General features: G+C 43.6%; 3 protein-coding genes and 1 long non-coding RNA gene across 7 annotated transcripts; 1 reads left to right on the top strand and 3 right to left on the bottom strand.

Moving 5' to 3' along the window:
• Positions 1-23,042: 23,042 nt before the first annotated feature.
• Positions 23,043-23,456, bottom strand: LOC132250749 (uncharacterized). The gene is made up of 2 exons (XR_009462347.1): positions 23,381-23,456; positions 23,043-23,306 (listed from the first exon to the last, which is right to left on the bottom strand). It is a non-coding gene; the product is annotated as an uncharacterized LOC132250749 (long non-coding RNA).
• Positions 23,299-45,836, top strand: LOC102560270 (methylcrotonoyl-CoA carboxylase beta chain, mitochondrial). Of its 2 annotated transcripts, XM_059727932.1 has the most exons (12): positions 23,715-23,953; positions 25,647-25,840; positions 33,560-33,738; positions 34,509-34,589; positions 35,527-35,705; positions 36,522-36,714; positions 36,997-37,088; positions 39,624-39,780; positions 41,294-41,416; positions 42,077-42,222; positions 43,394-43,475; positions 45,294-45,836. In XM_059727932.1, exons 1-12 carry the CDS (start codon positions 23,715-23,717, stop codon positions 45,375-45,377), a joined length of 1,749 nt encoding a protein of 582 aa, XP_059583915.1. In that variant the 3' UTR covers positions 45,378-45,836. The 2 variants fall into 2 exon arrangements, with proteins under 2 accessions (XP_059583916.1, XP_059583915.1); XM_059727933.1 differs by lacking the exons at positions 43,394-43,475; positions 45,294-45,836 and having other exon boundaries at positions 23,299-23,953; positions 41,294-41,450; positions 42,077-42,196.
• A 2,134-nt stretch (positions 45,837-47,970) lies between these two features.
• Positions 47,971-64,511, bottom strand: RPE65 (retinoid isomerohydrolase RPE65). Its single transcript, XM_006273833.4, has 14 exons — positions 64,435-64,511; positions 62,828-62,910; positions 61,003-61,153; positions 59,582-59,689; positions 59,343-59,484; positions 54,016-54,163; positions 53,605-53,686; positions 52,977-53,109; positions 52,709-52,848; positions 51,286-51,415; positions 49,690-49,804; positions 49,499-49,593; positions 49,283-49,394; positions 47,971-48,474 (listed from the first exon to the last, which is right to left on the bottom strand). The coding sequence occupies exons 1-14, from the start codon at positions 64,443-64,445 to the stop codon at positions 48,323-48,325; spliced, it is 1,602 nt and encodes a 533-aa protein (XP_006273895.1). The 5' UTR covers positions 64,446-64,511; the 3' UTR covers positions 47,971-48,322.
• Positions 64,512-76,128: 11,617 nt separating this feature from the next.
• DEPDC1 (DEP domain containing 1) lies at positions 76,129-101,405 on the bottom strand. 3 transcript variants are annotated; one of them, XR_009462348.1, is made up of 13 exons: positions 101,293-101,405; positions 99,428-99,693; positions 98,837-98,987; positions 97,037-97,149; positions 92,282-92,412; positions 91,880-91,927; positions 86,090-86,230; positions 84,707-85,585; positions 83,831-84,003; positions 82,148-82,324; positions 81,626-81,811; positions 80,575-80,800; positions 77,370-77,457 (listed from the first exon to the last, which is right to left on the bottom strand). XR_009462348.1 is itself a non-coding variant. In XM_006273832.4 (12 exons), exons 1-12 carry the CDS (start codon positions 101,338-101,340, stop codon positions 77,317-77,319), a joined length of 2,454 nt encoding a protein of 817 aa, XP_006273894.1. In that variant the 5' UTR covers positions 101,341-101,404; the 3' UTR covers positions 76,129-77,316. The 3 variants fall into 3 exon arrangements, 2 of the variants coding, with proteins under 2 accessions (XP_006273894.1, XP_019344712.1); XM_006273832.4 differs by lacking the exon at positions 80,575-80,800 and having other exon boundaries at positions 76,129-77,457; positions 101,293-101,404; XM_019489167.2 differs by lacking the exons at positions 80,575-80,800; positions 84,707-85,585 and having other exon boundaries at positions 76,129-77,457; positions 101,293-101,402.
• Positions 101,406-103,040: the final 1,635 nt, after the last annotated feature.

Consider the following 103,040-nt stretch of genomic DNA (forward strand, 5'->3'; position numbering starts at 1 on the left):
GAAGGGAATCTAAAAAGCTTAATACTTCTTTACTGTGGAAACTAACCTGATTCTGGTCTTCATAAGCAATGAGGATTAAACCAATGGGCACAAATAGACTAGGCTGGGGTGCCAAACTCACCCTGAACTGCAGAGGCTTTTGCAGGGCTGTCACCAACCACAGCAGGGCCACATTCAGGTAGCAGTGTGGGGCTGGGCAGCAGTGCAGAGCAGCATTAAGGCAGCAGTGTGGGGCTGGGGGGAGGTGGTGGTGTGGGGCAGCAGCCTGGAGCTGTGGCCAGGCACCAGCAGAGACCCGGTAGAGTGCAGAGCTATGGTCAGGCAGCATGGGGCCACATCTGGCAGCAGCATGGGTCCAGTGGCCTGCAGCAGCAGGGGCCTGCATTGTGGTGGCAGATAGGAGCTGGGAGGCTGCTGTCAATGGTAAAGTCCATTAGGATCCAGGGACCCCAAATTCTATGGTAGGCCATAATAGCCCGGTGGACTACCAGTGGGTAAGATGAAATGGTTTGTGGTCAGGATCTTTATATTTGACACTCCTGGACTAGGCAAAAGTTGGCCCTTGTACTTAAGTTGTCTTACAGGACAGAAACACTCTGCTCTAATAGGTATTTTCCATTTCTAATTTCTAGGAAACTGGTAACCGTATTGAAAATTAGAACTGGAAACTGCGGTACTTTTGACTTGGTGAATTAGGTAATTCCAGAACTTGCTTGATAATTTGCAAACTGAACATGTTTGAAGTTGGATTCTCCATGAGCCCAAGCCAGCAGAGGGGAACGACACTAGAGTTACCAAATGAGGCCAATTCATTCTGTGGAATGTAGCAGCGCAAGTAACGATGATTGATACTGACAGGGCTGCTTTCATGTAGCAAGATCCCCTGCCACCAGCTGTGCCGCAGAAAGAACGAACTCTCTGGAATTCACAACATTCCCCCTCTGATTAATCCCTAGCTTTCCTGCTGTGTGTGAATGAATAGTGCTAGGTATTCCTAGCTCTGATGTGGGAGATTTGCTGATTTCTTTGAACCCCCTGGGGGAAAGTGATATAGAGAGCAAATAACCAGCATGCAGTACTAAAGTGATGTAATGAACAAAGATATGCTGCATCTCCAACATTAATTGTTCTGTCCTCTGTGTGCCACTAGAATCGGGTGCGGAGCAAGAGACTAACTGCTTCCATCTACTCCGGTCTTAAAGCCAAGTTTAAAATTATGCTTTAAGTTGGCCCGGCAGGGTTTTAAATGATTTAATCAACTTTTACAGAGTTCTAAGATCCTAGAAATACTACAGACACAACATGGTTGCCACCTGACACTAGAGGAATAAAAATAGATAAGCAGAAACAGATGCAGTGAGGAACCGAACAGGAACAGGGCATCACCACTGCCCTCTACTGGGATGTACGAACCAATTCTCGCTCCAGACATTGTTTGAGATTCTCTGCAGGAGGGGCCTGTGCTTTGTAGCAGAAAGATCAAAATTGTGCCTCGGGTTGTGGCTCTGACCCTCTGCTCTAGAGACACCGGTCAGATTCCTTGCTGTCAGTGTTACCACTTCAATTATTAAGCAGAAATAGTAATAAAATAATTGTGGACAACTTGGTAAGGCTGAGTCAAAGAAAGTAACTGGGTATCTCTCAGTGGTTAAAATTTGTAAAGGTTCAAGTGCAGGTTTTCTGATATGGTATTTTAAATACAAAAATGAATAAGGATGAGAGGAACTGCCAATTTTGAAAACTGAACAAAACTAAGTTCTAGTTTTCTTAGAAAGAAAACTGGTGATTGAACAAAGACCATATTTAGGGGCTGTGTGAACTTGCACAAAACCCATATGCACACAATTAAGGAACAAACCAACTGAAAAATAAAGGCAATTGCCTTTTTAGCCTTTTCTCTCTCACACACATTACATTTCATTTTACATTCTCTGCAACTATAACATTTTGCTTATGTATTCAGACTTGCCTTTACAGCAATCCTAATAGAAAATAAAATGGACCATATTCCTGCAGTACTTCAAAATAAGATTGAAGTAAAGCTTGAAATAAAGATAAATGGAGCTTTCAAACCTTGCCACCCTCTCCAATTTGTTTTTCCAGAGCTCATTACTTTACAAAAAGAAAACAGTTTTGGAGTCCAGCAGTGGGTCCCTGAAGACATTCCAGCTTGCGTCTTCAGGATCAAGAGAGTAGAAAAGATGAGGATCTTGTTCTTCATCTGTGATTTGCGGAGTAAAACATCAAAGCCAGGAACCTTGCTCAGTTAGAGAGTAATGAACGCTTCACAATATTTTCTGCATACTTTCATTCTGTTTTTGTAATACATTTGTTTGGCCATGCTCCTACCCCTTGTGACCATTATCTGAGACTACAAAACAACTTAGTTTTACTAGCATATATGTGGGTACAAAGTACATTCACTTGGAGAAAATCACAATCTTTTTCTGGTTATAACGTAAGCAAATGAGAGAGACTAAATTCACTGGATTAAACAATTCTTTGTAGATTATTCACTCAGTTATTGGCAGCTTGTTGCTTTGTCTTGATCTTTTTCTGGCAATGGTTCAGACTCTGAACCCTGCTTCATGATAAGCAGTTACTCTTGAGTTACTCATTGACTTTGGTAGGAATGGTTGTATATGTAACTGTTTAGCAATTTGACTAAGTAGTTCCTAGTTGATCTCAGTTTACTACTTAGTTTTTAAACAGCATTGATGTAACATTAGATTCAAGTCATATCAACATTTTCACTAATTCTGTGCCTTAAAGAATGTTATAGAACAGCAATTTAAGTCTTCCTAGAAATCTGATGCATCATAGTGCAGTCATAGTTTTGGTTAAAAAAAAAAAAAAACAACCAAAAAACCCCCTACCGTGATAACCCATGTCTACACAAGGCCTAATGGCAGCATTAAGAACAATAAAACTGTAAAATATGCTGTTTTTGCTATATTCCACTGAGACATTAAGGGTCACAGTCTGAGACCTAAAATTTAAAAAAATAAATACATTTAAAGCAATAAATATTTTAACCATAAAATCTCTAACTGGTTATTTGAATAACTTCTTTCTGTTAAACACTGGACATGTCTATGTCTACATGTGCATAATGTGACGCAATAAACTCTGGGGCTTATTGTGCTGGAGTTTATTGCTCCTGGGCACTGTGTTTACACATGCGCCCAGGACCACAGCATGTTGAGCTGGCTCAGAGCAACCCCGGCTGGCAGAAGGTCTGCCGGGGGGGTGGGGGTTAGGAATCAGCCTGCCAACCCAGGGCTGCTCTGTCCCAGCTCAATGTACCACAGAGGCACCAGGGTGCTTCACTGTGGAGCTAGCTGACAGGCAGCCCACATACTGAAGTACCCTTGTGTCCCAGCTAGCCGGGTCAGCGTCTACATGTGCGCTGCTGCAGTGTCTCCATACCAGGATAGTACTTGTATTTACAAGTACTACCCTGCTGCAGAGTTTATTAATTTACTCCAGCCTAATAGCCCTGCAAGTGTAGACACCAAGATGTTTACTGCAGAGCTAATTTGTCTACTCCACAGTAAATGTCTCGTGTAGGTGCATCCATTGAGTACTGTGCTTTTAATTCCTCATATTTCTGTGAAGCTTTTCCTTCAAAGACTTCAAAGTTCTTTACTTACAATTAATGCTTATGGCATGTGTAAGGTGGCATCCCGGTTTTATAAAATGGGGAAAATGAAAACAATGCAATTAAGTGATTTGCCCAATGCAACAGGTAAAATCAGTGTCAAAGCCAGTAACAGACTATGGGAGGTCCTGCTCCCTGTGCCATGTCTAGACTATTACACCATGCATATTCCTGCAGGGTACAGGGACAAAGCTTAATGCACAAGTCATTCCTTTCAGTCTCCAATATCATTTATTCAGTTGACCAGACTACCCCTTGTAGAGTGCAAAATAACTTCTAGTGCAAATATTGAACTTTTATTACTGTTTTGTGATAACACCTAAAAGTCCCTTCACAGCACTTGATGAAGTAAGCCCTTATGAAAGCAGATGCTATACATCTCTGATTTTGTTAGCTTATGAAAGTGCAAATCTTCCCTACCTAACACCTGAAAGTCTCACTTAAGGATGAGGCCCCCTTGTGCTGGGTGCTCTTGACATCTCAACTGATTAAATCACAGTTATGAAGTGTAAACAGTGAAAAAAACCCACTCAGATAAATTGGGTGAAATTTCAAGCATCCTTTATGCAAGAGAAATGTCTGACAGCTGCAAAGGAACTGTAGGTGACCCTTGTTAAAAGAAATTTGAAGCTGACATATTTCTCATATGTCTTATGTAGAGTCTTCAGGAGAGAGCTTTATTCTCTCCTGTGTTATAATGACTATATGGAACAACCTTTGTGATTCTTATATCCTTTCACATTCCTGTCCAATTGAATAGCTCCCCTGTAGTGCTGGTGCTTGCAATCATTGAATACATGTTTCTCACACTGCAACTCTATTGTCAAGGATATCAGAGGAAGATGATGCAAGTAATACACACATCTTTACATCAAAGGTAACCCACAGCAGGTTGTTACTGGTTAGGAACATCATCCCCAAATCTTTAAAAATGTATCCCATTATTTTTACAGTCTGAATGATTGTTATACTTTTATCCTTTCTAGTACATTAGTTTCTCAGCCTATTTCTTAACCAGCTGCACAGGCCACACGCAAAGTTTACATAGCACTAACAGTAGGCTAAATGTCCTACAGACAGGAGAAACTGTAAGAGATTTTTTAACCAGCTGGGTACCAACATATAACTAAGCACAGGTATACACCCAATTCAAGTGTGAAACCCTTTCTTCAAAGCTAAACAGAATTCAAATTAGTTGCAAGGGCTTTAAAAATTATCATCTTGCTAAAAAGATGCTGGAAACAAAGAATTTTTTATCACGTTTCCATTTTAGATGTAAACATTCACATCAGGTGTTCTTTTCAGCAAAAAAAAATACAAGCTATTTTGACATGCAGGCTTTTCATAGCTCAAAGACTGATTTTCTAGTCCTAATGCACTGTGTGGGTAGAAATGTGGCGTCATTATGGTGATTTTTCAGAGTAATGTGGTCTTTCATCTTAGACACAGACTGTCCTTCCTTTACCCCAGCCCAGTAACAATATTGCCAAGGCAAAATGAGACGTGGTCAGTTAGTCAGTCCTGGGCAGAGCAAGTAACAGGGACTAGAAACCATAGATCTATAATGCTGACTCAGAAAAAAAGTCACGGTAGCAATCCCTATTGCAGCATTTCCCAACCAGTGTGCCGAGGCACATCCAAGTGTGCCGTGGAATTTTGGGCTGGAGCCACGCCCCCTGCTAGCTGGAGCCACGCCCCCTGCCTGCTGCCACCACCGACACACAGACAGACAGGAGGGGGCGAGGAGGGGTGGCTCCAGCCAGTGATCTGCATCTGTGCGCTATGTTCAGCTGCACCCCACCACTCCGCACCTGACTGCTCGGCCCCCCCTCCCCGGTCCATGCCCGGCCACTCACCATTCCCTGCCCCTTCCCCAGCTCTTCATTTGGCCCGTCTGTCGTGGGATGGAAGAGGCCCAGTAAGTGTGTTGCCAGAACTGAAAGGTTGGGAAACACCGCCCTAGTGAACAGATCATGTAAAACACCAGAGCAAAGAAAGGCACCATTGTATTTTCTTACATCATGATGCCCCCAAATAAGAGACACACCTGGCTTTTAGAAGGCAGAAAAGAAGATTTTTCCAGAGTCACAGCCAACTATGTAACAGAGGGTAAGTCCTGGAAACACAGTGTGGCCAGGAAGTGTAGCGTTCCAGGAGACAGTCTTGGTAAAGCAACAGGAACTTCCTGGTGTGACAGGACAGCAACAAGTATAGGCCCAGACCCTTGCAAAGGTAGCAGCAAAACTAGTACACTTCTTTACTATGAATAGTTCTTTATATAAATTCCTGTAAGTCAAAGTGTTGTTTCTATACCACAAGCCTCCTCAAGATGCTATGGACTGCATGCAGCAGCTTGATTGCCTGGAGCTAATTACTGCTTCAGACACAAGCTACAATGCTCAGCCAATAGCTACTGAGGCTAGGGAGAGAAGTTATACATAAACTGGTTTAAACCTGTAATAGAACAGAAGTTCAATGCACTTAAACCACTTTCAAAATGGCCAAACTGGTTTAAAAGAAACCTGGTTAGATGTAGTATCAGATTTAACCGATTTTGGTCAGACTGCTTCATAGAACTTCTGTCCCAGTTCCCCTCCAGATTCCAGTTAACTCACAGCCCTCCAGTATCTGTGCAGCCCTGGGCTATACTCTTGGCTCCAGCAGGGCTGGCCCCATCCCCAGTTATCAGCAGGGGCTTGTCCATCCCCCGGAGCTGGGAGCCAGGCTGACCCCCCCCAGCTCTGCCCCTGCTCCCTTCTTGGCTGGGAGGGATCATCCTGCCTCCCAACTTGGGCAGGAGGAATAAAGTCCCCACTGTAGGCTAACTACCCCCCACCATGGGGGTTCAGAGCCAGGCAGGGGGGCATTTTTCCCACCCACTCCCTCAGCCAGCCTGCTGGCCAAGGAGCAGGCATGTTCCTCCTACCCCCACCAGCTGGGCTTTGCCAAGCATGGGCGGGTGGGGAAGGGATGTTTCCCTCTCTCTTTCCTCAGCCGGCCTGCCAGCCCAGGAGAAGGCATGACCCCGTGATCGGGCCTTGGGTTCTATAAAGCCTTCCCTGCATATCTGATGTTCATGTCTAGCCACAGCTCCACATGAACACCAAACTTCTTCCTGAAATGCTGCAGGCCACATCTCATCTCTGAATGGAGATTTTCTGAGAGATTTGGTAAAATGAAGAAATGGAGTTTTAAAAGTCACCATATTTTGAAAATATGTCTATCCTTTGATTATTTCAAAAGAAACCTAAATTTGTTTGGGGATTATTGGCCTTTCTGAGGACAGAGTTTCAGGAGAGGAGGTAGAGAATTACTTTTAAGTGGATAAAGAGCAGTCTTTTTTTCAGTGTCATTAACATCAGGTGGACAGTGTCACTCAAGCAGGCTGGCTGGATGTCTCAATGGTTCATTTCTAGAACAAACATTTTTGGGGGAGGCAGGAGGCTTGAAATAGATTTTTTAAGAGAAACTATGTTTCTAAGGTGTTGCCATAATCCATTGAAATACATTACCTTACCTTCGATTGAACAAAGATTTTTGCTTGGAAGCATCATACACACACAAAGAACCTCTTAACACACATGCTACAATGGAACATGACAAGATGTACTGAAAACCTGTAAGAGATTTAAATAAGCCCAAGACATCTCTGGAATAGCTTCCATGATTTCAATCGCTTCCAGGAATTACTTTGGCTCAGTGTTACTGAAACATTCAAAACAAGTGCCAGTTACTCTTGTTTTCTCATGGTTCAGTTACTTTCAGTAAATACTAACACTTGTTATTTCTGGCAAGTGCAATTTATAATTCAATTAATTTATTTTTTTCCCTGCTACACAATCCCTAGAAGTAAAATTAAAGGGGTTCTATCAAGAAATCTCATTAGAAATCCTTCTGTTATCAACATCTTATATTATGACACTTTCAATAACCTTAACAGTATGATTACTTTTCACAATATAAACTGGGTTTTTTTTTTCTTTTTTGCATTCCCCTAAGCTTTGGCAGTGAATCTAGCCCAACTGGTTTCTCTTTTTGGCTCTTATGCTCCAGCACAATGCTGCAGGGTTTCAGTTACAAATGCTGGTGGGGATTGCTAAAGAAACAGAAATTTGTTTTGGCATTAAAAAACCCCTATTAAATGAAGATACGTTGAACTTAAAGGCCTGGCCCTAAAGAATGATGAATGCCTGCTGAGGACCCCTGAGTATCCATACTTCCAGTGCTCACCGTTTTTTAGGATCAAAATGATAGTTTGAAATATTTGGTATGTTGAAACATACCATTGGTCCTTGACATTATCTCATTGCCTTAAAGCTCTTATTAATACCTGCCCCAGCAACCTCAAAGAAACCTTAAAGATTGAAATACAGCTGCTCATTTCAGCATATTTTAATTATTTTTCAACTGGAAAATCAATCTTTTAGAGAGATAAAACTTGTCTGTACTTTTGGACAAAGTTTAAGCACCTTGAATATTCTGAGTTGGAAACATTTTTGAAGGGTGTGCCGCTAAAGCAAGCAAGTACATGTCATTTGCTGTATATTGCATAAGCCTAATTAAATGCTTATTACATTTCATAAAACTATTGGCTGTAAGATCATGTGAATATCAGTTCCTTCTCTTCCACCGCTTATTTTCCATACAGTATTAAAAATGAGATATGTAAAAGAAAAGCAATTTCAAAGCATGCCTCTAGTTTTAGCCATTCTTATTGAGTATTAGTTATTGGAGAGGACTTTACATTTTGTGGAATGTGAGAGGCCTTCAACAAACTGAACACAAAGCAGCATTTTGTCTTTAAAGTTTGTCATTGACCATTTCTCATACCACAAAACACAGAACTGCTATGCTCTTTCCAACAACTCTGCATTCTTAAAATCAAATACTCCTTTCTAGCTTGATATCCTCTCACCTATTAAGAAAATATTTGTCTTGAATATTGAGAGAGACAGAGTGTAAAATCAGTCAGGGAAACATTCTGCTCTGTTACGCACATTCAGCTCCATTAACTGCAATAGATATGGGTAATGTTGTACATAGGGAAAAAAACAACACCCCCCCAAAGCAAACAAACAAACCACCGGGTGTTGGATTTCTCCTGGGACGAAGCCTTTTTATCTTGGGATCCTACACGTGTACAAGCCCATTGTCCCACTTTGGGTAAAAAAAAAGACATGGAGTTTATCTTGAGTCTGATTGTCCAGGGCTTTGACTAGCATCAAAACTGATTGGGGGAGAGTCATTTACACATGCAGCTTGAATGGCAATTAACTCTTCTTAGTCATGACTGTCCAGGGAAAAATGCTATCTTGATACTTCACAGGTACTTAAAGTGGGGCAAGGAGCTAGAACAGTTTTAGAATCAAAGGCTCCCTCCCTTGATGACTCCAACCTCCATTTTTAACCTTTAAATACCTGTGAATTCCTCTCTGTGGACTGCCACTGCCACCTTGACTGGGTGGAGAGGCTTGCATGTACTGACAGCAATGTGGTCAGGAGTCTTGTACTTTGACCATGGTGGTAAGGTCAACAGTGAGGTATCAGCCTAAGAGCAGTCCAGTTTAACATGAAAGGCCTTAATGGTGAAGCAGGTGTACTTCTCAACAGCTGCAAAGGCAGATGAAGGCTGCTGTGGAAGAGTAACCCCAGTCATCTTGGATCTCCTTGCCACCAGACGCAGGTTTCTCCTCTGCCAAGATCCGTGTGGCTGCCAATGTGCAATGGCATCCTCACATAAAACAAGTCATGCACAGGCTTCTTCCACTGGACCTGACATCTACCACAATAACCAATCACTATACCTGACCTCTATAAAGCTCTGTGGTGATGGACAAGTGGTGATGGGGACAGACAAAATGATCACCGGGTGTCCCTTGTGAAGGATCCACACGCAAGCAGTGGTCATGTGACGGTTGTTTCACTCTTGGAATGGGACAGGAGCGTGATTCTGCAGCTGTGATCATGACTGAGCAGTCCTTTTTAGGATCCTCTCTGCTCACCCTGCATAGGGAGGATACTAGAAAAGGTGCCCCAGGCATAGGCTATCCCACCTTATCTTACCCAAATGGATAGCCACTTCCAGGGGGATCACTCAAATTACAGTCAAAACACAAAAATGTCCTTTTTATCCCGGAATGTACAAATCCTACTAGATGGCCTGAACATTGACAGACCTGAATGTGTTGTAACTCGTCACTGTTGTTGTGGGAGCGATCATCCTCCGTGGTGAGGTATCACTGCTGCCACTGCCAACATGTGAATTAGCCGAGATGACACGTCCCCCCCACAGGTACTCTTGACTAATTTGTTAACTGCCATTCAAGCTGCACATGTGAACAACTGTTTCTGAACCTGTTTTGATGGGAGTCAAAGCCTGGAACACTCCAAATCCCTGTTTATTATTAATACCTTTTTATCAATACCATTTTAACTTAAATTATTTCAATACAAAAAGAGGAAAGCAATCCAGAAATTGAGTTGGGTGAGAGACAAGATCAGGTGTTGGAAAGAACAGAAGAGAAAACAGGCAGTGGTAGAGTTCAGACCAGAAAGGCAGTAGTTATGGATCATCTGATGGATATTAGGAAGGCAGCAGTTGCCAGTTACAGTTCTGATTAAGTTGTTTGACCTTGCTTCTCCAGACAAAAAAATTCTTAGGTATTTGCTCTGGCAAAAAACAAAAACAAAATTAATCAAACCAATAATTTCACCTTCATGCTGCAAACTTCATTCCCCATTGTGGTGAACGCAACAACTTGTGCTTCTTCTGGTGCTATTTGTTAAGTTTCAAAGTTACGGCAAACCTATTTTATTAAACAAGAAAGAAGATTAATGTTATAGAAAAACCAGCATGGCTGCCACAATGATTTCAAGGGCCCTTGTCCAATTTCTTCACTGCAGTTTGAGATTATGAGCTTGCTGTTTGTACCTATCTTGGTCTTGATTTCAAGGCCAACCAGCATTTTCCACTATTGTTTAAAATCTCCATTGTACTGAAATTCCACAGGGGAGTGACAAAGGACTAACATGGGGGGGGGGAGGAATTAAACCTTGTGGATCCTCTAGTCACATGGAAGCACCTGCAGAGATACATGGCTACACTACCCAGAAGATCCATTTTATCCAACCGGTAACTAAGCATTGGACTGGATTGTTATAGAAGAAACGGTCTTATCACCAGCCATTTTGGAGAAAAGAGGAAAGAAAGGTTGACTGATGGACTTCTCCCTCTATCATTTGTATGTGTTTGGAGGAGAACAATAGACACACAAAAGAACCCTAAAAAACTGTGAGAAAACTGAGGCAGATAAAGACATACAGGGTTGGTTTTTGTTTTGTTTTCTCTGGGCCTGTATATTTCTTGTGCTATTAAAAGTAAAGAGTAAACTGCATTAGAAAACTTTACAAAACTTACTTATGCTGTCAATGATCGCATGAATAGCTATACTGTAAATCAGAGTGCTCACAAGGGGAGAGGTCTGGGAAAAGGTGATCTGAAGTGACTGGGGTACCTTGGGTGGCGAGCACTTATTCTGGGGGACTATTGCACTTGAACCATGTGCTCCCTTACCGTGAAGAGAAAAAAAAGACAGAGCCCATGCTTAAGAAGTCTGCCAGACAGAAAAAAGGAAAAAGATAATGCTGGAGCCCAGCCAAATACAGCAAAGTGTCAACCATAACAAGTGAAGCTTTACCAGGGCTCAGACACAAACCCTTTTTCTGCAATTCTGAGGAGGCCTCAGTGAACAGAGAAGACTCCTGTCATTGCATATTATGATGGATGGTTCATAAATGGGCAGGAAAATTGCATTCTCATCCTTCTGGTAAGATGCTATAATTTGAAGGCAGTTTTAATAGTTCTAACTGGGGAATAGCTAATGTGTTATTTCAAAAGGTTTCCCCATCTCATGAGCCTAGGGAAAGATTAATTCATGTCAATGGAAAAAACTTCCAAGATGAAAACAAATTAAGTAAGTAAAGAAGCACTGCTTTGAATTTGATTTTCAAAATAAAACCAGAGCCTTGGCTGGATCCTCAATCCTGTGACAGCTGCTCTGCAGCATTCTCATGTCACAAAGCAGCCAAACTGATGGCTTAACCAGTTGGTGGATCAGTTCCATGGCTTGTGGGGAGTCCCCCTGGTGAGGCCGAGCTGCCATAGTCATACCACACACAGACACACGGCCCCCCACAAAAGTTTAAAGGACATTCTCTAGGGCAGTGGAGGCCAGCTTTTTTAGCAGGAGGGCAACAAGGTAAGCCCCAAACCATCCACAAGTGAAGTTTGAATTACACTTTGACTCTTGCAGGGGTGTGCAAAAAAAAAATTGGGCTGCCCATCATGATGCCCTAATAAAATTGGAGACCCCCAGGTTATGATTTTCAAATCTTACAGGGGGGGGCGCTCATCTCTTATGGGGGGGGGACGCTTAGTCACCATAAAAGTCACCTTTTAGGCATAAAAAGGACACAAAGCCTCTTCCCCAGAGTTGAACTGGCCTACTTCGAGTTACTTGTATTATCAACCTTATATAGGTATGATAAGGGCAGTGGTAGTGCTGAGTTCCTCAGACTGTTTAAATTTTTCTGCCATGCTTGGAAGATCCACCCTGTCTCTAACTTGAGGTCCTACTGAAGTGTTTTTCACTCTGACCACTGCCTTTAGCTACAGCCCTCAGGCCTGTATTTGAAATGGGGTAATTATTTTTATCTTCTTCTGCCAACATTAGTTGTAAAGAACCTTGTGAACATTTGAGTTCTGCATTTAAGTTCTGCATATGTATTCATGTTATTGATAGATGAACCATTGAGATTAAAAGTATTAGCACAACCATGTGGAAAAGAATCATAGGATCCATTCCTGGATAATTTCATGTTTGTTTTTGAGAGAGGTTATTAGCACAGAAGACTGTAGTAGGGGCATAAGTTCCATGGCAACATTATTTGGTGTATTGGTTTAATGAAGAAGAAATAGGAGGAACCACATAACTCCCTGGCCAAAGCTAACAGAGACTAATGGATCTTAAATTAGATGCCTTTAAGCCAAAGATGCTCTCCTCTGGATGAGAACAAGAAAAATGATGCTAATGGCTGGGTTTTTTGGGGGGAGGGGTTGGGGGGGGGGTTTCTTCTACACAACATATGTTGGTTAGTCATCTTAGGAGCCAGAGGCCAACAATTCCTTGTTCACAAAGAACTGACCTGTTTGGTTCAAGTTGTAGTGATCAGCAAGAAAGAGGAGGAAAACCACAGGTAGAGAAATTTAGGAATGGTAGCACAAAACACATGACTGAGATTTCCGGACGTTCAACACATTTATCACACCAGAATTTTGGGGACTGTGATGCCCTTGCCCTAATTCCCCTACAAGAGGGGCATGACATCACTGCTTCTGGTTTAAGGATCCTGTGACTGATAACTGTTATACACCAAAGCAGTAGAGCACTGATATAGTAATTGCCAACAACATCATCTGCCAACATAACAACTGTGTTTTAAGGTATGATTTTCTCCACCATCGCCAGGAGCTGACATCTCTGAGGGTAAAAGCAACATCAAATTTATCCTAGGTCTGACTGTCCCAGGTTTTGACTTGCATCAGAACAGGAAGGACAGTTGTTTACACCTACAGTTTGCATGGCAATTGACTTGAATTAGCCTCAGTTGCCCTGGAAAACAGTGTTCTCTCTGATACCTCAATAGTTACTTAAAATGGGATAATGCGATTATATGACTGCAGAATCCAGCATAAAAGGAAGAAATCAGATGTCTGTTTTCAGTCTGAGGGATCTCAAATGAAAACTGAGAATCCATGGCAGAGAAGAATGGTTGGGCAGCCCAGGGCAGTTGACTTACTGAAAGACAACCAGAGTCCCACTTTTATGGGAAGGCAAAAAAGGAGCAATCAAAGAGAGCAGGAGAGAGAAGGTGCGGAGGAATTCAGGTTATGGCTTTCTTTAGCAACCTAAGGCATAGCTGCTTTGTTCTCTTCCTTCCTCACACATTACAAGGCTGAGCTGAGCAGCCCTTTGTTAACCTGCCACATAGTGCACCAACAGATAAGCAGCTCCCTGCTGTAACTCATGGTGTTTAACAGAAAGTGCCATGAGTTACAGTGAACCTGCCCCCCAACAGACATTTGCTGTTTGGTAAGGGGAGGAGGTGGGGAGGAGAATTGTGCTCCACTTTGTGCATGTCTGCAGCCTCTTTCCCTTAGTCCTCCCCTCTCCCCCACATCTCCAATGCTGTCTTCAGAATGGGAGGGGGAGAAGGCAAGGGAGAGAGCTCTGGTCTGGGGATGCCCAGCCCATGCTGGGAGGGGCAAGGGGTGTAGACTGGAGCCCCCCACAGTGGCTCCAACCCATGCGCCACCCCTCCTTGCCCCTTCCAGCACAGGCTGGGTAAACCCCAGACCAGAGCTCCCTCCACTGCCTTCTTCCCCTCCCATCCTGAAGATAACACCAGGGGTAGGACTGGGCTGATATAGCCCGCCCCTGCTGGCATACAGGAACAAATAAAAGTTAATGAAGGCACTCCACTTTGGAAAGCCTTCATCTGAACCCTCATTACATAAGGATTAATTTGTTGCGCGATTGAGCACTTCTAAAGCACTCTGCAGCCATGCACTTCTGTCAGGGCACAGTTATAGAGTGCTTTCAGGGGACTGATCGCATGACAGATATCACTTCTGTCAGCATCCCATGGTGCCTATTGACATCTTCCTATTGTATGCCACTGCAGGAATTAATGTCACCTACTCTTAGTAATGAGAATTGGTTTATTCCATTGCAGTTTGAGGGCACTGTGCAGAAAGAACCACAGCAATGCTATTGCAAAAAAGTTGGGTAAAAATAGTTACATAATAGACCTGCTCCATCCTGAATCAAAGCTAAACATCACAGTACTCAGATAATAATTCTCTGCTGTACTGGGTTATAAGCAGAGACCTAGCATATTAAATAGCTTTACCAAACTGTGTAAGCTTTGCCAAACATTATGTTCGCATACACTTCAACTGCAACCAGGGCCAAAACCCAGAGGTCTCATCAACTGCACAGATCAGGAGCGAGTATGCAAAGGCGGTGTTTGTTTTTCTTTTATGCTTCTCAGCTTTTGCAGCAACTCTCTGCTTTCAGCAAGGCAGATCTTCCTACACCATATTAGAGCAGAATGAAGGCTTTCCTGTCTTGGATTTGGTGGTAACATGGTTGAAGTCTTGGCCAAAGCTCCTTTTTTCCATTCAAACTGCCTCATCCCAGAATGGGATAAGAGCCCCATTTTTGGCTCTGCACAATGGGAAGTCTTCACTTGCCCAGTTAAGCCACTGTTCAGCCCAGATTACACATTGCACTGTTTTGGAGAATTGATGCCAATGTCAAAATCAATAAAACAGCTACTCTGAACCACATCCTCATTCAGTTCCAATTATGCACTACCCATATTGGGCTAGATACTGACCTGCCCCTCAGTCCATGTATGCTGCCACAGCCCAGCTCCCTTCTACACTTTACTTACACCTACTTAATGATAGGGAAGAAAGAGAGTTTGCATTGGTTTAATTTACCTGACAAGAGCTGAAAAGATACAACATCAAGTAGGCCAATGGGTTGTTTTAACTCACACCACCCTTTTAGATGACTTTCACATTATTTTCCTTTTTTTTCTCTACGTTTGGCATGTAAACGACATCAATTTAGACCCTCTCAGCCATTTCTATGTTCCAAGCTTGTATACACCAGTCCCAACTACAATTGTAGATGTGCTATATCAATATATACCAGGACTTCCTCTGGTTTATTTTAGTCTGGTAAATCACTGGGTTAAGTCAGACTGGCATAAATTACATTTTATGTAAAGGATTTGCGCAGCTGTAACTTCACTGAAATAGTTACCCCATTGAATAATTCTCTAATGTAGACAAAGCCTCAGATTAACTGGATCAAATTCCAAGGTGATGTATAAGAGGAAATGAGTATACATTACAAGCTGTAAGTGGTTAAATATAAACTGATGTAACATATACTTATAAGGGGGATGGGTTGAAAGGAAGTATAAATTACTCTTAAACTATATCTTCTCTATACCTATATTTACATCTGCATTTGAATCTTCGCCTTCAGCAAGCATACTCCAAACAAAGAAATGTTACATCTGCCACAATTCTATCACATATAATGGAAGTACCAATGGCATCAATAATTTATTTAATGATTCATCCCCTTCCTCCATATGTTTATTTAACTAGCCTAACCACATCCATTGTTACTGATTACAAGCTGGAAATGACTTTACAAAGTCATATTCAGTGGACTCTAATTGTTCCCATATGGTCTAAGGCTATGTAGTTACCACTCATAAGGAAACATTTGCACAAGAGAATAAATTAGCATCTTGCCTAGAGTAGTACACTCCTGGGGATTGTAGGCAGACAAGGTTCTTTGGGTAAGTGTGATATCTTTTATTAGACCTACTAAATAGTTGGAAAAATTGTTCTTTGCAAGCTTTTGGACACAAACACCCTTCTTCAGGCATGGAGAGAGTCTGCTGTTGTTTTCTGTTTTCCTGGATGGAATAGAAGCCAATATGCAAAATGCAGGTCTGTCAAAATGCACATGCATGGCAGTGAGGATCAGAGGCCGTGGGAAACAACAGGTGTGAGGCAGGTAGGCGGTGGGGAGGAGGAATATTGATCTGGTGATAGAATATAGCTGGTAAAACGTAGAGAAATTATCTGGGGTTGATGTTCACCAGGTCAACATTCCACCTTTCCCTACCCTACAACCTACCTGTCTCACACCTATCGTCTCCTATGGCCTCTGATCCTCGCTGCCATGCATGTGCATTTTCCCAGATCTGCATTTTGCATATTGGCTTCTATTCCATCCAGGAGAACAGAAACCAACAGCAGACTCTCACTATGCCTGAAGAAGGGTGTTTGTGCCTAAAAGCTTGCAAAGAACAGTTTTTCTAACTATTTAGTTGGTCTAATAAAAGATACATTTACCCAAAGAACCTTGTCTGCCTATGCCCTTAGAGACCAACACGGCTACAACCAATACCTGTGAATCATGGGGATTATACCTACCTACAGTCAATGAAAGGATCCTTTGATGACTTTAACTAGCATCAAGTGATCTCCTTAGAACGGAAAATATAGGTCTTCAAGTATTTTCTACGTATTGATATTCTGAAATAGCCTTTCAGATGCAATTCTACTCTGAAATGACTTTGAAAGAAAGGCAACACGGCATTTCTACACTATTGGCTCTCAGTGATTGCAAATCTAATGCTTTTATATGTAAAAGGATGGCAAGAAGTTAACTCCTGGCCCTATAAATTCAATCTGATGTCTGAAAGAAAAGCTGAATTCTTTCTGGTTTAGGCATCCTCACCAGTAATACATATTCTTGGGGCCAAATTCTACTCCCCCCCCCCCCCCCCAATACCTGTGTTAGCTCAGCAGGGCTAACTGGAGTAAAGCAACAAAAATAGTAATGTGAGCAGACGTGATACACACAGCTAATATGCAGAGTTAAAGAGAGATGTTATTACACAATCACTTTTCTGCCCATAACCACACTAATTATCTAAGCTTTTGTGAACTTATTGTGACCAGGAACAGATGCCAAATCCAGCAACCAAGGCACGCTCCCCCCTACTCCTCCCCAGGTCTCTGGCCCACGTGTGTATTGATGGAAAGGAAGGGCTCTGAATGGAACAGTTTCTAGGCAAATGTTGAGATGCACAGGATTTCTGCTTTTAGGGGAGCCGCTTTTTTCAGCACTCCTTTCCAACCCACACATACACAGGGCCATCTAATGGTCTGTTGAGACATCTACATATTGAAGGATGAATCACGAGATTCTAAACCCTCTCCCAGCTGCTAAAAACATATCCAAAATCCAGCTGATGTAAACTTTCTGGCCTCCTCCACCCTTCTGCCCAATTATAGCAAGCTATAAAAATGTGAAGTGTTATTATTTTATCATTTCCCTCCTCAAGCTTCTCACTCTTCCACATCACATTCTGGTAATGAGGTGCAGTACTCCTCTCTCTAAGACCCAATCCTTCCTCTTAGACTGTGGTGACAGCTGAGATCAGTTGAGTGAACAGCCTCTTTCTGAAACAAGCAACAGAGGATTGGCAGCGGGGCGCTCAGTCCTTGGCCATAACATTGATTTTTCTTCCAGACAGCCCAGACAGGATTCTAGCTCCATCTGCTTGCCCATGTTTTCCCTGAAAAGGGGCAGGTTGACTAAGGAGTGAATGGGAGGTTGGGTTAGGAAATGCCAGCTGAATTTGAGATCATGTAGGTGGACCTGTGCTTTTTTGTGTGATTTATAAACCTGGTTAAGTGCCCTGTGTTAATATTTTGTTTAAATTGTTTTATGTAAATATTATAATGCATTAATAGCCTGGAAACACTGTAGTGAACAAATATGAATGAATAAATGTATCCACACCCCACCCAACCCTCACATCCTTTGGATATAGGTGCCTGACATACCACTTTTTACTTAACAAAGGGGTCCATGAAACCTATAGCCAGCTTTGACTGATGAACATACGATCTGGACCAGATTCTCACCCAGCATAAATCATTTTAACTCCAACGATGTCACTAGTATCTATTCACCTACCGGGGATCTAGCTTTTAATTTCTCCCTCAGTTACTCGCCTATCTTTGGGCGAGTTCAGAGAAACTTTTGGCAGCAACCCTAGCAACTTTTATGAGTACCAGCCACTTTGGGAAGCTTATCTGGCACATCTGAGCTGTTCAGCTCCCTCTGCTTCTCTCAAAGCATTTAAGTGGCCAAAAAAAATATTTTTGCCAACTTTATTTGGAATCATTTGAGTCCACTTTAGAATTGCAGAAGTCCCCCATAATGCTGTGGTTTGGCTGAGCCTTTTACTTTTAAATAAACAAACAAAATCCTATTTTAATTTAGACAGTTTTCAGGTCACAATTATTAGAACATGGAAGAAATCTTTTTAGGTATTAAAAACAAAAACTAAAACAAGAAGGAGAATTAAGAGTGGGGCTTTGTGGGAACCCGCCTGCCTTTGGTACAACACTCCAAGAGAGTATTCTGGTTTCATCCAGCATCCAGTGAGTATATGCAGCTTTTTAAATGAAGTGCAGCAAAAATTCTAAATAATTATTCTATTCTAAATAACTTGATGGTTATTTATATGGTAAGTCTTTTTTTCTTCTCTAACTCTGAGTGTATTTGAAATCCATCTTAAAGTAAGCAGTTACCAAAGGGGGAAAACTAGATGCTGAAAAACCCCATTGCATATCCTTTCATATTGCTACTCACATGTTATAAATACTCAAAGTAAAGTTAGAAAGGGTTCAAAATAAAATGCCTGAGGGAATCAACTGTAAACTCTGCATCCTTCCAAAAATCTGTTTGTTTATTCTTGCCTCAGCCAACTTCCTTTCAATGTTCATTAAGACAAAGATGATCTATACTAATTCAATGATAAATAAAGCAATCCTAGACTTCAGCTGAACGAGTAATATAAATCCATGAGAATCTCCTTGCTTCCAATTTCGATTTTTGTATAACTACACCTGTTTGCTCTGTGGAACAGTAAATTAAGATCCGAGGATGTTTACCTGGATGACACAAATTTTCCCTTATACGCTTTTCTCTTTGTTGCGCTGCTTCTTTGACAAGGTGTTTATCCTTTATTTTGACTGTACTCAGCAGGGTAATAATTGTGTAACACCTACCCTTAAGTATGTGGAAAGGCTATCTAATTTACATAGTGACTATATTCTGATTTATACCAAAAGGAAAAAAAAAAGGCCAGCACACAGTACAATATTACAAAAATTACACTAAAAAAGCTAAATCTCAACAAACTACACGTTTGTGCAGAATAGCCTACCAGTAAACTTGCATAAAATGGATGAGGTGTATCATGAAAATATAACGGTGGATGGGGAAAAGAAGTCTCACATAACATGAATTGGGATGAAGCACAAGATAGGCATAAGTACAAGTATGGCAGGAAAAAACCTAGAGTAGTATAAATCTTAGGATCACAGGAAAAATTTTTTAAAACAGGCATCTGAATTTTAGCTTCTAAATCCATGTTAGGCTCTTAATTTGTAGTCTGATTTGCCAAGAGCAGAGTAGGCCCCTTCGCCCAAGAAGAGTGGAATGCAGAAATCATGACCTTATCCCTCCCCACCACCCCAAAATTAGAAAGATAATAATTAAATCCTTGGGGAAAACATACTAGAGGCTGCAGCGTGCCATAGCCCCCTCCCCCTCTACATGTTATAGGTATTGTGCAAAAATACCTGGTTAATTGGACAATTGCCTGGAGACAGCTATTTTGCATGTGTAGCCAATCACACAATAAAAAGCTCCAACCAACTATAAAGTTAGACCTTAAAAATGTGTACTAACTTTATAGCTGGTTGCTATCGAGTTGTACACATGTAGCAGGATCTCCCCTGTGTCTGTGAGCCCCATCAACTGACAGGGCTCTCAGGTGCAGGGGTGTACCATGCCCAGCATAAAACCCCCAACCCTTAGGGATCATGGCAGCTGCAATCCCCAGGATCTGGAGGGGCTCCCCCCCAAGCCCTATGGATCATGGTAGGGTCTGCAAAACCCTCAGACCCTGGAGATCAGGGCTGCTGTGATCCTTAGGTCTCCAGAATGCATGAAACCCCCAGGCCCTGGGGATCATGGCTTCAAATTGTCCTCTGACCGCAGGGGTTTCCCACATCCTCAGGGCAGGGAGATTGCCACAAAGGGGATCCTCCAGCCTCAGGGGTGCATAGGGTATCCCTGCAGTTGGGAGCTCCTCAGCTGAGGCATGTGGACCTCCCAGCCACAGGAGCTTATTTCTTGTTGGTGGAGAGGGTGCCTGGGATTGGGCTTCCCTTGCATTGGCAATAAGGCATGATGGGATTCAATGTGTGATTGTGTGAATTTCACATAAGATCCCATCTCATGTTTACCTGCACATGTAGAGAGGTCATGTTACCTTATTCTGTTACACCATATAAGGGAGGAAGGGCTATGGCTGTATCAGGGAAGTAACGAGTAGACACAACTGCATGGAGGCTGCTAATGCTACCAAAGGCTATTTTAGCAGTCCCAAAATAGTTATATGAATACACATAGGTGGATCTTGACTTTTGAAAAGGGTGTGTGGGGGGCGGGTGCAGACGGCGTGGTGTGTCATTACATATAAGACAACACATATTTTTTATCACGTTTATTTTTAACTAAAAGTTTTACAAATAAACTACTGGCCTAGGGCTATATTATTCAGTTTAAGCAAAAACAAATATAAATATATTGCAGTGTGCATCAATTTGCTACATCATACAGTATACATAAAAACACAACAATCTAGGCAAAAATAATTAATATATGTTTCATTACTTCAGCAGTCATTAGAATTAAAAGCACATCTTTCTTTCAGTTTCATGAAACAAAATCTAGCCTTTCTGAGCATCTTGATAACTTTCAGTAAAGCACTGGATGCACTATTTCCACACCTGAGTTAATGTTTTTTGCTACAGTTAAAACAGTCCGTAGTTTTGTGAAATAGGAGCTACATTACCAGGAGCAGCTGACAGCAGAATTGCAGAAGAAAGGCTAGCTTGATTAGCTGAACAGCAAGCCCATTATAAAGGAAGGAGGGTCAATAATACCTGTAGAATGAAGAATTTAGAAGGAATCAGGTAGAGTGTAATGAGTCATAGTTTTAATTCACGCCATCATTTCTGCCTCAGTAGAAATGCTGCTGCCACTGCCAAGCAGTTGGTTTTAATATTTGGGTAGACCAGAAATCAAAGCAGGGTGGGGGTGGAAATGCAGCAGTGCACCCCCCTGGATCCACCCCTGTGAATGCTCAGTGTCTTGCATCTTGGTTGGGAAAGAAAACTTCACTCCCCAGCACCCTGTGTGTACATGACAGATTGGGGCCTTCAATCGGCATTGCTCCAGATCCACTGGGTGGTGTAGAACGCCCCATAACCTAGCCCGAGCTGCCCAGTTTTAAGGAATCTCTCGTTACCACTCAGCGCGACTCTCCTGACTCTTTTACAGCGGTAGCACAGTTGGTATAGCTCCTTGCATGGTGACTGGGATCAGAGTAGCGTTACTAGCTACAACAGCAGCCCATAATGGGGATCTAATTAATTTGTGGGAGCTGCCCCCCCCATTACACAGACAGAACACGGGCTCAGGCAGAACCTGGGCTTTGTGGTGGAGCATGGCACCCTGCCCATGCCTGACTGGCCGAAGTGCCCTGGTGGCCCCGCCCCTCATCACTGATTGGTTGCCATGGCTTCCTGTCATGTGGCCCCATCCTCGCTGCTGATTGGTAGCTGTAGCCATCTTGCCAGCCGCTTTTCAAGCAGTGGCCTCTGCCCCAGTGGGCTGCTGCAGTGCACTGAGGACTGCTGGCTTCCTCCGGGGAGCTATTGTTTTATTTTTGGTAATTTTTTTCCCTGCAGACTTTGCAGCCAATGTCAGATTTTGCGGAATCCGCAAAAATCACAGATTTGGTAGGCCCCTATCCATAAAGGATTATTTTTACTCTATACAGGCCAGCCACTAGAGGGAGACCGGACCACAAGCATTTCCAGGAGGTTCGATCAGCCTCTTGATCAACCTGCTCAGCATCAGTGTGATTTTAAAAACTCCCACTAGCATTTCTCCATTCAGGAAAAACACAGTGCATCACAGACAGGTGCATTCCTTTTTAGGCTGCAATAAAGATTAGTGTTATAAATTTAAAATAATACATCTTCAGAAATAATTTCTGTTGCTAATTAGTTTGAATAGGAAATAAAAACTGTTTGGCTCCAACTGCTTTCTCCGCCTATTCTAGGAAAATGATATTCAGCAAGGTGTTAGTCACGGCTTAATTATCCTTAAGAAGCCTTATTAATATGTATGTAGGAAGGTCTATCTGACAGGCACGCATTTTAATAAAGTCACTGAAAGGCGACAAGCCGTAATTTCGAGAGGGTTATGCCAGGACTAAACAACAGCACACTCCCTAAAAGGCCCAGGAACCGCACACACAAAAAACGGAAGTAAAAATTGAAATAGTTTCATTGTATTTTTAATTAGACAACGCCTAGGCACCCTGCCTGCACGGTCAAGGGTTTAAAAATATTCCAGGCAGCACAGCTACGTTTTTAAAAAGTTGATGAGGCTGAAGTTGGTTGCTTATTCCCGGTTACTTTTTGAAAGCTAATCTATACAAAAAGCTGCCTGTAAGTTGTCAGTCTCATGACCCTGGGTATAAAAGGCCCTGCTGAAACAGCTCGACCTTTTCTGGCCAGGGATCCAGGTCGTAGCCGTATTGGTCTAGAAGAAAAGGCAATCAGGACTCGTGATAGAGATATCTTTTATTAGACCAACAAGATTTTCGCAACAAAATCTTCTTTAATTGCAAGCTTTCGGGCACAAACACCCTTCGTCAGGCATCGGAGAGAAGATGGTCGAAGTTCTCCTGGGTAGAAATGAAAGTTCGTATCCAGGCTGGGCCATGTTGGTCTCGAGGAAAAGGCAACCAGGACTCGTGGTAGAGACGGGATGTTTTACGAGACCAACAAGATTTCGACAACAACAAAAAAACCCTTGCATGGCAAAGCCTAGGGGCACAAACACCCTCATCAAGCATCACAGAAAAGATGGTACCATTGACCTGCTCTGGACACGCACTCACCTGCATCCAGCTCGCCAATATACACGAGTCTGGGAGAGCGGGGACTAGGGGCCGGCCCGGGCCGTGTGAGCAGGGCTCCGCTCCGCTCCCCGGGGGCAGAGCTGCCCTGGCCCGGGCACCCGCGCGGCTGTCCGGGGGTGAGGGGCCGCAACCCAGGACGGGGGCGTGGCTCGGCCCTCAGGGCAGCCGCAGCACCCCGCAGCCCCGCTCCGGCGCAGGCGCCTCCCCCTCCCGGCGGGTCCTGCCCTCGGACCGCTTGCGGCCTAGGTGGGCCGGGCCGGGCCGGGCCCGCTCCGGTGCGGGTGCCCCCTCTCCTCCCCTCCCCTGCCCGGCCATGTGGAGCGGCCGGGCCGCACGCTCGCTCCGCGGCCCTTGGCCCTGGCGACGCCCGTGGCGGGCTGGCGGCGGCGGGCAGGCGAGGCGCGGGCTGTGCGCGGGGGCGGCGGCGGCGGATGGGCCGCCGAGGCGCGGGGCCGGCGCCAGGCGCTTCCCGGTGCTGCCGGGCCGCATCCCGGCCCTGTGCGCTCACGTGTTCCGAGAAAACGCGCAGAACAGCGAGGCCGGGCTGCGGAGGTAACTGCCCGGCCCCCGGCTCTGCCGGGGGTGACACTTGTCCGGACTTCCCCGGGGTGGGGGAGAAGTCGCAGGTGCTGTCTTGCCTGTTTACAAATAAATCAGTCAATCTCGAGCTTTAAAAAAAAAAAAAAAATTCTCAATTTTTCTCTCCCTTCATCTGGAAGCTGAAGCGGCTTCACTGTTGGTGCTGACCTGGGGCGAAGCACTTGGCAAACCTCCTGCCCAGGACTTCCCCCGCGCCACCGCGCTTCCTATGGATGCAGGCCCCTGCGCCCACCTCCCCACAGCAAAGACATGGATGCGCTGTGTTGTTTTGCGTGTCTGGCTGCGAGCGCTTTCGAGGCGGGCGTGACGCCTGCCCCGTGCGCGGCGCGTTCCCGTGGGAGGCTGAGGTGCGGGGTGACTCCCGCATCTCCGAGCATCGGCCGAAGCCCGGACGACAGCGACTGCGTTTGGTCATGATTCGTTGATAAAAGAAACGAGTCGCTTTCTTCTTTTATGTATTTGTCCTTGCAGGTCGTATGGCAGCAACTTGAAGGTTTTTATTCAGAAGTGTGCTGCGTGAGTTGTGAAAGTCAAACTATGGAGAAGAGATTGTGCCCCCCCTCCCCCGTGGTCATATTGAAATAATTATTAAAACTTTTGCTTTTTCTGTTGAGGTCTTTTAACCTCTGTATTTATCCTGCCAGAAGCCGCAGCAGGAACACCGAAGAGAATACAGGCTCTTTCAGATACTGTTTCAGTTAAAATGGATAAGTCCATGCAAAAAGCCCGTATTTAAATATTAAATCTTTACCTCAGTTATTAATACTATATATATTTTTTTTTAAATGAAGTGTATTGTTTACTGTTTATTCTCTTTATGATTTGCACTTCACTTAGAAAGTAGCATTAGGTTTGTCAGTGTACATTTTGCCTTAATACAGTGTTGCAGTAGTTGCTAGGCTTCAAATATTTCTGCCGTGGTGTTGTGTGCACTCTTACCGTGTCCGTACCGCCACAGATAACTCTTCAGCTCGGGGAAGGAAGCACCGAATGGTTCCATTTCCTAGAATAGCTGGACCCGATGGGTTGTCAAAATTAAATTCGGCTTAGCAGACTGTTAGTCATGTTAATATTTGATCCACAATGACTGTTCCAATCAGCAAGAATGCAGCATCTTTCAGGATCACCTGCCCTATTGACAGGCAATGCTCAATCACTTCTTCATACACTGACTTGAGCTGTTCCTATAGATTGTGCTCTGATTACTTAGGATAAAACATTAAGTGCTGGATGAATGTTAGCTGCACTTGGGGAAAAGGCCACAAACCCAGTAGCTACTGAACAGAAGACATAAATGTAATATTTATATTATTTGACAGTATTCTAACCGGTATTCTATTAGACTCAAACATCTCTCTTGTAAAGAACCAAACTTAAACCAAGTTTGATTCTTAAAAAATATTTGAGCAACTTTGTCTCTTATTTAGCAGTGACTTAATTTGGTTGCCGTGACAAACTATAATGCAGTAGTTAACTGAAGAGTTGCATTCTCCAAAAAAAAGACAAAAGCGAAAGTTTTTCTTCATTATCATATTACTGGCATGAAAATTATTGAAATGCATTGAAATATTGCATTAACTGCATCAAAAAGCTAATTGAAAATAAGCATGATTTCATTAAATTAAGCTTTGTTTTTTTAAATCAGGTATTCAGAATTGCTTGAAAAGATCAGGAAAGGAGATGAGAAAGCAATATTGCGTCATACCCAAAGAAACAAGAAGCTACTTGCTCGTGATCGCCTGAGAATGCTCCTTGATGATGAACCATTCCTTGAGCTTTCCCCTTTTGCAGGCCATAATTTGCCATATGGTGATATCCCTGCCGCTGGATGCCTCACTGGTAATTATTAAAGCCTCCAACATTATGTGGAACAGGAAGATTATTACAATATGACTCTATTTACTGTTAGTAAATCTTAATATAATGCATAAAGGGTTTCTAGGTCGTTACAGTGCTCAGATTGCTTTGTAGTCACTTTTAGTGATCATAAAGCTTGGTAGAGGTTGAGAATCTAGTTTCTGCCCATGCTCCCATGACAGTTCACTGAGAAGAAGAATACAGGTGGTTTCAGATATAAGCCAGAGATAGGGACACAATCTGTTTCATTTTCTTTCTCCCAGTTATACCAATATTTAATTTCCATTAGCATGAATAAAAGTGATAATATTTTGTTCATGTAGGGGTGAGAATTGTGTGCGCCGGGTCTGACCCCGGGTCGCTTTCGTCGCTCTGCACGCGGGCTGTGGCCGGCAGGCCGGGTCGGAGAGGGCGGGTGCCAAGCTAGAATTAGGCACAAACACGTAATGGTTGATTTTAAGATTATTTTACTTACACCAAGATGGTCGTGGTGTAGGCTGAGAACTTGCTTGAGTTGCGGTTACAACAAAAAACACGAACACACGTGGAGGTTGCAAGGCTCCACGCAGACAGAACACGAACAATCACGTGGAGGTTGCTAGGCTCCACGCAGACAAACTCCGGATGTCCAGGACAAGCGTGCATTAAACTCGTCGTTACGTCTTATAGTAGGCTCCGTTCGAAGACGGGAAGAGGTGGGCGGTGGATCAGGCCGCCAAACCCCTCTGAGCAACACACAGGGTTTCTATTACCCTGCCGCGCACACCCAGAGTCCCCACGAGATGGATGCGGAGTCCTCTTCGGCTTGGGCGGAAACTGCTCAAGCCTCTTATACGACTAGCAGGCCAATCGCTAGCCGCCACGTGTGAATAATTTAGCACTAGCCAATTGCGGGGGACGAATTTGCATATGATGAGCGGGAAACCTTTGCACCGTGCATTTTTGTGCTGCAAAGGAAATGCACCCTGCAAAGATTGCTGCAAAGTGGCGGGAACACTTCCCTGCACACGGATTCTCTGCGCAGCAGAACTCCTCCACGCAATGAAGCTGTATACCCACGGGGATAATTCTTAGTGCCGAAGCACGCACAAAAAAATCAGACCTTTGGGTCATGACATCCCCCCTTGCTGAAGGCACAGTAGAATTATACTTCAAACCTATCATCCGGGTTATTCATTACTCTGTCAATGGTTCGCGAAACTAAACGAGCAAAAACAAAATCAGTCAACAATAAAAGTTCGTCCTCAAGGGATCGAATCAAATAATAGCCGGCACACACACATATACATAAAATCACATTCATAACAAAAAACTGAACGATCATGACTTCGGTGGGCGTCATGGTGGAATCGTGTGTCAGGCCCTCGTTCCTTTCGGTGATGTCCCTCTCGGGGCCTGTCTCCACCACGCACTCCGAATCCCAGATCTGTAAAAGAACTCTCTTAAAATGGTTATTCAATACTATCTATAAAATCACACAGGACCGCACGATAATGCAGTCAATTCAACTTATCAGTACTATTAAATACAAATACATAAACACGATTTTATACTGGACAGCTCTCTTCTCTTTTCTGACTCAGCAACTCGACGAAATCGTCGATGAGTCATCGTCGCCTTCTTCTAGATAATGAAAATCTAACTCGTAGGCTAGCTGCCATTGTCCCGCGTCTCCTAAAATCCGAAGCTGTCTCTTATTAAGTCCAGAATGCTGCAGGAGGTATCCAAACATATATCTCTCCTCCTGTGTTCTCTGGTGTAATACTGGATGCTCGGATTCGCGGTGTTTCGTGTTCTGAGCCTCAGTCGGGTGTTGACACTCCCGATCACTGGATAGTCTTGGCTCCGTGAGGACGCGCAGTCTTGACAACTGATGAAGGAGACTACTCACAGGATGATCGATCAGTGGGTTCAGCACAATTCGCAGAACCACGATGTTTCTTTGCCCGTAAACTTTAAGACAACTATCTATGCTGTCGAGAGTCACTGGAACGGTTCCAGGGTCTCGCAGGTGACGATGAGGCCACGGTCGCATTCGTTGGAGCGGTGTTAGTCCCAACGTGCATTCTCTTGGGTTCCAGGCGCAATACGAAACTCCAATAATAGCCAGTACAAGCTGTTCTTCACCGGTGTGCTCTGGTCGGCCGTCATGCCATGCGTGGGCCTTCTGTTCAATCACTCCTGCCACAAGCGCTGGAATCGGAATAGGCCAATGGACACTAAACGCCACCATGTCGATGTTGGTGACATGTCCCCTACTCCATGAAGCTTGTCTCACCAAGAAGCTTGCTTCTTCCTGGTCCAGGAGGTTGGACCCAAGTTCCACGACCAGACGTCCCAACCACACAGCCAGAGTTTCGTCGGATCGGATCCTGGATTCTCTACACAAATTCTGCAGTTCGGCTCTGGAACGAGCGTAATAGGTGGTAGCTTGAACTGCATTCTGCGGACCGATGACTGGGCTGCTTGATGCTGCAGGCTGATCAATTTCCTCACGAGTTGTCGTTGCTGTTGCTGTTTCTGTCGGAGCTGCAGTCATTGTTACAGTGGGAGTCGTTGCTGTCTCAGGCGGGAGGGGCGGATGCACTCCTCCGCTCGACTCCCCCTCCCTTCGGCAAAGGGGCATGGTCGGTGGAACCAACGCTGCGTCGCTGGGCGGAGTCACCGGCCAAACCCTCGCGGGCTCTCCCGAAGCTCCATCCCTCACTTCCGGCTCCTCCACGCGGTCTTTCCTCTGCTCGGCGCCATCTTGTTGGGGCTTTTCAAGATCCCCTTTCTCAGCCGCTTCTCCAACCGTTCGAACGGCCATATGCAGCTGGGTCTTTAAACTTAAAGTTTCAGTCATTAAATCAGCCATAGTTTGAAAGGCTGCGTTCAGTTTTCCCCCCTTGTCGCACCGTAGGACCATTCTCTCATTTACAGCGCGGTCCTCCGTCTCTGGGTCTTTGCGGAGTTCGGACGGATGCTCACGACCCCTCAGTCTAGGCACCACCATACACGGGGAAAACCAGCCGATTGGCATCGTCTCTCCCATCTCTCGGGCACACCGTGAGCAACGGACACACTCCTGGGTGGGGGTCGGGCTTACTGCGCTCGCCTTCGGCAAGGGTCACAGCCTCAAGGGGCCTATACAGGACCCGCTCATCGCCCATGATACACCCGAACGCCGTGGTGTGAAGATATATCTCTTTCCCTTCCAGGGCTTCGACTTCTGGAGTTCCCTCTTCTCCCCTTAATGAAAGGTGTCCACGGACACATCTCTGTCCCGTTCCGCCCGCCTGGTGGTACGCGAGGTGCGCCTCCAGTTCTCCGATGCTTGCTATGCTGTGTCTCCCACTTCTCCAAGGGCAGTTCTCAACTAATTCTAACTCTAGCGAGCCCTCTCCTGAGCTCATCCTTGTCACCATGTGCGTGGCGAGGATTTCGCTGGATCCCATCATGGGTCGCAGTGATTCCGATCCCATCCTCGTCGCCATGTGCGCGGCGAGGATTTCGCCGGATCCCATCCTCGTCGCCATGTGCGCGCCGGGTCTGACCCCGGGTCGCTTTTGTTGTTCTGCACACGGGCTGTGGCCTGCAGCCCGGGCAGGCCGGGTCGGAGAGGGCGGGCGCCGAGCTGGAATTAGGCACAGACACATAATGGTTGATTTTAAGATTATTTTACTTACACCGAGATGGTCATGGTGTAGGCTGAGAACTTGCTTGAGTTGCGGTTACAACAAAAAACACGAACACACGTGGAGGTTGCTAGGCTCCACGCAGACAAACTCTGGATGTCCAGGACAAGCGCACATTAAACTCGTCGTTACGTCTTATAGTAGGCTCCGTTCGAAGACGGGAAGAGGTGGGCGGTGGATCAGGCCGCCAAACCCCTCTGAGCGACACACAGGGTTTCTATTACCCTGCCGCGCACACCCAGAGTCCCCACGAGATGGATGCGGAGTCCTCTTCGGCTTGGGCGGAAACTGCTCAAGCCTCTTATACGGCTAGCAGGCCAATCGCTAGCCGCCACGTGTGAATAATTTAGCACTAGCCAATTGCGGGGGACGAATTTGCATACGACGAGCGGGAAACCTTTGCACCGTGCATTTTTGTGCTGCAAAGGAAATGCACCCTGCAAAGATTGCTGCAAAGTGGCGGGAACACTTCCCTGCACGCGGGTTCTCTGCGCAGCAGAACTCCTCCGTGCAACAAAGTTGCAAACCCACGGGGATAATTCTTAGTGCCGAAGCACACACAAAAAAATCAGACCTTTGGGTCATGACAAGAATATTCTTTAGAAATCCTGTGAGGGGGATCTATTATGGGCATTTCCAGATAAAGAGAAACTTGGTAGTCTGGTAGAGTATCCCTTGCCAAAATGAAAGAGTTTAGCTCACTGGTTTTAATATTTCCTTCTGATTTTGAAATCACTGAAAATATATTTGTTTTTTCTCTTCTGACACTTCTTATTTATTTTCAATACATTATCTTCTGGGTTTCATATTTTGTTCTACTTAGGCAGCAACAATTGATTTCTGTCTCAAAAGTCTGAATATGGTATTTCAAACACACTAACCAAGGCTTTCCAGTCAAGTAAAGAAAAAATGAATTATGGAGTGACCCACCCACATGGGCACTCTAGTATTTATCGTAGAGTTGTTCTCAAACTATCGCAGAAAGACCAGCACATATTGAAAAAGACCAGCTTGGCTTATCGGGGAACTCAACTCTTCAGTAAGCTAAATTAGGAAAAGGAAGCTTATTAGAAGTGGAAACTTGGACAAACAACTCGGGAGCAGTATAAGAGTATTGCTTTGGCATACAGGGATGAAGTCAGGAAGGCCAAAGCGCAATTGGAGTTGCAGCTAGCAAGGGATGTGAAGGGTAACAAGAAGGGTTTCTATAAGTATGCCAGTAACGAGGAGGATCAGAGAAAGTTTGGGTCCCTTATTGAATAGGGGAGGCAATCTAATGACAGAGGATGCAGAAAAGGCTGAAGTACTAAATACTCTTTTCACCTCAGTCTTCACAGGCAAGGTCAGCTCCCACACTACTATACCAGGTAGCATAGTTTGGGGAAGAGTTGAGCAGCCAGCTGTGGCAATAATTATTTAGAAAAGCTGCACATACAGAAGTCCATGGGGCCAGACAAGATGCACCCAAGGGTGCTGAGGGATTTGGCCAGTGTGATTCAAGAACCAATGGCCATCGTCCTTGGAAACTCACGGTGATAGGGAGAGGTCCCAGATGATCAGAAAAGGCCAATATAGTGCCCATATTTAAGACAAGGAAAAAGGAGGATCCAGGGAACTAACTACAGACTGAGTGATCATCCTTGCCGCAGTCCCTGGAAAAATGGAGCAGGTTTTCAAGGAATCCATTTCTAAGCGCTTGGAGAAGGTGATTAGGAACAATTGGCATGGATTCACCAGGGGCAAGTCATGCCTGACCAACCTGATTGCCTTCTATGATGAGATGACTGGCTCTGTGGATGCAGGGAGACCAGTGGATGTGGTGTACCTTGACTTTAGCAAGGTTTTTGATATGGTCACCCGCAACATTCTCACAGGCAAACTAAGGAAGTACGGGTGGATGGACTGTGAGGTGGATAGAAAACTGGCTGGATTGTCAGGCTCAAAGGGTAGTAGTTAATGGACATGTCTACATGTTGCCGTACAGCAATGTTGCTAAGGCACTGTGCTTTAGTACTGAAGCACAGCACAGTATGGGCAGTTACTGCGCCATGTGTGCAGCACATGGTTAGAGTTTGCCACTGTCACTGTAGCAATGCACTATGTGGGGCAGTGGACCCATGTGATCACTACATCGCAGTGGCACACCATACAGCGACATAGTGCATTGCTGTGGCACAATAGGGTAATGTGTACATGTGCCCAATGGCTAGATGTTTATCTGGCAGCCAGTATCAAGTGGAGTGCCCCAAGGATCAGTCCTGGGGCAGGTTATGTTTAATATCTTCATCAATGACCTGAAAGATGGATAGAGTGCACCCTCAGCAAGTTTGCAGCTAATGCCAAGCTGAGGGAAATAGTTGATACTCTGGAGGGTAGGGCTAGGATTCAGAGTGACCTAGACAAATTGGAGGATTGGGCTAAAAGAAATCTCGTGAGCTTCAATAAAGACAAGTGCAAAGTCTTGCACTTAAGCAGGAACAGTCCCATGCATCAGTACAGGCTGGGGCTGACTGGCTGGGCAGCAGCTCTGCAGAAAAGGACCTGGGGGTTACAGTGGACAATAAGCTGAATATAAGCCAACAGCGTGCCAAGTGTTGCCAAGAAGGCTAACAGCATAGTGGGCTGCATTGGTAGGTGTGTTGCCAGCAAGTCGAGGGAAATGATTATTCCTTACTCTATTCAGTACTGGTGAGGCCACATCTGGAGTACTGTGTTCAATTTTGGGCCCCCACTACAGCAAGGATGTAGACAAATTGGAGAGAGTGTAATGGAAGGCAATGAAAATGGTTAGTGGGCTGGGGGACATAACTTCTCACTAGAAGGGTAGTAAAATACTGGAACAGGCTACCCAGAGAGATTATGGAATCCCCTTCCTTGGAGGTTTTTAAGACCCAGCTAGACAAAGCCTTGGCTGAGATGATAGACCAGCTGGGGATGGTTCTGCTTTGAGCAGGGAGTTGGATTAGATGACCTCCTGAGGTCCCTTCCAACCCTGATATTCTATGATTCAAACTGTAGGCATGATGCATGACTTTTTTGCTACTAGGTATTCAGAATGCATAACAAAAATTATACCTGCCATCTGTTATAGACTCACGTATTTCTTTGCAGCTGCCATGATTGCCTAACGCAAAGGTGTTCTTTTAAATAGGTTGTCACTAAAACTATTTCAGTGGGTTTTCCACGAGGCATGTGTACACAATGTCTTGTGTTAGGATTTAAGTGGTATTTCAACTGTTGTGTAGGCCTTTTGTGCTAGGGTGAGTATTTCTTGTAAGTATTTCAATGAACCATTTTTGAAGAGGTAGCACATAGCTTTTAAGGGAAGAGGAGAGACTAAATTAGATATGCTGGGGATCAGATTAGTAAATGGTGCCTGATAACAAAAAAACCTCACCTAACTGCATTTCAGAGCTCAGTTTTGTGCTAAAAGTAACCATACATACAGTATCAGGAGGTTTGAGATTTCATCAATGATTTTTTTTTTACCATCTGTTTTATTTTAATATAAATCTGTGATTCTAGTTACAATCAGAGAATCATGGACAATTAGGGTTGGAAAGAACCTCAGGAGGTCATCTAGTCCAACCCCTGGTCAAAGTAGGATCATCCTCAACTGTATCATCCCGCCCAAGGCTTTGTCTAGCTGGGTGGGATGATTTAGTTGTCTTGCACTTGAAGAGCATGAAGTCAATTTGGCTTCTTTCTTTCTCATGTATTATCATCAGTAATAAAGGTGTGGCAGGTCAAATTCTGCCTTCAGAATAGGGCTATCTATGTCTGTTGTAAGGTTACAGAGAAGGATGGTTCCCTTCAATATAGGATCTGTAGCTTTATTAGCAAGTGGGTAAATATAGACAGCCTTAACTCAAAAGAACACATTAGATGTATCTGAGCTTTGCTGTTCAATCTATGATACAATTACAAAATGCCCATGCCTGGGTTATTTTTTTTATTGCTTGTTTTGGGGAATCGTGTTTGTTTGTAAAGAGTCTGGGATAAACATCTGTGGGTCCTGTTACAGGAATTGGAAAAATCTGTGGACTCTGGTGTGTCTTTATGGCACATGATGCAACAGTGAAAGGAGGGACCCTTTTCCCTATTGGAGTGAAGAAAAACCTGAGAGCTCAAGAAATAGCAATTCAAAACAGGCTTTTATCCGTGTATCTGGTTGACAGTGGGGGAGCATTCTTACCACTACAGGTAAGATTGGATATAATATGTGGTATGAAAATAGCCACTTCCTGTCTTCATCTTATTAATTTTTAAATCAAATCTCATAAGATTGATTTTTGTGATTATTTTTTTTGGTGGGCTGCCTTTCATTTTGTCTCTTATATGCTAACCAAACAGTACAAACAAATCAAAGTCCTTTGTGACTGATCTTGCATGTAACTGACACCAACATGATCAAAGTTCATAAACATGAGTCTAACAGAAAATCAAATTGCTGGCCCACCAAGCTATATCAATGTAGGATATATATCATAGACAAGGATTTTTGTGAGTGGTATCTTTTATTGGACCAACTGCATGGTTGAAATAATTAGAAATTTTGTTTTAAAATGTATACTAGTAAATCTGGGAGCATGTATGAAGGATTGGCTCTATAAAAACAGAGACTTTCTATTTACTGTAATAGGACAGAGAGAGCTTGTAAAGGTCATAAATGCCGCCTTTGTCACTGCATCAAATTCAAGTTACCACAAAAAATGAGAGTTCTTAGTACATGTGACTGCATTTGTAGTATAGAAGACTGTGGATATTGTTGCTGATTTGGGGTTGAAGCAATACGTGTATAGATGTCTTAGAGAAGCAAACTGGAAAGCTATAAGATAAAATCCCTAACTGTCTTTATAGAAGTTGTGAATAACTTGTTTTCTTTTATGAATAGACAGTGGAAAGGCTAAGCATTGGCTTTTGTTATTGAAAATCCTTGGTAAAAACTGCTTTTCTTTTCCCTGCAATGTCAGGCAGACCTCTTTCCTGACCGATCACATGGTGGTAGAGTCTTCTACAATGAGGCAATAATGTCTGCTATGAAAATCCCTCAGGTACATTGTCATGCTGAATATGTATGAAGATACTATATGTGGTTAACAGATTTATGAGAAACATTTCCAACAATACAAATTCTAGAATCAGAGTATGCATATGCAGAAATACTTCCTGACCCTGTTTTCAGATGTTGACATAGACATTCAAATGATAGAAGTTGTACTATAAACATCACATCATGTGGTAGCTTTGTCCCCTGTCTGGCCAGGCAGCAATAGTTGCAGCTGTGGTGGTGGCAACTCCAGCCCTGGCCCCAGACCAGGACTGGGTGGGAGCTGGGGTTGGGTTGGAGTCACTGGCACTGCTGGCTAGGCTGGGCAAGGGCTGGAACCACCATGTGCTTTGTGCTTGAGGCTGGAGCTGCAACACAGTAAGCAGTGGCAGGGGAGAAGGTGGTGAGGTGTAGAGGTTGCACAGGGGCAGTGGCTACAACTCTGACTCCAGGTTAGGGTCAGAGCGAGAGCCACAGCAGCTGCCTGCCCTGCGACCCCTCCCACTCTCCCCACTCAAATCCAAGACAAGGAGCTTTTTTCTCTATGTTGAATGAGGGGGGAAAAAAAACCTTGTCTTGGATTTGAGTAAATAAATATGGTAATCTGTATATCTGATTAAAGTCTATAATGCCAGTCAATATTTGGGAGTATCATGGAACATATCTTTCTTTGCATCCACCCCTACGAAACACACAACCTATTTATTTTCAGGAATGTAACCAGGTAGATGGCTTGTTTGGTTGTACCTGACCTTACTGCTCTTTCTCAACTAGAATTTAGCAGCTGCAAATATACAATTTTATGGTTAAAATAAAGGGCTTGTTAACCAAGCTTGTGAAATCTTTAATCAATATATATTATGTCTCAAAAATGCCTAAAATGTAAAAAGTGCACCTAGCTGTGATTTCTTCTTACACAGGTATCTTGCTTTGTCCTGTAGGTGGCAGTAGTGTGTGGTTCTTGTACAGCTGGGGCTGCCTATTGTCCTACCATGACAGAAGAAACTGTGATTGTAGATAAAATCGGTACTATGTTCCTTGGCGGACCACCTCTGGTAAAAGCTGCCACAGGGGAAGATATTACACCTGAGGAACTAGGAGGAGCCAGACTTCACACTAAGTAGGTATAATGTTTGTCCAAAGGGGAATCAAGTAAGATAGTAAGTCAGTATACCTAAAGTATCATTCATTCGTAAGTAGTAATGGGGCTAAAGAGATTTCAGACGACTGCAGTGACAGGACATTATCTGGCTTAAAAGATAGGAATGGTGCCTTAGAAACACATTAGAAATGATATAGGAATAGCTTTCCTACTAATGAAGTAGGCTTCAGTAGGAATTTTATCTATACAGCTGTTAAGACTATATGTATACATTAAAAGACTACGAGCTACTTAAGTCTGTGGTAATGGAGCTGTTAATTTTTTTTCTCCATAAACTGGCCTGTGGAGAACTGGGTCCTCTTTGTTGCCTTTTAAGTGCCTACAAAAGCATTTAAACATTTCACTGCAAGAAAAAGCCTAGATGCTTATAAGGGCTACTTAAAAAACAAAAAAACAAAAAGCCAAAAGGAGGAGCCAGTTCCTCTTCCTCCCTCCCTTCTATTTCCAATCTCTTAAGAGCTACTGATTTAAGGGAAACATCATTTTTCTTTTTATTGTTACAAATATTGTAAACTCAACATACTGAAGATGAGTAGAAAAGCCATTTTCCTGAATAGAATTACACAGGTAGATGGCTTGCTCACAAATCTCACTTGCTTGAGGTTTTCAAGAAGAGTCTGGATAAGCATTTCACTGGGATGGCTTAGGAAACTGATTCCTGCATCTGTGCAAGCAGTGGACTAAATAGTCCTTGGGCGCCTTTCCAGCCCTGACATTGTGATTATAAACTCTCACTTTTATTTGTACAATTTGTTATTAAAATGTCTCTTTTAGAGTCAGTGGCTGTCTCGATCATTTTGCATCTTCAGAGAAGGAAGCATATGAATGTGTGCGAAATATTATTTCAACTCTGAATTTTGAACTTCCACCAGAGGAGACCACAGAATATGATGATCCGCTTTATAGTGCTGATGAGCTCTTGGGACTTGCACCACGAAGTTATAGTTATACTTTGCCTATAAAACTGGTAAGAAGGAAAAGTGCTGTATCAGTTCATCATCTTTAAATGGCTAATTAACCTAGTATTTGGAAGTTAAAGGACATCCTTCCCTTGGATAATTGGTTTGGAAATCCTAAAATGCACAAGATATTCCACATTACATATTGTTGATGTGATGGTCCTGAAAGTACCAGATATAACCATTTTCTACAATACAGGCCATAAAGCCTACATAAACAGAACATACCATTTAGAAAAATATTCAACTTCAACTTAAATGTCCCTTGAAAGAAATACTTTTCTTTGTAGATTCTGAGCCGTCTGATAGATGGAAGCAGATTCCAGGAATTCAAAGCTGAATATGGAACAACTTTAGTAACGGGATTTGCCCATGTGGAAGGGTAAGACTGTAAGAATTTATTATGAAAGAAGTCAGACAGTTTTGTTTTAAGAAGTTTGTATACTATCATCATGTTTTATGCTGTTCCTGTAAAAGCAAATGGCATTTATACACATATCTTTTAGTGCTGCGACACACCAGAGATCCGATGCGTCAGAGCAGATTTGATTAATCGAGTCTGCTCCTCACATAAGCTGATGCGCACTGCGCTGCGTCACATGCAGTTGTATAAATGGTGAAATGCACATCAGCACTGAGAAAATGGCAGTGGCATGTTTTTTAACTAAAACATGGATGGAAGGTGTTTTAGTTAAAAAAAAAAAAAAAAAAAAAAAAAAAATGCACCGTCACTTTTAGTGGACCACCACATTTAGTTCAAATGGCCACTGCCATTTTCTCAGTGCTAACACTCATTTCACCATTTATGCAAATGAATGCGCTGTAGTGCCAGGCACTTTTAAAAGCTCCTGGCACTGCAGTGCAGATGTGTACTAATGCTCTATGCTTCTAGATGGGTCAAGAATTAATGTAAAGATATCTCTCCATAGCCCAGTCATGCATTCTAGGTTCAGCATTCAGACTTGTCAAAGCTGATAATGTCTAAGCATTACGAGCTGATGTCTGTTTCATCACTGTGAAATGAAGGAGTGGCACAGTCTGGTTTGTAGCTGAAAGGTAGTTTGTTGGCAGGCTCAGCAAATGCATTAAGGCCTGAAGGCTGAACATTAATGGGAGTGCCCCTTCTAAAGCTAGGCACAAGCATGTGAGGGAGGCTTTCGGAGGGAGCTTGCATTGCCGCTGCTTGTGTGGTGCAGTGGATAAACAAATTCCTTCACTCTCCCCAGACTGTTACTCTGCCAGATTTCACCAGCACTAGATTTATTATCTTAAAAAAGAAACAAACATTACGTGTGTAAGAGAGACACCTACTTTGAAAATCTCTCTCCTTTAAAAAGGTTAAATTTAACACTAAACATTACTGGCAAGTGAATCATTTTGCTAGAATTAATAAAGCATTAGAATCAGGCTAATTGATTTCCACTGAGACGAGATGAATATTTGATCTCTAAGGCACACTTTCCATTATGATGAAAAAACAGATTATACAGACAAGTGTACTGGGCATATATGTCTGACTTGCTGCCATGATTAGTTTGAGAGGTTATCAAAATGATATAACTGATTAGCAGTTATTTCTATGTTTTCTCTTATTTTTTTGGAGTTGGGTGCTGCGTTGAATTCTTTATTCAGAGTCCCTGCTCTGAACAAAGCACAGCCTTGAATGGACATGTTTAACCTTCATGGAAAGTTAGAAGCCTAGCTTGATCTTAGTTGAAGCTGTTGAATATGCAGCTTCATGCAGAATATTCATTACTGTTGCAGAAAAAATAGAATGCCCTGTAAAAACATGACTCTTTTTCTTCAAGCTACACAGTTCACTTACTAAATCTCAATAGTGTATACTTCTGAAGAAAGCTTGTTTCAAGATAGACTAAACTAGAAAGAAACAAACCACAGTCTGATTTTTCTCTGGCAGAAGCACTTGTAGCCTTGCCATGTAAACTCTCTAGTTGTGCCTTTCCTTATTCACTTGGAGCACCTCTAAGCCCTGATCCCTTTCAGCACTATTTTTGGACTGGGATTTGAGATGTTTAAAAAAAACAAAACAAGCTAGTGTTAACTAAACCATATCAGTGGATGTGGGGAAGGAGAAGCTAGTAGGTAAACAGAATTTTAATCCTTTTTCAAGGGTTTCCCAAGTGACCAGCTATTTGTGAAAAGAAAGACTTGTAATTACAACATCAAAAATGGCTTTTCTCTTATGTTTGTGTCTATATATGATCTGTTTACGTGCTCAATGCATACCAAAAAGATTACATTACTGATGGTTTTATAATCTGTGGTACTAGATGTAATTAGTTTATGCGTATTTTATATTCTCCACGTTTATTCAGAAACATATATCGAAGCTTAAATGTCAGAAGTGGCAGTAGATTAAATTTTCTACATTTGAGTGACATTTCATACAGGAAGGTTATTACTATATAATATACTATTTTAACACATTCATTTGACAGAAAACATTACTAGACTTTTAAAGGAAGCTTGCAGAAATTAAATGCCTTTTTCAGATTTACTTGTGGTTTAAATTAGCATTAGGTGTTAATGAGTGAAATATTGTGTGTTACACTATGGTATAAGGTGTCAGGAAAATTGGGCTGCATTTTTAAGCTTGTGTATGGTCTGTATGATGTTTACCAGGTCACTTCACATCCCTGTGCTTCTCAGTGCAGGTGGCTTCCCTGCTCCTTACGGGCACTGCAAGGTCTCATGTTTGGAAAACACTTTGAGTTACTTGAATGAAAGGAAGTGCATGAGCATAAAGGCTTTAACATATAGAGGCTGTCTTGTGGATCATTCTCCACAACTAATACTTGCACGACTGGACACTTATATTTTGTTTTTCAGTTCATTAGTGACTACATTTCACCATTCAAGTACAAAAAAATGAAAGTGTTCATATGTGTTTTGTTAGACATCTAGTTGGAATAGTGGCTAACGATGGGGAGCTGACTCATGATGCTTCTCTAAAGGGAAGTCACTTTGTGCAGCTGTGCAGTCAGCGAAGTGTTCCCATCCTGTTTCTCCAGAATACTGCGCCGCACACAGCAGACCCAACAAGTCTGTCACAGGTATGGATGGCATCTTTATTCAGTAGACTTTATTTAAGTTGTTCCTAGTTCTTGTCCTGACTTGCATATCATTATCACTGAAAATTATTCTGTTAAGAATCAGCTGGTTTGCTTAAAATCTGCTTATTTTTATGGGTCAGCCAAACAGCTATTTTTTTTTCTTAATCTTTACTAGTGTCACTGTTTCCTCCTATTGTTATCTTTATCAACATAACTGTTGATGTTCTCCTGGAGAGATCAGAGATCCAGCCCTACAAATCAATGGTAAAATGGTAAAACTTACAATTCATAGTGCTTTTCAGTTCTGACAGCTTTTCATGTAGGTCAGTGGTTGGTAATGTTATTGTGACAGCAGGTCAGGATGACACAGCTTGGGTCCAGGGTAGGCTAGTGTGGAGACCTGATTGCCAACACTACTTTCCCCCCCCACTACCTGGCTGTGATGTAGTGTGGACAAAGCTCCCTGATGCCCAAACCCCCATCTCCAGGTTGAATCCAATGGCTCCACAGTCTAGATGTGGCCCATGGGCCACATAGTTGCCAACCTGGCATAGGTGGCTGAGTACTATCTTTATTCTACAGCTGGTAAAATGGAGGCAAAATTTTAAGTAGAATTTTAGGTCACACAAGGCGTGTCTATGTATGCTTTTACACGTGCCTAAACTTAATACGCATTTGCCTAATGTGCATTAAGGCGATTTAGGCGTGCATCTACATATGTATGTGCTAAGGCGCGTTAGCTTGGTGTGCGTGGTGTAGACCCGTGTCCTTAATGGGCCTTAAAAATGGCTAATGCATCTTAAATTGGCACATGTAGACATGCCCAGAGAGAACAGCAGAACATGATGAGAGACCACAGAACTGATCTTTTCACATGTTACTTCCCTAACTCTGCTTTTTTATATATACCCTGGAATTTGACACCCTGGAAATGAAGCCAGATTCAGTTGTGCTGTATCTAAGTGTCACCAGAGTAGTCAGAGCTAGAGTCACTCTAGAACCCGGAACTTAGTGTAGCAGAACAGTCCTCTGAGACCATAGAACAGTGATTCTCAAACTTTTTAGAGTCAACGCATCCCTTGCAAAATACTGTTTCTTAGTTTTCACTTTTTTTGAATGCAGAAAAATAATAGAGCAGTTTTTCTGTTGCAAAGAACTCATAAACCTCAACTATGGATTTGTCTTTGAAATTTCTCAGTTTATCTTGTGAAACATGTTTGCAAACTTAAAAACTTAACAGTGCTAGCATTGTGTAGCCATGCCATGTTGGGTAAGAATCCTTGCCACAGAGGCTATAATTATTTAACTGATCTATAAAATGATTATGGTAATATGTTATACTTTCTAGTTTATTTCTGCTGTCTTCTTGACTTTCTTATTTAAAAAAAAAACTGATTACGTAAAATTTTATAGAAAGAAATCCTTAGATACAGTAAAAGTTTAGCAGGAGTGGAGGGATCTAGACAAAAAAATTATAAGAATTAACAGGACTTAATCTATATTTTACTTTCAGGCAGAGGATCATACCAATAAATTAAAGGCCCAGGCCTCCATGATGGCTGCAGTCGCTTGTGCTGCTGTACCCAAAATAACCCTTGTTGTTGGCGGCTGCTATGGGAATGAAAGTTATGCTATGGTATGGCTAGCAGAAGTAATGGCTCATATATTAGGTAATATTTGACTTGTCACAAGTTTTTTAAGCCTTCATAGTGTTTAAAGTTCATATCTCAGTCTCCCATTGGCACAAGCATTCCATTTTGTTCATTATGTTATTCAGTTTTAAAATAATTGATGTAACTGGAGTAAGTTTGGTACCCAGCCCTTGAACGTGGAAATTGGTTTTAAAAAGTTAACGATCTGAAATTATGTATAATAAGGACCAAACACTGCCCTTGTTCCTCACCATATGCTTTCTGCAGTCAGTGATGAAGGGCTACTTGTTCCTTAGCTGTGTTATGTGTGCTAACAAAAAGCTCAGTGGGAATACTTGCATGCTTAAAAAGTATGTGAGTACTTGCAGGGACAGTGTTCTGTTACACTGCTCTGCTACATATGCAAAGACAGTTGAAATTGCAGTCTTACCTCACATTCTGTGAGGTGCTGAGTGTCCATAACTCCTGAGTGAAGGACAGTGATGGTTGTACAGGTCAGCACCTCACAGGGTGAGGCCCTCTATCAGTAATACTTTGAGTTAAACATATATTGCATTTTGTTCATTGAGGACTTAATGCATTATTCAGTATGAATGATCCATTTTTTGTTCAGCTTGCATTGTCTCTTGCTTTTTTTCCTATAGTGTGGGAGGTCATTTGATCCAAACTTTCTGTTCCTGTGGCCTAATGCAAGAGTTGCCCTTGTGGATTCAGGACATTTCTCCACATTCTCAGAAGCTGGGGATGGGTGCTCAAGAGGTGAATCAGAGTTAAAGCAACTAAAGGAAAAGTAAGTACGTTAACTGTAAGTGAAGGGGGTTATTCTTACGATTGGATTGATTTCACTATAGTATTTGTTTATTTTTCAGAACAGCCCAGAGTGGGATTTGCCCTCTGAAAATGAGTGTGGTGCTTCCTGGTGGCCACTTAAATCCCATCTCTTCTCTGGTTAATCTGGGTACCTCCCTGTACTTGCGTGCCATCCCCTTGATGTTATTTTATATTCAGGAGGCTGCCCTATCCAGCGTGATTCCTGCACCCTTCAGCTCTGTCTTTCTGGGCTCTTGGCCCCTCCGGCTTAGTTCAGTTCACTGGGCTTGCACCCCTTAGACTGAGCCCCCAGCCTCCAATAGTCCTTTGTCGATTTTAGTACCTTCCCCAGGTACCCTCAGTGGACTCCCTCTGCCCCTTCAGTCACTCCCATGCCTTATAATGCAATGAGCAAAACTCCACCACAAATAGTTTACAGCTGGAGGCGCTTTGTTAAAGACCCTCCACAGGCTCCTATTCAGTCCCACTGACTTCTGTCAGCTCTGGCCATCCTGGGCCTACTTGCAATTCCCTCGGTCTCTGGCCCTCCTTCTCAGCTTTATGCAAGGAGCGTGTTCTGCTTGCACAGCCTGAGCTAACCTCTAGGTCCCAGCAGGGAGCTCCTGCCTCCAGCTTTGCCCAGGTCAGACTGACCCCTGTGCCTCTGGTGCAGGACTTATGTAGCCCCTTATCTAGGTCCTCCTCCTGCTGAACTAAGATCACCTCAGCAGGCCATTACCTAATTAGCTCCCAGCTGTTTATTATCTGGGGGCTTTGCAGCTTTCTAACTCTACTGACTAGCCCTGCTGTCAGTAACAGACCTTGACTCTTGTTACACTCAGCAGCATAACCAGATGACCTAGCAAATGGTTCTAATGCATTCCTTGCACCCTGAGGCAAATACTATGGAAAAAATGAATATTTGAGAGATCCTGCAGTAATTCCACAGTGTAGGTAGACTGAAATACAGAACACTTTAGGGGCTGGTTCTGCTCTTATATGTCCCCTGGACACCAAATAAATTCAATGGTAGCACCATATGTACACCCAGACTAAAAGCTGTGCCATATTTATTTGTACCTTTGTTACACTGATCTAGATTTTCAGTTGCATTTCATGCTTTTAATCTTACAAAACATTTTCTTGTTTAGGTTAGCAGAAGAAAGCAGTGCATTTTACTCCTCTGCCCGCCTTTGGGATGATGGTATAATTCTGCCCCAACACTCTAGGAAGGTAGGCTCTTTCTTTATATTACATTTGCACAAGCACATTTCATTGCAAGATTCCAAAGAGATTAGGAAGTGAATTCATTTAGCAGACAGGGAAAAAACTGAGGCATGGGTAAGGATTCACCTTGCCCAGGTCTCCCAAATACCAGGCCACTTCTTTAGCTAGGAGACTGAAATACAGCCACTGTCTCTTCTTTCCCTAGCCAGGCCATGTAAGATGTTTCTCTTGCTGTCCTCTTCTACTCCGGTTGCTCTGATCGTGAAACTCCCTTCCTAGAATTCCTTATTTGAATTTCTTTCTCTTGGAACATCAAGTGCAAGCTCCCTGCTTGAACTTTGACTCTTGCCCTTGCCTCCATCTCCAGTTGTTTTTTTGTTTTTTTTAAAAAATCTCTACTCCTCAGTCCCTATATTTATCCCACTCTCTCTGCTCCATGTTGCTCTGGCAGTCTTGCTGTCCTGCTTTTCAATTGCCCCTTTACTCTTGGAATGGCTTCTCAAAGCATCTGTGCTTTCTAACTCTTTCTTCCCTTTGTGCCTCATCAGTGGCTTACCTGAACTCTTGATATTTTTGTCTTAAAGTATTACTAACAATGAATACATTAAGCACCTCAAGTACTTCTTATTTGTGGATGATAAATATGTAGCATTAGGGATGACTACCATTTGTTTGTAAAGGACTGTATACATTTACGGTGCTGTAGGAATGACTGTTCATACTTTTTCTGGATTTTTTGGCAAAACAGTGCACAGGGGAATAATGAGAAATGTTTTCAAATGCTGGAGTTTGCAGAGCCTTGTATCTCACTAAAAATTAAATTGGAAAAGGAAATGTACAGTGATGAGAGTGAGCCATTGTTACTCATCTTCCTGACCAGTTCCACAGGGATGCTGCTGTTCAAATCTTTTTCAGTTCCAAGCTATGTTTCTGCCCTTCTGCTTCTCGGTAGTGAGAAATGGAGCAGTTGCAGGTATTGATGCTGAGCTCTGTAAGAGATCCCCACTCACATCTAAGCCTATCTAGCAGGTTTTATTGTCCTGTCATAATGGTAGCGTATTCACTAGTAAAACAGGACAAAAAACAAACCTTTTAATTTTTATAACAAGAAACAATATACAGAAGGCTATCGACTTGTTATAATCAAATCTACACCAGTCTTCATCTGTGTTCACGGTATATTTAGAACGAAAGAAAAATAAGTCATCCAGTTCCTAATCTAGAAATTATCGTTTCTGTACATTATATTTGAAGAAATTAAATTATCTTATTTCTCAAGACAAGAACTGGATCGCTGTCCCTGCAGTCAGTTATATTGCCATGGGAAATGCAGTGTCTAAATAGGTTAAATTTAAGGGAAAAGGAGCAGGAGCCAGGTCATTCTTTTGTATATGATTAGAAATAGCAGCAGTGTAGAGCACTAATGGCATTTTGGATTGGCTGAGCAGTCCAGCACTTCAGTGACATGTATGTTGAGGTGATTAGCTTAGTTTTCAAAAAGTATATACTTTTGCCATTATAGCAATTTCAAATTCCCTTTGCTTCCTCATGGTCTCCTATATTAGGATAGTACCTGTTTGCTCCACACAGTATCTTGAGGACGCTTCTCCCTCTAGTTCTTTCTCATGTCCCTAGGAACATTATGCTATCATGTTCATTTCTCCTGTTGGGGCATATTAATGTTGGGAAATTTCTCATTTTAATGTTGATTATTCCACAAAAAGATAGATATAAAAGTGTTACCAGGTCTTTAAAAATAATGAATGTTTGCTGGTGTTTCTGAATGATTCTTTGCTTGTCCTACTTTTTTTCTTTTTTGTGCAGGTGCTTTCACAGTGCTTAAATATAGTGAAACAGCAGAAGTACCAGACGGCACCTCTGCAACAATATCCTGTCATCAGAATGTAATCAGAAGCCTCCACTTGCAGATAATTGGGCTTTAAGGAATCCTAGTACATGGTGACATTTGTTAATGGAAATGATTTTCTGGCACTAGAGTACTGTTAATGTAAATGTAAGTTCTACAAAGCGTTGCCATTGAGAGAGGGTTCTTGGATTTTATGTCCATGTAGAGTAGGCTTGTATTTTAATCTATAATTCACTAGCCAATTACTTGAAGATTATACTTTCTTAAAAAAAAGGGAAATGCAATTCACAGAGTGATGGATCTATGGCACAATTCCCATTTCCAATGAAGCAAATTCATCTTTGTGCAATAAAAGTATCGGGTATTAATGTAGTTCACACTCCTGTATGAAATGCAGAGGCTGAGAAGTTAGTGTGTTCTAACAATAAAAGCAATGACAACTGGAAAAGAAAACAGACAAGTTGATTCTACAAATAAAGGCTTTACCTCTGTTCCCCCAAGATATTTGTTTTGAAGTCGCTGTTCTGTCAAATTTCTGTCAGGGTTCAATCGTGAAAATACAGGCTCAGGGGTTATAAGCTAATTATGTGGGATTGTTTAACAACTGCAAATAATCTCCATTGGTACAGACCTGATTGTGACCCGCACGTGTGGTGGGTGTTCTGGTAAGCGTAAGAAACTTTGAATCGAGGCCTGCATTTGAATCCCCATTCTCTCTGTCCTGTTGAGGTAGTAACATCTAACTAGTTCAAGGTTTTCAGTTAGTTAAGTGAGACTGTAGGGATCAGTGCATAGGGCACCCAACTATGAGGCAGAAGCCTCAATTCTACACTCATCTCCTGCTGGGCAAGTCAGTTTGCCTTTCTGTGTCTTGGTTTCCTCATCTATGTAATTATGATACTGTTGTACTGCTTTGTGAAGTGCTTTGAGATCTATGGATGCAAAAGTATTTTATGATATGGACTAAAAATCATTGTTAATGAACCTTTTTTCAGCTCAGACTGTTGACTGAAAGCTGTTTGTCAACGTTCATCTGTATCAACGTTGAATCTTCACCACTTTGGTGGAGTAGCTAACAATAGGGCCAGAGGTTTTTTTTAGTCTAAGTGATGCTGCAGGTGTGATGGTTCAAAAATTATGTGAGGGGCAAGGATTTCTTAGGGTGATCTCTTATTGGACCAGCTGTTTAGCAGGGATAAAGTTAGATAAGTGAATGCAACACATTCGTCCTTGGGTCTTCCTTTCAGACTCCTCTTTACATCTTTTGCAGATGTTAAGGAAGTAGCAATTGGATGCGAGTCTTGCAAACTGCAGTAACTTATGTTTGTGTGTAATAAACCTTGCAAGAGACAGCTTAGTTTTATATACATCTCAGGTTTGAGATGATAATTCAGTTTCCATTCACTTTTAACATTAAAAGAATTAATTTATACTAAGTATTTACAAGAGGATAGTAACTGTTTTGTCAGCCCTGACAGAACCCGGTGATAGCAGCATCAAAAATTCCCCCATCTTACCCAAAGCTGTTTGTTAACAGACATCTCAGTTATGAGGTATAACAGCTTTATTTTTCAGAACCTGTACTGGAAATATGCTTACATTTACAAACACTGAACTCACCCAACTGCATTCAACATTATATTCACTCAGATTTGGAAGCTTAATAGTTTGTGGAGCAGCCAACATGCTAGATCTGGCCCTTTGCACCTTGTCACTGGGTCCATGGGGAGCCAGGCGGGGCATGGCCCTGCACACTAGATCTGGTGTAGGAGCCAGGCTGAGGCAGTGTGAGGCCCCAGGGCCCTGATCCTCTTGTGTGGAGCCCAGCAGAAATGGTGCAGTCAGGATCCAGATGTGCAGGCCTGATCCTGGGGCACAGGGGTTCAGTCCAGCCCATGGACCAGCCCCATATCACCCATTTGGCCCGTAGGGCCAAAAGTTCGAGGCACCACTGGTCTAGAACAGGGCTTTTCAACCTTTTTTAACTAGTGTGCACCTTCTGGTGGCAGTGGCAGGCCGCTGGGGTGGGGGGTGGGGAGGTGCAGCAATGTGCTGCGTGGGGCTGACAGTGCCCTCCCCCGGGTAATAGCCGCGTGTACCCTCTGTGATCTTTCCAAGTACCCCTACGGGTACATATACCCCTGGTTGACAACCCCTGGTATAGAGGGTCCCTGTAATTCTGGACAATTTGGATTTTGATCTTAGTCCATTACCCAAACCACTTCTTACCCTGAATGTGAGAGAGCTTCCAAAATTAGGAGGAAAGAGGATAGGAGCCATTCTTTTTCCATACTAGTGGGTGATGCAGTACTGTAGACAGGACAATATTAACTGGGGAGTGGGAAGGGACATTACCTATATGTTGTAGGCTCTACCTCTAGACTTCTCAGCAGTAGGGTTGTTATTAAGTGAGAAAATATTAGTCTTAGACCTGCTTTCTCATTGATTGAATCGAGTCCCCAGAACAGCCAGGAAGGATGGTGTTCAAATTGGTGAGTTTACTGTGACTCACTGAAAAACATTTGAGTTTAGGATGTTAACACAGTGAAAGAGAAATTATTTAAATTAGAAAATTTCTAAACAATCTAAAATTGCCTCCTCTTAAAGCATGCACTAGAAGCTACAATTTTCAGCTTATTTCATGGATGTTTATTGTATCTGCAATATATATTGAGTTCTAATGGTGCTCTTTCAGGTATCTTTCCTTCTGTTCCCTGCCGCAAAGTTTAATTCTATAAAAGCCCTTCTTTGTTGTTTTAAATTTTCAAATGATTGCTGCTGCGCTTTTTAAAATGTTGCCAAGTGTAAAGCTGGAAAAGTCTGTGCAAATATCATAAGTAAATATGCAGAAAAGTGATTTCTTAATAAGCAAATTTTACAAATCAAAGCCCGGCATTAAAGGAAAATAGTATTTGAGGTTTGTAAGGAGAAACTGCCTTTTTGAAGATAAAAATGTAAATTATGATAAAGGCATTTGTGATAGCTGTCATGCTGTTTTGAACATCCCATGGAAGGTAACAGAAATGTTCATCTCCACTTCAGCCCTGGCCATTTCACTCATATCCTTTGCATTCAGTACCAGTAGGTAGGCGGGCTTGGGTCCCACGCAGGGGCTAATGACCACACTCAGAATCACTCCTAACAGTCAGAAGTAAATAGATTATATGCATGCTGAATACTATGGACTTTGTGTAAATCACTAACTGCATATGCCTAGCCTAGAACAGTTGTGTGCATCAGCAAAACCCTTCAGAGCTGCTGTCCTATGATCCTATACACTTGGCTGGGGTGGCTCAGTCAGGGATGATCCTGCTGTGTGTGGAGGACTGGACTACATGAACTTGTGAGGTCCCTTCCAGCCATACTTTCTTATGATCCTCCCTCCCCAAATCGACTCCTTAAAATGTGAAGAGAAAAAGCCTTTCCTTCTCAAAGTATTCTGAGTTTGTAGTACATCAAAATAATTTCCCAAGCAGGTTCATCATAGTATGGCAACTTCTGCTGCATTAGAAATTTACAGTATACCTATCTGAAAACCAGCCATAAAAAAATGGTGTTGCAGGTTCTGTGATGACTGTCCCTCAAATGGAGGCCATATCAAATTTGGTCCATTAAAAAGTGGAAAGAGAAAGTAAATTTACATTGCAGGTATGCTTTTCTGATTATATTTTGCAGAATTCTCATTTTGCATCTTGGGTTGAAAGAGAGTTCCCCTAGCTCTTATGATTTCTCACCCTTGCAGCCAGTAGTAGTAGGGTAGTTGGTCCCTTACTTGGGGCACAATTCCAGCAAGCTGTGTACCACTTCTCTTTTAGGTGGCAATCTAAAATCTTATCTATCCAGCAAAAGGACTAGATAGCTCAGGATAGCTCAATCCATGTCAAAGGATGCAAACTTTTAAAAGAACTTATTAAAGGACAACGAAACATAATATGAGGACACTTACCATCATCCTCTTCTAAGGCACCTGGCTGCGAAACAAAGATAGGTTCTGATGGGTATGAATCTGGTTCCTGCCATACCCATGTTTCTCTGGTTTTAATATTCAGCTTACAAAGCTGTAACATGAAGAGAAACATCATTTTGGTAAGACTCCTTTATTTATCATTAAGTTAAAGATTGGTTAAGTTCACATGTCCCCATTCAAATATTTAATAGTTACCCTGTCTGGAACAAAGTGGTTCAGTCCAAGGCCATATGCATATGTATAGGGTTTCCCACTATATTTCTGGTAATTGATTTGTGGAAACTCGAAGGCTATAAAACAAAACACATGTTTGCTGGAATTGGTAGGTTTCATATTTCTGAAACAGCTTTTGTTGCCTCTGGCTGAGGTTCAGAATTAAATCTTACCTTGGCGAGGCCCTGCGAAAAGAATTTCTGGTTCCAACCAGATGGTTTCATCACTGTGCAGAGTTGCTGTGGCCGTCGTGTAGGGCAAGGTGACTAAATTCTTACCGGTGTCAACCTAAGACAGAAAGAGCTATTGAGAAATAAAGGAACATCTTCAAGTCCTACATTTTCTTTTTGTTGCACTATGTGCCATGGAAGGTTGATTTTCTTTCCCTCTAGCCATGTATCTCATGATAGGCAGCTGGATACAAACTTTCCAACTCACCCACAAAAATGAGACTCCTCATTTCTTAATTAACCCTGAACAGCAAGGTGCTGTAATAAAGGCTCAGAACAATAAGGCTTCATGACTTTTACAAAATATGTTGTTAGATGTTCCCCAGCATCCTGTGAAGTTTCAAACATAAACTTCAGCTGCCAAAATAAATAAGCAAAGCGCAATCTGCACTATAGTAACTTTGACTTTTCTTTTGGGCCATACTGGCCTACTTTCAAAACTCAAACGGACAGTGACTTTCCTAGTGGTTAGTGTGAATTAGGAGCCTTTGCTTTACTATAGCTGATCCTAACTCAAACCTAGTTTTTCTTAAGAGTGAAAACTAAGGAGTCTGAGACTGAATATATATTAGCACTAGCTACTGAAGTGAAAAATTAAGTCCCATGTTTTTAGGGGAAAGAAAGATTTAGTGAGACGGCTGTCTAACTGCAAAAGTCAATGGCATGTGCGTGTCTAACTCTTCTGTGTACCTCTTGAGAATCTCCCATTAAACCATCATGAGGTTATGAATAAAGGTGCCAATACAGGTCAGCGCTTGTTTTAATACATATGCTGTATGTGTAGAGGGTACCAGGGAGTTTCACTACTCTGAAGACAGTTTACCTGGCTAGTTACATTACCTCTATTTGCTTTCAGCAGAGTCAGAATCAACAGCAGTGAAAAGTTTAAAAACCATGTAGGACCAGTAAGTTTGAAACATAAGACCCTGCCTTATATGGCAGAAATTACTCAGGAAATAGATGGAGCAGAGGAGGAGGATTAGAGACACAAAGAGCCTTGGTGCTCTTTGTTTGCCACGGAAACGAGGTTTGCATCAGCTCTAAATACATAGGGTCAGGGGGAACAGCAGGGCAGACTTGGCCCAGGGGCAAGCTGCTTACTGGGTTAATTGAGAGGCCACAAAACTATTGAGGCTGTTCACATGATCCCATGCACAGTCCCCTTGGCTGCCTCTGCTCCCCTTTAATATTCACTCTCTACAAACACTCTAGCGAAAGAACTGGCAAAATTATTCACCCAGCTCCAAGCCGCATACACCTCTGGGAATGGAACGTAGCATCTGGGAAAAGTTGCTGATACTTTGCTCTTCTCTATCTTGTAAAGAAATGTGAAGGATTGTGATGTTGGGCACTGCCCGAAACCCATGCATAGTGGGCGCACTGAGTATGTGGATTTAAAGATTTCTCTCAAAAGAGATTTGAATTCAGTTGCACTGAAAACAACAATCTGGCCACAGGTTTGCTGGAGCCATGCGGGCTGTAGCATTCCAAAGGATTGAACTGAGCTAAGCTTCCAGATGTGCCTGATCAAACTGTTACCTTGTCAAAGCTTAGAGGAAGGACATATCTTCGAGCTTCAGGCTGAGGAGCTTTTTCAGCCTTTTTCTTCACTTCTTCCCAGTTCCCACGTAAATTGGCTAAATACAGATAATTGTAAACAAACTCAAACCTGCACAGAGACAGAATTGCAAACATGAGCCAGGGCAAACATGGGCTATTTGAGAAAGAGTTCAGTATGCAAGTGTTCGTTGCAGACCTGCAAAAACTGAGCACTGAGGCCTGGTGTGGCTCTTGGGAGTCACTACTGCAAAATCCAAAGGCGTGGCAGATTTATTTCCATATTTATGTGACCAGTGCCAATCAAGTTGAATCCAGTTGTGTGACCACAAGCGCAGGTGCTGGAGTAGCAGAGACACTTCAACAATGACAGAGGTTTACTAAAGCTGCGTGGTGACATGAAAACTTTGGTAAAATGGACTCTATTGGACTCCACCATACCATTACTTACGAGCAGTATGCATTAAAAGTTACAAAAAGGAAATATTTTAAAACAAGATCATTGAAATTCAGGGATTGCCTTCATCCCTGAAAACAGATCCCCAGTATAGCAGTTGCCTGTGTCTGTTCACATGGCTTCATTGAAGATGGGGCTTCTGTCTGTCTGCTCATGTGGATCTGGCTGGGAAATCACAGCCTCATTTATCACCAGTTCCTGGGTGGTGCAGGGACTGGTATCACATATCTTTATTCAGACGAATTAGTACTTCAGGTAGCTGTGGAGCACTTGGGCCTATCAAAGAAGTTCAGAAGCCTTCAGGAGGTTAGTAGAGAAAATAGATTTTCACATGTTGCACTGAAATAGTCACAGAGCATGAGATTCTGTCATTTTTAGGAAAATGCTACTTTGCCTTCAAAAGTTAATAATAATCTCTTTTAGTCAGAATAAAAATCAGAGCCTGACAGCATATTTCCATTAATGAGATCATAGCATGACTATATTTTATGAGGTGTCACTTCAGCTTGCAGCTTTAAAATGGATTATTATAATTAAATGTATATAGGTCAAAATCCTAGAGCCTGGTTCTCCTGTCACCTGACTGTGCAGACAAGCCAGTCTCTCCCCCACAGTCAGAATGGACTGACAATCTTTCATGACCAAACTATCTCCCCAGCCCTGCTCCTGGGGAAGTCAATGACAGATTTTACCTAAATTCAGTCACAGGAAGGGTCAGGCCCAAACAAGTAGGCACGACAAGGATCCATTAGATTGACCATCCCATTTCCTTTTCAGTGCATGATTACTCTCTGCAGTATATTTGCTCTTACATTAAATCTTAGAGGTGAGTCAAGCTGACAGATCAGTGCTATGGATACGACAGGTGCCCACCTGTGAATTTTCGGGATGGGTGTGCTCCCTAGATTTTAAAAGACATGATGGGCACTCGTTTGAACCCTTACGTACCCCTTCCAGGTGCAGAGATCCACAACAAGAAATCCATTGTCCTCATATGTGTTAATGTGATGAAAGAGGTTAAAGGCTGAGGTCCTGTATCTGATATTGAGGTACTTTCCTTTAATTTTATCTGCTACATGAATCCAGACCTGGAAACAAGGAAGCATTTTGCTTTTGGCACCTGGGAAATAATGAAGACGTATTTACTGTGACGTGGCCTCACATTTAGAAGCCCAGTCACATAGCAGGTTACCTCTCGGTGTAATATATCACATACCCCCATGGTTTCATTGGACTCAAAGCAGTCCATGTAGTTGGCTCCCCAAAGGCTCCAGGAAGAGAGGAACTTGATCAGGTTAATTTTCACTGGTGTTTCCACAAATACTATGTAATTTGCAGTCATTCCAAAGCTGTTCAGAAATATAGTGGGAGCTTGTTAAGTTTCACTGTATTGATTTCTGACAAGAGTGCATATATGCACAAAATGGTAGTTTATGTTGAATAGAGACTGCAGCATTAAAAATTCACGCTCAAATTGACTGGAATATATAGGTTTGCAAACTGTTAATTTTACCTGTTGGGTAGTACATGCTTAACAGGTTTGCTTAGCATGAAAGGCAAACCAAACGTTTCTGTAAAGCATGGTACAAACAAGAGTCAAATTGTGTGAAGTACATCTGGTCACATCTCAGGATGATTGTACCTTTGGGTTCATTTGTATAAATGACAGTGGTCTCTTTGCTAAAAATGGCTCAATTCAAATATGATCGCAGGTCTTAAATACAGGCTTGACATTAAGACTGCTTTAATTCCCAATTCTGATCCCCACTGTTTTTTTGTTGCACATAAAACTGGCTTTTTGTATTTTTTTTCTGTACCGTATTCAGAATTGCCTTGAAATTTACCTGTGAACATAGGAGGGCTTAAATCTGTCGCTGCAAGGAAACTGCACAACCACCTCAGACTTCTTAATTGGATCTTCCTTATCTGAAATAAAATTGTATTTAACTGAACCATCCATGGGGCTGTTTTCATAATTTAATATATTACAAAAGGTTTTTGGCCTTTAACATGAAAAGTATTCACTCTGGGAAGATTGCAGAGTGCTTCTGTTACTTACTAAATGTCTCATCAGAATTTCTAGTTATTGGCAGAATGGATTTTAAAACAAGACAACACAAACATGATCTAAATACTGAAAAGACATACAAAGCGCAGAGTCCAAAGATGGCAAGTTGGTTTAGCAGCTAACTAGATTTCTTCGCATGATATTCTGAAGTGCTTACATATTGCTTTTAAATACTACATAAACTAACCTGCTTGCAGTGGAGGCATCCGTACAATATTATAGGCAATTGAAAAATTTTTTCCAAAGCAATTTCCAATGTTGTAAACTGTGCCATCCTTTTCAATATGGGGATGAGCAGTCAATCCATTGATTGAAACATATTTACAGAGATCCACCTGAAGAAAGAGAGAGAGAGATGAAACTTGGAGCATCATGAGGTTTGTTTGCAGGAGGTAGTAATTTATCACAGTAAACTTGTTGAAATATTTGGCTTGTAAACATTATCTTGTTTTATGCAAAGAATAATGTAAAGAATAGTTTTATCCCTTGCTCATCAGTACATCACCTGCAAATATTTGAATTGAGAAACAACAGCAGTGACTTGATCCTGCAGGATTTGCCTGAATTTTTCATCTGTTTATGTTCGAGACTACAGGGTCCAGGGGAAGCACTTGGAAAAAAAAGTGAACATGTCTTATGGCAAACCTTTGAAACCGCTGCCATGTTCAAGGCAGTTCTGTGTTTCTGCAGCTGTCTGCCTGGTGTCAGCATCTTTCCCGAGGCCTCCAACTCCGAGTAAGCCCCAGGGTGGATTCAGTTCTTCAGCCCTGACACAGCAGTATGATTAGCACCTTGCTGAAATGTGCTCATGGGCTGCTACGAGGTGTTTTAGTGGGAGTTGTGATGGAGCGGGGACTGCTCGGAGTGAAAATAGGGAGGGATGAAGCTTCCACACAGGGGTAGGGTGTCAGGGCATTAACTGTAACATTCAGGTTAAAGCAGCTCCTCTGCTTCAACTCTGGTGCTTTCTTCTAGGAAGGCGGCTAAGTCTACATCAACTCAGATGCTCGGATCTGCTGGAAGTTGCACAAGAGTACTGTCCTCTTGAGAGCCATTACAGGAGCCCGGTTGAGTGAAAACTGACAGCACACTCGATTAGTACAGCTGTCAGGGGACCAGAAAGCAGCAGCACAGGTGGACGTCCGATGACAGCAGTCCGCCCTGTTAGCCCACAGCTGCATAGCGATTGCTGGCTCGCACTGAAAGCCAAAGCTAGGAGGTAATTCCATAGCATTGCCATGCTAGTCAAACCAGCTCCTACAGCATGACTTTGGGGTAAGGGCTGGTTACTATTAATTGTATCGGAATAAAAGCCTGGGAAAACAATCCAGAAAAGCTTGATTAGTTTTATTCAGGGCTGCTCGAACTTTTTGACCAATGGGCAAGGATGGGTAGTGCCCAGTCCATCCGCAGGCCAGATCCAGTATCTGGTCCCAATTCAGCACCCAGGGCAGGTGCGGTCCCATCCAGCCATGCAGAGGGGAGCAGGAGGCAGTCCAACTCCAATCCAGCCATGCAGGGGAAGGGAGTTTGGCCCAGCCCCCAATAGGAGGCAAAGGCCAGCCCCAATCCAGCCACGCGAGGGGCGGGAGCATGGACCAACTCTGAACCAGCTGTGCAGGGGAAGGGGATGTGGCTCAGCCCCCATCTGGCCATGCAGGGGAAGGCAGTGTGGTCCAGGGGAGAAGTCCCTGTGGCCAGGCCCCAACCCAGCCACGCAAGGGAAGGGAGCGTGGCCTGGCCTTGATCTGGCCGTGCAAAGGGAAATAATGTGGCTTGACCCACCACACGGGTCTTGGGAATTTGAAAGTAGAGGACAGTGGTGTTATAAAATTGCCACTGCTCCGCTGCCACCAAATTTCCCAACCCGTGGGGAGCCCCACAGGCCAGATGCCATGGCTCCATGGACCACAGGTTGAGCATCCCTGCCACGATATATACATTGTGTTGGGGCAGTTATTCAAACTGGTGCAGACTTAGCATGTAACTTCACAACATCATTTGTACAACACACGATTCCATAGCATTAGCTTTTCTTAAAAAAAGTAGGAAAGTAGAAGTACCAAAAGCTTCCTGGAGCATTCTTGGAAACAAAAAAAATTCAAGATGTATACAACAGACATGATCTGATCTGAATGGAAAAAAACCCTTACTAAATAATTCTTGAAATGACCAGTGAAGCTAAAAGCCATACAATGTTTTGCTAGATCATGAGAGCCTTATGTAACCAACAAAGCAATATGGAAGCTTAGTGAACAGCTTTAACATGACACTGTAAAACGCAGTGGTGTAACTAGGGGTGGAGGCAATGAGGCAACTGCCCTGGGTGCTGCCTTGGAGGGGTTTGAAAAGAAGCAACTGGTGCCAGCAGCTGCATGTTAGCTATCGTGGTAGCAACCACTTCTGCTTTGCTCCAAGTGCCTGGCCGCATTCAGACACTACTGATAAAAAGGCTTATATTAATATATCTACAAGTTAGAATAAGCATCTAAATAGTAGCACAGGACAATAGGGCACTGAACTGGGAGATCCACACCTTATTTCCTGTGTGGAGAAACTACTTAAGGTGGGGTTTTTAAACAAGCCTAAGGAAGCTGGGCACACAACTCCCATCAACTTCCATTAGGTTTGGGGCATCTTACTCCCTGATGCTCTTTTCAAGTCCCCAGCCTTAATCATTGTGTGCCTCAGGTCCCTGTCTCCAAAAGGATGATGATGATGAAAGCAGGTCTGAAAATTTTTTTGGAAAAATTTTGAAACAAGTGGGGGAAAAAATTCATAGATTCATAGATGTTAGGGTCGGAAGGGACCTCAATAGACCATTGAGTTCTACCCCCTGCATAGGCAGGAAAGAGTGCTGGGTCTAGGTGACCCCAGCTAGATGCTTATCTAACCTCCTCTTGAAGACCCCCAGGGCAGGGGAGAGCACCACCTCCCTTGGGAGCCCGTTCCAGACCTTGGCCACTCGAACTGTGAAGAAGTTCCTCCTAATGTCCAATCTAAATCTGCTCTCTGCTAGCTTGTGGCCATTATTTCTTGTAACCCCCAGGGTGCCTTGGTGAATAAATACTCACCAATTCCCTTCTGTGCCCCCGTGATGAACTTATAGGCAGCCACAAGGTCGCCCCTCAACCTTCTCTTGCGGAGGCTGAAAAGGTCTAGTTTCTCTAGTCTCTCCTCGTAGGGCTTGGTCTGCAGGCCCTTAACCATACGAGTGGCCCTTCTCTGGACCCTCTCCAGGTTATCCGCATCCTTCTTGAAGTGTGGCGCCCAGAATTGCACGCAGTACTCCAACTGCGGTCTGACCAGTGCCCAATAGAGGGGAAGTATCACCTCCTTGGACCTATTCGTCATGCATCTGCTGATGCACGATAAAGTGCCATTGGCTTTTCTGATGGCTTCATAGATTCATAGATGTTAGGGTTGGAAGGGACCTCAATAGATCATCGAGTCCGACCCCCTGCATAGGCAGGAAAAAGTGCTGAGTTTAGATGACCCCAGCTAGATGCCTATCTAACCTCCTCTTGAAGACCCCCAGGGTAGGGGAGAGCACCACCTCCCTTGGGAGCCCGTTCCAGACCTTGGCCACTCGAACTGTGATGAAGTTCTTCCTAATGTCCAGTCTAAATCTGCTCTCTGCTAGCTTGTGGCCATTGTTTCTTGTAACCCCCAGGGGTGCCTTGGTGAATAAAACCTCACCAATTCCCTTCTGTGCCCCCGTGATGAACTTATAGGCAGCCACAAGGATGAACTTATAGCCAGCCATAGATATGAATTGTTCTCACTAGGAGGGTAGTAAAACACTGCAACATCTTACCTAGAGAGGTGGTGCAACCTCCATCCTTTTAAAACCCAGCTAGACCAAGCCTTGGGTGGGATTATCTAATCGGGGATGGTCCTGATTTGAGAAGGGGGCTGAACTAGATGTGACCTCCTGAGGTCTCTTCTAACCCTCATTTTCTATGATCATAGACTCATAGATTCATAGATGTTAGGGTCAGAAGGGACCTCAACAGATCATCAAGTCCGACCCCCTGCATAAGCAGGAAAGAGTGCTGGGTCTAGATGACCCCAGCTAGATACTCGTCTAACCTCCTCTTGAAGACCCCCAGGGTAGGGGAGAGCACCACCTCCCTTGGGAGCCCGTTCCAGACCTTGGCCACTCGAACTGTGAAGAAGTTCTTCCTTATGTCCAGTCTAAATCTGCTCTCTACTAGCTTGTGGCCATTGTTTCTTGTAACCCCCGGGGGCGCCTTGGTGAATAAATCCTCACCAATTCCCTTCTGTGCCCCTGTGATGAACTTATAGGCAGCTACAAGGTCGCCTCTCAACCTTCTCTTGCGGAGGCTGAAAAGGTCCAGTTTCTCTAGTCTCTCCTCGTAGGGCTTTGTCTGCAGGCCCTTGACCATACGAGTTGCCCTTCACTGTACCCTCTCCAGGTTATCCGCATCCTTCTTGAAGTGTGGCGCCCAGAATTGCACGCAGTACTCCAACTGCGGTCTGACCAACGCCCTATAGAGGGGAAGTATCACCTCCCTGGACCTATTCGTCATGCATCTGCTGATGCACGATAAAGTGCCATTGGCTTTTCTGATGGCTTCGTCACACTGCCGACTCATGTTCATCTTGGAGTCCACTAGGACTCCAAGATCCCTTTCCACCTCTGTGCCACCCAGCAGGTCATTCCCTAGGCTGTAGGCATGCTGGACATTTTTCCTCCCTAGGTGCAGCACTTTGCATTTCTCCTTGTTGAACTGCATCCTGTTGTTTTCTGCCCACTTGTCCAACCTGTCCAGGTCTGCCTGCAGCTGTTCCCTGCCCTCCAGCGTGTCCACTTCTCCCCATAGCTTTGTGTCATCTGCAAACTTGGACAGAGTACATTTCACTCCCTCGTCCAAGTCACTGATGAAGACATTAAAGAGTATCGGTCCAAGGACCGAGCCCATATTTTTTTCCTGGAAGATTTTGAGTTTTCTGTGATTTTAATCACATCTTTTGATTTCAAGTGAGGCACAGAATTCTTTTACATGGGAAAAAAGTCCTGTTTAAAACAAAGCTCTTGTGATTGATATAAGCAGCATACTTCATTGGGGCTTTTTTCATTTTTTTCAATGACATCTCAGAAGCATTAACAGATAATCAAACATGTTGATATTTCTACTAAAATGGTCTGTGCCAGGTAACATATCTTGCCTATGTGTACATGCTGTAACATCAGGGGTGGGCAAAATGCAGCCCGGGGGCCAGATGCGACCCACCAGACCATTCTATCCGGCCCGTAGGGCCCCTAAAAAACTTAGAAAATTAATATTTATCTGCCCTGGGTTGCCTGTCATGCGGCCCTCGATGACTTGCCAAAACTCAGTAAGCGGCCCTCCGCCCAAAATAATTGCCTGCCCCTGTGTAACACGAATCTTCATTTGATATTTAATTTCTCCACATTCCCCCAAAAGGTGACCTTGTGAGGTCCTTTCCAACCCTACTTTCCTATGATCCTGAGATTAAAGCACCTACCTTCTTCATGGTCTCCAAAGTCTTGGGGTTAATCTTGGTTATGAAGTTGGTTTCTGTGCAGGCATAGTAATCTTCTCCCACAGGGTAAATGTTAACTAAAGCATTATCAGTGACCTCCACACCTCTAAAGTATGAAAAAAACCTAAACAAATCAAGGCAACAACAAGTCAGTAATTTTCTTTTGGTAGTACTTTAAACATGTATAATCAAAAACATGTCACCCTCTCACTTTCAGTCACCTGGAAAATATATTCTTGCATGGATCAGGGTAAGCACAGGTGCCAAACTCTGTTATCACAATTCTTTTCTCAGTCATTGCTCTTACATAAGAATCGCTCCGAACAAACCTAGAGAACGGCAAGAAAGAGAAGGGATTCAATCAATACAATCACAAAAGTGGCCAAATAAAGTTGATATAAATTACATACATTATAAATTATATCTGATCATTACAACTCTTACAATAAAACACATGAATTTAAAAAAGCTGAGTTCTATAAAGATCTGTGTCTGCTAACAAGAGGGTCATGTTGCATCTGGACTGCCTACAACAGCTCTCAAACCTGTTTTTCTTTCTTCATATGCTGAGATGTTGGAAACACCTGGGAAGGTGATGTCCAGGAAAATCTGAGCCAGGCTTACAGCTTCACTTCAGTTATACTTATAGCTGAATAAGGACTTAATTCTCTTCACCACCCTGTGGTATTTTGCACAGTAGGGAATGGCACTAGCTAGTACCTTCTTGCTGTCTTTATTTGAAGGTAGTCAGAAAATATTCTGCTGCCCTTGCTCCTGTCATGCAAAAATCTTTTAATAAAAAAAAAACAAAACACAACCTCTAAATCCCAACATCAGAAAATTCTTTATGAAGTAGTTTTTGATTTTCAGCTGAGTTTTTTGTGCATGATCAAAACCAACCCCTTCCTCCCCCTTTAAAACCACACATTTTTTTAGTTTTCTGACCAAGAAACACTTTCCACGGAAAATTTAGTCAGTGAGTTAAAAAAGGTTTCAGTGGGATGCCACAGGTGAAAGAATAGAGACTGATCAGTTTTGACTCTAATAAAATATTTAGCCCTTTGATATCAAGCATGAGCTGGCTCTACACCAAGTTGAAGCAGTCACTAGGGAATGCCAATGGCAGAGAGAGGAAGCAAGTTTTGAGGTATTGGGGAGTAAAGAGTTAAAACACAGCAGTGTGATAAAGCTGTAGTCTTTTGATGGTTGCTATAGAATGCTGCAACATTTCCATGAGGTATTTTAATTAAATTAAGGAAGGCAGCCTTTTCTTGCCATTAAAAGATGGGGCTGAGCGAATCAGGAGTTCTGGGCTGTAGTCCTAATGAGCACTGTCTCACTGTCCAGCTTTGAGTTAATCCCCTAACCTCTTTCTGCCTCCATTCTCTCACCTCTAAACCTACCCATTTGCAACATGCAAGGAGTTTTGTAGTTTTCACAGGGAAAGTGTTAGGTTAATGCTAACTATGAATATGTTATCACTGTTGCCATAAGATGCACTATCTTATCCAGCACAGAGATCTTTCCATCAGGTAATCGGCTGGAAGTGAACACAAGCCCTGTCACTATCAGAAAGCAGAATCTGGCTTCTATGTTTTGTATTTTAATTCATTACATTTGCTTTGAAATATGTTGCACTCACCTCCGATAGTATGTGACATCCCCCTCTGTAAAGTCAAACTTATGAAGAAGTGCTTGGCCATCAAACAAATGATAAAATGGTTCCGAACCAACTTCAAATAAACCAGGTCCACATCTCAGTAGACTTCCTTTGAGCCAGGTGGGAACCCTACCTGTGGGAAAGGCAATCAAGGAGGTAGTGTTTCAGTGATAATTTCGAGGGAAAACAGGATTCATTAGCTTTTCCTAAGCATCAAACAAGAAAAACAATCATCCAGATTGAAGCTGGGGTTTTTCCTTAATCTATAGACATAATATCCAGACTAGATCCAAAACAGAATTATGAAATCAGCAGACTCTTTCCATGCCAAGGGGAAGATTTTGTTTTTAATCCTGAAAATGTTATTGTGTCCACTAAACTCTAGTTTCTCTCTACCTCTTCTATCTATAAAGACAAAATGATCTTAGTAAGTAGCAGAAGAATAGGCTATGCTTTTGAATTCTTAACAAGATGATCTATATGTTATCCCAAATCACCTTATAAACGTATCCAGTCTGATGAACAAACTCAACCAAGAGATTACTTAATCCACCACTTAAACAGACATCTTTGTAGTATAAAACAATATTATATACTGTAATGTTGTAACATGAACTACAATGCCCAGATGCCTCCAGAGGACTAGAAGAAGGCACTGTAGGTTGAATAGGAACTCCCAGAAATCTCCAGGGGACTGGAGGAAGGAACTGCAACGTGCACTACAACTCCCAGGTGGCAGGAGACAGATGAAGTGGGAGGAACAGTGTTGGAGTGTGGGTCGCCACAGCTGAGAGAGGGAGGCATGTGACCAGAGAGTAGGAAGAAGTAGGGGAGCTAGGACTGCAAGCTGCAGCAGCAGGGCTCAGGCGTGGAGCACAGGCAGATGTCAATTAAGCATTTTATGGCACCAGAGACTGGTCTGGAGCCCTCCGGAGTTGTGGGAGGGCTTAAAGTTCTCAAATTTTAGTGTTTTCTACCAGTTACCTGCTCTTGGGCGATTTCACCATGGTGTCACTATTTACTTCCTGTTACCCAGATCCTAAGTGTATGTTAATGCATATTTAGCTGTGTCTGTCACCCTTTCCTTAGCCTATTGGCTTGTGACCCTAATCCCCAGCATCCCCTATATATAAATGGGAACTTCCCTGACCAGCTCCTTGTGCCAGTTCCTGGGACGCAGGGTTTGGTACAACAACAACATTTTAAGACTACTATACTACAACACTATGCTTCAGGAGGTAAAGAATATCAATTAACAAATAACGTTGCAGAGAAATTTGCAGCCCAAATGCAAAATTTTAGAAAGAAAATTACTTTTTAAGCAAGCATTTACCATCCTGATTAACATCCTTGCTCTTATTAAAATGTCACTGGTCATATGTGACCTACAAGAGGTGATGACTTTTTGTGTCTCTGAAAGATGGCATCACCAGCAGGAGTCCTCTCTAACAGCGTTCTGGGCCAGCACTGACTCAAACGAAAGAGCCACCCATTGAACTAACACTATTGCATCTCTTGAAAAATAGTGCTGTCCTTATTGGCAATGAGAGCCTGATTAAAATATTTGAAAGGATGGCAGCACAAGATAATGTATTAAACTGATCTGAGGCTTTTCCAGTAGCACAAAGGGCCTCAATTAAAATTGTAGACCAGCATCTGCTACCCCAAGATGCCTGGACAAATATTTACAGTCCCAGAGGTACATTTAACCCATTTATCTCATTGCACAACTCTGATCTGGTGACCAGCCTGGACTGTCCCTGTGTTCAGAGGAAGTGTGGATGGAAAACAGTGGAACTGCTCAAACCTGTGACATGACACGCGACAGGTGAAGATAATTCCTCCACAGTCTCAAAGAGCTTTTCATATCCACCAGCTGGGTGCTCAACTCTGAAAAGAAAAATTTTGAGAGGTTAAAGTGAGCCCAGCCAACTGCTCTGGAGACACAGAAGAGTAATAGGACATAGTTTCTAGATAAGATGGTTTGTGATTCATAAGCTACTCTTGACAAAACTGCAAAACTAGTTGGAGGGAAGCAACAGGCTTCAGAAAACCTGTAGGTTGAAGAATTGGAGCTGAGAAGTAACCTGAAGATCTGGGTAGTACAAGGACTGAAGGCAGGCTGCCCATCCAATTTGACATTCTGGCTTTGTGGGCTAGATGCAATCACTTGCATATCAAGTAATCAAAAAGCTACTGGTTTCCAAGAGCAAAAAAGGGTGACATCTCTCCTAGCAGCAGCAAACCATCAACTGAGGCTCTTGCATCATGCACTGCTGCTTCTTTGCCCTTCTCACTGCAGGGGAGGTACAGGGTGGTGGTGATGGGGAAGGGGAGGGCACCACCTTTGCTCCATTCTGTTATGCCCCCTAAGACAGTGCCCAAGGCTGGTGCCCTGGTCACCCACCCATCATTACACTACTACTCTGTAGTGATCCAGGGAGGATGCTACAGAGCCTGGTTCTTTAACACCACCCACAGGGACTTGAGCTTTCAGGTCTGGAGACATGTTGTTCAGTGCCTGCTATTGGCTAAGTGGATGCTACGCTAAGCCTTGGAGAGCAGGTTCTTGTACCAGTCCCATACACTGCAACTCCTGCAACAGATTGCTTTTCTTAAGATGATTAAGCTGCTGCATCAAGGCCCCTTAGTATCCTCAGCTTTGTGTTGTTGGGAAGGGCTGGCAGCCAGGGAGTGTCACCCCTGTGCCAGCACTCAGAACCAGAGATGGGCAGCAGTCCCCATCCCAGCCCCAGGCTCCCAAACTCTCAGCCATGCGAGTACAGGGAAGAGAAATGTCTGGGAGGAGTGTGCAGGGACCCAGCCAGGAGCAAAGAGGAACAACAAGAGCAGAAAACCCTCAGGCAGGTGACAATCACATTCAAAAGTTTTCATTTTGAAAACTCTCTTTATGTCAGCCTCACCCAATCTACCCTCAGTGCTCTCCTTTCCCCTTCCTCTATCCCCAGTAGCGCCTCCCTCCCCTCCTTTTCTTTGCCTGCTTAGCTTTACTTCCCTGCCAGCAAAACTCCATGGCAAACATTGAAAAGTAACTGGCATCCAGTTGTGGCAGTAACTCCATGCTTGCAGCCCACTGTGTTGTTCACTCTGCTTGAGGGCTCCCCCCTCCCTCTCCCCACGTGCTAAGCTGACTTGTCCAGCGAGTAGAGTGTAAGCTTGCCGAGGAGGGACCGTTTCTTATGTTCTCAACTCCCCTAACGGGCATAGCAACTTGTTATAGTCTCAGGAATAGACACCCATTGCAGAAGTTTCAGCATATAGGAATCACACAATGCTACACAATCGAGTCCCAGTCTTCACCTGGGCTTCAACATGTTAGTGAAATACATTTAATCCATTAACAACAACAAATATCTGCCTGTAGCTCAGAGAAGAGCTTGTTGAGATACTTACTGGCTGTACATTTTCTTCCTGATCAAGGATTTGAGCTTTCCAGAAACAACTGCAGAGTGTAGAAGTCAGAGCTATGAACTGGCTATTTATACGAATGTTAAGTCCTATTGAAGCTTCGGGCAAACATACCAACCAATCAGCTTGGTATGAAAAACAGAAGTTGCTTTCACCACTGAAATCCCCCTGGTACTTTATTAGGTTTTGCCTTGCTGTTCACATAACAAGGCTCTTTGAATGTTTTCCAGGGGACTTAAATCCTTCCCAAACAGGACTGGATTACAAAGAAAGAAGGAAAGAGAATGCAATCAAGTCACACACTCTGTAACGTGCCTGCAGCTTGGCATCACAACCCTGCCCTTCATCTCCACCTCACTAGGGCTGACCCCCGCGAATAAAACTACTGAATCTGTCCTGTAAGAAAATATTCTCCATGTGTCCCATTTACAGTGTATACAGGGGGAGAAAGAAGTCTCACTCTCTCATCAATCTCTCTCTTCCTCCAAGGGAGTCATTGTGGACCCAGGAGACAAAGAGGAGACTTTGGATTCACTTTCCAGCTTTGCTTTTGGGCAGATGCGTGACCTCACCTTCTCTGTGTCTGTTACCCTACCTGTTAAAGGAGGATAATGTTAAATCATTTTTTGTGAAACCTTTAAAAATATCTAGGATTAAAAAGTGTTAACTATTACTAACATTAATGGATCAGTCACTGTGCCACTGATCTGCTTCTCACTCTCCATCTCATTCTGGGACCCAGCCAGGAGAAGTAGGTTAGTAGGAAAAAAAACCCTGTATCTACCTGTTGTCAACTCCTTACCTATTACCCACCTCCCCAGATACCCTGAAAGCCTTAAATTCCCTGGCCTCTGCATCCACCTTTAGATTCGTGGGCCTGCACCATTTGCTATAAAGCTCATTAGAGCTAGGTTAGAATTTTTACGTGAAACATGTTTTGCCAGAAATTGCTGATTTCTGTTCAAGAGATTGAGTCTAATTGAAATAATTCTTTTTACTCAATTTTTCTTAAGTTTTGAAGTTGTCAAAATATCTCCTAATGACTTTTATAATAGGAAAGCATTTTTGTCCTGATTAAAACAGCTTTTCATTTAGAAGATTAAGCAGCGCCCAACATTAAAAATGGAAACATTTCAAAATTGTAAAAATGAATTTTGTATTGACCCAAATTGAATTTTTTTTTAGTTGGTTCATGAACATTTTAAGTCAAAGCTGTCAATTCAGCAGTGGCTGGGAAAGACTAGCTCTGTCACTTAACTGGCCCCTAGCTCTGCTTCTTGCTGGCTGGAGAGAAGTACAGCCCCTGGCAGCCATTACTGTGTCCCTATGCTTCCACTGTGGTGCAGGAATCAGCTTCTCCACATGAGACACATCTCACATTTGGAGGACTAATTTTGGGGAAAGAAAGGATGCATATGACAGCTAAGTAAACATGGTACTCAAATACCCATGGTGTATCAGCCTTTGACATGAAGACTAAATAGAACGTGACTTTTGGCAGGAGTGGAAATCATAGAAATCAGAGAGAAGTAGGGCTGGAAGGGACCTCTAGAAGACATCCCCCCTTGCCTCAGGTCAAATTACCCCTATGAAAACCAAAAAAAAAAAAAAAAGAAAAGGTTGAGGCCTTCCCCTGGAACCCGCAATTCCCAGGTGGTCTCCTGTTCAAGACCTAGCCAGGCCCAGGACTTAAGCTTCTGAGATCAGAAGGGATTGGGTACATTCAGTCCCATTTGGCACTTTAACAAATCCTCTCTCTCCCTGAATTACCAAACACTTTATGAAAGTGAAGCTGCAGCAAGAAGTTATTTCAGGGATTAATCAGATTAGGAGGAATTCCAGGTCTCTCTTTTTGGAAGCCTAATGTGAAAGGCGATGACATTTTGTAACCACTTACAGTAAGGTCAGCCTTACCCTGGGCAATGTCCCAAATCTCGGCTGAGTCTTAAACTGTCACACTAACAATGAGAGAAGGGAAATGAAACCTTAATTGGCTCTCTGTGGGTTGTACTGCTAAACAGAGACATCAGGCAGAGACTTGCCTTCTGTTCAACTGTTCCTAAGGCAAAGAGCACATTTCTCTTGGTCCTTACTACAGATTGAAGAGGTATTGAGCTTGGGGTTAGGTCTGCTCATGCAGTCACTAGTGTTCCTGTTGGTTGAGGACAGCCCTGTAATTATTCAAATGATCTTAATCATCAGTGTGAAGAAGCATTGTAACAATACATTAAGACACAAACCTCTTAACAGGACAAGTCTAATAAAATGGAATGTTTTGCAATGGTAAAGCAGATGCATCTGGAAGTAGAAATTAGCTTTAAAAGTTGTGCAGACTCAGAACTTGCTGTATTACTTTAAGATGGAAACTTCAAAATCTTTCCTTTTGTACATTTCCCAGACTATTACAGCTACAACAATCTTACTATGAAGGTGGAGGATATGGACATTTATGCAGATCTGAAGGGCACTGTGTACCAAAAAGCCTGCCCATCCTTTTTCCTAACCATACAGTTGGTCCAAGGAAAGACGTCAGACCCCTGACCTCCCCGCCCCACCCCGCCAACAAAAAATCCCCCTTATTTTTTTTTAAAAGGACATTTAGTTAAGTAGGTGCAATTCACTGTAGAAGAACATTTGATAGATCTATGCTAGACAAGCGATTGGAATTCAAGGATTATTACCCCAATTCTTTCTTCAATCCACTTCATCATGTCTCCAGATTTACAAATGATTTAATATTAGGGGGGTGGGCTCATACACCGTTATAATTGTTAACATTGCTCCCTACTGTAGAAGCTCTGCTGCTGTTTATGCCTAAGTCAGTAATAATTTGATTTCCTATCCCATTTAGACTTTGCAGAAATAGATGTCAAAAACAGCTTTTCACTTTTAAAATGAGTAGATTTGATGCTGAGTCACTGTGAGATGATAAGCAGGGAACCCTATGATACAATTTTTGTAAAGTTAGTTTTCAGAACAGAACCACAGTGACATTTAGAGAACAGAGACCTCTATTATTGTACTACACGCAACTTTGGTATATTACACAAAACTGAGTGAATTCACAACTTATAAATGGGTCTTCTAGAAGGATTTACATTTTGCAACTTGGAATTTAACAGGGCTATTCATCAAGATTGAAGCAGACTTTTAAAAATGAATCAAAGAAAATTAGTAACTCCAAAAGGTTCTTTGATTTGCATTCTTTCTTCATGTTAGTATCTATACAAGTGTCTCCCTTTAAAAATATGATAGTTAACACTTTAAAGCATCATAATTTATTTTAGATTTTTTTTCTAGTTTCTCTCAAAACACTGAATAAAAAATTAAGTAACATGCGTCAGGAACTCTGACTATTTAGGGCAGCTCTCCAGAAGCTAAATCCCAAGAAAGGAGCCTCTCTCCTAGTAAGTTATTTACGTGCACCAGCTAAGCATGTATTTACACAGAGCTGAACAAAATGGGAATAATTACAAGCAAGTAACATTAGGTAACTTTGGTTTGCAAATGTTCAATATGAGTTGACTCCAGATGGCAGATGACATGTATCCATGCTACTAAGAAGATGTTTAAAAAAAAAAAAATGCATTCAGTATGAGAAAGTTTACTCAGGAAAATTGTTTATCCTGCTGTCTATTAAAAAAGAAAAGCCAACTCCCACATCCTCCTACCATAAAAAGACTAGAGTGCACATTAAATGTTGCCATATATAATATAGTTATTAGAAAATCAACTGCTACACTAAATAAAGGAATAAGATCACTTTAAACTACTGAAAATTTTATAACTCTTTCTCCAAGAACTGGTTATGCCCCATTACCAGGGATCCTGGTTTTCTCTGATAAAAAATAAATTCTTTGACAAAAAAATAGCAAATTCTCTGATAAACCCCCCAATCTGTTATTAAAATTAAAAGCCTCCCCCAGCCCCGCTGGTGCCCTTCACACCTCCCCCCAATGTCTCCCCCAGCCCTGCTGGTGCCCCTCACTGCCCCCTAGAGCTCCCCCCCCAGCACTGCTGGTGCTCCTCACTTGCCCCCAGCCCCCTACAAACCCCACTTACCTCAGGCTCTGTAGAGTGGAGCGAAGAATGAAGCTGAGCTGAGCCAGCCATGGCTGACAGAGCCTCAAGCCTTGCCCTTCCTCCCTCCCTTCCCCTCCAGACAGGGCTGGGGGTTTCCCGCCCTGTTTGCAAACAGCTCTTGCAGGCTGGAGCTCAGCCAGCTTGCAGAGCTCTTTGCAAAAGCAGGGATTCCGCAGATTTCTCTGCTAAAAGGAGAAATCTGCACTTGCTCTGATAAAAAGGGGAAGTCCGTGGTTTTCTCTGTGTTTCCATGGGAAACAGAAAACCCGGATCCCTGCCCATTACAGATGGCGACTTAAAAATGCCAAACAAAAACAAAAATATTCACTTTGCTTTGAAAACCCAGTAAAGTATCTAGTGATCTGAAAGTGAATAAATTTAGGTCCCCTTGGTTCTCTGTGGCAGGGAGACACAATCATAGATGCAGAAGGGAAGAGGTATTTGCAACTTCTGTATTACAAGCCTCCACTCCCCCCCACCGCAAAAAACAAAACAAAATACAAAACAAAAAACCCAAACCCTACAGCCCCCACCCCCACGTTTTCTCATATACAACATGAATTGGAATATATGCACTTTTTTTTTGAAAGGCAGAATGAAGAAATGTCCTGTCCCTCCTCGCCGATTTATGATTTCATAGAGCAGGGACAGAGGCTAGTCTTCAGGTGACTCACCCTCCTTTTCCTGCTTAATTACAGCTAAAATAGGAAGAGAGGAACAGCTAGCAGACAGAAAAAAGTCACCCTAAGAAAGGATAGCTTGATTAGTAGAACAACATCATTTAAAAGGAGAGAGGATCATTAGGTTGAAGAGTAATTAGCAATTGACTCCATCAGTTGCCTAATGATAGTGAAACAGCTGCTGCGTCATGGAGCAGAAATACTTCTATCCTGGTCAGAAAAATCAGCTTCTCCAATTAACCCTAATTTTGGGGGGCTGATTTTGTGGAAAAGGTTTGTGTTGTATGCAACACATGATATATATGATATATTGAAGAGAGCATGGGCATGGTCTCAGTATATTAGACTTCAACAACTTATTCCTCAGAAATATGTTAAAACAGAAGTACCAATCTTCAGCCACCTTCTGGGTAAATTAAACTGGAAAAGAATTTGTCCTACAAAGGTTGCATTTATCCCGGGATAAACCATTTTATCACAAGGGATCTTGCCCAAGCAGTAGAACATGCCTTATTTGGGGCTTGGAGTGCTTAAGTGCGTTGCTAAATCAGGATCCAAAGAAGAAGTAGTGGCAGCAAAGCATGAAATAGAAACTATACGTATAGTTGCAAAACACCTTTTTCTTTGTATTGTCCTAGTGTTAAAAATGCTTCTCCCATGTTCTCCTACAGTAAGACAAGAGGAAGCCAACAGGCAGTCTAAGAATTTATCAAAAAGCACAACTGAAATGAAGAAAACAAAACAAAAATAGGTTTTTTAATACCTAGTGCAACTTGCTGTAAATGAGTTACCAATTTTGACACATGGGTTAAGGACAACAAAAAGTCCTTTTTCAAGTACATTGGGAGCAAGAAGAGGGCACCAGGCAATGTAGGGCCCCTGCAAGATACAAACGGTAATCTGGTGGCCACGCCAGACAAGAAAGCTGATATTTTTAACAGTTTCTTTGCCTCTGTTTTCCTGAACAGGGACCGGGATATCCCACCTACCAGAGGTAGGGACAATCTTGGGGATAGCTCTATCAAGCCTTTAGTCAGTACAGATGTAGTTAGTGATCTTCTGGAAGGGCTAGACATTTTTAAATCTGCAGGTCCAGATGCCCTCTACCCAAGGGTGTTGAGGGAGCTGGCAGGGGTCATCGCAGAGCCTTTGGCCTGGCTGTATGAGCATTCGTGGTCATCTGGCCAGGTGCCGGGGGATTGGAAACTGGCTAATGTGGTCCCTATTTTTAAGAAGGGGAGGAAGGAGGACCCAAGTAATTATAAGCCTGTAAGCCTCACCTCGGTGCTCGGGAAGCTCTTGGAGAGGATCATCAAGGAGCATATCTGTGGGGACCTGCAGGGGAGATCATGCTCAGGGGCAATCAGCATGGCTTCACCAAAGGCAGGTCCTGCCAGACCAACCTGATTGCCTTTTACAACCAAGTAACTAAATCTTTGGATGATGGTGTCGCTGTGGACATAGTCTTTCTAGACTTTAAGAAGGACTTTGACACTGCCTCCCACCCCATCCTTATCAACAAATTAAGTGACTGTGGTATTGATGCCTGCACAGTTGGATGGGTAAAACACTGGCTGATGGGGTGCACCCAGAGAGTAGTGGTGGACGGGTTGTACTCAACCTGGCGAGAGCAGTGGGGTACCCCAGGGCTCGGTCCTCGGGCCCGCACTGTTTAACATCTTCATCAGCGACTTGGACGAGGGGGTGGAAAGCACGCTGTCCAAGTTTGCTGATGACACTAAGATGTGGGGCGAGGTGGATGCACTTGAAGGGAGAGAGAGGCTGCAACTAGATTTAGACAGGCTACAAAAGTGGGCAGATGAGAATAGGATGGGGTTCAACGTAGACAAATGCAGGGTGCTGCACCTTGGGAGAAGGAATCCACACCATACATACAGGCTGGAGAGTTCCCCTTCTTGAAAGCACAGAGGTGGAAAGGGATCTCAGAGTCATTATTGACTCCAAGATGAACATGAGCCGCCAACGCCAGACTGCAGCCAGCAAGGCCAGCCAGACCTTGTCATGCATCCAAAGGTGCATCTCAAGCCGGTCCAGAGAGATGATACTCCCCATCTATGTGACTTTGGTCAGGCCGCAGTTGGAGTACTGTGTCCAGTACTGGGTGCCGCACTTCAAAAGGGATGTGGCCAGCCTGGAGAGGGTTCAGAGGAGGGCCACCCACTTGGTGAGAGGGCAGCAGGACAGGCTCTACGAGGAGAGACTGAAGGACCTGAACCTGTTCAGCCTCGGCAAGAGGAGGCTGAGGGGAGACCTGGTGGCTGCTTACAAGCTCATCGGGGGGATCAACAGCAAACAGGCAGAGCTCTTTTCTCCCCAGCACCACCTGGGGTGACAAGGAACAATGGTCATAAACTGATGGAGAATAGGTTTAGGCTAGAGATTAGAAGGCAATATTTTACAGTTAGGGTGGCCAAAATTTGGAACCAACTTCCCAGGGAAGTGGTCCTCGCCCCTACCTTGGGCATATTCAAGAGGCGGTTGGACGATCACCTGTCTGGGGTCTTGTGAACCCAGCATTCATTCCTGCCTGTGGCGGGGGTCAGGCTAGATGATCTGTTCAGGTCCCTGCTGACCCTAGCTACTATGAAACTATGACACTGTTTCCAGCCTCCACCTCGTAAGTGAAATTATGCTGTTTAGTGAACTCATGCCATCGTGTTTAACAAAACTTTTAACCAGTTTAGAAGAAATGTCAGAGGAGGATCCTCTAGTGGAAAGTACAGATGAATATCAACTAAAATTATGCAGATGCTAGGGTAGGTTGGACTGAGGACATGAATATCAAGTGTGCAGACAAGTCTGATAACCTCAGGCACAGCAACATGCGAACAACGAGGTTTCCGAACAGGGCACCATCTGATTTTTAAATGTATAGCATAAAAATAACTAAGAACATGACTAAAACTTTCAAGATCAAACTACAAATATCAAAATATTGCTGATGGAACAAGGGCAAGGGAACATGGGGAAGGGGGAAAATAGGACCCTTTTGTCAACTGTTATGTAAACAGAAATGTTCCCATCACATTGTAATACATAGGACAACGCCCAATATTATAAAAAGAGATGCTTATGGATGTCATGACCCAAAGGTCTGATTTTTGTGTGTGCTTTGGCACCAGAATTATCCCCGTGGGTTTACAGCTTCATTGCACGGTGGAGTTTTGCTGCACAGAGAACCCGCGTGCAAAGGAGAGAATTCCCACCGCTTTGCAGCTGTCTTTGCAGGGTGCATTTCCTTTGCAACACAGAAATGCATGGTGCAGAGTTCCCGCTCTTCGTATGCAAATTTGTTCCCCGCTATTGGCTAGCGCTAAATTATTCCCACGTGGCGTCTAGCAATTGGCCTGCTAGCCATATAGGAGGCTTGAGCAGTTTCCGCCCAAGCCAAAGAGGACTCCACATCCATCTCGTGGGGACTCTGGGTGCGCGGCAAGGTCATAGAAGCCCTGTGTGTTATTCAGAGGAGTTTGGCGGCCTGATCCACCGCCCACCTCTTCCCGTCTTCGAGTGGTAACTTTCTATAAGACATATCGACGAGTTTTCTATTTTGAGGCGCGCTTGTCCTGGACATCCGGAGCTCTGTCTGCGTGGAGCCTAGCAAACTCCACGTGATTGTTCGTGTTCTTTCTGTTTGTAACCGCAACTCAAGCAAGTTTTCAGCCTGCACCACGACCATCTCGGTGTAAGTAAACAATCTTAATATCAACCGTTACGTGTCTGTGCCTAATTCTAGCTCGGCGCCCGCCCTCTCCGACCCAGTGTGCCCGGGCTGCCGGCCACAGCCCGCGTGCAGCGTGACAAAGGGCCCGGGTTTGCGCCTGGCCCGCACAATGGACACTACACTTGCACCTTGGCCATAATCTCCCTGTAATCATGCGTACCTCCAGGGGCAGCTGGGTGCCCCTTAGTGTCCGGGCTGCACCTGGCTGCCTACTCTGGCTCCACTCTCTCCTGCCTGTCACCTTGCTGCTCTAATTGAGATCTCAGGAGGCTGTCTTTAGGCAACCAAAGCCTAGGCTGTAAGTACTTTCCTTCCCCCTGGCTACAGATCTCCCTCTATTCCTCACCCCTTCTCCATCTGTGGGTAAGGTTCAGCCCCAGTCAGACCCCAGCCCCCCTTCATTTAGTCAGGGCTCTGGTCTGTCTGGGCTCTGACCCTCTCCCAGGCCTTATTCTGCCTGCCTCCCACTCTCAAACCAACAAAAGAAAAAAGGAGAAGCAGAGACAGAAAAAACACAAGGAAAGACTGCAGGGTACTGGGTATTCTGCTCTGCAGCCTTCATACCTTCCCTTATGGCTATCCAGGTCCATCAGGTGTTACTACCAAAATGAGCAAAGAAAGAAAATGTGAAAAGCAGACCCATATCTCAGAAACAGTCCTTGGTTGTCAGGGTGCACCCATCGCCCAGGCCCTTCCTGGGCTGACACAAGTAGTCCTCCAGCCTCTTCAGCATACTGATCCCCTAAAACTCCCCAGGAGATAACCTAAGAAGTTCTCTGTATGCCCTCCTCCCCAGGGCCCTCCCACAAGGCAGCAGACACAAGATCCCCTCTGATCTTTCCTGCCAGGCATTTGCATTTTCACAGACCTGCATTTTGCATATTGGCTTACTGTACTTCAGTGAATAAGTGTGGGTTTGACCCCCAAAATTTACTCTTAAATTTCTGCCTCAACTTAGACACTGTATCTGGGCTCCGGGGACATTGGATTGCGGCCTTGGGAGCTCAGGTAGCAGCTTGCTCAGCTGGGCCCAGGGGCACCACCGCCGCAGAAGGAAGGACCAGGGCCCCTCACAGCTCAGGGGCTGCCCAGTCCGCTGGCAGCTTGCCTGCCTCCCTGCCCTCATGGCTGGGGGTCATGCAGGCACCATGGAAAGCAAGGTCGGGCCCCTTGCTGTTTCTGCCTTCAGCAGGCTCCTGTGGCTGGTAGGACACCTGGCGCTGCCCAGGAAGGGGCTGCCTCACCCCACGGGTGGCGGGGGTGGGGGAGCTAGGGGTGTCGAACAAGGCCAGGTGTTGGGCAGGGCCAACATCCTCCCCAGCCCCTGTGGTGAGAAAGCCCCTTCCCAGGTAGCTCCAGGTATCCTGCTGGCTGCAGGAGCCTGCTGAAGGCAGAAGTGGTGGGAGGCTCAATCCTGCTTTCAGCAGAGCTGCCCCTCCACCCCCATGGCTAAGGGTGAGCTGCCAGAGGGCTGGGCAGCCCCTGAGCTGCAGGAGAGGGCGCTGGTCCTTTCCTTCATGGTGGTGGCGCCCCCAGGGCCTGGCTGGGTGCTGCCCAAGCTCCTAGGGGCCTGATCCTGCTTCCCCAGAGCCTGTCAGTACACAAGGGCCTGATTCTTTTCCTGGTGATGAAGATCAAAGCCAAGATCAACTTATACACCAGATACATGAAAACCCTAACTTTTTTGATCAAGTTTGGGGTTAACTTATACGCTGTGTCGACGTATACACCACAAAATATGGTAAGCTTCTATCTGACCCAAGAGAGTACACAAACACTGGCAGACTCTCCCTTTGCCTGAAGATGGGTGTTTGGGCCTAAATGCTTGCAAATAACATTTTTTTCAACTCTTCAGTTGGTCTAATAAAAGACATCACATTTACCCAAAGAACTTTGTCTGCCTTATAATATTAATTAACCCAGTCAATGCATCTTTTCCTTAAACTCTCCACCCCATAAAATTAACCACTGATGTAGCTGCACTGCTGGCAGAAACCGAGTTGTGGCTCTAACCTCTATGCTATCACATCCTGCACTGATAAGGTCCAGATGATATGGTAACTAGCAGTCAGAACAGTACCTACATTTGCACTACCATGCTCAGTTTTTTCAGTAAAGTCTAGAATGGATAAGCCTAGAAATAAACACACCATTATGTAATGGTGACTTCCAGATTATCAGCAGCATTGTTCACAACAGTTTCATGCTTCCTTTACACTCTGTGGCCACGTCTACACAAATGCTTACTGCACTATAGCGTCACTGGGCACGAACTGTTATTGCACGAGCAATAATGCTGGTTACTGCGCAGTCATTTAGCACTTGGTTATGCAAGTACTAAATGACTGTGCAGTAACAGCCATGCAGTGGGTGGCTCGTGTAGACATGCTCAGTATGTATAATTACAATCAATACTTTTGATAAAATAATACTGCTCCACTGTGTACTTACAGTTACTGGTTTAGCATCTTTAAAGAGGCCTTAAAAGGATTATGTAACGCTTGCACAACTTATTACTCTGTGCCATCTAAAAATATTAATAAGATTTATAAAGTCTAGATAAAAATAATTTCTTTAGTTATTTAGCTTTCATTTTCTTGCCTCCTGTGCCATCCCCATTAGCTCTACCACCTTTAAGTTTCCTAGGGAAAACCAAGATATGCAGGAAAGAAAACAAGCAGATTTTTTGGGGAATGGATGAGATTTCCGTTAGCACGTTTTGTCTAGCATAAAGTGTGATTAAAAGAACAACCTCCCCCTTCTCAAACCCACTTCTGGTAAGCAACCCTTTCAACATTTTTTAAATAATTCACTATTATTTTTTTCATGTGATGCCTTTACAGTGGCTACTTTATGTACAAGGTGGGAACCTAATCCTGAAAACAAACAAAAAATACTTACAAATATGTAATCCTCACAGGGTTACTCATATACATTATATCCCACATTTGTATTTGCAGAAATAGTGGTTATATCTAGATTTATTACAGGGTGAAATCTTGGCTCAGTTGAAAGGAATTGTAAAACCTGTACTGATTTCAATAGGCCAGGATTTCACCCAAGCAAATCATCTACACATCAGGTTTCTAAATACCTACCTACCCACCTAACTCCTGTCACTCGAGATTTAGCTTTGGTATAGTTTATTACACATTTATTCTCTGCAAGACATTCTTAGCACAGTTGACAGTTTATTACCAATGGCCATTTCCATATTTTTTCTCTTTCAAAATACAAAAAAGTGCTTAAATATTGACAATAAATGGAAGAAAAAACCCAAACCAAAACCTAAATTCTACTTCCTCTGCAATAAATGTTCTGAAAAACAAATCTTAGTAAAATACATAGAAATAACTGAAAAAGTTACAAATCAACACTGAACAAATAACATTTCAATAGATTTAAAATCCTGCTGAAGGCAAGGACTGAAATCTTGGTCTTAGTGAAGTCAATGGCAGGACTCCCACTGGCTTTTATTAGGGCCAGATTTCACTCAAGATATTTAGTCCATGTTTCCTTTGTCTGATTTCAAGTTTTGCAAAAGACTATACTAACCTGAATAGCATTACTACATTGTAAATGAAAGATCAAATCTAACAATACAATACCTGTCAGTTCTGTTCTGTAAGACTATATAGCATCCTCCACTATTAGCAATTAAAGCAGCATATCTGAGGTCAGTTATTTGTGTATTTGAGATTGGTTTTCCATCCAAAAGTTAGAAATATACATAAAAAGGATAGTTTTAACAAAAATAAATACACAAAATAATACAAAAATGATTGATAAAGAGTGCAATTTGAATAGACAAGAGACAAAGAGAAATAATCACTCATCTGGGGTGAATTCCTGGTGTCACTGAAATCACAGAGGCCAAAATTTCTGCCAGGCCTCAGAGCAATATTTTGCTGCAAGTTCTCAGTATTTAGAATGCCCAAGTACAGCAATTATATGGTACATAAGGAAATGATTAAAAAAACCCCACAAAATTTATGGCATCATTTCTAAAACAGATTTAACATAAAGCTACCATATAATATGTACATATACACTTCACAGACTACATACACAATTTTTGGTTACTAAAACTTCATGCTTATTGTCACATTGTTTTTGACAGACTCAAAACATTTGCATGTCTTGAATAATTTGTAAACATTTGTAAATAAAGTCTTGAAAACAGATTCAATAAACAAAAAGCTCTCTCTACAATGAACCGATTTTGGCACCACTTAATACAAGGTATGCAACTCTCAATGCACACACTATCAACATTGGATCTCCATAATAAGCACCTGTCCGTTAGCACACTAGGCATACATTCATTAAAATAAATAAGATTGTAGCGGCTTCAATAAATTAGTATCTTAGGCTACGAAACTTTGGCTTTCTCAGGCTAAGCATTGGTTGCTTAATTGTGGGTTTGTTTTCAAGTAGTATTGCCTCGCTTTCCGTAGTTGGGAATCTGTTCTGGTAGATCAGAGGATATTCCTTCTGAAACTGAAACATAAAAGAGCTATTATAGCAGGCTCCACTTAAAAGCAGATATGCAGTAACCCTACTGGGCACAGTGGAAGATACCTCTCCTATGACACCCTATCTTACAAGGATGGCTTTGTGTCAGATTAAAGTGTAAACAGACATTTTATGGATACCTCATTCTTTTGCTTGTCTCTCTGAAAGTCTACAAAAGTGCTACCTTGCCTTGCTTTTTGTCAGACCTCATTTTTCTTCATATCTTCACTTTACCTTTTCTTTTCAGAAATACATCATGGATTGATTTTCCTGTTTTCAGCACACTTTTCTCTCTCTGCCCTTACCCAGAGAGCTGTTGGAAGAGAAAGGTGCTAGAATACCTACTCGGGTTGGTGCGACTAAATTGTGGTCAGGAACTCAAACTTTCATATCAGACTCTGATAGATAAACATGTGATAACTTTGACATTTTATAACCTTTCTATCTACTGCTGAAAGAGGAAAGATGTTTTTCCTTTTCCCCATTCCTTTTCCATAGTCTCCTGGCTATTGTGATTATGACAGAGGTAGTCAAGCACTCCATTATCCTTTCCCCAGTCAATACTTGCTACTTACCTCTCCATTTTAAGTAATAGTCAAAGCTGATTGACGAATACATAAGCATCTAACAACAAAGCAACATTGACACTATTCTTATTAGTTTAGCCATTACCATTCGATTCTGAATATTAATTTGAATATTTCCTTTTTCTAGAGCTTGGTAAAATTATGAACAGAAGAGGAACCACAGTCACCTGTCTGCTAGCATTGATGTCTGGTTGGTTATCTTTTAAGACCCGTAAGTATTATTTAAATGGAAGCTTAGATTCTGCAGGTATTGATAAACACTTCCCCAGGAAAGTTTCCTACTAAGCATATGACAGCATATTTGTCAAACTGTTCCAATATGTCAAAAGCAGGTTTCTAAAACCAGACTGATTTCCCATCATCTTTTCTATGTTTTTTTCCTGCAGAGCCCAGGTAGTGAGAGGACAAATTAAATATTATGTAAACACTATATAATAACAACAAACATTGCTTTTCCTTTAGGTGTACATCCACTTTATTTCTGTGTCCTTCTCGTTCACCATGCAGAGGCCTGTAAACCACACCATCATTTTCAATAATGTGTGGTAATCAGTGGAAAGCTTGGGGGTGTGTGTGTGTGTGTGTACGCATGCATGTGTGACTGTGATATACATATATATATATATAAACACTTCAAATTTAAGACTACCCCCCACTAATTAGATTCTATACATGGAAAGTAAATTTGCTATAATTTTCCAGGAGTGTACACGGTAGCCGTGCTGGTCTGAGACAAGAAGACATACAAAAAAATAGAACTCTTGGTTCCAAAATGATACCTTTTATTAGTGGGTATCATTTTGGAACCAAGAGTTCTATAATTTTCTATGTATAGAACCTTATTAGTGGAAGGTCATCTGAAATGTGTCCCCTACAAAGCTCTGGTGGAGAAAGTAGTGGCAGGGGAGAAAGGGACCCCTGTCCGCCCCCCCTGCCATTTGCCCCGCTTTACTTTCCCCCCTGCCTGTGTCTGCTCCCTGCTGCCTGTCCACTGCACCTTGTGCCTGTGCCTGCCTTCCTGCCACATGCCCTCTGCACCTTCTTTCCACCCCTCCATGAATGTGCCTGCTCTCCACTCCCTACTACTCCATGGCTGTGCTTAGTCCCACCTAGCCCCTCACTCCAGGGAGGGTGGAGACAGGCTGTGTGGTCTTCCTGCAAGCTGTACAGGTGGGTCTCCTCTACTCGCCCTTCCCTCTCCACCGCACAGCCTCCCTCGCATTCTGCTGGCCACGTGCTCACTCCCCTGCAACACGAACCACTCTAGCCCAGGTTAGGTGGTGGCTCAGCATAGTTTGGCTTCAACTCTGAGCCTGGGGCCAAAGCTGGAGCTGAACTGCCGCCTGATCCATATTGGTCAAGTTAAAATACTTTGTTTTTTATTTGAGTAAATACAGTACATATGTCATACACAAATTAGATCAAGCTTTTTGCTAATTAACTCATCTTACGGAAAATGATAGCATAGTTTATAGGCCTCTGGGTAGCAAATGGGGCAGACACAGAAATAATGTGCATCTACTCTTAATGGAAAAATGGTGTTTATCAGGATGTCACTCCAATCTGAAAAAAAGAAAAATCAAAGTAAACCTGTAGTATCTGCCACTCTACAAGTTATTCTAATTAGTGATGACAGGCAAGATGACTTTTATAGCTCCCAATAACATTAAAAAAACCATATAAACAAAACAACCCCCCCACTGCACTACTGTATATTCCTCCTCATTACAGTGTATATCACAAGTCACACGCAAAGCTTCTGGGTTTTGGCAGGTATTCACTGACAGTTTAAGTATGCCAACGAGAGAAAGCTGCCAGAGTTTTAATTTCATTTTTCTTCTTCCCTTATTCTGTCTGTTAGAAGAACTGCTGCATGCTGGTTCTTACTGTTCAGCTACTTAAGAGATTTAATCTACCAGTTTTTAAACACGATAACATGTATGCAGTTATGTTCAAGTAATTAGATAGAAATAGAGACTCAGTTTCCATTTGTGTAACCAAGTTTAAGAAGTGCTTACAACAGTTTCCTCCCCCCCACAAAAAAATCAGTCTTGTGGAGGCTGGCAGAGGAGAAAAGGACAATGTGGATATTTAAAAGCTGCTTTTTTGGAACTCGGTTTGAGTCATAAGATTGGTTTAGTAAGTTCTAGGACAAGTACAATCATTCACTGCAGAGAGACTTATGAAAGGTTTTTTGCAACAGGAAAAAAAATTTCCAGTGTGAACACCTGCCAGAGTTGTTGCATTTTTTGTCTGTCAGGCAACAGATTAGTAGAATCTAGAAGCCTCAGATAATCTCTAGAATATAAAAGTTGTTCAGCATTATCACTATATTCTAAAACATCAAACTACTGTGTCAGAAGAGTATGCTCCCAATTTGGAATGATTTAGTATTACATTTTTAAACCAAAACCCTTTATGTATAATTTTTTGCAACACTTGTTTATCCATTTTAGATAACCAAATTTTATTGATGAAAACACAGGCGATGGTGTGGGGAGGGGCACGTACCCACCTTGAGATTGGCTGCCGCTGAAGTCGGCAACGGCTTCAGCGGGCAATCGCCAGCTGCCCCCCCTCACTGCCGATGCGGCCGGCGCTGTCTGCAGGCAGTCCCCGCTTGCCACCCCCAAAACCCTCCGGGGTCTGCAGGCAGTCCCTGCTTGCCACTATGGTGTCCCCCTAGTCATTCATGGATGAGGATACACCAAGTGGGGAGATCATGGAAAGGGAACTGGCATCTAGAAATCAGACAAAATAGTTTATTCATGTCACAGCATTGGTATTTAATGCAGTGTTTTAGAATATAGTGATAAGACTGAACAACTTTTATATGCCTAGAGATTATCTGTGGAATGATTTTGTATTTTGGTCTTACAGTACATTTGGCCGCACTGATAGACAACATGAAGTCTTGTACTAGACAGACATTCTCAACTGTGCTGAATAACTTGGTCTGCAGTTTTGCAAGAACACTGCTATACATTTTCCAGGCAAGAAGGTATTGTGTGCAGATTGCATGACCTAGGACAATAATGTTGCAGTGCAGACGTGATTTAAGCTCCCTTTAAAACAGAATCAGAACTGGTCATCATGAAAGCATTTTACCTAGACTAGTTATATCCAGTCCTCTATGCCAGGGGTCATCAACATTTTCTGGTGGCAGACTAGAATGACCCAGCTCAGGTCAGAGGAGGCCAGTACTAGCACCCAGCCCCTACAACACCTTTTCCTTGCTGCCTGGCTTCAGTGGGGTGCAAACAAAGCTCCGCTGCGCAGCACATACTGAGCCCCCTGCCACTGAAGCCACAGTTCCACAGGCCAGATGCAAAGGCTCTGCCAGTTAGATCCAACTATGCACTGTAGGTTGTCAACCTCAGCTCTATGCTGTAAAACTGGCATCCGATTCTAACAGTTCGCTTATATGATGGACTGGGATCCAATTAACAGAGCTCCTATTTTCACCTCTAAATAATTTTAAACATTGTGCACATCATGTACACACATATGCTTTTTAATAAAAATTGAAATAATTAAAAAAATATATAGTTATTTTTTCTTCTTACCTGTTTTAGTTTTTTCTTCTTGTCTTTCAGAGACAAGGTTTTGTCTCTGATAATATTTTCTAAGAGTTCTGCAACTGCAGCTTGGGAGGCAGAAATCCTTTGTTCATCAAACTCCTGGGGAGTTATTCGTTTACAGTACGAATAAGTTGGCAATATAGCACTCATTTCTTCCATGGGATATTTGCACTGCAACAAATAAGGCAATAAAAGTCTACACATGCTTTAATAATACTGTCCGAGTAAAAAATGATACATCTTTCTTGCATTCAGTTACATAACTTCAGAGTGCTAAAGAACAGTGGAAAAACAACCTATGATTGTCCAATTAGTTGCACTTTCAAAAACTGCAATTTGAAAGTGAAAGAGTGGAATACAATTTTGTTTTTTCAAATTGGCATTACTAAAAACCAGTAATTTCTAAATAGTTATTAGCTAATAGTTCTAGTAACAGGCATTACTAGAAACCAGTAGTTTCTAAATAGTTATTAGCAAAAGTATTTCAACTTTTATTACTGGACCCACCTGAGCCGTTTTCATATATGCTATGTGATCTTGCACTGCAGCCTGTAAATAAGTTGGAACCTGAAAAATTTCTTGTTGATGATCCATTAGAAATGAAACTAATCTTGTGGCAAGTAGCTCATCAAGATCTACTTCTTCCGCACAGCATAACACACAGCGAGAAAAAGTCTGTATCATCTGGAAGTATTTAGCAGATGGTTAGTATGCAAAAATTACAATTATTCTCCAGTCTAGCTATAGCTCCAAACTGCTTTCCGTTCCACATACTTAAATCACAGCACACCTTCATAAGCACTGACAGACACTGCTGGATCAAGAAGGAAATTGCTTATCATTTCCCATATTTGAAATAAAAATTTTTTTCTTAAAAAGAAACAGAATGATATTTTTTGGTTCAGTTATTATAGAAAAAAGTAATAAGGCCCCAAATTCTTCTCCATCTACAAAACCCACACTTCTCAGAATGGCTAAAGCAGCAGCCTCAAGAAAGCAGAAGAGATTCCCTAATCCTTTCCTAGCAGCCAATGTTTGGGACACAGACATAAGATGCAGGAAACTCTGGCTCAAGTCTCTCCTTTACATAAAAGAAATCTGATGCCCTCTCCTGTTGGCAGTGTTTCACTTTGTACACACTGGAAGCCATTGCAACAGAGACTAGAACCCATCTCTCACATCACTACCAAGCAGAAGTTGCTCTCTCAAACTTACTCGCTGTCCAGTTTGTAGTGGTCAGAATACTCCATGACATGGCAACAGAGGCATCCTTCTGGGAGGTGGGAGATGTGCTTTCAAATCCCCAGAAGAAAAGAACTAAGTTTTCCATATCCTGGGTGAGTGACTTTAACCACAGGACTGCCAGATGAAGGGTAGGGAATATTCTCCTCTGGTTCTGCAATCTATCCCTTTACTTTGTTGGCCTTTATCATCACAACAAAACATTTCAGAAATATCAAAACAGCTTTTTTCAAAATTCCTGAAATGTTTTGTTCCCCCCCCCCCGAGACAAAGCTATATATTTTGTTTGACCCAAAATGCTTTGACAAGAAAAGGCCAAAAGTTTTACATATGCATTCCTCTGATCCTTCTCCTCCTTACTGACTTTTTGGAATCAATAGCCAAATTCCCACCACCCGATCAAATAATTCACTTAATCCTAACCAGCTGTGGCAGAGCAGAGCAGCACAGGGTGCAGCCCTTTCTACTCAGGCTCCTGACAGCATCTGGCAGGCTGAGTAGGATCAACTGGCAGGCCAGACATGGGCCTCGGGCTGTGTTTTACCAACCCTGCATTATAATGACACAAGGTCTAGTGCCTCTTTATTATATATTTATTTCTATTTATTGCCACCCCTCCCAAAAAAGGTTCATGGAGGTTTACAGAAGAGAACAAAATAAGAGAAAGAGTAAGTTATAAGACACAACAGAGTACTAAAATAACCTACGGAGCAAAACCTCCCTAAACAATATTGCGGCTTAGCCTTGTCTGCTAAATGAAGTAATATTAAAAAAACAATGATAATAGTGGATACTGAAGCTTTTGAAAGCTTTTTTAACTTTATCCCAATTATGTAGGTGGTCTAATAAAAGATATCACCACAAAAAAAGCCTTGCCTCTTATTTCAGCACCATTTTTATATTACGGGGGGTATTCAATTTACCTATCCTATTAGAGAGATGTCTTACCAGAGATCTGGTGCCCATTGCATCATGAAGTCGTGGCATATCAACATTTTGGCTGATTCGAGAGATCATGCGCATTAGGAGTTGAAGCCTTCTACGATTCGGAGGAGGAAGCAACAAACAACATATTTGTAGTGCTTCAACAGCAACTCTTTCTATGTGAGGCTGTAGGAGATCTACAAGTTAATTGTAAACAAGAGCTATCATTAAATTTTGAAATGATCTAGAGCAGATTAGAGAAATACCATTTTTTCCACGTAAAACAATAGGTATTTTATAACAATCTGCACTAAAATAGAATTAAGAATCAATTTGCTATTTTTTTTCATGGTTAATGCCTCATTTTGTTGACATACATTATTGAAACAGTTCAGGAATGTAACAAAAGCTATTTCTCAGAGTAGAGTTCTCTTTTCTTAAAACTATATTATGTATCATTTAGCTGATTTATAAGCCTCTAAGGACTCCTTAAAATTTCTACCTTCACGTTTCAATAAGAGTAAAAAAACCCAAAAACCAACCTGCTCCCTATAAATAGGATGATTTGCCAATTCCTTTCTTTTTCTCAGATGTCTGGATTATGAGGACTATCACTTACCCGAAGCCAACATATGCAGGGTAAATTGCTGATATATTGGTACTTAGGGAAGAGATATTATTACATGCTGGCTTGTATTATGGAAGATATGATAGCTTGCATTTAAGAAAATTAGTTAAAATTACTTAACTTCATAACCATTAGAATGCTCTTTAGACAGACTATCGTGTACAGATTTTGCTTTTTAAATAACAAACAATGGGGCCAAAGATAGCAGGGAAGCAAAGACTAGTTAGTTTATACAGTAAGCAAATAACACATGCTTTGGAAAACAATCTTACTTTGCGTGCCAGTCAACATAAAGGTAGCTGAAGTAAAAGAGTTTTCAGAAAGTTCTACTGTGCTTTTGCAGAGTCTTTTATTGATAGTGATATCAGAATCTCCAGGATCATTTTCTACAGTAGTTGCCAGAACAGTAGGACTTGGTTTCCCTTGTCCGAAATGAAGCTCAGGACCTGGTTTTACTATTATTTCAGCAACTGGTGTATTGATGCCAGAGAAGTTTTTGAAGTTATTGCATCCAAGCAAACTCTGGGATCTACATAGTTGCTTTGATCTGTAATTTCCATTACACAGTTCTTGGTCCTGGACAATTGATGCAAACTCTCTCTTGAAAGCACAGGGTTGTCTTTGGCCAGTGCTGTCTGAATGAAGATCCACAGATTCTCTTTTGTAGTCATGGTGCAGTAGTTGGTTCTCAATTTTTTTGCCCGATATTATGTTAACATCAATGTGACAGAGGGAATTTGATTCTTGTTTACAATGAGAACTTGAAACAGTATCTACAATTCTTTCCAAAGAAGAGCACCTTTTCCTAAATTTTTGAGGTTGTGCCTGTTCATTCGTTAAACCTGAAAGATTTTGACAGCTTCCTCTTAGTAGGCGATCAGTACTGGCTCGTTTACATGCCAAAGCATATCGCTGTGATTTCTTGGCACATCCTTTTTGAAGATTATGTTCATTTTGAAGACTATTTCCAGAAGTCTCAGATGCTTCCTCTTTTCTCTCAGGCTCTTTACGAAGTAAACTTAGAAGAAGACATTCAGTTGACTTGAAAGAGTTCAAATGCAGTGTTTTTGAAGGCTGTGGGTTACATGCCTCATCTTGGCTAGAATGTTTTCCATTGGATCTATTTGGAATTGTGATGTAGCCACACACAACTATCAGAAAATGAAATACAAATTAAGATGCAAGTGATGTGAAAGTGGACGAGATAAGAAAGAGCTAAGTAGATAAAACAGAGTCAACATATATAAAAGACACTAACATACAGTTCACATTGTTAGTAATGTCTACAAAAGCATTAGCTCAATGAGAAAGCAATTTAAACAAGACACATGCAATAAATTAGGCCATACATGTAAGACAAAGGACAATTAAACTTGACACCTAGCTTTCAGGAACAAGACTAGGATTAGTCTATATTATTTTAAATTATGGTTATAAAATCTAAGGAATATCAAGCCAGACACTTTGATTAAAACAAGAATCTAATTGTATTTCAACTTACACTGTGACACAGAACTGCTACAGCAGATTCCCATTGACATACCAAAAAGAGCCCAATATCTGTTTTCAATTACATATGTACATCCCTGTTGTGTCAAATTTGCACTTTGGGCTTTAAAAAAAACCAACCTGAGTTATTTCTAAATCGTACATACCCAAAATGTTCACAAACAGTTCATAGTACTCAAAAGTAAGCAATGGTTCAGGGAGATTAAGGAAATAATCAGCAACTGTTCTGAATACATCCCGTTCAAAACCAATGTAAGTTGGCTGGCTCAAGTCATTACTTCTGGGCCCTAAAATAAAAACAAGGAAGTTCGTGGTAGTGTAAGTCTCATAATAAACACATGTAAATAAACCTGCAATGTTAGCAGGTAAAAAAAAGCCGGAATGGCCCAGTATTTTCAAGGAAGTATGTGACTGATGGACACTATAAAAAACATTTTACCAGAAGTTCAATTTTCTTTAACTTGTAAGCAGAAGTAAAAGGTTCAGTATAGTAACAGATAGTCAAACGAACTGCATCCAACAACAAAATTTTCATCACTAGAACCCTGCTTGGATAATCCCATCTTCTCCAATTAAGCAAACTCTTTACACAACAAAGCATCTTCAAAAAGGGGAGGGTAACACATAAACAAACATATTATGGCCATTAGTCAATTTTCCCCTTTCTCTCATTAAGCTAGAGTTTCCTCTACAGGTAACCCTCCGTCATACTACCACTGAAAGAGATGGCAAGGTAAAGAAAAATACCATCTTTTGCTTCAAGATAAAAATGACCAATGAATATTTTAAATACATTAATTAATGTTTAAACAACTCAAAGTTTTATAAATTTTCATAAGGTCCATAACTCACTAAATATGTAAGTTATGCACTCAGTACAATAGTACTTCATTTTTTCCATATGCATGTACTTCCAGTCCTAGTGTGCAGAAAAGCTTTTGCTTTAATTATTTTAGGTTTTAGTTTAACTAGCAGGTGCAAAGGGAATATACCCCACTTGACTGATTTATTCAGAATTAAGAAACAGATTGGGAGCTGAAAAAAACCCCAAAAACAGGAGAGAAGATTTCTGTTTCTAATCAATGAATGAAAGCCAAGATACGGCCAAAGTTATTTAAGAGTGCTGACAGAAGTGATGTTTTGTCATACAATCAGTCATTGAAAGCGCTCTACAGCCATGCACTGACAGAAGTGCATGGCTGCAGAGTGCTTTAAAAAGTGCCACAAATGAACCCTCATTACATGAGGGTTCAGATGAAGGTGCTCCAATCCAAAACGGTGCGACTCCATTAACTTCTGTTGGTGCACGCTGGGAGCAGGGCTGGGCTGAAGCAGCCAGGCCCCATCCCTGGTGTTGTCTATAGGATAGGATGGAGGGGGAGAAGAGGGGAAGGAGGTTCCATCTGGCGTTTGCCCAGCCTGCGCTGGAGGGTGGGGCAGGTGAGGCAGGTGAATTGGAGCCCCCCCCCATGCAGGGCTCCAATCCACCTGCTCCCCCACTCCAGTGCAAATCCCAGAATGGACCTCTCTCCTCTGTCTTCTACTCCTCCCGTCCTGAGACAGCTAGGGGAAGAGGCTGCAGCCTCACTTGCTGGATCAACTCTGAAGTGGGGCTCAATCCTCCACCCTCCTGATCCAACAGTGAACGTCTGTTGGGTCTGGAGGGTCGGTCTAATTCATGGCATTTTCTGTAAAGCACCATGAGTTAGATGGGGAAGCTGCATGTCTGTCAGTGCCCTAAGTGCCTAAACTTCAAGGTTAGCACTGGGGTGGGGGGGAATTTACAACTTTGACTTAAATTAATTCAGCCAACTCTGTCCTGTTTCCTCCCCGTTTCCTGCAGTGATCTTCCTAGAAAAGACTATGGGTTTTTAGGCACTGTGGGTAAAGCAGTATAAGTCACTCACCGTAAGATGACAAACCTCAGGTAGAATTGTAGTTGTGTTCAATAGCTGTACTTGCTACCGAGTACTCATCACATATGCATTTCTGTATAAACTAGTGGTGCTCAACCTTTTAGCCCCATGGGCCAGATAAGTGGTGTGGAGCCATTCTATAAGCCAGATCACCCACTCCCTTCCCTCTCCTCGGGTTGCACCCTGCACTGCCCCGGTTGTGCAATTTAATGTGCAGGACCAGGCTATCTGCTAATTTGGTAGCAGATAAGCAGTGGTACCACCCCTCTGCTGCCAATTTTTCAAACCCATGGGAAGCCCTGTGGGCTGGATGACATGCTACCAGGGGCTGGATCTGGCTAACAAGCCAGGGGTTGAGCATCCCTGATATAAACAATCTGACTTAACAGAAGGGGACAATTGTAAAACTAGAATAGACCTCTAAGAGAGTTCCTGCCATTTTTAATTTCATTTGGAAAACCTTGACTTAAGTTTTGCATGCTGCTTTAAGAGGGACTACTTTGTAGGGCTGTTTGTTTGCTGATTCGATTCAGAGGAGATTTGGCCCAATTCGACAGCCGAATCTCCATATCCAAATCAAAACGAGACACCCATTAAAAGGTCTAAATTGAATCCGAAGCCTCTGAACTGATTTGGAAAAGATTCGGAGAGATTTAGAGAATCAGATTGGCCGGGGAGAAGCAGGGACATCTGGGCGGCTGCAGGTTCTCCTGAGGCTCCTCCGGCTGTGCCTGTCTCTCCCCTGGCAGGGGGAGCCGCGGGAGAAGCTTCCCATGACTGCCCTGCCTGGCCCCATCCCCTGCCCCCTGGCACTTTCATGAGCCCCACACTCACCAGCTGTAGCAGTAGCTATCAGAGCCTCTGGGGGCTCATGGCAGCACAGCAGAGATTGCCCCCTCTCCCCCCCACCCCGGTGTGGCAGCTGCCCCATGGTGCATATACAGCGTAGCTTGGTAGGGCATTGAGCATTGCTGGGCTCTGGTTGACAAGTGGAGCCATACCTTTTTAGATTTTTATAGGGAAGAAGTATATCCATGATACCAAGCCAGATATGCAACGATAAAATTTGTGGACCATATGGATATATACAAATTTCTTAATATTAGAAAAAATTAATTACAGGGGCACTAAATACTTGCATTCTACACAAAAGCATGAGCAGGAAACATATACTGTGATTGATGACTCGCATTCTACAGGTGTTGGAAATGCAGTTCTATCACAAAATACCATTTTAGGCAGAGAAAGTGGGTAGCTACTAGATCAGCCTACCCTGGGAAGTAGTGATTCATGAGGCTCACTGATCTGTTCCTAATGAACTACCACTATGAAAGAGATTATGCTTTAAGAGTAAAACTTCCTGAGATGGTCTGGAGAGAACCCAGAGAAAGACAAGGAAGATGGGTGGGAAACTAGCTGCAGGGTCGGATACTAATAGACGGATCTGTGCTGACCTGGTGGAAGGTAGCCAGTGGGGTCTCCCAGGTTTTGGTGCTCAGACCAGTGCTTTTCAACATCTACATCAATGAACTGGATGTGGGGGTGAAGAGCACACTGGCAAAGTTTGCTGACGACACTAAGCTTTGGGGAAGTGTGGCCATGCCTCAGGGTAGGCGGATCTAGACAGATTAGTTAGATGGGCAGACCAGAACCAGATGCATCACCAAGAAGTGTAAAGTGCTCCGTCTGTGGAGGAAAAATCCACAACACTTACAGGCTCAGTGGTGCTACACTAGCTAGCGCCATGTCTGACAGGGACCTGAGGGTCATAATTGATCATAAAATGAATATGACCCACCAGTGTGATGCTACAGTTAGCAAAGCAAACAATATGCTAGCATGCATCAACCAATGCATCTCAAGCAAAACTAAGAAAGTTATCCTCTTGTTGTACTCTGCATTGGTGAGGCCACAGGCTGGAGTACTGCATCCAGTTTTGGGCACCACGCTTCAAAGAGGATGTGGAGAAGCTTGCAAAAGTCCAGACAAGTGCCACTCATATGATTAGAGGCCTGAAGAGCAAGCCATACAAGGAAAGGCTGACAGATATGAGACTGTTCAGCCTAGAAAAGAGAAGACTTTGGGGAGATTTGGTAGCAGCTTACAAATATATCAGGGGTGAACATCAGGGGCTAGGCAAACCACTGTTCACCAAAGCGCCCCAGGGGAAAACCAGGAATTTATGACTGTTTCTCCTAGGAGGTTTCAGACTGGTTATAAGGAAAAACTTCTTTATGGTTGGTGTGACCAGACTCTGGAATAGACTCCCAGCAGGGATGGTGCAGAGACCTACCCTGGAGATCTTCAAAAGGAGACTGGATGCACACCTTGGGGTTATTTGACCCCAGCAGTCTTTCCTGCCTAGAGCAGGAGGGCTGGGCCCTATGATCTCACAAGGTCCCTTCCAGCCTTAAATTTCTGTGAATCCATGAATCTGTGAAGCTCTACAGTAATTACACTTCCGCTTCAACTGAGTGATTTATATTGTAGAAATGATGGAAGATATTTAACAAGTTTTCAAGGAAAGTATGCAAAAAGTATAAAAATTCAATTTCTCCACTCACCCCCATGTTAAAGAATGACTTACCAAAAAGTTTAAACACAGGTGTTTATGTTAGGTCACTTTAGTGCTTTAAGGAACCAACAATTCTCTCCCCCTCCCCCCAGAACCCATTCCACTTCTTTTGCCTAATTTAATAAGACAAAAGTAAAGGTTATTTTTGTCTGGCTCAAGAGGAGGCAATGAGGAACATTTTATTTACAGGAGAGAGGAAATTGTTTAATTTTTCTATGCTGATTCTACAGTACAAGTACATATGCCTATATATTCCATATGTTTAACAAATTATCTTTCAAACAATAATAGGAACTAATATAATGGTTCTTAGAATGGCAATAATGGAATGTTCACTCCTGCAACGAGAACAAGTGTTTTATCAGAAGCGCCAAAAATTTAAGTCAGCTGGGGCTATATGCAGAAAATGCAACATAAAGTATAGGTCAGGCTAAGACAGAAATCTCTCCAAGGTTTGTCTCAGACCTTTATTGTGAATTCTTTCACAGCCTGAAAGAAGGTAGATTAAGTCCCTGAAATTCTCCTCTGCAAAAGGAAACACACAAGAGACACTGTCAGAGAACTCAGTTTCATGTTTGATTGGCTCCCTAACTTCATGGTTTTCTTTAAAAACTGACACCCTGTTCCACCTTCCTGGTCTCCAGGAAGTACGGGTCCATATAAAATTAAATAAAGCTGCATTAAATTTTCCCACAGACTGGATTGGGAAAGGTGGCTGCTTTTCTTCTCCCTAAATTAACCTCTCAAGGTTGGTTGATGATCTCTTCTGCACAGACACACAGGATGCAACCTAGCATTAATTAGCTAGTCTGCTATATCAGGGGTTGTCAACCAGGGGTACACGTACCTTTGGGTGTACTTGGAAAGGGGTTAGGGCGTATGCAGGGGTGGGTGAGGACAGAGCGCCACCACCACCGCCACCTCCCAGGAGCAGGGCTGGGAGTGGGGTGGGGGAGGGCAGCAGCTCCCTTCTGCAGGCCACACAGGCGCTGCCCGGCTGGCCAGACACAGTAGGGTGGAGGGAGCTCATAAGCAGTGGCTACCGCTGTCATCCATTACCCTGCGTCACAGCCACCCCATGCAAGCCCCCCCCCACCCTGCTCTGTGTCTGGCTACCCCCCACCACTCCACCGGAAGTGTACCCAGAATGGTTACACCCCTTCAAAAAAAAAGGTTGAAAACCCTTGTGCTACATGATTAGGATTCCTTCTCTCTCTAATGTACATCACATAATGACATTACTCTTACCCTTACCACTTATTGGTTATGTTTGTACATAGTAGTTTTATCTCCTCTAAACAGATCACATTTCTAGATGCATTTCTGTATGAATTTCCTGTATGGAAAAGCCTAGATCAACATGTTTATAGGTCATCATTTAAAAAGATTTCCACCCCCAAATGAGCTTCTAAAATTTCAAAGCTGCTTTGTTTTTAATGACTTACAGTATGCTAGGCACTTCATAGCTGACAATACCCAATGAGGGAGGTCTTCTACAAAACAAAAAAAACACAAATAAATTAGCAACCAATATATTCTGCTTGCCTTAGCCAGCAGACAGCAATATAATTTTAAACATAAAAAATCACATGACCTAAATTAAAAATAATTTTATAGATATAGATACATACACACTGTTAAAATGCATAGAATGTATGTATTTAAATTCTTTAGGCATAGATTTTAGAATTCCATTAATTTTCACTTACATTTGGAAAGAATAGCAGGCTCCCGAAACTAGCACATTAAGCCAATCTGCTTTAATTTTTCTGCATTTACTTACACTGTTTAAGAGTAACTAAAAATTACAGGTAACTTAAATATGAAACAGAAAAAAATAATCCAACCTGATTTGTTTTGCAGAACAACAACACCATGTTTACTTGTGTTAGTCATGTTATATATGACATCCTGAGGAATTATTTGTGTTGAGTGCAAGACTTCTTCCAAAGACGGTAAGCCTAAAATTGTTTGCAAACTGCAGGAAGAAAAAAAGAACAGATATAATTTCAGAACTTTGGACAGCATATGAATATAAGTTATTTTAGAAACATTTCAACAAGCAAGAATGCAAAAAACTGGTTTTATGCCTTTAATAACTATTTAGTCCCAGACTAAAAGAAAGGCGAGAAAGAAGGAGGAATGTCTATGGTTAACATTTACTCCTCAACTCCTAAAACATTTTTTCTAATAGCTTTCCAAAATAACACACATGCAGAATGTGAAATATATTTGTTAGCAAGAATACTCATCTTTAACAACATAAATATTGTCTGGTAACTTAAACAAGGGCTTTGAAGTTTAAGCTATGAGTATACCAATAAAGATTTTCTTGGCTGATACCGATACCTGATTATTAACCAGCCATATCAGCTGATACCGATTGATAGCCAATGTATAGGAATGCAGCCCAGCAGCTTGGAGAGCAGCGCCCTGCTGGTAAGTCTATGGTTGTGTGTAGGGGGGTGGGGGGCAGATCGAGGCCCCAATGGCAAGTGAGTGGGGCAGGGGCAGCGCCTAGTAGGGCTGTGCAAAACGGCACTGTTCTGTTTCGACTTGCGTTTTGACAGAACAGTGTTTCGTCTTGATTCGTCAAAACAGTTTTGCTGTTTTGACAGTTTGCCCATAGGCTATAACGGGGAGGTGCAAAACAGCCTATAACTTTGTCATCTCTGGCTGGATTTGGATGAAACTTGCAGGAATGGTAGCTCCTTCTGAGGGCATGAAGCCTGCCAAGTTTCAAGGAGACAGGTACAGGGGTTTGGAGGAAACTGCACCTCAAGCTGCAGACAAGCACAACTCATGACATGGGTAACACTATGTGTGTTAAGGCGAAGCAGGGTGAAAGCTGCAGGCTTGCTAGTCCCTGCTGATGCCACAAAGTTTGCCAGCTTTCCAGGAGATAGGTGTAGGGCAGGCTTGTCCAACATGTGGCCTGCGGGCCGCCATGCAGCCCGCCAAGCCATTTTATCTGGCCTGCAGTGGTGGCAGTGTTGCCGCCACAGAGCATGGAGCCGTGGTGGCAGCAACGGCAGCACGGAGCCGCTGCTGCGGGGCACGGTGGCAGTGGCGGGCAGGGAACGTGGAGTACGGCGAGGCGGGCAGGGAGTGCTGTGGCACTGAGGCAGTGGCGCAGAGCGAGCTGCAGCAGCAGCAGCAGTGTGGAGTGCAGAGCCGCCGTGGCAAGGTGGGAAGAGCCGGCCCACGGGTCCCAGCCGGCAGCGAGGGGAGGGGAGCTGCTTACCCCCGCGAGGCCTGGGGGAGCAGCCCCATGCGGGAGGCCAAGCAGCGGCCGCTGGTCCGCGCCTGCCTCCTCACCCGCCTGCTTCAAGCCAGCCCCGCTGCCCTGCCCGGCCCCACAGCAAGGCGGCGCATGCTCCCCCAGCCAGTCTCTCCCCAGGCGCTGCGGCTCTCTGGGCCCAGCTGCCCGCACGAGGCCCTGAGGGGGCCGCTTCTCATGTGCTGCTGGGGCAGGAGGAGCCCGGCCAGGTCTGCACCGGCCAGAAGTGGCAGCAGAGCTGTGTGCCGCTCAGGACGGGAGAGCCTGCAACGGTCAGCCCCGAGCGGCACAAGGCTCTGCCACCACTTCTGCTGGCCGGTGCAGATCTGGTCGGCCTCCTCCCATCCCCAGCAGCACATGGGAAGCTGGCTTCAGGTGCATGCTGCTTTTCCTGGTTGGTGCCGACCCGGTTCTGCCCAAGCAAGTCCTGCAGTACCATGTCAACCCGGGCATGGCACCGGCAGGCCAGGCGTGCCCCAGGTTAACCCTGGCCTGGCCCCGCAGCTTCTCTAGCACCAGGTCAACCCGGTTGTAGCCAAGCGGCTCCTGTAGCACCATGTCAACCTGGGCATGCATGCCATGTCAACCAGCACCATGTCAACCCCCTGCAACTTCATTGGTGTGAAAGGTCACGTGGCATCACTTCCTGGTATGACGCCACTTCCTGTGACGTCTTTGAATATGGCTTGCCGGCCCACTGGGTGATAAAAAGTTTGTGATCCGGCCCCACATTCAAAAAGGTTGGACACCCCTGGTGTAGGGCCTTCTGGGTTCTCGGGCCCTACATCTCTGGCTGCTGACAGGTAAAACTCGTGACATGGGTGCTTGTGGGACTGTGTCTGTCCTGGGGCATGGGGGTGAAAACTGCAGGCCTGCTAGACCCTGCTGCAGCCATGAAGCCTGCCAGCTGTCAAGGAGATAGGTGCAGGGGACGTCTGGGTTCTGGGGCCCTGCACCTCTAGCTGCTGACAGGCAACACTCATGACATGGGTGGGTGACACTGTGTGCGTGTTCAGGTGAGCCCCCATTCAACTGACACCAAGGCAGAAAGCTGGGCAGTTCAAACAATGCTGCCTTTTATGCAGTTTTTCCATCCCTCCCCCAGAGCACTGGGATTGGAAGAGACCTCAGGAAAGGATGACAGTCACTGGCCAGCTACACAGTCAATGAGAGCACTCCTTTCCCCCCTTCCCTCTCCTTACTTTAGTTTCTGTTTCCCTGCAGGCAAGCCCAGCTTGATCTTCGAAACTTGAAACATTTTGAAAATTTCGAAATGTTTTGACTTGCCTCGTTTTGTTTTGAAGCCATTTCGAAACTCTGTTTCATTTCGATTTCGCTGTTTCAAGCTCGAAACGAGTCAAAACGAAACTACCAGTGAAATTTTGTACAGCTCTAGTGTCCAGCCAGGATGGTGAATAGAACCCTGGGGCCAGGAATGGGATGGAGCTGTGGGTAGCTCATCCAGGGAAGAGGGGGCAGCTCCCTGCCACTGTGCGCACCCCCGAGGGAGGCATATGCCTCCCTAGATTTGCATGTGGGGAGAGGGTGGGCTGCCTGCTGTGGGCTTGGGGCTAGAAGCTGTGTTAACCTCTTCTTGGCAAGGGGGCTGGGCCAGGTCTGTACTCAGAGTGGGTGGTGGCAGGGTGGGTGGCAGCGGTGCTGGGAGGACTGGCTATGGGGGAATTTTGGAGTTGCTATAGCCACCCAGCACTCCACTCTGCTGCCTTTCCCTTGGGAGCCCTGTACTGTAGGGCAGGCAGGAGATGTGCAGCACAGGGCTCCCAAGGGAAAGGCAGCAAAGCTGAATGCCCTGAGCAGGGGCGGTGTTAAGAGGGGATTTGGAGGGGCTATAGGCACCCAAAAATCCTCCACAGCCCCCCATAGTCACCAGTCCCAGTGCTGCTGCCACCCAGCCCACACAGCTGAGTCCGCCCTACCCCTGCCCATTCCGAGTGCAGCCCCAGTCCAGCCCCGCCCCCCACCAGGAAGAGGCTGGTACAGCTCCTGGCCCTAAGCCTGCCCTCAACCTGTGCAGAAATCTGGGGAAAAGGGAACAGGTGCGTGCAGCAGCAGGGAGCCACCCCCCTCCTCCTGGATGAGCTGCCCACAGCTCTGTTCCACTTCTGGCCCTGGGGTCCTATTCACCACTCTGGCTGGGTAGTGCCTGCTTCTGCCGCACTCCCTCCCTCACTGTGGGGGCCTCAATCTACCCCCTCATACCCCTTTCCTTCCCCCTGCCCCTTCCCCCCCACAGACTTACGGGGGGGGGGGGGGTAATCAGGATTTATCAGTGACATTATTGGCCAAACAAAAAAAACAACAACGAAAAACAGGTGGACATACTTGAAGGGAGAGAGGGGCTGCAAACAGATTTAGACAGACTACAAAAGTGGGCAGATGAGAATAGGATGGGGTTCAACGTAGACAAATGCAGGGTGCTGCACCTTGGGAGAAGGAATCCACAACATACATACAGGCTGGGGAGTTCCCTTCTTGAAAGCACAAAGATGGAAAGGGATCTTGGAGTCATTATTGACTCTAAGATGAACACGAGCCGCCAATGCCAGACCGCAGCCAGCAAAGCCAGCCATACCTTGTCATGCATCCAAAGATGCATCTCAAGCTGGTCCAGAGAGGTGATACTCCCCCTCTATGCAACTTTGGTCAGGCTGCAGTTGGAGTACTGCGTCCGCCTCACTTCAAAAGGGATGTGGCCAGCCTGGAGAGGGTTCAGAGGAGGGCCACCTGCTTGGTGAGAAGGCAGCAGGACAGGCCCTATATGAGAAGAGACTGAGGGACCTGAACCTGTTCAGCCTCAGCAAGAGGAGGCTGAGGGGGGACCTGGTGGCTGCCTACAAACTCATCAGGGGAGATCAACAGAAAAGAGCCCTTTTCTCCCTAGCACCACCTGGGGTGACGAGGAACAATGGTCATAAGCTGATGGAGAATAGGTTTAGGTTAGAGATCAGAAGGCAATATTTTACAGTTAGAGTGGCCAAAATCTGGACCCAACTTCCCAGGGAAGTGGTCCTCACCCCTACCTTGGGCAAATTCAAGAGGAGGTTGGATGATCACCTGTCTGGGGTCTTGTGAACCCAGCATTCATTCCTGCCTGTGGCAGGGGGTCAGGCTAGATGATCTGTTCAGGTCCCTCCTGACCCTAGCTACTATGAAACAACAGACTGCCAATAATGTTAATTTTCCTGTTATTGATGCCAACTGATGTGTGACCAATATCCTGGTACACCTCTAGTTAAAGTTTTTAATTACAGGTACAAAGCACATACCTTTAATAGTTTCTAATGTACTGTTATTTACTTACTGTATCAGAATGATGTTTCTCCAAATTTCTTCTATATTTTCTTGGCTTATTTCCATTGCATGTACTGAATGTTCATTGGCTTCTTCTAGTATTTCACTTTTTGCTATGTTCTCCTGCAAATGAGCAATTATAAAATGTTATATTTTCTTGTCAGGTAAATTTAAATTCAGGTAACATTCTATTTCACAAATGTATTTTTAAAGTTGTATTTTGAATTAAAAGAAAAACACTTTGGAATTCATAGTTTCATAGTTGGTAGGGTCGGAAAGGACCCGAGCAGATCATCAAGTCCGACCCCTGCCATGGCAGGAAAAAGTACTGGGGTCAAACGACCCCAGCAAAGTGTTCGTCTAACTTCCTCTTAAAGACCCCCAGGGTAGGAGCCAGCACCACTTCGCTTGGAAGTTGGTTCCAGGTCCTACCCGCCCTGACTGTGAAGTAGCGCCTCCTGAAACACTAAGAATGCTTTACTTAAGCATTCTTAGTGTTTCATTCAGCTCTTTAGTATTTAAAATAAAAAGGGTAAAAGTCCGTTTCCATTTACTCTTATTCAGAGTTAAAGTTTGGGATCCAGCTTAGAAAAAGTCTGCACTCTCAAGAGTCTGTAACTGGAAGAGAAAAATGACATTTCAAAATGAAGCACAAGACTAACCTCCTAAATATTTAATACCTGCATAAATTATTATAGAATCAGAGTCAGTATTAGAAAAAAAGAAAAAAAATAGCAGAATAATAATAATAATAATAAAAAAAAGGCAGACAGACCATGCAATCTTATTCAACTTTCTATAGCTAAGTAGGAAAATTGCAAACTGTTAAGTAATAGGTCATTTGTTTTAATGCTCCCAAATATATGCTTTATGAACTTCTATGAAGAGAGAAAAAATTCCTAAAGTCTTGAATAGTCAATTAAAGAACAAAAAAGTGGAGTGTTTAAACATATGTGGTGGTGTGTTAAGTGACTTGCCTGAATTCTAGCACACTGCATAACAGGAGGGGAGGAAAAACACAAGCAAACCTGAAATCAATCTATAGTCAATCTAAAGTTGTAGGCAGGCAAAGAGCTATATATAGTACTGTAGTTTCATCTGTTGTACACAATTAAAATGCACAAGGACTTGTTTTCATTATTATTAAAGTTGTGAGCACTTCAACCATTACGGGATTTCATACATTCAGAATGCTGTTTATATACGGTATGAAGTCACTTATAAAAGCAACCAGTTTATTCAAGATCTAGTTGTAAATAAAACAAGACAAACTGCCACGTAGAGGCTCCTGACAGACATGGGAAAAAAAGCCCCTAAAACCATGCTTTATTGAAATCAGAGCATTAGTTTGACTCCACTCTACAACATCTGTATAGATCAGGCACTTCAGCAGAGCCAATTCTCAAGCCAGCAGCAAAAGCAGGGGTCTGCACGTGGTTAGCAGAGCCTAGCCACATTCAGGCAGCAGCACGTGTACAGGGGTGGGTGGCAGCATGGGTCTGGCCATGTTCACTGGGGGCCAGGGACCCTGGATTCTGCAGCAGGCCATACCCTGTCTCTTGCCCCTCCTCCCCACTAACTGGTAATCCATGGGATGGACTGGTGGGCCATGTTTGACACCCCTGGTCTAACGGGGCTCTTATTGTTGGCTGTATCTTTTTGTTACATACATGTAATGCTCTAACTTCACCAAGAGCCACAAAAGAATTTTCTGGGGGGCTTTTCCTTCAGCTTAGGTGGAAAGGAAGGTGCAAAAGCAGATGACAACACGACTAAAGGAAAAGAATGTTTCTGATTATGTTGTTATTACCAGAGATTCAAGTAATTCATTTTTCTTAGGAGTCCTCCTGGAGAACTGTGGTAGTTTAAAGAGACTTTCTTTCTCTTTAGGAAAATTTTCTGTGTTTTCTCTGACTGGACCCCAGTTTGGCAAAGCTTTAACTGGAGAGGTTGGAGGAAATCTGGAATTAAACAGGAGAAATGTCCATATATTTAGAATAGATTAAAAATATAAGAATTCACTTGAATCCAAAAATGTAGTTTGTTACCAATAGTTCCCTAAGCCTCTGAAAAGAAAGGAAAAAATGCAGCACTTTTGTCTTCACAGTGTAGCTAATTTAAATTAAGCAAAGTTTTGAAGTAGCTTTGGACTATTTTCCTTTCTTCTCAAATTTGACAATCAAGGACACATCTATTTAAAACAATAAGTAGGGGAAAGTACAGATTTCAAGATAAGTACTTAGGGTAGATGAAAAGCAAATTCTCTCTCAGGCACTCTTGACAATATTATTTTCCTAGAATAGACATTAGTAAAGTTACTGTCACACAGAAAATGCTTGTTGAACAAGTTAGGATCTTTCAGTTAGTTTCAATTTTGAGTTTGTGTATATCTGTACAGTACCTGTATAGATTATTGTTGTCCTCTAGATTTTCTGATCCCCATCTTCCTTTTATATCCTCAATTACATGATTCTTGAGAAACTTCCTTAATAACTGGATGGTTTGCTGCCTAGTAACTTCTGGACCAAAATTGCTGTTATTCTTTAGTAGTTCATGAAGCCAATCTACAGCTTCTGCAGCAGTAAAACAATTTCCATGTTTTTTAAAGTGTTGCCTGTGTTTCCTTAGTGGCATCCCTGCTCGAAAATATTTAGTAACTTCATTCCACTGCAAAAGAAAACAAGTAAGGCAAAGAAAACAAGGGCACAAAATATCAAAACAAAGTTTAGGTTCAGCTTAGGCAGTACAACAAAAAGTAGTTTACAGTTCTGGTTTTAGCTTAAAATAAACGTTACTGAATTAATATATTTAGCAGATTTTTACTTCAGTGTCACATGATTTCAAGCCAGTTTCTCAAATGTTTACCCTGTAACATCAGTTTGTACAAGTCCAATTCTTGTGCAACTAAATCAGCTATACCGTGCAGCCTACCTATAGTCAACCTTTAAATTTAGAGCGCTAGGTCTTTAAACACACCTATTTATACTGTATTAAAATGGTCCCATTTAGCAGCTCTCAGGAAATAGTTTCGTTAGCAGCTCTCTGTGACTGCAGTTTTCAGTTTGGATATATTTAATATGTTTGGATATATTTCCTTGCATGGGATTGACTCAGGCAGCATCAAATTCTGCAACCAGTCCTACTGGAACTGGTAGGAGGTCCCTGTAAAACGACGGTCCCAGAAACTAGCCCACACTGACCACTGCTAAAGAAGGAATATATCTATTTCTTTTTTATTTAAATACACTGGGGCCTCACGTACATGCCACATCCACAGATGCTAGAGAAAAGTTTGTTTAGATTCGGCATTTGTGTGGGATGGTTGGGACAGGGATGATCCCGCATCAGCAGGGGGTTAATTCCCTTCCACCCCTGCTTCCCCATGATCCTATGGACCCCTCTGCATGTGCAGGCACACCTGCGATAGGAACCAATGCGTGACCTGTACAATCACACCTCCTACCAGGCCGCACGTGCACGGCAGGTGTGACGGTGGGATTGTGCATTGGATCCCCTTGTGCCTTATGGCTGGTGCGGAGGAGCCCCCCCCAGGCTGCCCCCCGGCTCTGGTAAGAAGCAAGCGCCTATGGCTGGGAGCCCCCGCAGTTCATCTCCCAGCTGCGGGAATTTCACGCGCCCCTGGGGCAGCTGCACCCCTTGGCTGCTGGCACCCAGCTGGGTCCTGGCGCCCAGTGTCTGCAGCTGCAGGGCTCGGGGCCTTGGTGATGCCGGGACCCGGGGCCTGTGGCTGCTGGGGCGGAGAGGCCCCAGTCCCAGCTGGGCACGGGGCACCCTGTGGCTCCCAACCGGGCAAGACCCCGCTACAGGTGCGCCTTAAAGCATGGCCGCAACCCGCCCTGGAGTTAGTACTTGTTTTGAGGTCTAACTTTAGAGCCAGTTGGAGCTTTTTATGCTGACAGAGGTACTGTGCACCTGGAGCTGGTCTCAAGGGAAGTGCGCAATTGACCACCTGACTGCGCAAGGCCCCTGATGTGTGGCGGGGGCTATGATGTAATAAGTGACGTCAGTCGCTTAAGGAAACAAGTCCTCTCGGGGCGGGTTTCAGGGTCCTGCGGCGAGGGCGGCCGGCACCTCCCGTCCCCCCGGAAACGAGCAATACCCCCCACCACTGTCTGTCACACAGGCCGTTCCCGGGGGCCGCTCTTCCCGCAGCTGAGGCCGGAGCCGGTCTGCGACCCGCTCCCGCCCCAGGGCTGCCCACCAGCCACTGCCAGCCCCGGCCCCGGCCCGCGCGCGCGCTCTCACCAGGCGGGTGGCGCGGTAGGGCCCGGCGGGCACCAGCCGCGTCTCCATGGCGCTGCCCGAGGCCCCGCGCCGGGGGCGGGAGGGGAGGGGAGGGGGGCTGGGGACGAACCAACGGTCCCGCGCCACCGCCCAGCAGCAGTTTGAATTGCCGGGCTCCAGCGCTCCGGGGACGCTGATTGGAGGAGAGCGGCGTGCGCGTGAGAGGTGCGTCACGGCAGTCTGTGACGTATGCGGGCTGGGCGGAGCCTGGGGCAGCACGGGCCGCTCTGAGGCCTTTCTGGGGGGAGGAACCTCTGGAGGTACCGTGTTTACTGGACCGGAGGGCGGCCGGGATGAAAGGCAGCCCCAAGAATGAGGTCCTAGCTCTGGAGAGTGTACGCGTTCCTTATCATTTTCCACATGTGGACACTTGTTACATCTTCCCACGTACAGAGTCTGAGCGTTGGAGGGTTAGTTTGAAACCACCCCCTATAGCAGGGAGCGCAGGTGGCCCCCTTACCTCTGCCCTGCCCACTTTTTCCCCTGCAGCCTTCCTGCCGCCCCCCCCCTCAGACCCCCCCCTCCCCACTTTAGGGTCAGCCCCTGCTCTGTCCTGGAGCACCCCACGTGGGAGCTCGGCCCTTGCCTGGCCCTGGTGTAGGGCGAGCAGTTCCCATGTGCTCCTGGCCTGCCAGAGACCCTAGCTGGAGCCAGAGCCCCCGCCTGGCCATAATGTGGGGAATGGGCAGAGGGGAAGCAGGAGGTGAGGGGTCAGGACGCTGTCATGGGTCGCACTGGTCCCAGCCCCAGGTTTAGGGATGAAGTCAAAGCTGCAGCCGCTGCCTGCTCCTCCTTCCACTTCGGTTGTGAATATGAGGGGCTTTTTCCCCCCATGTTGATTGGAGGGGAGTGCTTCTTATGTTGAAATATAGTAGGTTGTTCCAATGTTTGATCACCTACATAATCAGAAAGTCTCTCCTAATCTCCAGCCGCAATTTCCTCTGCTGCAGCCTGAGGCCATCACTCCTAATCCTGTCCTCTAGTCCAGGGGTTCCCAACATTTTTATGCTGAGGACTGGCAAACCAGCAGTGACTGCCGTACTGTAGGCAGGCAGCCGACCCTTTTTTATACTCAGTATAAAAAAGGGTTGGCTGCCGGTCACTTCCAGTCCACAGTTTGCCAGTCCGGGGTTTGCCGGTCTGCAGTCACTTCCGGTCTGGCAGCCTACACTCCTGCGGACCTGCAGCCAACCCTTTGGGCTACAGCCTGGGGGTTGGGCACCCCTGCCCGAGTCACCACTGGAGAATCGCAGCATTTGGGTTTTTCGACAGTAGGTTTCAAGGCCTTACGATCATAAAGTAAAAGAAAAGTGTGAAAATGTGCAGTGCAGTGACTGACACAGCCAAGGACGTCTGTTTGCTGCACAGCATTAGCCACCCCAGCATGACCTTGCTGCCCACCAATGCATGGCATGCTGCTGTGTTTAGATGAGACCGTTGCAACTTAAAGGCAGCTCTGCATAACAAACGACACATGGGACCAACCAGAAATTCTACCTTACCCACAACTCATGGCACATTCCTGTGAAAATTACCACTTAAAAACCAAATTGGGTGGTGATATCAACTTTGTTTTGTGTCTCATCTGATGATGACATGGACAGGGAAAAACTTAAAATACCATGAGTGGAAAACTAGGCAAATGTTACAACCATAAAATAAGTTTGAACTCAAAAAGGGTTCAAGAAATTTGTGCTGTCTTAAAAATT

The sequence above is a fragment of the Alligator mississippiensis genome, chromosome 5 (assembly GCF_030867095.1).
Source record: "Alligator mississippiensis isolate rAllMis1 chromosome 5, rAllMis1, whole genome shotgun sequence".
Classification (NCBI taxonomy): Eukaryota; Metazoa; Chordata; order Crocodylia; family Alligatoridae; genus Alligator; species Alligator mississippiensis.

Bases quoted from the DNA above. Each gene is read 5' to 3' on its own strand.
- RPE65 (XM_006273833.4), bottom strand. The intron at 54,164-59,342 runs GTAGGTGCTTTA...CTCTTTCTTCAG, and splicing joins CTTTGGAGACCATGAAGAAG to GTGGATCTCTGTAAATATGT. The intron at 52,849-52,976 runs GTATGTGATATA...CCTTGTTTCCAG, and splicing joins AGTCCAATGAAACCATGGGG to GTCTGGATTCATGTAGCAGA.
- DEPDC1 (XM_006273832.4), bottom strand. From the start codon at position 101,340: ATGGAGACGCGGCTGGTGCCCGCCGGGCCCTACCGCGCCACCCGCCTG. The intron at 98,988-99,427 runs GTACTGTACAGA...GTTTAATTCCAG, and splicing joins GACAACAATAATCTATACAG to ATTTCCTCCAACCTCTCCAG. The intron at 86,231-91,879 runs GTAAGTCATTAA...TTTTTATTTTAG, and splicing joins TATGAAGTGCCTAGCATACT to GGCCCAGAAGTAATGACTTG.
- LOC102560270 (XM_059727933.1), top strand. From the start codon at position 23,346: ATGGTACCATTGACCTGCTCTGGACACGCACTCACCTGCATCCAGCTC. The intron at 23,954-25,646 runs GTAACTGCCCGG...TTTTTAAATCAG, and splicing joins AGCGAGGCCGGGCTGCGGAG to GTATTCAGAATTGCTTGAAA. The intron at 37,089-39,623 runs GTAAGACTGTAA...GTGTTTTGTTAG, and splicing joins GGATTTGCCCATGTGGAAGG to ACATCTAGTTGGAATAGTGG.